We start from the raw sequence: 136,292 nt of genomic DNA, 5'->3' as shown, positions 1-136,292 counted from the left end.
CGCGCTTGATCAGATATTGTGGGTTGAACAAAAATATTGACACTGAATCTGAGCTTACCTGAAGTTACTCCTTCTCACTGGCCATGCAGGGAACTATCGTGAGGTTCCAATCAAGCAGCGACGGGGCTTCCCCCTGCACGCTTGTTCACATTATTTAATCAGCGCTGGAGCACTTTTCAAAAGTCCTCCAGTCTCCATATGAAGGCAGCATTTGTGTTCGACGTTGGCGAGGCTGGTGAGACCAGAGTCGGGGCACAGCAGCTGTCTGTGTGTACTTTACAAGCTGGTTCTGTTTGTTCTGTAGACGCAGGAGGGGTCAGCAGGGTGTCAGCTTTGTCTTCTGTCCCCTACCATGGCTGTGTGTGTGTGTGTGTGTGTGTGTGTGTGTGTGTGTGTGTGTGTGTGTGTGTGTGTGTGTGTGTCTGCTGGATGGAGAGAGGTCAGGTGGGTGGGGCAGAGGGACTAACACACCAGTGTGGACAGGTGGAGGATTCTCACTAAAGAGGAGCCAGATGTACTGTACCTGCCATTTTCTCTGTCTCTCTTTGTGTATTCCTGTCTTTGTTTATCAGTTTAGCAGTGGAGCGCTTTAATCGAACTAACTCTAAGCGCAAAAGCCAAAAAATACGCTTATTTGTAGTAGAGCTCAAATGATTCATTGACATTGAATTAGCTGATTAACAGAAAACTTGTTTAATAAGAAAATTGTCACTGCTTTCTGCCTTTCAAAAAAGAAAGATTTGCGGCTTGTATAACAAAATAATTTGAGCGACTTTCAGTTTTAAACTGTTGATTCGGGGAAGCTAAGCAATCTGAAGACGCCCTCTTGCTTTGGGAAAGTCGTGACAGACATTTTTTTAAATGTTTTCTTACATTTTGTAGACGAAATAAGAAACTGATTGATGAAAAAGTGCTATTGTTGTAATTCTTGTCATATCGCTAGTCAGCAATAACGACCTGAGAATAATATTGTAAAGATTTTTGAAGCTTACAGTGGAACAGTGAAGCATACGCATAGCAAAGAAAAGAGGGCATTCATAGTGGTGTAATAGTATTATTTAGTAAACAAGACACATTTCCCACTTGACTGTTTATGAGAATTCCTCAACACAAAGAAAACTGCAGATTTAACGAGATTTCCCGGTTTAAGCTCACATGCTGATAGACACATTCTCTTGCACTTATTCAAGCTGTGCCTGTATTTTTTTTTTATAGTTCAAGTGTTAAATAAAGTAAATAAAGTCTGCAGAATACTGCTTCCCCTGTTCTTCCTGATATGAGGAAACAGCGGCCCCCACGGGCAGACAGCGGTACTGCACCTCCGCTCACTCAGCTCTCATGTTGCCTTTTGATGGGGAGCTTGATTGGTACCTGAAGTAATTAGGTGGGACGCAATTTGCTAAAACCACAGGCTGCAGCCACATCATGGGTTTAGATAACCTAAGCTGCAAGATTTGAGCTTTTCTGTGACTGAAATCCTTGCAGGTCTGTATTAGAGTGCAGAATATTTGGGGGGTGATTTTAATCATTTTTATACTAATGTGAGTTTTTTTGTATTCGATCTGGATGTTTTTCAATTTTTAGAAAGGATTCCTGCACAATAGCTGCCAGCTCCTGCTTCTTCTGATGGTACCCGAGAGGGAGAGAGAGAGACAGGGAGAGATAGGGAGAGAGAGAGAGAGAGGGAGAGAGAGGGAGGTTAGGAGCTCCAGATGGTGTTTAAACGCAGACAGAAGGCTACAGCGAGGACAGAGAGAGAGAGGAGGAGGAGGAGAGAGCCGCGGTTACTGCGCACAGTGGGCCCGCCAGCTCCACTCATCAGTGAAGACAAAACAAGTCTGAAAATCTCCCCCAAAATTGTGAATTGATGGTGGTGGGATAGAGAGAGAGAGGAAAAGAAGAAATCTCCGCATATGCTCGGTTGAATGTGATTTTTCTTTTTCTGGGGGGAGAAGTGATTTTTGTTGTTATTATTATTTTAAAGAGCCATCTGAAGGCTCGACGGAGGATCGGCGGCGCGTCGGAGGAGAAGAAGTACCGCACGGAGAGAAACGTGGTGGTGGAAGCGGGCTGGAGAAGAGAAACTGTGTGGTTTATTTGTAGAGAAAACAAAAAGAAAGAAGATACATTTATCTCGTCGGATGTACAAGGACTCGCCCCTGCTCGATGTGAAGTAAAGAAGAGGGTTTTAAAGTTGCCACAGGAGGAATAATAGACGCACCCTTGCAGACTAGAGAGGATCCGCATCTTTTTTTCTTTTTTTTTGAATTTGCGCTTTACATGGGAGACGCGAGGATTTGTGGACTTATAGTAACAAATTAATACTTTTGTCTACTTAGAAATAAAAACATTTTGTTTTTTATTTTGCAGTTGAAACCTCATCTGGTTAAAATGAGCAAAAGAGCGGATTTACAAGACTGGGACAAGTTCTAATTATTATTTCGTCAACACAAGAAGCTTAAAAAGAAGATAAAACTCAGACTGCAAAATAAACCAAAGACATCAGTTTTGCTGAAGGTTCCAAGAGCCCTGGCTTTGATTTTCATTTCTTATTCTTTTTATTTTCTCGATATAACCGAGAAGAGAAATACCTCATAATTTATTAAACCTGGAAAGTCAAGACCCCGTTTGAACTCCCAAAGGAAAGTTAAAACATTTTCATGCGTTAGACTGTCGCCCTTTTCCTCTCAATAATTTCAAAGACAGAAAAAAAGGAATAACACAGCAAAAGCTTTATTCTTTTTTCCCCCAAATGATGAGGACCGAGGCGGTATAATAGTGAAAAAAGAAAGAAGAAAAAGCTGTTTTAGAAACCATTTGGTGTGGATTATCACCGCTACAGTTACCTCAGCTTGACCTCGACCTTCACAAAGTAAGTACAATCTGAACACTCCGGGCTGTTGCAGAAAATCCTGGGGAAATATTTCATTTTACTATTGGCCTGAAACGTTTTTTTTTTATTGCATTAGAAGCTTGCAAAATTGATGTTTCATATTTTGAAGCTTGGATTGATGGTGTATCTCAAGTTTAAACAAGTTTAACATGGTCAAAACGAGTATTTTTGTGGGTTTGTTAGAGCTGTGTGTTAATGTGAAGGTGGATATTCTAGCTTTCCGTTATAATGTGCACTTGACATTCATCATTTTGCATGTTCATTCATCTCCAGGTGGTATATGATGTTAAATATGGGGGGGAGGGGGGGGGGGGCTTCTCTGCAGGTGCAAATATCATATTTTTTATTATTACTATTACAATCACTGTTATCAGGATATGGCATGCACTCTTACTTATTTTTGTTGCTTCAGCATAATGAGCAGATTGTGAGAGCTGAGCTGGAGAAAGAGAGAGAGAGAGACATAGAGGAGTCATGAGGTGTTTGCCCTGTGAGTCTGTGCCACACATCAAAGTGATGTCTGAGACAAAGTGATGACACCAAATCTTTGCTCTCCATGATGGGTTTTTTGGTGTCCATCTGGACTGCATGAAGGTGATGGGAGCGAAAGGGATAAATTTAGACGTTTACCCCGAACTGAACTGCATGGGTGCATCAAAGCAGCCTTTTTCTATGATGCTGTGGTGCATCAAGAGCTTTGAGGAACTTTGAGGACCAGGAGGTGACCAAAAGGAGGTGGAGGGAGCGCTTATTAGGACGACTATGGCAACCAAATGAAATAAACACAGTCGAAAAGCGTGTTAAAAATCATAATGGATGATTTATTGTAACTCTTGAGAGCAGTGGAGACACTCCCTCAGAAGAAACGAGCCCAGCCAAAGGTTCCTGTGGCCCCACTTGAACAGCCTCAGCAGCGCACTCTTCTGCATGTGAGTGCAACAGTAAAACACTCTGGCCATTTTCTCTCTGCAGGACACGGCCCTGTGTAATTGGCCCTGATAAATATCATCTGAATAATTGAACAGCTGATAATAGACTTGAACAATGGATGGGAGGTTGCAGAGGTGAAACCGCAGTGCAGACACCCTGCCTCACCGCACATTATACCTCCATCACCACCAGGCGAGCATCTCTTCCTCCCTCCTTCCAAACGCCGGCCGCCCCATCGCTCAGATTCAGCCGAGCCCGCTGCCTGCTAAGGCAGATGTCCCCACTTCATCATTAAGTAGCTCTCTTAAAAAGGCAGGCCATTCATTATGACCCCGGCCTGCTGAGTGTTTATTCAGTTCCCATCTACCACAGGTGCATGGATGAGATGTTCTGCTTTATACAGGAGGAAACATACCACAGGACTTGAGGAACAGAACCAGTTTTCCTCTGAAGACGCCACATTGAGCAAAGATACAGTCCAACATAGAGTCAGATGCATACTTTACTTGCTGTGTGTATTATTATGAGCTTTATTGCTGCTGTTTTGAGCTCATCATGACTGTTTTCCCACCAAGGTATAAGCAGTACATGCGTATTAACTAGATTTATCTACATATCTGGCATTTGGACGCAGAAAATGGACTACACGATGAAACTCTGTTTATTTTTCCTCTGGTTTCCATGATCTCAGTGTAACAGTGTCATTTTGTGTCTTGTGTAAAAGGCTCTTGTCTGTAGTGTGACTTGATGCTGCAGGATCTGGGTACAGCTTTACAGTGTTTACTGTACGAGTGTGTGGGCTTCTTGTTGAGTGTGCTTTGTGTGTGTGTGTGTGTGTGTGTGTGTGTGTGTGGTAATTATTGTGATCTAAATGCGGGCAGTGCAGGTGAAACTGGCTGTCTCCTAATTAATGAGCGGAGCAGATGGCCTTGGGTGGGCGGGAGCTGCGAGCGCACAGCGAGCCGGTCAGGTGGTCAGCACAACACAGACACCTGGGCCATCACAAACAAGACAAGTCAAGCGGCTGACACAAGCCACAGACATGGGGCCTGTGTGTGCACATGTTTACATATCTTTGTCTGTGTATGTATGGTCCTTCCTGTGAGTCAACAAACACATGTTTACAGTGTTATATTGTCTAGTCCGCTAGAAGGGAGCAGCACCAGCCTCTTTATATGTTGTGCATGTATTAGCTGTGAATTGTTGAACCGAAATTTGTAAGGAGGTGATAAATCTCGAGGAAAGAGAATGAATAGTAAAAAGCACATACAATATTCTTTCATTTATATCCATGAGTCTCATGATCTTTACGATTTTTTGGCAGACGCTTATGGGAACAAGTTTGATGCCGTTACTGTACAGCATCAGGATGCTTAAAGTTCTTTAAATGACAGAAAGTGACACAGTGTCTATTTATGTAGCTGTTTTTATGTATGAGTGATTTCCTTATTGTGTTAACAAGCAAACCCACTTTAAACACATCATATTCTTAATCAAACAATACACCAAATTACCCAGAACAGAGAGATTGGTGTGAAAGTCAGTATAGTTTGTATTTGTGTCATTTGACGTGTAGATAGTCTTGAGGTACGAATGCAACACAAGTGTACTCTAAATTGCCCATTTATTAGTGGCACAAGTTTTCACTCACTCTCATTGTCCTCTGATTCACTGATTGTAAAAAGTCACAGAGTTTTGCCTCCAGGGTGGGATTATCCTTCAAAACAAGTTTAGTTTGTTTAGCAGCGAACAAATAGCACAAAAACCACAGAAGCCATAATTGCTGATAATAGAAGTGTTCTAATTGTCCTGAATATGTGTCTGTGCATGCGCTAAAGATAAAAGCAAATCATGGACAACCACTGAACTTGGATAGATTGGAGATAAAGGGGAGTGATATAGAGAATTATGCAGCTTACTTGATTTTTATGACTTGTTTTTTGCCCGAGATGATAAATTATCAACATTTTGCAGAGCTGATGCTTGTAGCAGAAACGTTGCACACTTCCTATGTAATTACAGTGGATTTAATGAGATTGATGTGTACATTTGTATGGTTTTCTGAACATATGGGAGCAAGTGATGAAGTAACTAACTATCCCTGTGCAGAATCTCCGCAGCTTCACTGCTGTTTACTGGGAGAGACCAGTGTGGTTCTGGCTGCCTCCTGCTCTGTTTTATGTGTGTGTGTCTCGGTCTGCTCTGCCCTGGTCTGTTCCACATGTGTTTGACATTACTGTGACAAGGCTGCCCAGCCTCTCTGGGGAGATGGAGAATGTCAGAGACTAGAGCCGAGAAGCAAGCAGCTTCCCAACATCTGATGGAATGAGAAACACACTCGCTGGATGGCTGGCCTGCTGACGCCACAGCGTGGGAGCAGAGCAGAGGGTGGAGGCCAAGTAAAACCCCAAATGTGTGTTTGAAATATCACTCTTTCCCTCCGTTCCCTGTTCTCTCCCCTACTTGTGCACATATCCACTCACATTCTCAAGATTAAAAACACAGTATGCAGACACTCTCACCATTTCTTCGTCGCTAGTAATAACACTGTTTTCAATGAGTCAATTATCAGGCGTCTTTTCTGCGGATTTTCTTTGCAGAGCAGGCAAAATGCTCAAATTACCTCATGTGTGACATTCAAGGGTGAAAACTCACCATTTATGGCTGATCATTTCGGAAAATGATTTGTTGAATCGACTCTTCATTTAACTAAAGTTCATCAACGTATACAGCATTAACAAATTGCACCTCAATTACATATTTCTAAAGGGAGGCACATTTCCAGCTCGCAGGAACGCTCAGTCATGAATGCAGTTGCAAACATCACCACAACATTGGTGAATTCACATGTACAGCTGAATTGCTGACAGCTCCTACAAGGACAAACTCTTCCTCCTCCTCCCTTCCTCGTCTTGTCCTGATTCCACCTCCTACTCTTCCTCCTCACCTTGTACTTCCTCACATGTTCGCTGACCTCTCACCTTCCGCTGACCTTCTTCTCTTCCTCGCCCCATTCAACAAGCTGCACCTTCCCACCGCCCACCTTTTTATGCTGCATGGTAGGAAGTGTGTTCAGATCTGAGTCAGACAGAGGAAACAGCTGGGCTAATCTACAGTAGCGCTGAGCTCGGTTTCAATCAAGCCAAGTGGACAGGCCAACAGAGAAAATGGGAAGTTCATATCGCCGCCGTTACCTGATATAATGAATCCCTCCCTTTCCTTCTTGCCCCACACCGAGGCCTTTATCACAGGCAAGGAGTAAACAAGCACAAAGGAACACAGACTGGAGTTATTAAGGCTTGCACTCTAAAGCGGTTCTCTCTGGACGTCTGGGGAAGTGCTGCAGCTGAGGAGCATGCAGGCAGAGATTGGGAAGGAAGGCATGTCTCTCGCATTTGCTCGCTCTCTCCTTACAGTATTTGTGAAATTAAAAACGTCGTTATCTCCTGGAAACAGATCCTGTGCCACACAGATGGTTCCGTCTCTCTTCAAATGGGAGGCTGAGCCACTGACTGCCGTTGTGTTACCAGTTAGTTGTACAGACCTTAATCTCGGCTCCAGCCTTCCTTCCTCTGCCTCTCTGTCTCTCTCTCGACACACATGCACAGAGAGAGAGACACACTACCCCTTCAGATAAAAGTAGCTCCCGTGTAAAGTGCTAATTTCACGAGGAAATGGATATTTTAGCTTCTCTGAGATTTTTGAAGCATAGAGAGAGGAAGGTCAGAGATTTTCTTTATTTGTCAAAGAGCAGTGGTCACTTTGAGGAACGATCTATCACCGGGCATTTAAAGTTACGGGCCTCAGCAGGGTATAAGGGTTGTGTTTGATGGTTTCTGCTCAGTCTTTCAAGCGCTACTTCAGGCAGATATCACTGCATTAGTAAGATGCTCTGACCTTTGTGAGCTGTCATTAGGCAGAGGTCTAGGCATACATCTGTAGGCTTTCAGATATAAGGCTGTAAATGTTTGTGATGTTGTGCATCTGCGAAGTATTTGTAAATACATTGTACAAGACCCTGTTTTTATTGGAACTCTTGATCACACTCTGACTCTAAATAAAGCTTAAGTTCATGATCATCAAAAGATTTTTTTCTTGAAGTTTGGATTGTGGTGAAGTTGCAAAACCACGTCTGCAATCCCACTCTGGCTATTGTTTAGTCTGTAGCACTACAGACTTTCATCTCATGAAATAATACTAAGGTAGTAAAACAAAAGATGACGAAGGATCAAATGAACAGATATCACTTGCTAATCTTTCCTAAATCAATACAAACAAGAGAAAATGCAGAATCACTTCATTTCTTCTCAGAAACTTCAATTTCCAACTTTTTTTAAAGCATTATCCTACAGTGTAGCTAAACCTGAATCTGTAGAATTCAAAATATGATGCATAATGAAGCAGATGAGTGGAGGTTTTTAGTTACTGCAATTTTCACTTGATGTGTTTTGACAAAAGGTTATCTGACAACCATAAGTGTTGGCAAGGTTGCGCCTGCCCACTTAGGTTAACCTTAGTTTTTAGTGTTAGAAATTAGAGAACGTCTAATTGACTTATTAGCTAGTGGCAAAATTCATATCTTATGTAAAAATAAAAAAGATAATAAAGCCCATTAATATTAAATGGAGTTGTTTGTCTTAAATGACTCAAATTACTAATGCATTCTAATGGACTTTCTTAAAAGTCTACCATCTCTGTTATAAATGTTTATGCCAGTGTTGCATAGTTAATTTTTACATTAAATTGACTTAAATCAGCAAACAGCAGCTTCTTTGTAGCAGCAGTGCTTACCATCCACTTTCTTTGACCATGACATGACAGCGGGTCATCCTAATTTGCCAATTAGCTCACATCATCAGCATGCTATTGGCACAGCAGTCGCTCTCTTCCGTCATCCACTTGCTCTGTTTTTGTGGCGGCGTCCTGTAGTCGGCTGGTGTCCCAGAGGAGTAGCTGGTATTTATTTCGGCAGCTTCCAGCATTTGCTGGCTGTAGGCTAAATGGAGAAATTGTCAAAGCTTCTCACTAACCTGTCACATGAATGTTCTCCCTCCTCTGCCACACTCCCAGTGGTTTGTGTGTGTATGTGTGAAACCTTTGGGGTCCTGCAGGATAATACAGAACACCCAACCCGTGCCTGGCTAATGTCAGGAGCTTTTGTTACTGTGCCCGCGGGCCAAATGAAGAGCTATGAGAGTGCTGGCAGCGCTGGGGAGCAGTTCAGCTACAGACAGTTTTGTCAGCGTTGACAGCTCCATAGTGACAGATCAGACATTTAACACTGAATGAAATTAAATACAAGACATCAAGCAGGAGAATGACTAATCTGCTGTTTGTTTTCCTACCTTAGCTGTAAGTGACAGCTCAGTGTCAGGTTTTAAACGGTGCACAAAGCATAAGAGCGAGAGACATGGGAAGGAAAAAATAGGCAGTCACAGTTGACGCACTCTGTTTTATGCGCGCACATGCAAAAATAAATAAATAAATAAAGTGAGGTTCTTGTGACGAGGAAAGGCAAAAATGCTGCATTCGCCGTAGTGTGTGTGCATGTTGCCAGGGTCAATTCGAAGTCTTTTGTGCTCCATAAAACAGCAGGCAGCAGCGGTGACGTAAGAACAAACAGCGCTGCTCTCTGCTGCAGCTGGCTAGAATGAGGGAGAAACAGGAGAGAGGAATACAGAGAGGGAAGGAGAGAACAGGACAGCAGCTGTCAGGCCTCCATCGCACACCTGTCACACAGGAAGTGAGCGCCGGCCACTGTTTCCTGGATACACCTCCTCAAACACTGCTCCTGGAAGAAATGGAGGGAGGACATCTGCTGCAAGGGAGAGACAGACAGGCGGCCACTAACACTGACACACCGAAAGATCAATAGTTACAGAAATGTGCTGAGGATGAAGAATAGATGCCAAATACCACGAGGAGGAATCAAATACAGGCAAATCAAATACAGGCTTTCTTTTCCCTCTCTTGTAGTCATATTTGCATGTGTGTGTTTGTGTGTGTGTGTTCAGTTTGCACAGCTCAGAGGATGTTTGTGTTATCGCAGAGCTCTGTGACAGACAGGTCACTCTGTGGCGACTCCAGCCTAACTCTCCCACAAATACAATAAGCCCACATGCCCTAAACTTAACAGTGGGACATTCCCACGCTAGCTCCTCTCACCCACCTCTCCAGCCCCTGCCCCCCCCCCTCCCCCCCCTCCCCACCTCCCCCCTCTCTCTCTCTCCTGTGACCAATATGAACTAATCCAGATGTAGTGTAGCTGCTCACAGATGTACACATAACTCTTTCTGCATGGCCCTGCTACTTTCTCCCCTCAGCTTCTTCTCCCGCACTGTGTCTCTGCTCTCTCATCACTCAGTTCACAGTCCCGGCCTCCTCGTTCAACCGATCACAACGGGAAGTGATGTCACTCGGTGCTGCTGATGAGGCACTTGGAGCTGTTGTCTCCTGTTTTGTTTCTCCTCCCAGCCTCCAGAGCCGCTCTGTTGTGGCTGCCGTTGGTAGAAAATCTCCTCTTTGTTTGTCAGGCTTGTCAGGCTGGGTCCTCAGGAGGCCCCCCTTGCCCTATTCCCAGGCTGCCCTTCATGCTGCCTGTACGCAATTAACAGAGTAATTAAAAGCCTGATGAGCTAATTGGTGCTGGGTGAGGCTGCAGGTGTTTGGATCGGGGAGCTTATTAATGTAAGTGCGCTCACTGTGAACATCCTCTGACAAATATTAGATTTCTGTCTTATTGATATTGGAATGTAGGCATTTTCTGAAACGGAGAGTTATTGGACGTTGATTATAGCAGAGCATAGATAGATAGATAGATAGATAGATAGATAAGCTCACATATGTTATACTTAAGGAAAATAAGGAAACTTACACCCTAAAGCATGTACAAAGTGACATGCAAATCGTATTTGACCTGAAACCAGCAGCACCTGCCTGTCCTAAATCTGGCATCAGAGCTAATTGGGTTTGCTTATGTTCAGTTTCAATTAACCTTCTCTCTTTCTCTTTCTTTGTGTGTCAAACATCTGTGTCCGTGCACGCCGCAGGAAAAGTTTTGGACTCCTGCAGAATTGCATTGCAATCAACAGTGTATTGGATATTAAGATGAAATATGTCACGTCTGACAGAGCCCAGTAACTGAGCTCATCAGAAATAAGAGAGACTAAAGAAAGTCGGATCTGACGTTGGTTCGTGGCAGCCTGAGGCTGAACTCTCAGCTGGCAAAATTAGGCACACGGCTGACAGGATGAGGAAAAGAAGATGTAGATGAGTGGGAACAAAGGAGAGTTTTCATGTAGAGCAGAAGCTACATGTAAATTATTTTCTCTTTGCTCTTGTCTGTCTGCCTGTCTGTGTCTCTTGGCCCATTCCCAGATGTACAAGCACAGTCACTTTCTCATGCGTGTGTCTCTTTCTTGTCTCCTACTTCCTCCCCCATATCTCTGCTCTCTCCCTCTCTCCCACCGCCCCCTCCCTTCTCGGTGGCAGCTGTGCTGGTGATGGCTGTGTGCCCATGGTGCAAGCTGGCTGTGGGGTCCCAGGTGGCCCACATGACAGTTATTGATGTTCAGGTGTTCAGCTCCTCTCACACAGGGACCCTGGAGCCACACATGCACACACACTGACACACACACTCGCCGAGATGCATGCAGAAACACATAACACAAACATGCACTCTAGTGTAGATCACACAGAATACACGCATGCAGTCGTGTACTTGCACAGTTATGCATATAAACTGTGTATTGTTGCTGAGGATGTGTAAACATCACACAAACATGTACAATAGAGATTTTGTGCATACAGCTGCTGGGCTGCCTGGCGAGCAACAAGAATCACAGATTTCAATATGAAAACAACAAGCTTTGTCGAAATGTATGCAGAGCAGTTTGTAGGTTTCTTGCAGTCCAGTATTTAGGACTCATTCCTGTGCGTGTGTGTGCGGTGGGATAGCCAGTGTCAGTACCAGTGCCCAGTGCCGTCCTAACACACTCCAGATGTGTCTTGCTAGCCAGGGAGTTGTTCTTGGCACAGCCTGCCTCGGCCGAATGTCACAAATACTTTCCTTTATTTAGGAATGGCTCTGGGTTAGTGGCTGGAGAGAAAGAAGGAGGCGAGGATGGATGGATGGCTGGGGAGGGAGCAAAGGGAGGTGAGGTGGATGAAAAGAACAAAATAAATGATTAGCAATGTAGAAGGACACAGGAGAGTGACAAGGAGGGGGAGGACTAAGACAAGAGATGTAGAAGGACAGAAGATGGAGAGGGAGGAGAGAAGGAGGCGGGAGGAGGGGGAAACAGCTCCAGTCTAGCATCTGGATTTTATTAGCAGCCGTTGGGAAAATCTGAAAAGGAAGTTTTTTCTCTGCGAGCACGTCGGCAGCAGTGATATGCTGCACATAACCACTTCACTGCCGACGAGAGGAGCCAGGCCCTCCCAAAGGAGAACAGATGGTCGCTAGAACTTCAATACAATTACATCAACAGCTTTCGATGTAAGCACTGTATGACAGGATCCCTGCAGCTCAGAAAGACAGAAATACAACTCCTCTGACCTTAGCACCTCTGGCCCTGGATAAATTGTCTTTGATCCATCCTCACTCCCCGCTTGTCCTCAAGTTATTCTTGCTTTTCTCACTAGTTTAACCATTTAAAAGGAAAATGTTGCCGCTTTCGGCCTGCTGGTGAGTTGTCAACGATTTGCTGGTGGTGATCTGATCAAAGACAGGATGGCTTTTGTCAGTGCTTATTAAGGAGAACCGATGACCCCCTGTCAACCTCCACCCCATTCCCCTGTTTGTTTTTTGTTCTACGTGTTTGTTCAGCCGGCACTGCATGTGTACTATCACAGAGATTCTCAAGTAACATAGGGGAAATGTCTGTGTTTGTGTCCGATCTGCAAACGTGTGAGCACATGTGAATGCATCTGTGTGTGTGTGTGTGTGTGTGTGTGTGTGTGTGTGTGTGTGTGTGTGTGTGTGTGTGTGTGTGTGTGTGTGTGTGTGTACGCTTATCATTTGTGACGACAAATTTGAGTTTAAGGAGGGAGTAAAGCCTTCTCATTTTGACCCTTTCCCACTTTCATATGGCTATTTGAGGATGGAGAATTGACGCTAGCATTAGGTTTAGGTCAGGGTTAAGGTAAAGGGCAAGGAAATGTATTATGTCAATGAGAGTCCTCATAAAGATAGAAGTACAAATGTGTGTTTGTGTCTGTGTGTGTCTGTGTGTGAGTGTGTGCACTGTAGCGGCCTGTCTCCCACCCTGTCATTAGTGAGGGCTTTAAAGCCTCTGAACTCTAAATCAGCTCAAGATGAAGTGGAGTCTGGGATCTGTCTGCAGAAACAGCCTCTGCGCTGACACACACACAGATGCACACACCTACACATCTTACCTGTGACACACTTCACACTGATAAAATGTGAATATCAAAATATAGAACTACACAGACAAAAAACATCCTCTTGGTCTGTTCTAGGCTGCAGGAAGATGACATATCGGCTTTGTGCTAATGATGTTCGCAGTCTTTTGAATGGCAGTGGTGTGAAAATGTGTAACACTGTAGGTGCTGTATCCCAAAGTCTCAGGTCCAGGGCATGGGGCTACAATCCCCAGTGTTTTGATATAAAGGCCTGGTGGGGGGCTGGGGGCCAGAGGCTCGGGCTCTGTTTGTGTGGACTCCACAGCGGCCTGATAGGGAACAGATGTGGAAAGGCAGGCGGCTGGGCAGCCAGCCAGAGCAGCTGGGAGAAATTAAAAACAACAGCATTCCTGGAGACTGGGGGAATTACAGTGGGAGGGAGGGAGGGAGCGAGAGACAGAGGGAGAGTTTTAGGGCTATGTGGTCACTGACGAGAGTCTCTGCGGAGTATGAGAGATTGAATAGACAGGGGGGATTTAAGGGGACTGCTCGGCAGTGGTTAGCTGCAGCTAATAAGTTGCAGCTGTATTTCCAGTGGAAGCACAAACGCACATGCACACATATATACAGTCAACACACAGACATATGACAGTGCAAAAGGAAACCAAAATGGGCTACCAGCATCTGAATGGCCTTTTAATATCTTGTCATTACATTGGTGCTATTTATTTTGTGTGTGTGCATTTGTTTTAAGGGACTTTAATGAAAGCATATGTCCTTAAATCTATAATGAGACCCCAAAATGCCTTTAGAAATTTACACAAACCGCTGCGCTGCGTATGTGCAATTGTGCAGTATGTTATCTGTGGTTTTGTGTCTCGCAGTGAATTGTTTTTCATCTTGTTTCATCATGGCACAAGGGGAGAGTAGAAGACAGAGAACATTTTTAGAACTCAGGCTGCAGACTGTTTCTTTGGTGAGCAATCTTTTAGCCCCGATTACGTCAAAGGTGCAGACATACAGCTGTTCAGAGAATCTGAGAAACAGAGACAAAATATATGCAGACAGCAGCAGCAGCAGCAGCAGCAGCAGCGAGGTAGGTAATGATTGTATCATTTTGTTGTATTTTCAACCCTGTATTCAATTGGATCTGGAGCAGACAGTAAAATAACTGTATTGTGAGCAGATCCATTCCCAGCTGTATTGGTCTCAAAGTGGCTCCTCTCAGGCACTCAGATATGTGTGTGTAGGGGGGAAATAGCAGTTTACAGGCAGGAGCATAGTCCAAACCTGAACCTTAACTGCTGTATACTTTACTTGGCATGCCAGTCTCTCCTTTTATACCACTTTTGGCATAAATGTTTTGTCCTTCAACACAAAGCACAGTGGGAGCACAGATGGCCACAGATGGGGTTGCAGACCGAGCAGACTTCCTAATGTATTAAAAGGAAAATCCAGAGCATGGTGTGTATGTGTGTGCCCTGTCCCTGTAGCTGGTCAGATTAAACAGCTGTCTCTAATCCCACGGTGGGAGCAGACGGACAGGATGGTGCCCTTATCCTCCTCTCCACCTCCTCATCTCCTCTCTTTTTCTCTGCTCTCCTCTCCTCAATTTTCTCTCACCTTCCTCCTCTTTTGATCATCCAGCTCATTTAAGTGTAGCTGCTTCTTCAGACTTGTCAGACTACAAACTAACTTTTATGATTGGTTTTTATAATGCATGTCAGGATGTATATACTGTATGTAAGTGCTACACTGCACACTTCACAGTAAATTTGATCAAAGAGGAGGTTTACTGAAACATATGGTTCTCCTTCCGTGCAGGAATTAGTCCACCAATTCAGCAGCACAGAGAGCTTGTTTATGTGTTTAGCGTTCTATAGAAGAAGATGGCTGCATCTATTTATACCAGCCGGCCCTGTCTGCCTCTATCTACAACCTTGTGTGTTTATGTTCAGATCATCTGGCATGGGGCAAACAGCAGAGTGCCCCTCGTGTTCTTGAGGATCACTGTGTCAATGGCCCTCGTACAGCACACTCCAGTGTGGCACTCTTTAAATACAGACACCAGCTGTTGAACGCTTCTACATGAGCTCTCAGAAATAGGCTAACACCAAGGACTGAGGCCAACTGAGGCAGGGGTTTTTGTGGAGGAAAACATTTCACGGGAGTGAAATGAAAAGTATATTATGAGAAAGTGATTTAATCAGTTAGTTGAAGACTACAGTGCATTTACACTGCAGCTGGAGATCAAACTGGAGTGAGCATGTATGAAGACCAGAGAGGGTTTTGCACATTTTGCTTCAAGAGGAGTGTTAGTAGGATTTCTATTATCTCATAGAGATTATAACAAGAGATTAAAATGAGATACAAAGAGGGCAACTCTGTGTATGAGGCTCCAGAATTTTAAAATTCTGCAAGGGTCCAATATGAAGCTGTTTGGATTCTGCATTTGAGAGAAAGGACAGAGTTAATTTTTATTTTCCTGTGATACATTAAGAGACGAGAAGAGAAAGAGATGGCAGCAGCAGTTTATTAAGAATCAATGAACACCACATAAAGTCTCCAGTGTGGTTTACATCTGTTTTGCAAGAGCATAGAAGAGGGCCTTCTCTCCTTTAATTATGAATGTACGTGTTTACTATCCATAATAGAGGTGCATAGTGCTCAAACAGAAACACACACATTTCTGTACTGATATATAAACTGTGCGGCATATTGATTTTATTGTTTTTCATTGCATAATATACATTCATTGCACACTCAGTGCAATTTACGCACACACACATCCTCAAAAGCTATCTTCTCACAGTCTGAAAAAGTCATCACACTCAGCTCAGGTTTGCATTACAGAAGGATCTCGTTCCAGCAGCTGCACCGACAGACAGATACATAGGCAGAAAGACATGCAACACTCCATAGATAGATAGATTCTGACTTAGTTTAGGAGGTTTGTGCTTGACATTGTTTTTGTGAGAGACACGCTGTATAGCCATAGCATGAGGGTCTGTGCCACTAATGTAAAGCATCAGCGCTCACACATGCTTGTGGCCATGGCACAGCCACCCCGTGTCGTGTTTTCTTCTCGTGTCCCTTGCTCCACTATCCATTCCCTTCACGCTGCAGAGCTTGGCCTTGCCTTGTTTGGTCCTGGCAGGGTGTCTGGCAGAGGACAGTGAAGCCTCTGGTAGCAGGACAGAGCTCTGCTGAAAGCCAGTCCATGGTGATGGACAGCAGCAGATCCAGCTGCACTTGTCACTGGCTGTCAAACCGGCTGTCTGAACCGGGGAACAAGAAGGGACAGGCGGGGAGGAGTGTGCGAATGTGAATGTGTGTGTGTGTGTGTATGTGTGTGTTTGGAGTTTGGAGGTTACAGTGGAGGGGCACTGATTGGGATGTCATAGCTACATGGGTTGTGTATGTGTGAAGGAGAGAGAGAAGGGGGAAGAGAAGGGGGGATCTCAGTCAGCAGCAGCTGAGCGAGTGAGCAGGTGCTACTGTATGTCTCCCAGGCCCATGAATCTCCAACAAGAAAGACAATACAAGTTTGGATTCATTTCCACTCCCTGCATTGATTTGTTTTGGTTCTTTATATGGGGCTTTTGGTTTAAGGAAACAATCGATGGCTCCCAGGTGAAAATGTCAGCACTCTCCTCCTTAACCAGCTGTCTCCACTTTGAAAGTGTGATTTTCTTTTCTTTTCTTTAAGCTGGAGCACCATCTTGATACCTGTTCTCTATTTCTGTCTTTTTCACCTTTTCATATCACAGGTAGCAGAGTGCAGAAGGTTGGAACAATGCCAGATTCACCTGCGGATGTGAAAACCCAGCCCAGGTCCACCCCACCCACCATGCCTCCTCCACCCCCGGCTGTCAGCCAAGCAACCAATCGCAACGCTTCATTCACCCCTACCACCAGTAAATCAAGTAAGGATCCTTTCCGTTTCTATCAAGGAATAATGACACCTTAAGCGAACTCCAACCTGTGATCTATATATGTAGTGCTGTTGTCTGTAAGACATAGACTTTCCTTGGCCTGAAGACGATCATTTTGTGCTGAAGTGTCATGTCAGCAGGCAGTTCACCTGGCAGGTGTGAGAAAAACAATCAGCTCGTAGGCGTTCTGTATTGTTGACCCGTGGATAGAACCGCTCTAAGTGTTGATTTCACAGAAAGCCTCAGAGAAGATAACTAATGCTGTGTGACATTGCAAATGTGCTTTTCTACAGAGCCCAGATTTAGTCACTTGTCAGTCAGATGTGATTTTTACATCCAGAATCTTTACTAAATTGGAGCATACAGTAGCCATAAGATACACATACTCTCTGTCACAACAGCTCTCTGTCCGTTATCCCCCCGTCAATTCTCAAATGTCCACTGTGAAATAAAAGCTCTGGTTTTAGAGAGAGGGGTGGATGTTTTCTAAATTGGCTTGAAACATCCAACTTTTATTCCAGTGTATTTCAGTGATATTTTCTCTATATATTAAGACATGCTATGGCCTGAGTTATTTCCTTAGAATTAATGCATTTCAGGGACGAGGGGCTACACGACCATTTGTTCCTCTTAGGTCAACTGTCACTTCATACGCTTGTGCAAAGGGAGGGAAATTTCAAATATGTGTTTCTTCCCAGTTGGGTGAACAAGTGTTGAAGTCATTTGTGTGTCAGGTGTGTGTCCCTGCAGGCATCTATGTGTGCCCTTGCTCGTGGAACAAGTGTCTTGAAGTGCATGTATGTGAGTGTGGAACTGTGTATGTATGTGTGTGTGTTGTTTACCAACTGATCAGGTGGCGACGGCCCGTACAGGGGACATCAGCCAGGATGGCGTTGCAGTGTGTAGACTACTTTCTTCCCTATATAGCAATGACAGGCCATGTTGTTTCACCTGTTGTGGCGGGCGGTCAGCAGTAGAGCTCTCTCCTTGCACCTCTCCCTCTCTCTAAAACCAGAACACAAGTGCTGCCTGTTGGGATCACATGGGTTAGTCCATATGTGTTCAGGCCTTCGACCCATGGATTAGAGCAACAAGCATGCCTGAGAGGAGGAACCGTAGGAACTGGACCAGGGAACAACTGAACTGCATAAAGTCTGTGCTTTATTCAAGTATGAGGGCAAGGTATAGCGTTACAGTCAACACTCGCTTACCGTAAAGACCTGTAAACACATTTTGAAAAGATACAGTTGCTGCGTTGGTGATGAAATTCTATTTTGAATGCGGCACTCAGTGGCACTGCTTGCATATGCTGTTACTAATGGAATAAGTTATAATGAAGTTTAATTACAGGTATACACCAAGAGGGAAAATCATGTTGCATTTTGTCATCATGTTATTCCGGCACATATGTAATGCATAAAAACAAACAAAAACACACATGTATACTGTATTTATGGTTGTATAGTGAGAGACAGGACAGACTGAAGAAGATAATTTCAGGGGAAAAGGTCAAACGTGTGTGTGTGTGAGCTCCCGTGTATTTATGAGTTTGTTTGTGCCTGCATTAAGAAGAATATGCGAGTGATTATATATGTGTATGAATGCCGTATCTATTCTGAACCCTAAAGCTGCAAATCTACTTTCAGCTGGTGGACATGTGCAAGGCCCAATTTAGCAACACACCTGCTACTGGAATAAAAGTAACACAGGCCACAGGACTATTTTTGGCACCTCTTTAACAAGTTCCTCTTATAGTTGTGTCCTAGTGGGTGAGTGAGGAGCGGGGTGGAATAGACTGATACAGGGGGAGATGGAAGGGTTGGGGGTAGTCAACTGGTACCACTTGTGAGACAGCTGAAGTTACCACAAACACACACACACAAACACACCTACACAGACACTCACACACACACAGAAGCACACTCAAAGTAGTCAGAGAAACTAGCAGAAAATTGCATCACTAAAGTCAGTTTGTGCATTAAATGCTGCAGATGTGGCATCAAATATGAGTCTATTGTGTGGTTTACTTTGCTGTTTCATCTTAACAGTCCTGTCAGCAGATATATGTAAGGACGTCTGCCCTCGTCATGCCCCCAGATCTGTCAGATGTCCCTCAGGCCTTTCCACAACTACTGACCCAATTCACACTATGTCATCCTTCTGTCTGTTTATGTGCAGTGCTGAATGGGAGCAGCCACTCGCCTACATCGCTAAACGGTGCTCCGTCCACTCCGAACGGCTTCAGCAACGGGCCGGCCATGTCCTCGACGGCCTCGCTGTCCAACCAACAGCTCCCACCAGCTTGTGGTGCCAGACAACTCTGCAAGCTGAAGCGCTTCCTGACCACGCTGCAGCAGTTTGGCAACGACATATCACCCGAGATCGGAGAGAGAGTGCGCAGCCTTGTGTTGGGACTGGTGGTAAGTTGTGTTCATGCAGATTTTCTCTCATGAACTTCTCCAGCAACACTACAGAATCCAACTCATAGCAGTTCAGCATCCTTGTATGATGTTATTCCTTATGATAGCATAATGGTAATAATGCATTTCAGAATATTTTGCATATTACAGTACTTAACACATTGTAAATATGTCTTTTTATACAGTTGTTCTTATTCACACAAGATGTAAATCTAGTACGAATAAGATGATGTATTGTGATGATGATAAGATAAAGAAATATCATCTTTTGGAACTTTTGTGGCTCCATAAGAAATTTGGTTTCCTAGCGACTCTTGTGTCCTCTCTTTCTCACACATTTTCTGTTGTCTTGGACAGAACTCCACTCTCACCATTGAAGAATTTCACTCAAAACTTCATGAGGCCACCAACTTCCCCCTGAGGCCTTTTGTCATTCCTTTCCTAAAGGTAAATCCCTGTTTGCATGTTTTATGTTAGATAAATGTCTTCAATTGACATGCACAAACTTCATTGCTTCATATGGCCAGTGTTCAGGGTGGTATACTACTTTCTATCAGCCTCCAAGCAGAAAGAGTTCAGAGAGAGACCTATAGGTGTGTACTGTGTAAATGCAGTGGTCATCATATTCAGTGTGGGCTGTTGTTGGTTTATATCTGGCATAAAGGGTGTGTGTGACTGTGTGCCTGTGTGTCAGACCTCCTGGTGTGCGATGATCTTCCACATCTGGGACATTGCAGCAATAGCTGTGTTGTATCAAGACGACAGGTCTGAGAGAGCTATTTGACAGCACTGTTACACACACATTCACACATACAAACACTCACAGATACAATACACCGAGATACAATACACACATCAGCACACCCGAGAGAGAGAGAGAGAGAGAATGAGACGCATGGTAGAGGAATGTGTCAAGGGACCTGTCTTATCTCATCCTGTCTCTTCATCCATCACTTTCTTTTTTTCCCCCTCACCCTAATCTGGCATTATTTCACTCTCACCCCATCTATCTGTTCTTCCACAAAGAGTTTCTAGCTCTTGTCCACTTAACACTCTTCTCTACGTTGCATCGGTTCAATAAATCTATATCCTTCTCACTACAATGTATTTTATTTCTAATCAGTGGTGTCTGCTTTGCCCTCTTTTTGCTGAAGGCAAACCTGCCCCTGCTACAGAGAGAATTGCTCCACTGTGCCAGACTGGCCAAACAAACTCCAGCTCAGTATCTGGCCCAACACGAGCAGCTACTCCTGGACGCCAACGCCAGCTCGCCCCTCGACTCCTCCGAGATCATGCTGGAGATGAATGAGCACGGCAAGAGAAGGACCCCTGACAGGTAGCGTCTCTCTATTAAACACCAGAAAATACAGACTTGAGAACTACACACACATTGGCAGATTCTCACACAGACTGTTATAAATGAATTATTTTGGGGGTATTTCAGAATGCCAAGTGACATGGGGAGGCTATAAATCCTCTGTGCGGGAGGCGGAAGTCTGGACAGCCCTGATGCCAGACTGGCTTTGCCAGCTGTCTGGGAGGGAGGAATGAGATAAATGCAGAGTAGGAAAAGAAAAAGAGTGGCTTAGAAGCAAAAGAGAGAACAGGGAGTGAAGTGTAGTTTGTGTCCTCAACAAAACCCAAAGACAGAGAGGAAAACAAACAGAGGTCTGGTTTACTATTGTCCCACATTTCGCCCTAACGTTCTGCTTTATCCGGTCAAGAAGATGACACAAGAGTATTAACTGGCATTTCCCCCCTTTTTTTTGTCATTTCTTCCCTCTTTACTGATCACTTCTTCACCGCTCTCATTTGCTCTCCCTCTCGCTCTCTCTGACTGCCTGACCTGCCAACTCCCAGCAGCTGTCCATATGTCAGGGATGTGTACAGATGGCTATGTGCTGACCACAACACTGAGCGCATCCTGAGCGGAGTGTGGGGAGGTGGGTGGGTGGTGGTGGTGGTGGTGGTTTGGATGAGGCTCGGGGTTGGAGATGAATGTGCAATCCCACTGTAATCTGCACACCTCCGCCTCCCAACCTCTGGCTTATACACAGCAGGCGGGACTCAGCTGAAGGCGGGGCGGAGGGGGGGTTGGTTGGGGAGTTCAGCTGGGGCAGGCCCTTCGTTGTGCCAGCTGTTCCTCTGATTTGTTAGATACTACAGCCAGGGATGTGTACGAGGCTCGCCGACATGCACAAATATACTCATGGATAAGCGAGAAAGAGCGCAACACACACACACACACACACACACACACACACGTAAACACACATCATCTACATGGGGCAACATTGCATTGATTCGCCTTTGATCCCCACAATGATAAAGAGTGATTTCCATCTGAATGCCTGGCTATTGCTATCCAGCTAAACAGATTAATATCAACACTCCCATTTAAACTGTCCAGATGGCTCGAAAACACAACCTCGCGCACACACACAGTTACACACTCACTTAAAGCGCACAGACACAAATGAGTGTCGCTAAACATCTGCCAAATACACAGCATTCAGCCCATATTGCCCCTTAAGCCCAAGAGCAGGGTGGGAGGGAGAGGGAGAAATACTTGCAATCTAAGAGTAGGCCGAAGGATATTCAGATTAAGAGCTTGAGACGCAGTTGGACTTGGTTTTGTTTGATACATATGGCGTACAGCTGTGCAAAAGCTTTGGAGGGGCACAGCCTTACTGTAACTGAACAACAAGCAGTTCTCAGCAGGGATACATAGACACGACATGTGTGTATGTGTGTATGTTAGCATGTGTGTTGACATACACCATATGGGAGTTGTTGAACTTTAATAAAACACGTTTGCGTTCTTTACTAGAGCCGTTTCAGGTATAGTTCATAATACTAGATGCAGTAATCTGACTCTTAAATAGAGTTTTCCTTAATAACAATGCATGTAATTTTGCATTACTTTGATTTTCCAGTATACTAAATAAAGGCATTACAAGCTCATCAGAAACACATAAACAAACACTATTGAACTTTGTGAAAAGACTCGCCTTTGTCTATATGGTTGGAATGTTTTTACAGTTGCCATTTTTTCCTGTTGAGCAGATTTTAAGGAAATTCTGTCCTTTTCTGCGGCATGTCTTCTGAACTATGAAGTAATACGCTGGCATTGTACAGTGTATTTAGCCTGGCAAAGCCATCTCACAGTTTTTACATTACTCATTGTGGCCTGGCGAGGCCATAGATGGACTCGCTGGAGAAAGATGAAGTAGTCTGTGTAAAAGTTAATTCCCGTCCTTCAGACATCAGTATGGTGTTAAAATTAGTTCTGAAAAACTGAGGTGAGAAATGAGCCATGCAGTTTCATTTTTTAAAAATAAATGAGGGCAGTCACGTTAGTAGCTGAACAATTTCAGATTGTTTTTTTTCATTCATCTCAAGCCGACAGAGGAACAGAGCTGTGCGAGGCTGCTGTATATTGACAAAAAAACACCAAATTGCTCAATAATGATCTGTTTTGTTGTGGATCATAATAAACCACACACCCCAAACTTCCTAGTGCTGGAAAAACACTGCAGGCCTTAGTCTGTGTCCAACAAGTTCAACTTTCATCCCATGGGTTTAAATTCTTTATTGAATGCTTCATTGCTTTCTTACCAGAGCAGTTTATTCATGGTCTGTTTTTTCATACTGTGAGGTACTGACATTATGAAGTGCCTAAAAACAATTCGGTTCCCACAAGTCATTACTCATTCACTAAATAGTGCTGTATTCAACTCTATTCGTTAACTTTAGCCTGCGTTATGTATTTTAACAGTCCATCACGTTTTAACCCTCTCCCCTCTTCTCCTCTGTAGGACCAAAGACAGTTCAGACAGAGATGGGTTGCACCCGGAGCACCTGGCTAAGAGGCCTTGCACCATCAGCCCCAGCCAACGCTTTAGCCCCAGCACGGGTCTTCCTGCTCACCCGCCTCCCAACGGCCTCTCTACACACCCTCCCAACGGCCTGCCCCACCCACCCAACCCCCAAGTGGGACCCCAGCACTATCGCTTAGAAGACATGGCCCTGGCACACCAATACAGAGACGCCTACAGACACAACGAACACCGCGACGCCCGAGACAGGCACCGGCAGTCAGGTAGAACAGCTGCAGAACGTCGATACGGTTGATAAATCTATAGATCTGCAGTCTCATATAATACACAGTTACATGATCACGTCTGAGTGGGCTTGTGTGTAAGTAGGATGTATGTAGAGAACAAAGGCCAGTTGTCACTCCAATGTTATAATCCTTGTGGCAGTGCGTCTATATAAAGAACACATCCATACACGCCCATGTGGCCAACTGTGGCAACCATATATGCCTTCCTTCTGCTTTCCCAAAAGGAAAGAGATGAATTCTTAGCCAAACTGTCTCCTGTCTACAGCTTCATGCCTAATTGCACGTCACCTCTTATTTGGTTAAAAAATCCAAACAATTAAATTTGCATAGTGGGCTTAATGAAGTCATTTAATATATCGCACCAACTAGGAGGCTCATGCAGTGTTTTGAAAGTCAAGGCCATGCAAAGTCTCAATCTATTATATTTACAATAAAATGCACGTGACAGCATGTAATACGTATCGAAATATATAACAAATAAATACAAGAAAATGCAATTCATGCATCCTACATATACAAACCAGACACATGCATAGCTGGTAGTTAGAAGCCTGAGATATACATTAATATGGAGACAGCTTAAAGAAAGTTTCAGATCAATAAGCAGTTTGTTCCACACTGCAGAAGCAAAGTAAAGAAACAAATGAACAGAAAGCCACCCTGACTAGATCTGTGTGATGTGAGACATGTATGTGACTAAAATGTAGGCTTAGAAATTGCCGGTTGTATATTGCAAACTGTTCTGCATATGACACTAAAATATGTGTTTTTGTTGCAGCAGTGCACGGAGCCCGTCAAGAGGAGGTGATCGATCACCGTCTTACAGATCGAGAGTGGGCAGAGGAATGGAAGCACCTTGATAATGTACGCATGACATTTAATGTTGGCTCCTTCTTTGTTTCATTCATATTAAAGCAGCAAGGGGGAAAAATGTCTAGGAGGTCAGCGGGCGATTAACGTTAGTTTTAGTGCTAAAGATGGCATGTAGATGACAGCGGCAGGAACTGTTGACAGACCCAACAGTTTCCGTCACAGCAGAGTTAGCAGCTGACGGACGGCTGACCTTAGGAGGTCTGCGTCCATGTGGTGAATTAACAACCGACAGACACCTATCTGGATTCCTGGCACCTTTCTCCATGAAGAGAAAAATCATGTACACACATACACTCACACATGGACAGAGTGAGAGAGAGAGAGAGAGAGAGAGAGAGAGAGAGAGAGAGAAACAGGGCCCCAGATGGAGCTCAGGACCCAGCAGAGAGCAGCTCCAGCTGGGGAGAGCAGCTGAGACAAGAGCTGCAGTCATGGAGAGAACCGGCCAGGCCTGGACCCCAGCCAAATTAGAAACACTTCACTGAAATAAATATAGCTAACTCGGAGGGGAGGGAGGTTGGTGGAGAGACAGGGGGAAGGGAGGCAGAGACACAGAGCGAGACTAGCTGAATGGGAATAATGATATGGATTGAATGTCAACCATGCTAAGCCCATTTAGTAGACCTTGCTGGGTCTGGAAAGACAGGGTACCGTGGAAAAAAGTGACACTGTTTACAACTGGGGGGGAAGAAAGAAAATCTGTTGAGTTGGCAGGGAACAGAGCAGAAGGGTGGAAGGAATTGGCTCAACTTTTTCATGGGCAGCCCAGCTGTTACATTATCATTGTTGTAATGCTCTCAGACACTGAAATTCACTGACAAGCACAGAATCCATGAACAGATAGGCAGAGGCAGCAACTCACAGGCACACGCAAGCTCACACATCTGCTAGGTGGTATCTGCTGGGACAGATTGAAATAGTTTGTAGATTTACAGCTGAAAAAAGTAACTATTTCTCCACAGCCAAGGAGTTTTTAATGTTTTAATCAGTAGTTCATTTCAAAAAATCTCCACAGTGAAAATTTTAGCTGTTTTTGGAGACCAGCACACAAGTCTGGAAGGACGAGATTCACGTTTCCAAATAGATGAAACACTGCCAGACCTCTATTGTTCATTTGTCACTTTTAGTACATGTTTTAACTTATCGTCGAACATTTGCCTTTGCAGCTCCTGAACTGTATCATGGACATGGTAGAGAAGACGCGCCGCTCTCTGACGGTGCTGCGCCGCTGCCAGGAGGCCGACCGGGAGGAGATGAATCACTGGATTCGGCGCTACAGCGACGTGGAGGAGATGAAAAAAGGTGGGAGCAACGGACAGCACTGCCTTCCTCCTCCTCCTCTACCTCCTCCTCCTACTCCTCACCACAACTCCTCCTCCAACACAGCTAGCAGCAGCGAGTCACTGCCCATAGGAACTTCCTCGGCTGCTGAAAGGCAGACAGGCAGACAGACAGGTAGACAAACACACACAGGGTATGTTTGGCAAAGCAAAACACTCACAGCAAGGTAGGGCTTATCTGAAATGGTGCAATACCTGAAAATTTCAATCTAGACATAAGTAGTCAGTTAGATGATCATATTTTCTGGAGAAATTTTACCTCACGCTGTGAGGCAATACAAATGTAGTTGCAACATCCTGGATCTTTAACCAACTGATTACACCCTTATGTTGACAGCATGCTCATTCATAATTAAGATTTGTATTCACTTCTAACTCCCGTGTTCCCGTTCCTTCCCAGAAATGGTTGAAAAAGTCGATGACAGCTTATTTACCGATGTTGCCACACACATAGTTTGTATTGCTCCCCAAAATAGAACTGAAAACTGTAAGGGAGACTTGGCTGGATGTGTGTTCGTGCAGATGAGGTGTTTGTCACTGCGTGTGTGTGTAACTGACACTGAGTGTGTGCCTGCGTGTGTGTTGCAGAGATCCACCGAGACTTCTTACACAGGCCTCCCTCAGGATACCTGCCAGAAGAAATCTGGAGGAAAGCTGGTAAGAGCCAGGCATCTGCCTCTTCTTTCTATTGTCCTAAAGGTTGACCTCACACGGACTAACAGTACACACACGTAACCTCCGTCATCAGTCTTCATGGCCCTCACCCTGGCTACTAAGACAGACAGAACAGAGGCCTTACAGCCGTAGGTCCATCAGGCCGGAGGATTGGAAGCACTCTGGGTCATTAGGGCTAAATGCCCTCCATCTGTCACCACTATGAAAGGCCACTGCAGTTAAAGCTGCAGTGAAAATGCAGTCACTGGGCCTACGGTAGGCCGCAGCAGCGCAGCACAGGGTGGAGCTATATGGGTCTCCATTGTCCTGAGAAACATTTCATTCACATTTCATACACAAACTTATTCCTGATGTGAATCAAATACAGACTTCTTAGATACACGGATAAAAATTCACAACCATACCTACTATTTTCGGCTTATTTTGTAGCCAAAGGGAAGCAGGTGGGGGTGTTGCATTGCATGGGCCTTCCTGTATATTGCATGTTAGATAAAGCCCATCCCAGGAGTCGTCTGGTTCAACCCTTGTTTCACCTCAGTCCCAGCACTATTATGTTGCACTCATACTCCAATACCCTGCGGGGGAAAGATGCTGCTGCTGTCGGCAAAATACTGTGCTGCATTTTCACCAGCAGAAAAAGCTCTTTTAATTGCAGTTGTTTTTCATACAGGTACTACAAGCATCCCGCTCTCGCCAGCACTAAAGCACCTCCAAAACAAGCAGGGTGAGTAACACATCTCACTCCCAACATCTCACCTCGAGTGTCTGTGTGCCTGCATGTGCGTATGTGTCACCTCTATCTCGACGAGCCAGGTAGTCCGCCTGATGTAGCTGCAGCACCTCTTGCTTTTAATTAAAACCAGACACGTATTCTCTGGTCTGGTTCAGGTTGAGAGACTGCGGTGCTTTTGAAAAATAAGATCTGAAGTGTGAAAAAGCAGACAGAAATAACACGTCTCAGGGACTTGCCAAATCCCTGTGGAATTAAAACGTTAATATTGCTGCCCCCGTGTTTTCCATTAAGTGCTAATTGCCCCAGCATCTGCTATGCAGTCTCCTTGATAAGAATTAATTAAATTTGCAAACTAATCTTAGTGGTGCATGCATTAGGCCAGATAATTGAGAAGCTCGGAATAATGCAGATAGTGTTTGCAGGGGAGAGAAGGAAGGGGAGAAGGAGGAGGAGGAGGAGGAGGGATGTAAGAAAAAGGGAAAAAAGGAGTAGAAATGAAATGAAGGATAAAGGTGGAGACGGGATGGCAGGGAAAGCACTGAGATGAAGTGTGACTATATGTTCACAGGATTGACGGAATCCGAACTTTTTTAACATATGAGCATAGAAATCAATCTCAGACATGTACACACAGACATACATGCACATGCAGCCATGTGCATATACACAGCAGAGTGTGGATAAGGCTCCCCCACCACCGCCTATCTTTTTGCACAGTAGTTTGAAACAACTGGAGTGGAGCGGCGGGGAAAAGTGACAGTTATTTATGAGTTCGCTCTCAAACAAACACTGACTGGAGGAAATGGGGAGCAGCGGAGAGAACAGCATCAGCCTCACCTCCTACTTGGTTGGTCCAACACACCTGGCAATCCACTCGTATTTGTGTCATTTGTGGCTTTATGTGTGTGCACATGTGTCTACTTGGCACAACTGGAGGAGCTGAAGCAAGAGAGAGATTATTTTGAAATGCTTCACAGGAAAGTGATGTTTTAGAGGAATTCATATCTCGTGACCACATTAGCATTTGATTAATAAATAGTGTATATTTGGCATCCTATTCCTCAGGCGAATAAAATCCTTGTGAGAAATCATGCAGCGTGCATTTGTTGTACAATGTGAGACCAGTAATGAAAGAAATGTAATCACTCCTGCCTCTTACTGAGAAGGGACTACAGGAAGTTTCTATTTTAGACTGCCATCTGGAAAGGAGTCTGCACACCTGCCTGTTGTAAAAACAGCCTCACTCATACAGATTGCTTGTGCTGGAAGAACAAAAGCCCCTGTGATAAAAATCTACATTGGTGGAAGTCCTGGAGTGGAGATATGCATGCCCACTGCTGAGAAAATTATTCACTCTTTACTGTAAACTCAGTCAAATCATTTCTATTAAAATTATTCTTATGACAAGATGCCAATCATGCAAACAGGGAATCTCAGTATGTTAGATGAACAGCCAAGTTGGTGACATCTGCTGTTGTCAGCTCTGAAATTATTGTGACCAGACGTGTTTGAATTAATTATTGAAGTCTGGCTGTTTCACTTTTCTGGCAGAAACTTTTAAATCTTGTATGATGTACATCTGTTTGCTGAGACGCAACAAGATGGCAGCTTAAAGAGCCTTAATAAAGGATGACGGAGCAGGCAGGATGGGACGATGGCCATGAGTACTAACACCTCTCTCTCTCTCTTTCTTTCTCTCAGAGGAGGCTGTGAATGAGGTGAAGCGACAGGCGATGTCAGAGCTGCAGAAGGCTGTGTCAGACGCCGAGAGGAAGGCTCATGAGATGATTTCCGCCGAACGCTCAAAAATGGAGAGGGCGCTGGCCGAGGCCAAGAGGCAAGCCTCCGAGGACGCGCTAACAGTCATCAACCAGCAGGAAGACTCCAGTGAAGTGAGTATCACAGACCCCCCACCCACATTTCACCTCATTCTCCCCTCATTTGATCTTTAATTCCTTACTCAGTCCCTCGCTCATCTGCTTTCTTTTCAAGACCCTCTTGATCCATCCATTGCCCTTCACTTTGCTCCCCCCTTATCTTGGATTGTGTAACCCATACAGCTGGCTGCTCTTGGTTTGCTGCTGCACCATGTTGTCATCATTATTGCTGAAGCAGTCCAGTTGTCTGTGTAAATAAAAGCAGACAGACCCAGATGGTTGGAGCAGAGTGCCAGGCTGAGTTCATTACAGAGCAGTTGACCACCACCTGCTGGTAACAGAAACCAGTGGCCTTGGACCAAGATTTAAATCCATAACATCAAATCCCCAAGCAAAAAGAAGAAAAATTAAGATCAGACCCACACACTAGATAATAAAAATGATGTATTTCAGGTTCCAGCATATATTTATGCAATAAAGACAAAACTCTGCTATTTTGAGATACAAAGAGACTTATTTTTATCAACCCATTCTCTCCCTACTGTCTCACCAGAGCTGCTGGAACTGCGGGAGGAAAGCCAGTGAGACGTGCAGCGGCTGCAACACGGCTCGCTACTGTGGCTCCTTCTGCCAACACAAAGACTGGGAGAAGCACCACCACGTCTGTGGTCAGGGCCTACAGGGACTGCCGGGGAGCAGCAGCGTCCCTCTCGGCACCCCCTCCTCCGCCTCCTCGGCATCCTCTAGCGCGCCCCCCACCCACTCTGAGAGCACTCCTCCAGGACCCCTGTCCCTGGCAGGCCAGAGCAGTATTGGTGGAGGGGCTGGCAGCGGCAGTGGAAGTGTCTCGGCCAGCCCCAAAGAGAGCAGTTCCAGCAGTGCCTCTCGCTCCACAACTCCAGCTACCCCCGCCCTTCTGGATGCCACCTCTCGCTGACGTCTGATCCCTCGTCCCATTTCCCCCGCATACTGAAGTGACAGTGCCCACACTCCACACAAAACCAAACTGAGGAATCTTCATCGCACAACGCTCCCTTTCCTCCTCCCCTGCTTCAGTCCTTCTTTCCCTCTTATCCTAAGCTCTTCTGAAAATCTTCTCACTACCTTACAATTGACGGATTTTCTCACCTTCCCCTCACCCCCCCCCAAAAAAGTTCTGTCTCTTTCACAACCACGGCCACAGATACAAAGATTCCAGCCTGGGATTCAATGTAGTGTAAAGCATGAACAGTGCAGTGTCTCCTATCTCTGTAATAGAAACATATCAGATGCGCTTGCTGAGAACATGAGCTTTGCTTTGAACATGTGCTCTCAGTAATGTAAGCATGGTGAACACAGTCCACGGAAGGACGCGAGATAAGGGCTGTGATAAGGCAGCATTGATAGGGGATGACTAGACCGATTTGGATAGGATTTCCCTTTAATTTAGCACCAAATGAAAGAACAATATCCAGCCCTGACATGTGCACTAACAGTCCAAACAGTTCACTCAAGTGGCACTTTTTCCACGTATCCTAACGGAGACAGGCAAGGAACCTAATACATTTTATCAAATGTACGAGGGAAGGGGTAAAACCTGTGATGCGATTTATTCCTCAGAAACACAGCTTAGTATTTATTAAATGTTTCTTTCTGGCTTTAAGGGAAAATAAAGAAAAGTCCAAATATTCTAAATAAAGAATAATAGTGATGATGATGCTGATGCTAACAGTAATGATATGAGAATAAATTAATTTTAAACTGCTAACTACCTTGCTAGCGAGCCAAGAAAATCTACACCGGACTCACCTCTCTGCACCATTATGAACCCAAATGAATTCAAAGATGAAAAAAATAACATGATCCAAACCTTTGTATTACACTGCCAAAGTGAGTAAGTAAGCGATAAAGAGAAGCACTCATCTTATAACCAAACGCAAAAGCAACATCACCTCCTCAGCAGATAAGCCAGCCCTGAGAGGACCGGGCCGCAGAGGAGCTGCAGGACGGGACCCAGAGTCGGACGTTAAAAAACAAAAAAACAACAAAAAAACTCACGACCTATTTTGATCCGCAGCTGCCTCCTGCAGTCTGGAGAAAACTACAGCGATTCCTCAGTGATGGCCCAGACTAGTGAATTATGGACAATGCTGTGAACTTGCCTACAAGAAAGACTTAATGAAATGGATGGAAACCCTGCCACAGTGTGGTTTTTTTGTGAATGGTAGAGAGGACAAAGAGAAAAAACAAAGAGGAAAGGAAAAAGCGACACAGCCTCAAAGGAGATGAAGATGCATACACGGCAACGGAGCTGCCAAAAAAGAAAAAAACACCTCAACACAAGCTTGAAAACATTGTCCAAGAAGGAATTTGCATACAATGGAGACGTATGGGAAGACTGTTTGTAAGTTGTTTTTTTTTTAAAGCTCCACAATGAGGAGATATTTCAAGGAATTGCTCTTTACCTTTACATTCACTCCCTCCTTTTTCCAAAGCATGATAAACAGATGAAAGAGCCTAGTAAAAGGGCGGTGTAGACTTTGTTCTCCTCTCTCTTTCTACCTCCCCTCACCCCACACGCCTCCCCCCATTCTACGCTCTCCCCTCCGCCGCCACTACTTGACTCAAATCTGCCCCAATCCCAGCCTGCTTTGGACAGAGCCGCAGAGCAGCCACATGGGCCGGGTCGAACCTGCTTGTAGATATTGTTCCTCCTTTCATTTTTCAATAATGTCTCTTGTTGCTGATGTCCACATGTGCTGCCCTTGTGTATATCCAGAAAGGTGGACTTTGTTTTGGATTTCGTTACCTTTCATTTTTCCTCCTTTTATAAGTTCGGGCTGAGCAGTGAAGACAGAGCGAGGACGCTTGTTGATGAGAGGAAGCCCCACATTGTACTTATTGTTTAATTTTTTTTTTATTTAGATTTTTTTTGTATCTATAATAATGAGATGAAACCCCTCTTGTAGAATATTTTGTATTGCTCGCATTGTAAGACAGTGAGAGGACGGAGGTGCAATATGAAGAGAATTCAGCTACTGAATGGAACCTCAGCAACTGCCCATAGGGTGTCATATAATATAGATACATATAAATATATTTAAAGTAACATCAGTAACTTAATGTGAATGTACATAGTATTTAAAGAGGTCCAAAAATGTGTTTGCCAAATAACAGAAACCTTTAAAGTTTAATGTCCAGAATATGAGTTTCTCACAGTGCATTTGTTTCTCAAATTGATCAACTCCTTTTTCTCTCTCTCTCATAAACACTTTTACTTCAATTTTCACTTAAATCAAAGTGTCACGTGACCTTAAGTGGAGGAGACTGTTGGTAACAGAGGTAAAGTAGCTCCATCCTGCAGGAGGGGACTCAACAGTGTGTGTTTGATCGAAAGGCCCGATGATTAGTTTCAAATGATTGAATTCACACCAAATTTAGGAATTGTCCAACTTGACATAACATCTCCTGTGTTCTGTTTCTTTTTACTTCAAGCACCACTGTAGTGATCGTCTCTCTGGGTCCTCATCGGTCTGTATGTGTGTGGTTAAGAGTGTTTGTCCCCCCCCCCCATGGTGCAGAACAAGCCAGTGCTGTAGGATTCAGTGATAAGCCAGTGTTAAGCTACCGTAAAGCTAATTTTAATGCCGATCTTTAAAATATTGCTTTCTAAAAAATTGAAAAAAGAAAAGATCATTGTTTATTTGTCAAGATGCAATCTGAACATAAGCTGAGCATCTGGGTCAGGTCTTTTATTTCCAGGCCGAGAGAGTAGCATCACATCTTTCAGATTTTGTTTTTATTTGTAGCCTTTTCCACATGCTCCAGCAATAACGTATTGTCAACAGGTATATGGTAAGCAGTCTCAAGGCCTTTAAAAACTTTGTGTTTTGTATTGATCATTGTAAAAAATACATGGTTGGCCTCATTCGCACTTGGACCAAACTGGGAAAAAAGTGTTTCTGCAGTGGGAGGCATTGGAAAACTTGCTTTTTATTCATTAACAGATTGATTTTGTTTTGTTTTGTTTTTTTGGGGTGGAGGGGTGGGGTGGGGGCACTATCAGAGACCTGTAATTCAAGTGAGATAAGCTGCAAAGTACCCCTGCATCTGTGCGCAGCGTTTATGTATGTGTTTTCTAATGACCGTGTTATGGTGTTGCCCTCAGCCTTTCTGTGTAACTTTCTCCTTCTCCCCTGATGTCTGTTTCCCTCCACTCCTACCACAGACCACTCTTCACAACTCCCACCTCCCACCCCTCACACTAGCTACCTCCTGTGACCATACAGCTAACCACCAGGAGAGGTTGACCTGGACTTTGAAAAAGCTGGGCTGAGAGCAGACACGGGCTCACATTCAAAAGCAACTCTGTCTGAGAATTATTAAAAAACTAAATAATGAACTGTCAGCGCTAATGTTGTGGAAAAATATTTATTCCCACCAGACCTCACCTTTCTGATCACATCGCACGATAAAAAGTAAAAAAAAAACATGATACTGCTGGAATTTATTAATAGTCAGACCTGCATATTACCAAACTAAATACTGAATCTACCATGACATGCCATTTGTTGTCCAAAACCAATAAAAGCACAGACCAAAGTACTCCTGCATTGCCATAGCAGGCTTTTGACACGGTGTGTATTATTAAGAGACTAGAAGTAATAAGGTTAGAGCTCCACTACACCACTTAACCAAAGTGTCTGGAATACACACACTCTGAGCCCAGGAGTGAAGAGCATGCTCAATGAAGCGGCTGAGTTTCAGATGTGTAGAATTCTTATTCAAGCAGTCAAAGTGCTTGTTGTCTACATATTGAATAGTGCTTCTCTAAAAAAGAAACAATAGAAGCACCATTTGAAAAAGCCTACTTACTGTGTGTTCTTCCAGTTGCAAAGCCTTGCAGAGATAAAACGAATGCATGGATGGTGTGTGTTTGTGTGTGACTGACAGTGGTGTGTGTATATATGTGTGTGTGCATGTGTGTGTGTGTGTGTGTGTGTGTGTGGTTTTGTAAAATGTCTTTTTTCTGTATGTCTCTGTACAAACTACTTGAAACCTTCAGAGCTTTAATGAAACATCCGAGACAGACTATAGTGGCACATCGATTCACAATATGTAGCAGCAGCTTTGTGCGGTAAAGTACCGTTTTTTTCTACAATATCAAAAAAAAAAAAAACGACAGTGCGATGACAGTTCCATTTAACTCCTGAGTGCTTTGTGTGTGTCTCCGTGTCTGCGAGAAAGCCCTCACATAAACTAAACAAAGCCAAACCCAATAGACCACTTATAAATGACCAAAATGCAACCAAAAGCTACAATTTTACTTCTTTAGATTTCACTTTGGTTAAGGTTTTTTGTGTTATCTCCCAGCAGTGGAGAACATGTGTGGGACATGAGGCTGCAGTCCTGCAAAAACAAACAAGAGCAAGCTGTCCTGATTTCACTGGACAGCAGGATGCAAAAGATCAGATCATTGTTCCATTCAGCTGGGTGTAAGACTGATTAAGTCATGAAACAAATGCGATTTGTGCTGTGGTGTCATTTACTTTTTTCTCTGTGAAGATATTATAGATGGCAAATGCATAAGGGCTCTGCTGTTGTGAATACCATCCAAGGGTCTCCGAACACTTTTACATCAGCCACTTTTCTATTCCTTTAACTATGTACATGATATGGGCAAGACACATGTTTAGAAAAGACAAATATTAGCAGGTTGGCGTTTGCTCTCCCTACCCCAACCTTTAAACTCTGCCAATGACGTTTCAGAGCTCATCTGGTGTGATGGTGACATGTCCTTCCTGTAAAACAGGCTCCAATTAAAGCTACAGTAGAAAGCTAAAGGTGGCAAACAGTGGATACAGCACTTGTTTTCCCAAAAGCCATGGCTCAGGATGGTCTTGTTTTTACCTTTACATAAATGGGGAAAAAAAGGTTTATGGTTTTATATGTGTAGGGAAGCATTCTATACTGTATTGTGCAATACATTATTACAGAAAAAACATGTTTCTGTAGGAAAGGTTGGCGCTTTGAAGATCTTTCTCCTTTTGTTTAATTTCCCTCTTCAAACGGTCCTGTTGCCATTTTTAGATGACGTAAACTGTGCCAGAAGAATTAAATTCTGATTTGTATTTATTTCTTGCATGCTTTCCTCCCTGTTGCTAATACCGCTCTTTAACTGTTCGCTCTGTTGGATGTGTGAAGCTGTAAAACATTCTATTTCAGGTTATTGTCTGTGTTGAACAATGTAACTGTGTAATTAAAACATGAAATGACGTATTCATCACTCTCGTTGCTTTTCTTCTTCAAATGTGGGCCTACTCTACGATGATTTTCCTAGAAAAGAGACATGAGCCATTGTTATTCAGTCATTACTAGCACAAAGTTATTGTGTGAATTTCCAACATCACATCATTCTATTCTCTCACATCTTTAGATATATGACACCAACTGATCTAACCATACCAAATATCATGATGTAACTGTTAAATACAGTATATTACAACAATATATACAAACAAGCTCACTCCATACATCTGACCACATGTTACTGCTATGGATGCTCACACACTCTCATACACATTGTATCTCATGTGAATTCACATATCTTCCACTAAAAAAGATTAAACGGGAACACTTTGCTCTCATCACAGCTATTCTGTCACAAATCTTTAACCTTTTCAAAAACAACAAGTTGATGCTGTGCGTAAATATTGTCCAAACCCTCAGGGTGTTATTTAAAATGTTGTCAGAGATCTAAAACTTCCCTTAGATTCCACAGATGGCTGGTTATATTTTGTGGAAAAGTGTATAAAATGATACAAAAGACATTGTGAGGTGGATGATTTTACTCATTATAAACACTGTTTCTTTGATAAAAAGCTGGAACAGAGAGTACAGTCTAGTCCAGCATAATTTAAGATGAGAGACAGAAAAACAGAACGGGAGACAAACGGACAATTGATGTTACAGATTTAACCAAAAAACAAGTTGAACTTCTTAAACTTGCAATATTTCTCCCTACATATTTAAAAAAAATATATATATTATAGCGATTTTCGACTTCATATTCACAAAATAGGACATCATTTATTTCAAAAGATGCAATGTCAGAATATGTGTGGTTTTCTAATGCTCAAGAATTGGTGTCTTGAGTATAATAATGCCAAATGAATGCTGTGACATTTCGCAGTAGGAAAAGCACAGGCACAGATGATAAAATTAACAGTGAGTGAATTTCATTAAGCCGCTTCAGTTCCAGAGTCTTGATTTTGTCGATGCCGAATTGCTGTCACGATGTTGTGGCTTTTTGAGACACTTGAATAGATTGGAGCTATCAGTAATGTCATTAGTACAGCTGCTGATATACAAATTAAAAGAAAGGCCTGAATCTTTGACTTATACAGTGAGGGAATCTGGCATTTATGTTGTAAGTGACATTTTGATGTTCTGGTATGGCTCCATATTTTACCGAGAAGGAAGAATTGCTGAGTAAATATGTAATTGAGGGACTTTTGAAGTCCATTGGATATATTTTGCATAGATTGTTATTAGAAGTAAAAAAAAAAGTGTTCATTATGATCATGTCTTTACAAGTTCCATAATTATTTATTATGGAAGCAATCACTTAATAAAAAAAGACTGGATATCACTAAAATGTCAACTAAATAACCATCTGAATTTATCAACAACCACCTTCTAATTAGCTAAACAATAATAAAAATGAGCTTATTCAAAAAATGTTTTGATTGTGTTCTTTTAATTAAGTTGAGATAATCATGACAGATATTTCTTTTTTGGAAATATATCACATGTTCTATGGAGAATGACAAATTGCATCTGTGTCTGAGAAATCACTTTCAACTCAGTTACCCATTACAAAAACACCTCTCAAGGAAGTGTGTTAAGTTCAGGTCACATGACCTGCTCCACATGATGTCATTTCCTCCTCGAGAAAAGACTGGCAAGACCCCAAGACTTTCTTAGTTATTTAATATAAAGTAGTGTGTGAGTGAAGTATGGATTTATTGCATGTCAACAGGTTTACTACAAAATAACTCTTCATTTCTATTTCACTCAATACTCAATTCTATATGTAATATTTTAGAATAATCTTTCTGTAAAAATACCATGTGGTGTTTGGTTATAGGCGGCCATGTTTATTTTAGGCCTGAAAACAGCAAAAATGTCAACTATGTTACAAAAAGTCCCACAGTTATATATTGCCCCGGTGCAAATAAATATAAAGTTGTTGTTAGTATTCATTATTGTCCTATGATGAAACATTTTGATCCTTATGGGAGTGATCTTTTCCAGGACGACACAGGTTCTCATCTATAGGGCACAAACAGTCACTGAATGGCACAAAATATCCCATAGAATCCTGGTGTTATGAAAAGGTGCTTTTTTGGATTTGGCATGCCATTGCACCCTATATAGCTGCAACGAATGACTCCCTCCACTCCTTATCCTAACCTTAACCATCTTAGGTGTTATTTTAATGCCGTAAAATGTCATGCAAAAAGCGTAGAAATGACACCCGAAATGTGCCAGAAGTGGATATTTATACACAAACCCGTGATATCAAGTTTGCTATGGCCTTCACAATTGCAAGATTTAAACCCAGCTGAACATCTATGGGAGATTTTGGACTCTCGGCCACGATCATCAAAACGCCAGTTGAGGGAATATGTGTTGGAAGAATTATGTTCGATTTCTCTAGCAGAGTTGAAGGGAATTGGAGTGCCAGAGAACACTGATACTGTTTCAGCAGTCCATGTTGGCCCAACACCTTACGAAGACCACCAATGTTCCTGTATTTTGTCGCTGTCTATAGTTTCGCAGTATTCCTCACATTCTATGGGTGTATGGTCGTGACTTAAAATGATTGAATGACATCTGATAGAGGTCATTGCGGTGACAGTAAAACCACATGTACTGACTGTAAAACTGTCCTCTGTCAACACGTCAAACTTGAAGCTGCATTTGCAATTGCATAATTGTTTAATTCAAATATTCTACGACAATCAAAAGCCAAAAATGCAGTTGAAAATGTTACAGATAACAGTCTGTTAACACTGCAGTCATATTAAATCATCCTATGTGAATATGCTAGTATAGGTAGGTGAAATGAAGCTGAGCATAAGAACTAACTATGAAGCTTTATTGAAGGCAGCACTATACCTGTCAGAAGTCTTCCACACAAAACTAGGCTTTTTGACAGATGCCTTTGTTTTGGAGACCATAAAAACAACTGCTTTCCTCCTACGTGTTGTGATGTGCAGTGTACTGCTTCACAACTTTTGTACACAGTAGTGGCAAAATTAATAGTACAAAAGCGTCAGATTTTCATTATTATTGGCCAGCTTCAGTGGTTTGTTTTCATCAAAGGTGAGGGACTAAGTAAGGTGGATGTATGGAAATACACATTTTGTCCATTTCCTTATTAGAAACTTGTAGAAATTTATGCCAAACACAAGAAAATCTGCACAATTCTATTTTTGAGAATTCAAGTATTTAAATGAAATGAATGTAAATCTTATCATTAATCAGATCAATATATTTGTGGGACTTTTTGTAACATAGCTGACAGGTATCATAGTTATTTTTGCTGTTTTCAGGCCTAAAATAAACATGGCCGCCTATAACTAAACACCACATGGCATTTTTACAGAAATATTCTTCTAAACATTATATATGCAATTGAGTAAAATTAAAATTGAAAGGTTTTTGTAAGGATATTTTAGTATATCTGTTGACATGCAATAAATCTACACTTGACTCAAACACTATTTTATATTAAATAACTAAGAAAGTCTTGGAGTCTTGCCAGGCTTTTCTTCAGGAGGAAATGACATCATGTGGAGCAGGTCATGTGATTTGGAATTAACACACTTCCTTGAGAGGTTTTTTGTAATAGGTAACTTAGTTGAAGTGATTTCTCGGACACAGAAACAATTTGTCATTTTCCATATAAATTTTGATATATGGTATTTCCAAAAAAAAATATCTGTCATGGTGATTTCAAGTTAATAAAATGAACACAATCAAAACATTTTTTGAATAAGCTCATTTTCTTATTGTTTACCTAATTAGAAAGTGGTTGTTATAAAACTGGAATGGTCATTTAGTTGACATTTCAGTGATATCCAGTCATTTTTTATGATTAATAAGTGATTTTTTTCCCATAATGAATAATTATGGAATTTGAAAAGATGTGATCATAATGAAGATTTTTTTTTAAAATTGCTTTTTACTTTTAATAAAAATGTATGCAAGATATATCTTATGGACTTCAAAAGTCCCTCAATTATATACTGACCCAATCACTGTTGGGCTATCTTAACTGTATTTTCATGGGGGTGGGGTGGCCTCCTTGGAGCAGCCAGGGCCCTGTGAGCCGTGGATCCGGCACTGGCAGGAAGACTCCCTCCTCCAGCATCACTCTCACGTGTGCTCCACTGTCAATCAGTCCGGCTCGTCATGAGTCCCATTCACAGGTGATATCTATTAGCTCACCTCATATGCCGTCAGGTGTCGCGTCTGTGGACCATCAAGCCGTTATCTTTGCTGCGAGGGCGCGATTTTATTAATATTATTATTATTATTGCGGGTTTGAGTGTGTCGGGTTTTGGCAGGCTGCAGGCAGCTTTGCAGATGCTACGTTTGAGCAGTGAGCATGGCGGAAAATCATCTGGAGTACGGCTACCTGGAGGGCGAGTCCATCGGAGAGCATTTCACCGAGGACCCGGTGAGTCTCGCTGCGTTTGCGGCGAACCAAAATAAGGGCTGATGTCACGTTCGCTTGTGCCTTTGGACGCACGTCGGCGAGGCGCGCAAATGAGGCTCGTTACGCTGCGCAAACGGGCGCAAAAACAAATGTGGTGTCGTTGTAGCCAAAACACACATCGGTGAGCCACGTCCCATGGAATGAGCTGGGTGACTTGTGGGGCCAGTCAGGTGCACAGTGTCCGCAGTCGTGTGGTCGTATTGTGTTTTGAGCCTGAGATAACTGAAAATAATCTTTTGGGCTATTGCCCAGAAATGTCACGGCAGCTCAGCTTGAACGTCGCCTGGGGGCGAGTAATGAACGTTTATTGAAATGTTATTATACAGTTAATGTTGGCTATAAGTAATGTTGCCTGTGGTCACCAAATAGTCATTCATTCATTCATTCATATGCCAATCATAATGTATCTGCATTAAAATGTCACTGATGGTATAGTTTCATATCACATTGTATATAGTGAAGGGTGATAAATTAAAGTAAAAACCATCATTGAGTGTCTAAGTAAGACCTCCAGTGCATCCTCAATACACCTTTGATGGTAATTCTCAAGTCTATGAACCCAACTTGAAATATGAACATCATCCTCCAAAAGGAGTCAGCTGATGTGTTTTAATGATGATGTTTAAGACTCTTGAGTTACTCACTGGTCCAAATGGATATGAATGTTTCCACTTTAGTAGAAGACCGATTATCAGTCTGGCCAACATTTGGCACTTTTCCGATTATCTGTATTTTCATTAACAGACTTATTGATAAATTAAATGCCCTCCTTCGGGTCTGTTGCAGCCTCTTCTCTCTGTCTGTTGTCACCCTGTGGTCTCGAATGTTTCTCAAGCACAAAACTGAACCAACACAAGCTGTTGCCACAAACCAGGAAATTGGCTTCTGTCACAGTGGCTAAAGCTACATTAATGACTTGTAGCTAAGTTAGAGGCAGCCACAGATTACCCTGAAACAGAATCTGGAAAATTCATAATTCTTTTACATATGAACCTTAGTGAGCAATAAAAGTGATAGAACAGGAAAAACAGCAGACATATCTACAGGATACAATCTGATCAATCTCAGGTGATGGCACATAAACAGTGGAGTGCCTAAATCAATCACTCCTGTTGGTATTTTTACATATTCATTTACTTTCGACCTCACTGATGAAGAAGGCTAGCTATGAATGACAGGCTCTGTATCATATGCTGTTATATCATTAAATGCAATGCATATCGCTTCCAAATATTGGTTATTTGCCTTTCTTGAGTACCACTAATCGACATCGGCCCTGGAAAACCCATATCAGTCGATCCCTATTCCACACGGCCCCTCAGCGTATATGGAAGCCTTTTGTGTATATTTTTTTGAGTGTCACTTCAGCTTTGTCCTCATTGGCTTCAAGTTCTGGTTTCCGTTCTCAGGAGCTGATGGCCATCAAGGCCAGAGTTCAGGAGCTGGAGATGGAAGAAGAGACGGAACGGCGGCAGGAGGAGGAGGAGGAGAGGTGTGACGCTGTGGACATGCAGCTCCTGACCAGCAGTCCTCGCCCAGGTGAGACAGATCGCATGTCTCATCCGCCGAGTGGTTTGTTGTCGTGCCACACTGGTGTACAGCTAAATACTGATTATGCACTCGGGAAGCTTCAGCAGCGTATTTTTAGCCAGGTGTGTAGCTCTGCAGCCTCCAGGCAGGTGAGGTAACAGCATCCGTCACCATCTGGCTAACACCTGGGACACTTCACTGTGGTCACAACAGTGTTCACATGTGCCTCATCACTGCCCAATGAGACGAAGCAGCAAGCCTCAGAGAACCAGAAGTGTCCTCCTTGCTGCCTGTGGCTATTTTCTGCCTCTGTGCATCTCCTCATCCCTATTACCCTCCCCTTCCTCCATTTTTGGTTCCTCTGCTGAACAGAGATGCAATCAGAGGGGAGCCAGAAATGTATTGTTTTGGTATTTTTTTTTGTAAAAGATGATGCAAGAAATAGATATTTTCATGAAAGTAATCATTGTGTTCATTTCACCTGGAGTGACCACCTGTGTAGACAGCAGGTTCTTTATACTGCATGCACAAAAGCAGCGTAATACAGTTTGTTTTTGTTTCCTCCACAGGACCCTTCTACAATATGACTCCTGAGGAGAGGATAGACGCAGACAACAGATCCGTCTATGTGGGAAATGTAAGACTTGTGTATCTGTATTTTTTCATACTTGGCTTGTCCCCCCCCGCCTCAGTTGTTATCTGATGCGCTGTTTGACAAATCTCAGGTAGACTATGGAGCTACTGCAGATGAGTTGGAGATCCACTTCAACGGCTGCGGTCCTGTTAACAGAGTTACAATTCTGTGTGACAGATTCTCCGGTCATCCCAAGGGGTGAGTTCAATCTGTGCATAATTTATACATTTTGTTACCTGACTCTGTTTGAACGCAGAACACAACTATAAGCATGTCGGTATCTGAATTTATTTGCTGCGTTCTTTTCTGTCCTCCCTTTCACAGCTTTGCTTACATTGAGTTCTCTGATCGAGACTCTGTACAGAGTGCTATTGGTTTGCATGAGACCTTGTTCAGAGGAAGAGTCCTTAAGGTGAGGTGCACTGCAGTACATGTTGGTCCTGAGAATCCCAAAACTTGTTCCATGCACACTCATATGCTTGTCAAACTTTAGTTCCACACACAGCCTGTATAAAATCACAGGGAAATGTCTGGTAGCAACACAGTAGGTTCATGCTACAAGAAGTGCTTCAAGAAATTTTGACACTACTACTCTGAGATTGACCAAGGTTATTTAAAGAATGTCTGCAGCTCAATAGGCTCTCAAAGTAGCCATAGAAATTGACATACATTTAGAAATAGTTACTTCTCATAATGGCTTCTAGGATTTGTGGATAATTGGGTATGTTTGTTTGATTTGGTCAGGGGAAGGATAATAAACTCAAGGAGCAACTTCTGGGCTCAGAAACTAAGCCAATACCAAACACTGCAGTTCCTCAAATGGTCACTTAAAAGTTCCAAAAGTCAGTCAAACTCCAAAGATGCCAATGTTAAGATGCCCAACTGTACAGCTGGGTCCAAAATTTTTTCTCTATAGCTGTTTTCCCAGATTGTGACAACTGTATGAATGCTGAATTTCCATAGAACTGAGCTGTTTCAATTGTCTTTCAATCTCAAAGTCTTGCATATTTAATTTTATGTGGATGCGTTGAGTGACAGGACAGTCCGTATACTGGAGATGTTTAGATGATCTGCATCAGCTCCACTTACACTCCACCTATTTGCCTGTTTTGGATTAGCTGGGAATTGGGAAGAGTCAGGCATTGCCAAGATGGCGACAGTTGGAGCCACCATACTGAGCTTCAGAACTGCTCTTCTGGAAACTTATGGGGGACAGTTTGTCCACTTTACATACACTGGTTATGAGCTCAAGTGGTGCCAATATGTTGCTTGGAAACCACCACTTCCTATTAACATGATTCATCACTATCCCTTCTGTTTAACTGACAAATGCCATGTGCCACAGCAAACTGCAGTTAATCCAACTTGCTGTTAAAAGTAGAAACAAAGCATAAAATGCCTGTTAAATGTGGAAAAACTGCAGATGTCTTTGCATCAAGACATTCTATTTATTTTGGTTCATCAGTCCTGAACAGGAAATATGGTATTTCTTCTGAAACAAATCAGAGCAGTAACTACAGTATCCTTTGGGGTGCAGGTAATGCCCAAAAGGACCAACATGCCAGGCATCAGCACCACAGACAGGGGAGGACACCGAGGCAGCCACTCCAGAGGCAGAGGACGTGGTTTCCGCCCTCCCCGATATCACAACAGCTCCAGAGGCAGATTTCGGTACCAGTCAACGAGGCCACAACATCAGACGCCCCACCCATACTATGGAGGACCCTCTGTAGGGAAGAGACAGTGGGGACACATGGACTACCACGAACAGATGCCTAAACGTTACCCGTGTCTTCTTCTCATCACACCACCATCAGAGGAGTTGGGTGCGGGGTCGAGCGGAGAGCACTACCCTCAGCAGCGCTAGCATTACCGACAGCGTACACACCGAGTGGAGGGGATAGAAGTGATTATTTTAAGCTAACGCTTTCAGGCATCATTGAGTTGAGTATCCCGTGAGAGGCAGAGAACTGACTCTGACCTTTTAAGTTGCAGCCATGCATCCGTCCTTCATCTGGGTGAGATGTGAGGAATGCAGACTGCGACCAAAGGTGTTGCATTATTAGCTTATGTTGCTGTGAATGCATGGGACAGTCCTGAACTTGTTATGCAGTTGCATCTCTGTTTTTATAAAACGATGCGGATGTTTTGTGTTTGCCTGCCATGTAATGTTGAAATCCTCCTTATGTATAAGTTAAGTTCTTTGCTATGTAAATGAATAAATAAAACAATGATCCGGTGCTCCACTTGTAGTAAAATAACACACATGTAGAGATGTCTAACATTTAGTTTTATTACAATTTTCCATTTTAACAATCAAAGCAATGTGTAAACAAAAGAATGAAGGGTGTTATGTGCAGTGGGAGGGAAAGTCAGCCGGTTTGTACCATCATTCCAGAAACGATCCCATCGAAGGCCCTGGAGGATCATTAGTCAACAGTTTAAAAACATGGCTTAAAGTGCTAAAAATCCTTAGTAGTAAGCAAATTAACAGACATGAACTTACTTGGATTGAATAGAGTCCCCAGGGTTGTGAAATGGGTTGCACATTACATCAGTAAAAGAGTTGTGCAATTTTCTGAACATCTGGAAAAGATCAGATACAAGTTTGAATACAGAGCAGAAAAAACAGAGGAGTGGTGATGCTCTGATGACAACTGTGTTGGGTTCTACTACAGGGAGAAACTAAACATACTATGAACTGTCAGAAGTCATTAATCCAGATTTTTAAAATACTTCTTATGGTGAGGATTCTGCACAAAAGCAGCATCAAGTTTCCCAGATAACTAAACTCAGAAAACATATACAAAGACAAAAACTGTCAATCCAAAAAACTATTTACAGTCCTGTATTAATGAGATGCTCATCAGTCGGTTGATAACTGGCACTTGCAGAACAAGAAGGATTAATAGAGGGATCACATTCTACTCCGTTTATAGACACTTGGTAGAGTCCACTTACACTTCTTATTTCATTGTCCCGTAATGATGTGTTTGATGAGTCCACAACAATTACAAATTTCACCTTGGAGTTGGTAACATACCCATATCTGTTCTACCAGTCAAAGATATTTGGTTTTCTCTTTAGGAAACCATTTGTGAGCAAAGATTCCACATCCACTGACTGAGATACCATTATATTTTATAGAATAGCAACTTGAAGTGATCGACAGGACATTACTGGCAATGCAGATGTAAATAATGATTTCAACATCTTTCCTGAGTAGTAGTGATGCATGCATCTATATTTATGTGTCTCTGATGTAAAAAGATGAGTTATCCGAGTCTTGTTAAAAAAGATAATTAACTCAAAGTCAGATCACAGTCTCAGCTCAGTTGAGAAAAGATGATTTAATTAAAAGATAAGTCAGGCACTTGGATTACTGGCATTCTGAGCTTTTCCAGAATTCAACCTTATACGATAAACAGCTACAAACACCAAGGATACACTTTATAGTCTTCAGTTGGGTAGAGCAGACCCAGGTACAGCTCTCTCTGGTCTCCCAAGGATTTGCCCACAGCTGAGATCTTCTCCTCCACCACATCCAGGGAGGTGTGCACTGTGTAGTGAAACTTCAGCTCATTTTGAGTGGGCACGCTGCGGATATACAGCGGGTAATTCTAGGGGACAAGACATTAAAGGGCATAAACGTACAAAAAAGAACCCGTTAAAGGCAAAATCTTTACACCACTTGTACACAAGTTTAGCAAAAATATCTAAAAGCACGCAGCATAAACAATGCTAATGTTAAAATTAGCGCTGTCGGGGTGTTTCTTGTGGCTTATAGAGGAAGCTGATATTTGCTGAGAAACTTTTAGAAAAACAAGAAATACCTTTTGATATTATTAAAGCAAGCCACAGATAAAAGCTGGCTTATTTAAAAACGAAAATTACCTCTTTTGCGATCACTGCTATGCACACCGCCATGTTAGTTTCCTTCTGAGCTGTCAGCTACTGTCACGTGATGAAGATGCGTTCATAGACATTGGAAAAAAGGCACTAAGAAATTTGAGTACCAAATTTTTATGTCTTATGTGTATCATAGCTGTATTATTCGTGTAACTTCTCTATATGACATTGTAGTAATTTTATCTAACAAGATTTATATAGTAAATGGTTATATTTATTAGTCTTTCTGATCGATTTTTATTCCTGATATGATATGTACAAGGTTGAGAGGAGGAATTGAATGCATCATAAAATGCGGAACAATCTTTCAGTTTGTTGGTTTTTTTTAAATAATTTGGCTGTTGAAGACCAAATACACAACTCTATTGAATTTATAACATAAAGAGGGAATATAATACAACTAAAATGAATTAGAAAACGAAATTAATTCACCTCAGGATATTCGTTTTTCTCTGTATGCGCAAGCGTTGCGCTGAAGACGGGCGCGAAGGCAAAACAAACCACTTCCTCGTTTGTGATGCTCACGTGATCGCTGCTCAGCTATGCGACTGATGTCTGCTGTAACTTTCACTCTCCTAAGTGTGGTAATATGTTGTTCTCTGACAGAAAAGCCACCAAATGCTTCGAATCCAAACATTATCATCATGCTCATGGATGACGTAAGTTGTTTTCTGTGTCCTTCTTCGTTGTGTTTACTTCGCATGAGTTCAGGCTTCACAGTAGTTACAGCTGCTGTTAATGCACCTCCCACTGTGCGTTGGTTCTTGCAAACATGGGTGGATTTGTCAATAAACTGCCCTTTTCTCTTCAGATGGGTTGGGGGGACCTGGGTGTGTTTGGCCAGCCCTCTAAAGAGACCCCCAACCTAGATGCCATGGCAGCTCAAGGGATGCTTCTTCCAAACTTCTACACCGCCAACCCACTCTGTTCCCCGTGTGAGTCAGCAGATGAAATGTTGTGAAACAGAACCAGTTCTGGCAGTTCCTATTTTTTTCAAGATGCATCATGATTTCTATCTCTGCTTGTGTTTTGTCACATTATTAAACTGTTGGGAGAACAAGCGATTCTTGATCTGAAGGTATAAACTTACAGCAGAACACTTATTTGCTAAAATTAACCTTGCAAATTGAGTACACCACAACAGATCTAAGCAAGAAGTCAGATAGTGCAACATCATTGTTGTGATTACAGTCATTTTTGTATTTTTACGTGACTCATTTGTATTTATATTTGTGTAAAAGATCTTTGTTTTTTTCAGGAAAATTTACAAAAAACCTACAGGAATTTTTTCAAACAGCTGCTTTTGTTCTTTTAAAACTGAAATGTGGAGGTACAGTTTTGTAGCTCTGATTAATCTGCAACAATCACCAACAGAGCTGAATCACAGTGGTTAATAGCCGGCGATAACTCCACAGTATTGGCATGAGTAGATGTAGAAAACCACTTCTCAAAAAGTTGAATGCATTTGATAAAAACATCCAAACGGAGATGCATGCCAGCCAAACCCATATTATCATGTATGATTAATTTGCTCATTTAATTGAAGAATACAGTCAAAGTATTTTTCTAGACTAGAACACACTTCACTCTATTTGTTTGCCAGTGATTTAGGAGACTAACACTGCATCGCTAATGACATTTAATTTCACCCACAGCCAGAGCTGCACTTCTCACTGGGAGGCTGCCTGTCAGAAACGGTTTCTACACCACTAATGGCCACGCCAGAAACGGTACGTTCCCCTAATATCCTTAATGTGCAGATCACTTAGCTGCATATCATTTCTTGCCATTTTCTCACTGGGTTATTTCCATCCTGAATTGCCAGAGGCCCTCTGATCATCTCTGATTTGCCTGAAACCTTTTTTATCAGAAATTATGGATATTTGATGTGGCATCTGTAAAATTTTAGAATTATGTATTTTAATACTTCCTGTGATGTACATATATATGTTCGCAAATTTTCTGTTGAGCCAGTTTTGAACACAGTTATTCACACATTGAAATTCATTGTGTGAATTGTGCATTGAAATTTTCATGTATTTGGATGCAAATACCTCAGGGACTCTTAAAGATAAAAGCCTGAAATTTTCAAACTCCAGAACTCTGTACTGCTTGTGTTAAGTTATCTATCAAAACTCAAATTTTTATGGTAGCTTGTCCTACCTGCCTAATCAGTAGTATAGTTCCAACATTTTCATACCTAAGCATATATATATATATATATATATATATATAATATCTGAATATATAAGCACATATAATTATTATATAAAATAAATACATTCTATATGGGTCAATATACACTGCTCAAAAAATTTAAAGGAACACTTTGAAAATACATCATATTTCAATATGGGGAAAAAACAAACTGGATATTAGCATTGATATGGACTGGATAATGTGTTAGGAATGAAAAGTGCCACATTGTTTGATGGGAATGAAAATTATCAACACACCAGGAGGGCTAAATTCAAGACACCCCAAAATCAAAGTGAAAAACTGATGTGGCAGGCTGGTCCATCTTGCTGAAATTCTTTGGTAGCAGCTCAAAATGGTATTCAGTAGTTTGTATGGCCTCCATGTGCTTGTATGCATGACTGACGATGCCGGGACAAGCTCTGAATGAGACGACAGATGGTGTCCTGGGGTATCTCCTCCCAGAACTGGACCAGGGCATCACTGAGCTCCTGGACAGTCTGAGGAGCAACCTGATGTTGTCGGATGGAACAAAACATAATGTTCCAAGGGTGTTCTATTTGATTCAGGTCAGGTGAGCGTCGGGGCCAGCTAATGGTATCACTTCCTTCATCCTCCAGGAACTGCATGAGTTCTCTTACCACATAAGACTTGGCATTGTCGTGCACCAGAAGGAAGATGATAATCATGACATATATTTCTTTTTTGGCAATATATCAAATTTTATATGGAAAATCACAAATTGTTTCAGTGTCTGTTTCAACTAAGTTAGCCATTACAAAAACACCTCTCAAGGAAGTGCGTTAATTCCAGATCACATGACCTGCTCCACATGATGTCATTTCCTCCTGAAGAAAAGACTGGCAAGACTCCAAGACTTTCTAGTTATTTAATATAAAGAGATGGATTTATGGCATGTCAACAGGTTTACTAAAATATCTTTATAAATACCTTTACATTTTCCTCAATTGTATATATAATAATTTAGAAGACTCTTTCTGTAAAAATTCCATGTGGTGTTTGGTTGTAATCAGTATTGCAGATTCTGAATCAATGGCACAATGAGGATTAACAGTGGAAACTTCAGTTTTTTTTATCTTTAATAGTTCTTGAGATCTTGTCATTCAAACAAAACCTCAAATTTTAATGTGCGAAAAAACGTTCTCATGTCGGAAAGTATTTGATGTATTAAGCTAATAATGCATAAATATCTTTCTAAACACCCATACTTTATTCTACAGATATTTCAGGCAGATTATTGATGATTTAAGATGACTGCTCTACATAGCCATTAATGTTTAATAAAGTTGTAGAAAGTTGTGTACATTAAATTTTTACTTTTTGTTGTAGCATACACACCCCAGGAGATAGTGGGAGGAATCTCCAAGGATGAGATTTTGCTGCCCCAGATGCTGAAGAAAAAAGGTTATGTCAGCAAAATAGTTGGCAAATGGTGAGCTCTTTTTCTCTCCCATTTTTGTTTATAGATGCTTCTGAAGTTTTCAAGGTCAGTGATGGAAGGAGTGTTCCAATCATTTACTTAAGTAAAGGTACAAATACGACATGATGCGCACAGTGATGGATTATGAAAGTTTCAAGCATGTGCAAGATTAGAACTAAAAAGTATGTTGTCCTTTGACAACTGATGTGTACATGTGAATTGTAGTAATCCTCTAAATTCAAATTTGCAAATACATTGGGGACAGATCCTTCAATCACATTGATTTTGCAGCGTGTAAGTGCACTTTATTTGTCACTACAGGCATCTGGGCCACAGACCACAATACCTTCCTCTGAAGAATGGTTTTGATGAATGGTTTGGTGCACCAAACTGCCACTTTGGCCCCTTTAACGACGGCGTCAGACCCAACATTCCTGTCTACAACAACTCTGAGATGCTTGGCAGGTATTTTCACACACAAGCACTCAGGTACATCAGCACATAGAAACACACAGAGACTGAAAATCTATAAAAATCTCCTTTCCCCGTGACTCAGTGGACTAGTTTGGCTGTCTGCGCCTCTGGATGAGTTGAGTGTCTCCCTCCTCCCTTCTTCTTTCTTTGTACCAGCTGTGCTTGTGTATTCCATTTTCCGCCCATTTGTTTTCCCCAAAACAGCCATATGTGTATTCAGGGTCATTGGAACTGGCAGCCGGGCGTGTTTTTCGCTTAGCTGTGGGTTTAATCAGCGCTGCATACCTGGGCCCTGGACAGACGTACGCGCACTCATAGGCACATATACACAGAGACACACACACACACACACACACACACACACACACGCCCTCAAGAGACGGCAGGTTGCGTTGGCTGTGTGCGAGGACACCTGGAGGAAGTGAAGCGTACGAAAGAGATGCCTGTCACTGCTTCTCTGCTCGCCGCGCCACGCTTCAGCAGCACCTCATAACAGTTCCCTCTGCTCAGCCTTGCTCAGACTTCCCGAGTACGTCTTTCACCAAAATTTCCCGCAAACACAATCAGCAAGAGGGACGTTCACCCACATTGTCTAAATGATATCGTCTGCAGTAGTTTCAGTCAATTTAGAGGCAGATTGAGAGCTCTGATGATGCAGTCAAATCACCGGGAAAACAGTCACTTCGTGCAATTGAATAAACAGAAGAATGGCTTATTGTGGCCTGAGCAGTTTTTCAAAAGGGATGATGTCTAACTTATAGTGAATTGTGTCAACCCACTTACTTTCCAGATACTATGAGGAGTTTGCAATTAACAGAAAGACAGGAGAATCAAACCTCACACAGATCTACTTGATGGTAAGTTATAGCTCATCTTTTGTTTGTAAAGTTGTTTTAGCTGCTTTCAGTGGAGCAGACTGTAGCAGGTACACCACATTTAGTTACGCTGATTCTGCCAGCCAGAGGGGAAAATCATCTTCGGCTCAACAAAACATGCACGAACAAAAACATAAATCATCTATAACAAATTAGAAATGCAATTAAAGCCCGAGTTTGGCCTTTGAACATTATTGGACAGAAGTGAATTATTGACTTTTTCGCACACTCACACTGATTATCCAGAGCGTCATGCAGAGACAAAGCACATGCTTGAAAGGTGTAATATGCCATCACGAGAAGAGGGTTGGCTGCTCAAGCACTGCTTTTTAAATCTTCTATTAGTAGAAGACTAGATAGGATTCACAGTGTGTTTGGAATATTAAAGAAAAGCTTAACTTTGAAATACTAGCTTATTGGTTAAACAGCAGAAATGCAAAAGTAATCAAAGTAAAGAAAATGTCAGTATGCAAAGTTAGTATACTAACTGAGAGGTGTTTGGTAACAGATGAGTTATGACTTTAAAATACTGTTTACAAGTTTACTTTTAAGTAGTTGACACATAACTACGTATTTTTTTCTTTAAAGTATTCATTAATTAGTATGAATGTTGACATTGTGGGTAAACTTCAGTAATCTTTTTGACAATTACTAAAAAACTAATCAATTCCCATACACCAACTTTGCAATGAATTCAACCTTTATGACGGTTGTAACCTGTATCTTTGTATCTAATATTTATGGATGTCAGTGCTGTAAATTTCACTCAGAATTGCGTGATAGTTCAATAGCAACACAAACTACAGACTTCAGAACGATTTTAAATTGAGTCACCGTCTCTCTTGAAGAGTTCAAACAGAAAGTAACCATAAACACATAACCAACCTTCATGAAAGAGGAATTTTCTGCACCTGAGTTTATGGCATATATCAAAACTGTCGCCCTAAAACTCGGTTTAAATGAGTGTTTTCCATATGAAAGTAGGAAAGAGACTGTTCCCTCCATGTGTCTTGGCCACAGCTGTAAATCTTTTGACATCTGCACTGACAGTGTAGTAACAGTTTCTCCCTCCTCCCACCACTACAGGAAGGTCTTGACTTCATACTTCGTCAGACTAAGGACCGGCAGCCTTTCTTCCTCTACTGGGCACCTGATGCCACTCATGCTCCTGTCTATGCTTCCAAACGCTTCTTAGGGAAGAGTCAGCGAGGTCGGTACGTTCTGTACCACCTCACTAAGTCTTATGCATAACATTATATTTCTCAATGTGAACCATGTCAACTGTAACCGTCTTTGTTCTGTAGTTATGGGGATGCAGTGATGGAGCTGGACTACAGCGTCGGTCAGATCTTATCATGGCTGCGGACTTTTGGCATTGAGAATAACACCTTTGTCTTCTTCACCTCAGACAACGGAGCCGCTCTAATGTCTGGTCCAAAAGAGGGTACATTTCCATGCATACACTCAGTTTTTTACCTTTGTGAAACTGAGTTAATGCATTTTTGTCTGAATGCTTTTCTGTTTTTTATGTTGTGATTTGAGGATGAACATGTTCTTGTGGTTCTGATTCCTCAGGTGGAAGCAATGGGCCGTTCCTCTGTGGGAAGGAGACCACTTTTGAGGGGGGCATGAGGGAGCCTGCCATCGCCTGGTGGCCTGGACACATCAAAGAAGGCTCGGTAAGAACACCTCAGGCATTTAAAGCTTTTACCAGATAAAGCCTCCCCAAAAAAATCCAAGACGATCATTCACTAAATCCCTGACATTTCTCTGGAGACTAGACCAGTCTTAGACCAGGAATCCAGCGACTGTCTTATTTTATTCTACGCTTTCTTGCTCGCTGATGTTCTGGCCGTCAAATTGTACAAGAAGCTGAAATGTTTTGTGAGAAGCTGCAGGCAGTGTACAGCATTGTGAGTCAGGTTGAGAGTAAAGGAATAATTATTTCACTAATCCTCCCTTTCGAATGATTGTTGCTTTTTGTTTAATTTCTGTATCGTTTACCGCTTTACATGCGCACACTCTGATCCACTGGCACAGTACCCAATTAATCTCGACCATGTTCGACTTCTATCGAGCGATTGAACTCCAGAAACAGCAACGACAAACTGTGTGATTTTGGCCACAAAGCGTGTGGGCGCTTTTTCCACTGTTTCCTCAAATATTTTTGGCTGGAATTAATGCCCCAACTCTCTCTCTCTCTCTCTCTTTTTTTTCCACTCCCATTCCCCAATTTAACCCCCCACCCACACCGTGATCCCCTAAGCCTGTGCGTTCTGCAAATGACTTTTAATTGTATTAGGGGCAGCTGTGACACGGGGCTGTGACGCAGAGGGATTTTGTGGAGGAGCAAGCGGAGGCTGCAGTCTGCAGTAAGCCTTGCCCCTGGCTCATCTCACAGGGTTGTGCTGGGGCCTGATAGCACAGCAGAGTAGCGAGGGAGAGGGGGATTGGGAGCGTCTTAAGCGGCTAATCTGTTTGTGTGTTTGCTGAGGTTGGATTGAGCCGTAATGAGGACTTCAGTATCTGAATATGCCAGGCGCTCAGGATAAAGGAGCGGGAGGGGTGGTGGAGGGGGGTTGCAGGGAAGGAAGCAAGGAAGAAGTAAAAGAGGTGGCTGGTGTAGAAAAGAGAAAAGGGAGAACAGTGCTAAAGACGCAGGCACCGCTACACTGCCAGGAACGTTGTTGTGTTCGCCGGGCTTTGCTGCACCTGTGCCATGTAATAATTGACCAGTGTGTCAGTCTGTGCGTCCGCAAGGGATCAGAACGAGGCTGTGTAGTTTTAGTTTGAGCCCACATGCCTACATATACAATATATAAATGGCTGTGTGTATGATGAGTTGTTTCTAGGAGAGATAACTTTCAGACAATGTAGATTTTATTACTACCAAAGCAAAACACCACAAAACACGTGTGTGTGTGTGTGCTTGTATTTGCAGACCCTTTGAGAATAAGGTTCTATAGATTCTTTTTGATGCTCTCTGAAGCCGTGATGATTAAACTGATTTGTTGGAACCATTGTACTCTAGAAGTCTGGATTTATCACTCTGTTGTTGTTTAGGAGGGAGGACAAACCAGACACAGCATGGCCCCCTCCCTTATTGTGTAGTCTTCTGAAATCTTTGTTGATCTGTGCATTGAAAAGTCTATAAGCTCTTGCACCCAAAACACATGCATTTGTTAAAAGGGGATTTCAGAAGGTTTATTTCACTGACTGAACACAGATGGATCTTTACAGCGTTAGGATGTGGAGACAAGGGGGTGTGGAAATGTGGATAAAAAAACCCACTTCAGTGTGTATTTCCATGTGTTAAACAGACAAAAGCCTTTTATTTGTGGATGCATGTGAACGATGAATCATAACGATTTCACTGACTACTGTGAGCGTTCGGGGAATTGTTGTTGATTAGTCATTAAGTCATATTTAGGAGGGTGGAAGGAGGTGTACTGGAATGAAGGAGCACGTCTGGTGTGAAGCACATGCAGATTCAGCATTCTCCGAGTGCCTGAGGGGGGGCGAGTGGCCGGGATGATGAGGGGTTGTGGCTGTAGGAACAAAGATGGGGAGGTGGGTGGGCTGTCAAGCCCACAACATTGTTGAGCGTTACAATCCCTTTTGTTGGGTTATCAGGCAGCAGACACACGGGCAGAGTGGCAGAGACAGGGATAGAAACATTGCCTCCTCAGATTACCAACAACACCGCCGCTCACAACCAGACAGAAATGAGAGAAAGAGAGGCAAAGAGAATGTGACATTAATAGAGAGTGATGAGTCAGACAAGAAAAGGAACGAACAAAGGGCGGTAAAAGGAAAAAAGTTCAGTATAGACTGCAGGAGAGGGCAGAGCTAATAAAGGGAGGAACTAAAAGATGGCAACTCGGGCGATAAATTCCTCTATCAGACCAGTCTGGGTTTTAAACTTTTGGTTTTTGGTCATGCAAGTTATTACCAACTAAATGTCAGCGTTCTTCTCTGTCCTTTTGTCCTGTCGTCTTTAATGGTCTGTGTGTGTCTGTGTTAGGGGGGACTTTAAAAAAAATGAAAAGTGAAGTAAAGGACTAAATCTGTTAGTGTTTGTGAGAGAGAAAGAGTGTCTGGATGTGCAGATAGATCATAGAATGCATTGCAGAGCCTTTTCTATGGCTAGTTCTGTGGATACAGAAGAAAAGGGAATTCATTTCACTGCTTAGGAGCTTGTGTGTGCGTCTGTATGTGTGCTGGCTGCCGATAGGAGCACAGCGGCACATGGCGGTGCAGCTGCAGAGGCCTGATAGCGCTATCTGATTGTGAGCGTGCCGTCTCCCTCTAAGGCTCGCTCAGGAGAGAATGGAACGGAAGATCAAGGATGACAGCGAAAAAATGGCATTTTATCTGAAAATAGTTCAAAGTTTATAAATAAAATAAAGCTTTTCACTGGGACTGGGAGAAGGAGATAAAACACCAGCTCGCTCCAGCTTTAGCCGTCTGCTTGCCCGGGCCTTGTCCTCTCCCTACTTCCTCTTTTTTTTCTCCCCACTCCTCCCCCCCCCCCCCCCCCCCCCCCCCCCCCCCCCAAAAGAAAGCTCAATTAGAAAGTGAGACATTTTGGAGTTTTAATAATAAACCTGCATGCAGAGATTAGAGAGGAGGCTGAAGACATGCACCTCTTCTGCTTGTGTCCACAGAAGCACACGTGTAAGCATCCTGTTGTGAGCGTGCATTGACACCATATTACCACAGTTTGGTCATCAAGTTGTAAATGTAAGAATGTGTGGTAGGGATGAACTAGAAGCTGAAAGACTAATTCTGTGGAAGAAGTGTGTGGTCATCGAGAGTAAGGCTACTTTTGTCAGATGGTGTTCATCTCTTCAAATGCACTTTTCTTCTGTTCAGGATATGTGAAAAGGCATTTTTTTTACTAGTGGATGTGTTTTCTTCATTTCTTTACCTTTATGCAGGTGAATTTCCAGCTAGCTAATGTCATGGACCTGTTCACCACCAGTCTGGCTCTAGCCGGCATCAACCCTCCTGATGATCGAATCCTGGACGGTCTGGACTTGACACCAGTGTTGCTGAACCGCTCACACACACTCCAAAACAGGTGAGTGCACACACACCAGTTAGCCAGAGATTTGTGGTGTTTGGGGCTTTTGATTTGGAACCAAAATGTCCTTCCTTTTTTCAACATGTCTAACCATTTAAGTCAGTTTAATGGAGTTAAAAAGATCAAATTCCTTTACTGAATGATGAAAACAAATGCAGGAATGGATAGAAAAAAGCGAGACTGGACTTTAAGTGCAAGCATTCCATTAAAAAAGATGTTTTTTAAGTGTTCTGTTTGTTGTAAACTCATGTGGGAGTATTATTTCTTCCTCTTCTCACCTCCAACAGGCCAATATTTTATTATCGAGGGAATGAGCTGATGGCTGTGAGGCTTGGACAATACAAGGCCCACTACTGGACCTGGAGCAACTCATGGGAGGAGTTCAGAAAAGTAAGGCTGCCTTTTAACACTTCAACTCTGTTCCATCCCGTCATCCTCAGTTTTTTGATTTGCACTGCCACATCCTCCCCTCTTTGTCTCCCCTAATCGTACTCACACACACTCACACACTTGGGCTGTTGTTGGTGTTATCTTGAAAATGGCTCATCAGTTGACTGCTGTGTACATCAGAGTGTAATGAATATTAATGAAGAGCCCCCACATCAGCGAACTTACATCATTCATCAACCAGTTGACTTGTTTGTTCAAACTCCAGTGGAAATTTTCCCCTCCATTTACATATCGTCATTCCCTGCTTGTTCTTTTGGCATCGTAGAGCTCGGCCGTAATTACATCAGCTCAGTGCGGATTAAATATATGAGGAGAAATGTGAAATCTGACACCTGAGAAGCAGGAAAGTATGCAGCTCCCCCCCCCCCTCGCTCTTTCTCTTCTCCATCCATGAAAACATGTCCTCCTGTCCTCCCTCCATGCTTTTCCTGTGATCCAGTTTGTTTTATGCCCCATCGGTCGCTTAAATTGCTCTCTCCTTCAGGGCCGCTGAATCAATAGTAGCCTCCTTTATCAACTCATGTGAACTGAAGTGGAACTTCACAAATAATGGCGTCTGATTGCCTGTGAGTTGCCAATCGATCGGTGTTTGTGTGTACATGTGAGAAAGGATGAGAGAAAACATGCACACACATGTTTGGGCCATACAAATGTGCACGTCTGCTTATGCGGGTTTCACTGAGCGATCCTACAAGAAAAAGTTAAAACTCCAATCTAGTTTGTGTTATTATTATTGAATCCTAATCGTTTGTCTTGTGTAACCCACAATATATTTCATAAACACAAGAAAGTAAACAAACTATTTATGCACTCATAGCCAGATTTGGAATCACATGTCGTGTAAATGAGCTTTAGGAGTTAAAACATGTTTTGAGGTTCATGCTTTGCTTTCTTTGATGGGAATACGCTGGATTAATGATCAGTCCTACTCATACAATGATGCTGCCCGTTAAAACCCCATATAGAATAAAGATTAACCTGTCTTATTATAGAAACATGCAATAAAATCCCCTCTTCACTGAAATAAAGCTCACATTTTTCTGTGTTGTCCTCAGTCCCGGTAATGCACTGAAATATAATTTGGCTTTCGTGGCCCTTGGTGAAAAATAAACAAGGGAAGATGAGTGTCTGTGAAGAAGAATGAAATTACAGGTTAATAGCTGGGAGACGTATTGCTCTGTCCTGGCTGTGTTCACGCAGCTCAGCCAAGAGGAAAATGAGAAATTTCACAGGCTTAAATGACTCTCATCAAACTCTCTGGAGGCTGTGTAGTGATGTTAATATTGTGAAATGTAGTTTGTCGTGACTGTGAGCTCCTTTGTGGATTGCTGAGTAACCTATGCTGCAGTAGGAGCTCTGTGACATCAGTGATAGCTTTTTTTTTAACCTTGTTGAATACTTCACGGGGTGAGGAATGGAAACTGAAAAAGAACGTGCTAACGAGACACCTGTTAGTCCTACTGTGAATGCTTATTTCTTGGCACTAAATCTGTTGCAAAAATCGACAAGAAATAGACTGTAGCTGCTGTACTGTGCTCTCTGGTTAAAGAGGAACTTGTGATATTAACACACCCATCTTGGCTACAAAAAAAAAAACAAGTAGTTCAATCACTTCTTGCCTCTAGTAGAATGCTGCTTAATAAAGATCTTGTAGTTAGCTTTTAGCAAATACACAACATTGATAGAGGATGTAGTTGCAGCCTTTCCTTTTGCCAAATTACCAAGAAAACAATGTAGACATAAAAGAAATGCATTCAAAATCTTACATAAGGAAAAGTACAAAGATTTTATTGGCAAACTGTACTTAAGATTCCTCCTCCACTCAGACATGTGTTTTGGTTGTTGTTACTTCCTTGCATGTTTGACCTTCTGTTTTGATTTTTTTTTTTTTCAGTTAAAAAAGAAGATTTCTCTTTTATTCATTGGTTCTTTTTTTGATTGATTGACTCTTTTGGAACTAGCTTCAAGTCGGCGTTTGAGGAAATGTAATTTAGAATGTTCTGTGCTAATCCTGCATTGGCTTTATTTTTCCTGGATGTTGCCACTTGGACTTCAAAGCGTGTATACCTACAATCACAAGTTCTGACTTTACCAACTGTTTAGGAATCAATCACTCAACTAAGAGAAGATCATTAAAAATTCTCAAAAGGGCCATTTCAGTACCGTGACGGGGCTTAAAACTTGCCTGAAACCTTTCATATTTACTAAAATCATCTAAAAATGTTTGTAGTTGATTAAAAACAGCTCTCTCCAAGAATTTGGCTAAAAATGGAAGTTTAGAAACGGGTCAAAAAATTGGAGAGAACTGAGGGTCCAGGTTATTCTCCTTTACAAGAGGTTGCACAACAGCATGAATTCAGTCTTGGTCTAATAGGAAACTTACGCGGGTGTAATGTAGAAACTTTGTTGCTTAATGTCCCTTTGAGAATGTGTAACCTCTTATATGACTACTTTGTTGAAATGGAGTTACCTACATTGTAAAGCAGTTGTTGCCGGATACATTTTAGGGGTGGAGAGATGATTAGCTAAAAAGCAAGTTGTGCATTTTAAGTATGTATTTATTTAAAAATGTATTTTTTGTGAAATATTAAATCATTTTTTATAATGTTGTCATGTCAGTGAAAAAGAGAATATATTTAAACAATGAACTGAGCTATAACATCAGTAGAAATGTCCGTCCAAACCATAGATTTCCCCCCCAACAAAATAGACAATATTTCCTTTTCCAAAATCCATCCTGCCACCCCTGGATGCTCCTGCACCTTATCTTGTAATAACGACTGTTCTGTTCCAGTTTGAAAGCAGCCTCGTTGTATCCATAGCGTTAATGTCATGTGAGATATGCAGCTCTTGCTGTAATATCTCGGGTACAAGAGATAGAGTTAGGGAGATAGACACAGCAGGCCTTTCTTGCTGCTCCTCTGGGATGAGGGTTTTTTTTTCCTCATTCTTTTCTGCATTTCTAAGCTGTTGGCTTCAAAAGACAGGACAAGTCTGGATCAGTGGAAGCTCTGCACGGCTGGGAGTATCTGTCCTCACTCTCTCTCTCGTCTATATGTATTTTGAGGTGCTCTGTTGAGCGATCTCAGAGGGGGGCAACAACAGTGCCTTACAGATGAATGCTTTTTTCAATATTAGTTGTGCTCATCAAAAAAAAAAGTGTTTGTGTGTGTGTGTGTGTTGAAGGAGGGGGCAGATCTCCGGGGGGTTCTGGAGGATTGAGTCTGACTCAATCAGGCTGCGATCACTGCCAGCCTCCTGAGAATGGAGTCAGGGAGCAGGAGCGAAGGCGTGGAGAGATGAAGAGGAGGCAGCAAAAAGTCCTCTGTTTTGCTCGTGACTTGAAACCCCTTCATGATGCACCAACAGAAGCTGCATAAATAACACAACAGATTGGAAGACAATATGCATATAGACCATACAACAATGAGATTAGGCATTCAGCTCAGGGTAGCAGGTGGCTGGAAGCCTAAATCTAAACACTAAGATCTCTACAGCAGAGTTCAATGCAGTTTTTTTTTTAACTGTACATGATACAACACAGAGAAATCTTTGTTTACATGTATTTCAGCTAAGACGTCTAAAAGAATGTCAAAACTGTACGTGCTTCATGGCAAAAACAGGTGGATTATGATAATTATTTTTTTCATTCTAATTATTATCTCGTGTATAAAGAATAAAAGCAGATAGGCTTTTGTTGCATACTTGTGCGACTGCCCTCAATTACTGTGTAATATGCTTTGTAGAAAAAGGCTGACCTTCATATTTAATTTATGGAAGTTTTGGAGCCAAAACAGGCCAGTTGTGCTCTTTTCTGTTGTAGATTACCTTTATAGCAGCATACGTATGGAAGGCAGTGACCTGGAACTGCCACAGGTTTCTGGCTGATTACTGATCTGTGTTTTAGGAAGAGACGCGACAGCAGGCATGTAAAATGACATCAGATAATTCAGAAACATGGAAAGAAGAAAAAACGACGCAGATCTATTTCTGTTCATCACTTTTTCCCTTTATTTCCCACTTTTTTGAATAATTTATAGATGTTGCTTTCAGACTCATTTTGAGGTAGCCGTGTTGTCAGTGTGCACATACAATGACCTTACACTCTTCATTGTGCAAACAAGGCAAATGTAACTAGGATGAAGTTCCCTTGCTGGTCACTGGATTAGATGTGTCTAAGGAGCATGTATCATTTGTTCTTTTTTAAAATCATTGTTTTGTCTGTCTTCTTTTTCAGGGTGTAAACTTTTGTCCAGGTCAAGAGGTACCGAATGTGACAACCCATGAACAGAAGGAGCACACACAGCAGCCAATCATTTTCCACCTAGGACGGGATCCTGGAGAAAAGTTCCCAATCAGGTCAGCTGTATGGAAACTTCAAATTTGCTGATTTCCCAGAGCGAGACAGGGAGGAGAAGGGAATCAGCCCGGAACAGGAGAAGAAATGTTGTAAAAAAGGAGAAAAGGAGTGAGAACGGCAGGCGTGCGGTATAGAATGTGTGTAAGATCGATGCAGATTCAGTGGCACGAAAACGAAGGCGGTGGATTGATCCACTCAGCCGGAGCACGCCTGATTACACCCTTCTCTTTGTGATTGCAAACAGCTCCTTAAAGATCACTATCTGGCCCTCAACCCTGCGGTGTACCGCTGCAGGTTAAAATTGCAAGATAAATTGTGCAGGTCTAAATTTAGAGCAAGTGCTGTTTAATGGAGTTTTGTGCGACTGCTCCGGAGGCCCAAGGAGAGTTAAGAATCGCTGAGAGGAGAGTGACGCCAGAGGACACAAACAGCCAAGGTTGAGCTAAAACTGTTACTAAATATGGATGCAAAGATGAGCAATTGTCTTTTACTGTGTGCTGTCAGTGCAGATAATAAACATAATCTTTTAGTAAAAGCAAAAATGGTACAACCTGACACCATGACTAATACATTAAGATAATCTGAAAGTGCTTTGATGAGGGAATATTCTTCTTGTGCACTTTGGCTCCCTCCTGGCATAAAACTCCCTCGACTGACCTTTTCATTTCTGCCTGCTGCAGCTCTGCCTCTCGTATATTCCTCCAGCCTCATCTCCTCCTTTGCTCCTTTGCTTCCTACTCAGACTCCTTTCAGTTCTTGAGCTGAGATTGGACGATAAAACATTAATGTTGTTTTTCATTTGCCCACCTTTTAGCCTTGCTATTCACTCGGAAGAATTAAAAAAAAAAAAAAACGCAGAAAACCAATCAATATGCAGCCATGTGTTGTGCTAAGTGCTAGACACGTACACACACATACACACATATACCAAACTGCACGCTTGGTTTTTACTTCTGCAGAGAGAGGTCAGCGTGCTCATCTCCAAGGTCACCCTCTCTACATCCAGCTGCGTGACCTCTGCTTCATTCATGCACCGTTCTTCTTCGATCCATTCTTATCTGCGCTAATAATTCTCCAAACTTTGGTCTTGTGTTTCCCCTCTGTTTTGCCTTCTCTCTCCACTTACTGTTATGCATCTCAGCTCACTTCTCACCACTTCAGCTGCTGTCCCTCTGCATCCACTGGGACTGTTCTCCTCCATCCTAGTTAAACCTGTGTGTGTGTGTGTGTGTGTGTGTGTGTGTGTGTGTGTGTGTGTGTGTGTGTGTGTGTGTGTGTGTGTGTGTGTGTGTGTGTGTGTGTGTGTGTGTGTGTGTGTGTGTGTGTGTGTGTGTGTGTGTGTGTGTGTGTTTTGTCCATGTGCTCTTAGGTCCCCCAGCTGGACTGGCTGCCTGGCCATCGTTAATCTCTGTCGGCACCTAAAGAGCCACTTAAGATGATGTAGGGCCTGTCTGCACACATAGCTTCACTACTGTCGCAGGCTGTGATATAGCAAAGAGCGCACACATACAAAATCCCCAGTCGTGCATGGTTAGCAGCAGCAGAATATGATGTAATTATTCAACTTAGGATGGAATTTTGGTGATTTTTTGTTTTAGTTTCTGGTTGCTTTTCTGCAAACAGCGGCCTTGCTGGGACAGTGGAGCTAAACAACGATGATGCCTGTGTTGGTGGTCCATCTGTCCACCGTGAAACACACACCCAGACCAGGTGTCTGTGAGGCTGGAGCTCCAGATTTGTCCAAATTTTCTCTGCCTTCTTCTTCACCCCTCACTGTCTCTGTGACCTAACGCCCTGAGATTAACACATCCTACTTTCTCATCACCTACCTCAGCTCCTGTTCCCCAGAGCCCCCTGCTCATCCGTAGTGTAGTCCCAGCCCCAACACTGCAGGCAGCCCTGCACAGTCTGGCCTCATCTGCTGCCTGCCACCAAGCTCTTGTGTCCCCAATCAATAGTCCTCACTGAAGTGCTCAATTTCCACCGGGGTGGAGAAGATGGTGGGAGGGAGGGGTAGGCAGGACAGATGTATTTGATTGTCTCCTCAATTCCCCCACCTTCTGCTACTGTGTGGTTGTTTGTGTGTACTTGTGTGTGTGTTCCAGCAATAGTATTATGAATCAGTAATCAGAGTGGTGACACACCTGAGCAATGCCCCCATCCCCCTTGGGTGCCATACATTATAAATCAAAAGACTCCATTTGCATACAGCCTGCTTATTATTCCAGATTTTGCCTCTACACTAGTAAGCTAAGGGTTATAATCATGATAATGAGCTGTGCTGACTGTGGGCTTTTCATTATTTGTTTGCAGAGGGGGCATAAACAAATGATATTATTAGTTTTTGATTTAGAGGTCTGCATTGTAAGATTTTCGGTGCATAGACAAAACAACAGAAAAGTTTGTGTCTGGCGCAACTTTCTCGGTACGTGGCATGCTCCGCTTGCACACTTGTATGCAGGAAATTGAATACTTATAGCAGTCTGATAAATCTCCCCTTACATTTACTTCTATTAAGCTGCTTCATCACTTATCACAAAATGAATCACAGCAATCAGTAGCGGGCGCCGATAGGAGGGGAATGAAATATCCCTCGTGCTGATCCTGATCAGGCAAAAGCAGAATTTGCGATTTTAGATAGCCAAAGCAATTTAATCTGAATGTCTGATTTTTAACCAATGAGAGTAATGCGGATTTTCCTCCTATCAGTTAGGGTCACAATGCATAGATAGTTAGCTTATGACGAATGTGTGACACGAGGAGAGAGACTAATTGCAGTCAGCACACTACCAGTCAAGTAATTGCAGCGGAAAGTAAAGAGTGAGTATCAAGGAAAGGAGCAGGTGCTGGCTGATGGAGGAAGCCTTGCTTCCCTGTGGGAGATCTAAGAGGGAGGGTAGGTGTGAGCTGGACAGGGCCCGGGGTTATTACTCTAATTGACACTTCACCTCACACACATGCACATGTTCCCCAGGGGCCAATCAGAGGGTTGGGTTTGCAGTGGAGGGAGGATGGAAGGCTGGCACAGGTGCTGCCGGCGAGTGTATCAGGGGTGTAATTGCACTGCTGATATTTGTCTATCCTTGTGTCACGCCACCAGACGCCCACTCCCCCAACACACACACACACACACACGCACGCACACGCAGCCCATTAACCCTACAGGTCCTATTGAGAGCAGCGTTCCTTTGAAAGCCTTCAGGGCCCCTGTGTTTTACACTCTGAATATAATAATGCACAGAGGTACCCGGCCTCACTGGTGTCCAACAGCAGTAATTGAGAGACAGGGGATGTGATGGGGGTTACGCAGTTCATCCTGCTGAGTGTGCTTTCCCAACGGGTGCCTGAGTGGACAGCGTGTGTGTGTTCATCCGTTTATATTTCTGTTTTTGTTCTTGAAAGCTGCAGCATGTCCACACACTGATATAATGAGTTAAGCTTGTCGGCCACAGTGGTGTTTTATCACTAGATACAGGAAAGGGAAAGGCATCGACTGCAGCACTCCTTGACAACAAAAGACTGGGGATTGTGTTCATCGGCATGCGTGTGTGTGTTAGGCTTTTATAGTAGTAAAACAACTTAACAGACACAAGGTCCAAAGAGATAAATGATAAAGCAACCTTGCCTTGAATATGTGCATTATGTGGGTCCAGAAGTCTATTGGAGTGTTTGTATATGTGTGTGTGATCCATTTAAAACTCATTATTAAATACTTTAAATTCTGATTGGTGATCAATAAAATGATTTATATTCAGCAGATGTTTCAAATGTGAGGATTTGTTGTGTTGTCTGTGTGCTTGGAAATTAAAAATCTTTGTGTTTCGGACTTCTAACAATGACATTCTAGGAAAATATGTTTTCCACTCTGGCTTTCTGGCATTCCATGAATCAGTTAATGAAAAAAATCATCAGCAGAAAATACCCTTCTGATCATACATATTCTGTGTTTGCAGTGTTTTGACTAAGGAGTACCAGGATGTTCTGAGCATGATCTCTCCAATCGTGGAGCAGCATAAGAAGACTATGGTGCCTGGTATACCCCAGCTCAATATGTGCGACATGGCAGTGATGGTAAGATTCACTTAACATAAATTCATATCTCTTTCATTTTCGTGTTTAACTTCTTTCATGATATTGTAGAATCAATCATATAGGCTGTGCAAGTAGACTTTGTTGTACTTGACAGTTTTCACAGAAGATACTGTGTGTTTCTGTTGGGTCAGAACCCCTCAAAATATAACAAATAAATATAGATAAGTCAAATATACTGCATATCTCTCTATTTTTATGTCAGATAAAGGAATACATAAGAGACACTGATGTAGCCTTTCTGCGAGACATTAAAATTAGTAAAAATGTCTGAATATATAGAGAAAAGCCAAGACGATTAGCCTTCTGTAAGAGATATAGCTTTTATTATTTGTTTACTATCTAGATTCACGATGTATATAATATTTGATGGAGTCATCACCTCCAACTGAACACTTTCTCCTTCATAGTACATCAGTGTTTTAGCAAAGAAATCTGGTTTAGGATTATTTGAACTGCCAGAGTGAGTTGTGGTTTTTGTCTCCAATGCCTACAAACGTCACACCTCTTCATTTATTTGCGTTGCAGCACTGCCCCCTTGTGGTGATCAAATTTGACAATCTGAAGTAGCAGTGCAATCAATCATCCCAAAACTTCATGTTTAATTGTGTCAAGCTAATATGATTTTTTTTTTTTTGTATATTGAGCAATATATTTTCAGAGCAAGACATTTTCTGAAGTTTTCACATATTCATGAAGGGAAAAGGCAGTTTCTTGGACAGGATTTGTTATTGTCTGTGATTGTGTGTGACTGTGACATTCTGAATTCTTCTTCTTTTTTTTTTTAATCATCTAATTTTCAGAGCCAAAAGTTTAATATTGGGTGTTTTAAAGATGTTTTCCTGGCTTATGTTCATACTAAAAACAGTGCAGACTGTGACACCTAGTCTATTGTATACTCCGTGATTGTTTTACAAAGAAATCCTGATAAAGATCAGAAAACTACATGAAATAGTAAAAAAATAAAGCTTTAAAATTGCATGGCACCATATGTATATTCAGAAAAAACTCAAACATGCACCTCTGAATTATTGTTCTATAATAAGCCATATTTGGCCATAGATCTTTTGCATGATGGGGCTTAATGACACAGGATACAGGTTAATGCTCAGCCAAAGCAAAACACTTGAGTCAAAATGAGACATAAACAATATGAACAACACAAGACAGGAAACTGTGCACACTTAATATCCATAATCATATGAGACAGGAAACAAAATCTGGTGCTTTCCCCCAGCAACAAGCAGCTAAACTCTTACAAAATACTCACACATCTTCCTGTAAATACATATTATCTTTAATAACTTTATATTCTTGTGCTTTCCATAATGATTTTGCAGAACTGGGCACCAGCTGGCTGTGAGAAGTTAGGAAAGTGTCTGAAAGCACCCAAGTCTGAACCCTGGAAGTGTGACTGGCCACACTGAGGGCAGAAGTGCTGAGCCATACGAGCCAAGATGAGGAAGTAAAACCTGAAGATGTGCCTTACAAGAACCGCAAACAAACTTACTGTTTATACGGATGTACTTTTAAAATTTTTGTAAAATTTTTGATGCTCAACACTGAAGACAACAGTGAAATGAAGCCAAGGGAAATATGTTGGGATAACAAATTAAATCATGGAAATGGGTTTACAGATATGTGTTTTAATATGTGAATACAAGTTCTGCCTGCTGTTGAAAAATGCTCTGAAACAGTCTGTGTTGAATCCTGACACATTCTTATGGATGTAGAGCAGAAAGGGAGGGGAATTTATTCTAAGTGGGCCTGAAATGAGTTGTATAAAGTTGCATTACTGAATTCATTGTATATGATTTAGACAAACTGGTGCAGTTGCTAAGGAAAAACAAAACATTTTTTAAATAAAATAAACTATTGCCATGTTCAGAGATGACTGTTTTTTGGGAAGTGCTATAAGTTAGGTCAGTAATATTGCAGTAGAAATAGGAAATGGAAAAATAAAGTCAGTAATATTGTAGTAGAAAAAGGAAATCCATCCATTCTCTATACACCGCTTAATCCTCATTAGGGTCGCGGGGGGCTGGAGTCTATCCCAGCTGATTTGGGGCGAGGCAGAGGACACCCTGGACAGGTCACCAGTCTATCACACTCACATTCACACCTACGGGCAATTTAGAATAATCAGTTAACCTCAGGATTTCTTTATTTTTTTGGATTGTGGGAGGAAGCTAGCCTAGCCGCGCTAGACAACCCACGGCAATGAATTTAATTCTCTGCCAGGGTGGGTCTAGTTACCCTCCATAAGGCTCGAGGCTGGATTCTCCTAAAACTGGCCGGACGAATCACCATGAAGTGTAGAGTCAGAAGGTGGGCGTAACTAAGTGACGACAGAGGCGCCACGATTCTGACAGAAACAACCGGCGCACAATAAACAGTTATCTTTCGACTCGGCTTTGGCCACAGCCCTTAAAGATTTGAAGCTAAAATTCAACTTGAAAGATAAACAAAGGACGGCACTGAAGTGTTTCATTGAGAAGAAAGACGTATTTGGACTTATGCTGACAGGATATGGCAAATCCTTAATATACCAGTTGGCTCCGCTGGTTGGGAAGCTAATGGGACTTAGCCACAATCCGGAACTACGTCAGCCTATTCGTTGTGCTGATTGGTTGTATACCTACCCAGTTGCTGCAGAGTGATTTGAAAGACAACCTTTTAGCCCGCCTCCCTCCCTGTCCAGCGTGCCTAGACCCTTGTGCCTTCAAAACATGGGTCTAGCGCGGCTAGGCTAGGAGGAAGCTGGAGTATCTGGAAAAAACCCACGCATGCACAGGGAGAACATGTAAACTCCAGGGAAGGCCAGGACATGAACTGGGGATCTTGTAGCTGCAAGGCGAAAGTGCTAACCACCATTCCACTGTGCAGCAAGAAAAAGGAAACGTGAAAGTATATTTAAATGACAACCTTTTGTAGTCTTCATGGCTAAAAATGCCTTATGTAATTTCACTATGAATTCAACAGTGAAAAACTGAAATCTCCAATAATTTCTTGTTCTTGCACAAAATTTATTGACATTGCAGCCATTTATTTATTTCTCTTGGTGCGATAAAGCAGGACACATTCTGTCCATATCAGATGTCTTACAGAAAAAAGACTATTCTAGAATTGTGAGTATGTTTTTCAGTTGGAGACAGAGCATTTTTTTCTGTATGTGTTTTGAAAAAAAGACGTGCAAAGTAGCTGCCAGTGTGAAAGTGTTGCATATATTTTACTAACAGTCATTTCCTATACAGCTCAAAGGAAATTACATGTTTCAGGAAGCAGAGCGAGTGAGCTGTCTTTTGAAAACAAAATCGCACAAACATGTCAGAGAATCAAGAGAATGAAAGAAGAATCGTGGATGTGGACAGTGCTTTCCTCAAATCCAGGAGGGGAATTGTGAAGTTAGCAGAGATGGTGAGATATTTGCATATCATCCTATCTTTGAACATTTGACATTTGACTACAGATGTGCCCTGAAACAGCTGAGATGTGCTGCTGATGTCCGGTAAACACTGAAGAGAGGAACGGAAACGGTGCATGAGGCAGTGGAACGTCATCACAAGTTTGGTTTAGTGTACAATGCCACCAGAATCAGTTTGTTGATAGCAGGGAGCCACATTAACAACGACATTTTAAGGCAAGAGCAGCAGTTTGCCTGAAAAATGTGACATGGAAAGATTAGTGAAGTCAGTTCCTCTTTCTCAAAATAACCTCATTTGTTAAATAAACTGAGATGTGCAACATGTTCCATTAGGCAATGTAATAAGTGAGTGCTGACTGCTGGAAGCTTGGTAAAAAGGGTCACAGCATAATTAAGTTCTGATTTATTCAAGATTTTAGACTCTATACTTGCTATTGCTGCTGTAACTATTTTTCTGTCTCTTTTTCTGTTTTAGGGGACTCTGCTGGTGGCATTCGTGTGCTTCACTGTAGGATCTGTACCAAAGTTCACTGCAGCCACACTGTTGGAGTTTATGATCACCTCTTTTCTTCTGCTGTTCTACGTGCTCAAACTCAACAAGAGGCTGACTTTCTTCTTTTGGCCTCTCGTTGTGAGTTATGAATTCACTAAAACAGAAAACATGTCGAGCAGTTTATGCAGTTAGAAGAAAATCTTACAAAATAGACATACAAATTAGGATCTGAACTAAAATGTTTGACAGGTAGTGAAGTTTGGGATCCACTCATCAAGACATCAAGATTGCATTCGCTGCCACAGGCATGCCTTAGAGTTCCTGCATACATAATTCTGTAGGTCTATTTTAAAAACCTAAAGGAAAAACCACCAACCAATGCATGCAGAGAAGAATGACTGTTTAAAAAAAAAAACTGTTTTGGTTACATTTGAAATTGAGCTCTCAGGACTCAGTAAGAATTCAGGTGCTACAAACTCAGGAGTCTGTAAAAGTTTGTAAAGTCTCACTGATCAACCACAGACCAGCACTGTTCTCCAACCGTTAATTAGAGTCAACCAAATTATTATATTAGCAAAAGATGCTTTTCGGGAACATTGGAGGAACAAAATCAGAATTATCAAGAAAAATATCTGGTTCCAAACCATAAAAATAAATCGACAAAATTCCTCTTTACGAATTAGAGACACAAGCAGAGACAGATTCTGACTAAATACCGACATGATGACCACAGAGAAAAGATGACACAAGAAACCATGTTTGCCAACAGACAGAAGAGTCTGTAGTCACTGTGGTCACAGGTGAGATAATCCTATGAAATTAAAAAAAAGACAGAAATGCTTGCTAACCTCAAACCTCACCAAACTTGTTCACAGAGGAAAACCACAGATTCTATTAGATGATTGTCCCACAGCTTTTAACTGCCCAGTATGTGACTATCACAAGGTGAGGGGCGCATAATTGAAACATCATCCTGACATTTTGTCTGTTACACCGATTGCACGGACACACATCGTGTCCGTGCAATCGGTTCTTTTTGTCATTTTCTTGTTTTTTTTCATTGCGTCATTCATTTTCTCACTTTATCTTTTTTTAATATGATGCCATTCTTGATGTTTTGGCAGTGTTATTAACCTGATATTTTACCAATAAACTGACTTGAACATGTTTGTAAACCCCTCGTGGGAGGAAAATGTTAATACATATTAGATCTTTAAATTCTTGTTCTTTTCTCTTTTTCTCCCATCAGGACGTTTTCAATTCAATCTTTGCAGCAGCCTACTTTATTGTCTTGAGCTTGATGGCTTTGGCCACATACAGGGTTGCAGGAACGCTGGTTGGAGGGGTGAGAATAATCTGAAACTGAAATCTTTGATACATGGGTTTTTGCTTCCCTCATATGCACTCAGTAAAATTAAATATCCAGACATTGCTTTTATCTGTGTACATGTATTGTAGGTCAACAGTATGAAATCGTCTTGAAGATTTTGCCTCTCTCTTTGAAAGTCACCCTAAACTTATGAATAATTTGTAATGGGAGCTTTCTTACTGTAAAAATTAATTCTGCCCCTATAACATGAGTAGACACATGGATGTAAGTTCAGAGTGCATTTATTCTGAGGTCTGCTCTTTTTTTCCAGATCGTGTGTCTCATATCTGCTGGGCTGCTGTGTGTGGACAGTTTCACACTTTTCAGGAACATCACATTCAACAAGCCAAGAACTGAAATCCAGAGTCAAGGGAATGAATGAATAAACGAATTACAGTATAATGAAAAATGCTTTATGAGAGAATTCACAAGCTGAAATCCCACAACACTGATAATATACACAGACATACATAGTGTATATATATATGTACATATATACAGAGTGAAGACCTCGAATCTGATTGGACGCCTCCTATTCAGTCCCATGTATGAACAAATGCCTCTAAGTTGCTTTGTTTTCTAAAATAAATCTAGTTTCAGTCCTAATCTATGCCTCTGTGTTTGCTTCTTTACACCGCTGTTAACAGTTTAGGCTGTTAGATTGTTCCAGATAAGACAAGTACTAGATACTTAAGAGCCGTTCTACTAGGAGCCTGAAAAGAAGAACTCCAACAGCTGCTGAATGTTCCTGTGGTCCCCTCAAGGCGACAGGAGGAGTCCTACAAGGTCGAGCTGGTCCACCTGATGCCAGCCAGTCACTGTGGTTCAAAGTCAACACCGACTACGTGGACTTCTACTGGACCACACGGAGGCCTTCAAACCAGACCAACAACTTCACGGCTCCCCGACTCGTGGGTCTGAGGACGCCGCCGAGCCTCGGCCCAGCCAGCCGCCTGTCTGTGGGTGTTGGAGTGGTGAGAGGTTTGTGGATGCATTTTTTTTAAAAAAATGTATTTTATTAAAAAAGGCTTGTGGATGCATGTGAATGTGTCTGTGTTGAAACAACAACTTTTGACTCAATAACGACGGTAAAAACCAAGAGCTTCTTTATTTGTGACTTCCACTAAAAAAACTGATGAAAATAAGTTTGCCAGGGTTCTGACTGATAACAGGTTATTAAATAATAAAAACAATTGTTTAAATCTTCCTTTAAACGATCATTTTATGTCTACATTTCCTTTACACTGACTTCTTGGTATATGTTCAAGTATTTTGGGTGGAATATACCAATAAGTCCAATGTTCAAGGGTTCTTCTGGGAATATACCATTAAACCAACCTTTTAGGTAAATGTTCCAGGATGTTGGGAAGAATATACCATCAGATAAACCTTTTAGGTCTACATCGGAAGATTTTAGAGTAGAATATTACTTCAAATTATCCTTTAGGTCTACATTTAAGGTGGAATACTCCTTTACAACAAGATTTTTTGGTCTACATTGAAGGATTTTAGGTGGAATATACCATTAAACTCACCTTTTAGGTCTAGATTGGAGGATTTTAGGTAAAGTTTTCTTCCAAATCGTCTTTTAGTCTACATGTAAGGATGTTTAGGATGGTAAATTCTTCCAAACCAACTTCTCAGGTCTACATTTAAGGTGGAATATTCCTCCATACTAACTTTTTGGTCTGCAGTAAACCCTCGTTGATCGCGAGGGTCACGCTCCAAAAAGAACCCGTGATAGGCAAAATCCGTGAAGTAGTCAGCTTTATTTTTTACAGTTATTACCTCCGCCAAGGAGGTTACACACGTGGACAAAATTGTTGGTACCCCTCAGTTAAAGAAGGAAAAACCCACAATTCTCACTGAAATCACTTGAAACTCACAAAAGTAACAATAAATAAAAATTTATTGAAAATTAAATAATCAAAAACAGCCATCACTTTTGAATTGTTGATTAACATAATTATTTAAAAAAACAAACTAATGAAACAGGCCTGGACAAAAATGATGGTACCTCTATAAAAGATTGAAAACTATTTGACCAGAGTGACATGATTAACTCAGGTGTGTCATTTAATTGACATCACAGGTGTTTCCAAACTCATAATCAGTCAGTCTGCCTATTTAAAGGGAGACAAGTAGTCACCCTGCTGTTTGGTGAAAAGGTGTGTACCACACTGAACATGGACAACAGAAAGCGAAGGAGAGAATTGTCCCAGGACATTCGAAAAAAAATTATAGACAAACATCTTAAAGGTAAAGGCTATAAGACCATCTCTAAACAGCTTGAAGTTCCTGTGACAACAGTGGCTCATATTATTCAGAAGTTCAAGACCCACGGGACAGTAGCCAACCTCCCTGGACGTGGCCGCAAGAGGAAAATTGATGACAAATTGAAGAGACGGATCGTTGGAATTGTATCCAAAGAGCCCAGAGCAACCTCCAAAGAAATTAAAGGTGAACTCCAAGGCCAAGATACATCAGTGTCAGATCGCACCATTCGTCGTTGTTTGAGCCAAAGTGGACTTCATGGGAGACGACCAAGGAGGACACCACTGCTGAAAAAAACTCATAAAAAAGCGAGACTGGAATTTGCAAAAATGCATGTTGACAAGCCACAAAGCTTCTGGGAGAATGTCCTTTGGACAGATGAGACCAAACTGGAGCTTTTTGGTAAGGCACATCAACTCTATGTTCATAGACTCAAAAACCAAGCATACGAAGAAAAGAACACTGTCCCTACGGTGAAACATGGAGGAGGCTCAGTAATGTTTTGGGGCTGCTTTGCTGCATCTGGCACAGGGTGTCTTGAAAGTGTGCAAGGTACGATGAAATCTGAAGACTATCAAGGCATTCTGGAGAGAAATGTGCTGCCTAGTGTCAGAAAGCTTGGTCTCAGTCGCAGGTCATGGGTCTTCCAACAGGACAACGATCCAAAACACACAGCCAAAAACACCCAAGAATGGCTGAGAGAAAAGCGTTGGACTATTCTAAAGTGGCCTTCTATGAGCCCAGATCTGAATCCCATTGAACATATGTGGAAGGAGCTGAAACATGCCATTTGGAGAAGACACCCATCAAACCTGAGACAACTGGAGCTGTTTGCTCATGAGGAGTGGGCCAAAATACCTGTTGACAGCTGCAGAACGCTCATTGACAAATACAGAAATCGTTTAATTGCAGTGATTGCCTCAAAAGGTTGTGCAACAAAATATTAAGTTATGGGTACCATCATTTTTGTCCAGCCCTATTTCATTAGTTTGTTTTTTTAAATAATTATGTTAATCAACAATTCAAAAGTGATGGCTGATTTTGATTATTTAATTTTCAATAAATTTTTATTTATTGTTACTTTTGTGAGTTTCAAGTGATTTCAGTGAGAATTGTGGGTTTTTCCTTCCTTAACTGAGGGGTACCAACAATTTTGTCCACGTGTGTATGTGACACCCAGTGTTTGTGTGTCCGTCTGTCCGTCTGTCTGTTAGCAAGATAACTCAAAAACGCCTGGGCAGATTCACATGAAACTTTGAGGGGATGTAGACTATGGTAAGAGGAAGAGCTGATTTAATTTTGGTGGCAATCTGAAAAGGATTCTGGATTCTGGATCACTTTGAATTTTTTAGTATGTGGGTTAGTATGTGGTCCAAAACATGACAAAAACATCATAGGTTAGTATGTCGTCCAATAAATTGGAACAAGGTGTCCAGACAGCTCAACTGGTGAAGAAGGCGATTTGTAAACAGAACTGTGTCAGAGATGCAGGTTAAATTCCAACTCATGACCCTTTACTGCATGGGTTTCCTGTTTTCCTCTCTCCCTGTTGATTAATTAAGAATGGCATAAAATTGTTCATGAAAATATATGTCTTATGTTTCCATGAAAATACAATACGATACTTCAATTTCTAAATCGTACATAAATGTATGTGAATACAATGTTCCAGGGGAACGTCAATTTCCTTGGCGGAGGTCTGTGCTCTCTGAGTCATAGTTTGGTGTGTTGTCCAAAAAGTGACAAAAACGTCATAGTTTAGTATGTCGTCCAAAAAGTGACAAAAACGTCATAGTTTAGTATGTCGTCCAAAAAGTGACAAAGACGTCATAGTTTAGTTTGTCGTCCAAAAAGTGACAAAAACTTCATAGTTTAGTATGTCGTCCAAAAAGTGACAAAAACGTCATAGTTTAGTATATCGTCCAAAAAGTGACAAAAACGTCATAGTTTAGTATGTCGTCCAAAAAGTGACAAAGACGTCATAGTTTAATTTGTCGTCCAAAAAGTGACAAAAACGTCATAGTTTAGTATGTCGACCAAAATGTGACAAAAACGTCATAGTTTAGTATGTCGTCCAAAATGTGACAAAAACGTCATAGTTTAGTATGTCGTCCAAAAAGTGACAAAAACGTCATAGTTTAGTATCTGGTTCAAAAAGTGACAAAACGTCATAGTTTAGTGTGTCGTCCAAAATGTGACAAAAACGTCATAGTTTAGTGTGTCGTCCAAAAAGTGACAAAAACTTCATAGTTTAGTCTGTCGTCCAAAATGTGACAAAAACGTCATAGTTTAGTGTGTCGTCCAAAAAGTGACAAAAACTTCATAGTTTAGCGTGTCGTCCAAAAAGTGACAAAAACGTCATAGTTTAGTATGTTGTCCAAAAAGTGACAAAAACGTCATAGTTTAGTATCTGGTTCAAAAAGTGACAAAAACGTCATAGTTTAGTATGTCATCCAAAATGTTCTAAATCGTACATAAATGTACGTGAATGTTCCATGGGAATGCCAATATCCTTGGCGGAGGTCTGCGCTCTCTGAGTGCAGCCTGGTAGACGCCGCAGCTTCCTCAGAGAGCGGCCCCGCAATCGGCTTCGCAAAACTTAAAAAAAAAAAAAATCCGTATTGATTTATTTTAAGATCGGCCACTTGATATCTCATTTTAACCATGAAAACTAACGGAAAAAATTATATGCAGTCTATGCACCGTACTCTGTTTGGCTCCACACTTGCTGATGACCACTTCCGGTCTCAGAAAATGAAAAAACGGACCTTTATTCGTTTCTGTCTCTGGCTGATTTTATTTTCTTGTTATGGTAAATATAAAATGAAAATCAAAGCATTTTAAAAATTTCATTAGCAACTTATGTTCCACTGTGAATAACAAATTTGCAGACAGCAGTGCAATAATTATTCTTTATTCATGAGGATTAGATATCTGTGAACACTAATTTGCTTGATATTTGATATTGCAAAAAAGGATATTGTGATGTTATAAAGAATGATGTTGGAGATTAGCCCTTTAACTGATGTTTTCATATTTGTGAAATTTAAGTTTTGATGGAACTGTTTCCTTGCAGAGGAAAGGACAAGGTACGTTTTATCCGTTTGATTCCTGGCTGTAAAAGACACAAGTGTTATTAGAAAGTGCAACACCTTTTATTTTATTTTATTATTTTTAAATTTAATATTTTATTTCTTATTCTATTTCATTTTTAAGGTTTGGATATCCTTGAACACTTATTTGAACAGAATATAGATTCTGATATTGTTGTAAAGACTAATGTTGGAGATGTGCACTCATGTTGGAATAAATCCGCATTGTGAAGCAACCCTTACTTGCACTGAATTGGAAATATTTTTGAAAAACACACTGAATTACAAGACAAGGCTGGAATTACATGATTTTAATAGTAATAGGTCGTGATCTAAAGTGGGCCGGTCTGAGGCATGAAAGTCCAGGGCTGAAAATAAGTCCCACTCCGGCCCTGGCTGGGGGCATCGCATTTCACATCTGCAGAAAGCAGATGTTGCGCTTTTGGGAGCTGGCGCTGCGTTTCCGCGCTGTCATTGTTTCCGTTTCCACCTCCGAGAAGCGCTCACGCCTCCACATCTTTTTTTTGTTTTGCCTTAAAACCGCTACTTTACGAGTAGTTTGAATCGTCACAACTTTGTGGAGACTTAATACTATTTTCCCCTCCTCTCCAACAATGGGGGACATCGAGGCTCCCGACTCAAATCGGGCGCGCCAGACTGTCCTGCTTTCTGTTCTTCCGAGCAAAGAGTTCGCCACCTCCAGGAAAGGAATGCTGCTTATTGCTGAAGTGGTAAGAAATGACCAAGAAGAATCACGTCCAGCAAATGAAACCGCTAGTGTGCCATTGTTCTTACCCTTTACGCACGAATGCAGAAGCGCGCTGCGTTTTGGATACTTTCAGTTGCTGTTTTTTCTAACTAGTTGCAGCAGTTGTAGCAACGTGGTGCTTCTATAACATTCAGAAATAACTTTAACAGACTGTTTAAGTGCAGTTTTGATCACTCAGCTTCCGTTAAGAGGCTTCCATTTGTAAAGGGAGGAGCAATGGAGCAACTAAACTTGGAATTACTTTGGACACGAAAAGCTCATTTCCCCAGTTTGTCCATTACCAAGTCTCATCCATTCTGTTAGTGATCAAGCGATATAACTGTTTGATTCTCTCAAGCTGTAAGTTGTGTCTTTATAAATTTACTTTTAATTACAAATGTCAAACTGATGTACCAGAAGTTACTTTTTGAAACAGAGTTTAAGCAAACCAGGAACTGAGAGACGGTGTGTGATGGTGCTAGAAGTGAGGGAGGGGTCAGCAGCATCATGAGTTACTGGAGGGAAGGGTCTTCTTGCATTTGTGTCATGTGACATTCATCTCATTTTGGCCTGTGAGAGAGCAGCACTCTTCTTCGCCACAGTCACATCCTTCATTCTGATGCCATAAAACATGTAGCCTGGAGCTCTTCACCCCCTCTGCACTCACACACACAGTGCAGCCTCTTTACTGCTACTTCACAATGCCACTGTAGTCTTAATGCCTTGAAGTTTCTTTAAAAAGAGCTGCATTCTGTGGGTGAGAGTGCACACCTGGTTTACAGTCGCTGAAAAGGAGTAACAAACTTACAAGCTGAGATATTTGCTGCAGGGTTTCTGGGCAGAGCAGCTACTGTCATAAGAGCAACATAACATCAACCCTCAAGCAGTCATTCAGCAAATAATGAATGTTGCTGGTATTTAGGCTGTGATTTACTAACTGATTATACGATGAGATATTTCAGTACTGTACTGTATGTGCATGAAAAGAGTGTGAGTTTGCACAACTTAGTGTATTATAATTTATGACTTGCACATTTAAAAAAAAAAATTTTATCTGTTAAGGCTCAGTTCAAATGACTAATTATTTTAAAAGTATTTTCAGATTCACCTTGGCAGCTTGCAAACCGTTTTTTCTGACTGTTATATTATATTCTGTTATATTGTTGCATTTAGCCAGTTGTGTACAAAATGTTTTTGAGCTCACTGGTATCAAATTCTTGACCATTAAGCTTAGCTACACCCTTGTCAGGTGTGGCTTTAATGGACACAGACACTCCTTTGACCAGTGACTATAAAATGTAGTTTTACTGAAATAACACGATGACAAAAGAAAGACAAATACAAGCTGTTGGCTGCCGTATGTCAGTTATGGTCATCCCCACACTTCAGTGTCCACAACTTCACCATTTGCTGTCCAAGAAGTCATGTCAGACAGCACTGTACAACAGACAATCTGCAACGTAATTGTCTGGACTGATGTGTCTGACAACCTGTCCCCCAAAAATGTCCATGAAATTCACCCAGCCATTCAGAAAGAGTGGGACAACCTGTCACGAGCAGCATCAACAACCTCTTTAACTCTATGTGTCGCTTGTTACTGACCAGTGACCCCACTCCATCTGAACATTGTCATTTCCATTATAGTGCTTGATAGCTTCATGACATCCATTCTAGTTTAGAGATGTTGGAGCAACAAGTACTAGATCCCTATGTTGAAGGAATGGATAGAAGTGAACAGAAATATCACATGCAGTGTCTATATTTTCGTTCAAAATAACTACATAGGTTGTTAAATCTCTGCAGCATTTGAGTTATACATCTCCAAGACTTTTCTCTATGTGCAAAAGAGTTGAAAAGAAAGTTACTTGTAGTGTTTACAGAATTCAGAAACTACATGGGGGTATTTTTTCACTGCTGTCATCACCACAAACAATATTCAGTCAACTCCAATTTATTTGAGCGACATCTATTTTCAACTCTAAGTTCAAATTTTAATGACGGTTCAGAGTGAAATTTCACTGAACTCAGCTGTTTGACATGAGATTTCCAAAGAGAATATGCATCACAACTTTAACATTCTTGGGAGTGTTAGTCAGACTCACATCCTGCTGAGCATGCATTATTATACACAGTGTGTCAGACCAGCATGTATTTTTCATTAGGATTCTCACTCTCAGCCAGAAACAGGCCCAAGAAAGGAATGTGAAAGCACAGGGTGTGCACTTAATGTGCTGTAAAAAGAAATTAAATTTAAAAAGCAGCGGTTTTGTAGTGTCTTAAACTTTTTCAAAATGCAAATAAGCTGTTAATAAAGGATACGTGGTGTGGTGAAAGTGTGCAGAGTGTGCCGCCTTCTCCAGAGGTGATAGAAACTATATGAAACAAGTGTTTCGAATTCTTAGCTCAGAGTGTAATGGGTTTCTTGCTACAGGGTTTGATGTTTTTTGAGTTTATTACCCCAGATTTGCACTTTGATCAACATTTTCTACATCTAGTAACTGTTTTCCTCATGACATACTTTTAAAGTCAGTAATTAGTGCAAACACTCCAGAGTGAAAATGATTTAGTGAATAGTTTAATCATTTTCTATTGTTGTAAATAATCCTAAGATCTTCAGTAGAAGGTAACAACACTTGGTTTTATTTTGAAAGTTCAGTTGGGTTCTAATGAAGCTTTAAGGATAAGTCACCTTAATTTTCTTTTTCCTTTTTTTAACTGCTGGGAAGCCAAAACAAGATATTTGAGAATGGGTTCTAATTAACTGTGATGGGCATTTTTGTAAATTTTTACCATTTTGATTGACCCAATTACAGATAAGTTGATTTAGTTTAACAATATAGCTCAAAAGTTACTAACTGCTTTATTGAATAAATGTGTAATTTCTTTGGGAGGTTCGTACAAGTAAATTAACAGTGCTGATTAGTTTTTCAGTTCAACACAGTAACAATCCCAGCATCCCACAATTTGTTTTTTCACAACAAAACATGCCAGAAGACATATCCGGAGCCTCAGAGAAAAGCTGCTGCAATCTACCTGGAAGTGTTAGAGTCTTAGAGGGAAATCTTTTGGATCTTTGACAGGATGCAGCTCAGTGGCAGCGTTTTTATAGAACAGCAGCTGCAGCAGTTTGGGTTCAGTCAGAGGGAGTTCCTACCCTCAGGCCAGCGTAGGATCACTGACTGAGACAAAGACAAGATGGCCGGGGCTGTTTGAGATTACAGCGTCTGGGCCTGCTTTCCTTTGATATGGTGTGTCCAGCTTCAAAGGCAGGGAAGGCTCAGTGTACTTGCACTATGATTTTAGCATGTTTAAACATCTTCTTTCATTAGCGCAGCTTTGCGTTTGTTTGCACAAAAGTGTGAGAGAAGCAGAGGGATTCAGTGTAACAGTGTACAAGGCTGAATAAACATTGACTTTTAGCAGCTGTATCTCCTTACAGGATGTGGGCCCAAAGCTGTAATTCACACACCTTTCTCACAGTGCAACATTATCTCAAATGAAAATTGATGTTCTTTTATTCATCATTTGGATTAAAAATGTAAAATTGCCTCTGGTTTCAAGAAGCTCGCTTAGAAGTAAATAAATCCAACAGGCTCCTGGCTTACAGTTTTCATCACTCTAACCATACGATGTGTATTTTTCTCTAATTTTTTATATTGTTCTTTCTTTGCAGGCTCTGTCCTTCATATCATTTGTGTGCTTCGCAGCGTCCACAGCGGCGGCCTTCGTGACAGTTCCAGTGCTGGAGTTCCTGGTTGCTCTCTTCTTGTTGTTTGCTTACTCCACCAAATTCAATGAGAGGTTTAAAGGCTTCCTCTGGCCTCTTATGGTGAGAGAAGTTTTCAAATTAACCTACAGTGTTTAAAGAAGAAAATGATAGCATGTTTTGGATTATGTCTCTTCTCCCTTAAAGGATTTCATGAGATGTGTGACTGCCTCCATTATCTTTTTCATCATCTCCATAATGGCAGTGTCCAAATACGCGGACGGTTCCTCAAAGGCTGCTGGGGTAAAGTTAACATTTAAATCACCATAATGTCTGTGTTGCTATGTACACGCAACCCACTTTGTCTTAGATCAACAACATCACCTCCTTTTCCAGTATATCTCCATTATATTCACATCAAATGTCCGTTTTCTTTGCAGATATTTGGATTTATTGCCACCATCGTTTTTGCTTTAGATTTTTATCTCATTTTCAATGAGCTGGCCGGTTTCCTAAAGCAAGGAGGAGAATCCAACGACGAACCGTCAAGACAGCAAGGTAATAGCCAAATAAAAGTCTTGTATATGACCAAATGAGAACACTTGTATAAAATAACAAACTACATATTTTACAGGTGAAAGATCATTTTGAATCTACTTTTTCTATGCTTGACGTGTACATAAATAAATGTAGGAGCTTCAGCAAAAGCAATTTTGAAGGTTTTTGAAGATGTTTCACACCTCAACAAAAAGGCTTCTTCGGTTCTTCTTCTGAACTTTGCCCCTGTGATGTTCAGAAATTCCACTTTATATCTGCACATTCATATAGTCAACATAAAAAAGATATGCCTCCGCAGTTTTTAACATACGCATGTATTTTATAATTTACGACTACATAGCCCACATTTTTTTGCCAAATATTTTAAAATGAAATTTAATGCATTTGCCCTATTACATATTTTGCAATACTTGTCTATTTCAGCTGCATCTTGGTGCAACAATTACCATGTTATATTCATCTGTCTCTTACGCACATTTTATCACAAACAGAAATGCAAAAGTTAGATTAGAGATGCATCACTAAGCATTCAATGGTCCCCTTATATGCATGATAGGTTTTGTGTTTCACTTTGACATTAACTCGTTTTGCACATCAGCACCTCTAGACTGTCTTCAGATAGATTAATTTTTATTTTGAGTTTTGAAAAAAATCATTTTCAGTACTTTGATTGCGTCAAATGAAATACTTGACAATGATAAGACAGCGCGAGACACAGACAGACAGACATACTTCAGTTTGATGTTGGTTTGATTCCACAATGTTGAAGTGAAGATGTCCCAAAGCTTGCACTTCTGTTTTCATAAAAACAGAGTCCATAGATATTTTTCTGCTATATTATGCCTCAACTTCAGATAGATCGATTGTCTGTTTATAAGATGAACCATCTTTGTTGAAGTATGTCGTGTTTTGATTTGTTACTTTCTGACATGAAAGTTACTTATTTATGTAACTGTTCCACAGAAAGCACAAACGGAGAAATAATACTCATTTGGACTCAATTTGTGTTTGATCACTTGTGTCTTCTAGATGATTCTTCAGACTCTGACTCAGATTGAAACCACAGGGATCTGAACCAGCAGATATGTTTGATCAGACAAACTAGAGCGTTGTGGGAGAACCGACGACTGCTGAGCTGCCATCTGCAAAGACCTGCAAATGCTTCTTTGCTCCATAAGATTACATTAATACTGCGTCCAAATTACATGAAGTTTACAAAATAATACAAAATCTGTTCCTTTTCATGCCCAAACCCATATCCAGTTTCCTAAATGATTTGGGGGAAAAATGTAAATGCCACTATCAAAGTGATACTTTGATAAAACTGTGAAATTCTTCTGTTTTGTTACTCTGAGTGTTTGTACGAAATGTGGGCAAAACATCAGGCATAAGCCTGATGAAATAATGAATAATATGAACTTTTGGGAATTTGTTGTGACCCTGTTTAAAGACATGTCAAACTAAAACACAAAATTATTCGCCTCAGATGTACTAGTAACGAAGTCGTGTTGTAGCAAAAATGTTCCAACTCTTTATACATGCAAGTGCGAAATTCAAAATACAGAGACAGGAGGCCTACGTAAGCAGGGCATCATCATTATAAACTCACAGTAATACTGTAGAAAAACAGTATATGGAAAAGTGGTTGGCTGGTTACAACCTCTGTCCACTTGTCTTAACTCTACGTGAGTGTACTTCACTTTTGAAGATGTTTGCTTGCATTCTGTTTCATTTGACCTTTGTTACGTGTTGTACTGCACAATTTTTCAGGGCTGTGACATTGTTTATACATCCTAAATGAGTTTGGATGAGATCACGATTTTAAGCAACAGAAAACATGCACATTTTTTAAACATACTCCAGTAACCCAAAGCTTTAGACTCTTTTGCTTCAGATTATCCTTCATACTACCTGTTTATGTGCATAACAAAGCATTAAAGCCACTTAGTGTAGTATCACTTTGAGATGTTCTAAATATCACATATGAATATCATTCTGCTTTAGAAAACAATCTAGTCTGTGATGAGCATGTTTTTTTTAATCAGTTTCTGTATGTATGTTTGATCCTTCTGTTCATCCACTTCCGCTACTGAGAAATTAGGCGCAGTAGAATGCCACAGTGACTGTTTAAGTGTTTTATATGACGCTACATGAGTGTTAAATGACAACAGATGACTGAAAATTTGGAATTAGCAGCCTTTAATTCCCATGTTGAATTTCAATTAATAGTTAAGAGCAGATGAGGAAATTCTGATGGTGGGTTTCATGCATAATTAGGTTTTAAAACTGAGACTAAACGATAAGAAAAGCACCGAGATCGATTCTTGATCGAAGCTATCTGTGCACACAACTGTAATGCAAAGATCTAAAAGAAGCTTGAGCTCTTTACCACAAGAAGCAAGAGAAAATTCAGTTTACTTGAGACGTATGTGGCTTCCACTGGTTAGCAACTAAATCCCATAACTCACACAGTGATGATGATGAACACAGTGCTGTTTTATAAATGAGAGCCTTCGCTGAACTTTTGTAGATGAAATGTTACGTGTTTTTTTACTGTTTTGCCAGAAACATGTCTGAATAAAAACCTGAGTTATTTTCAGTAATGTCACTTTATTTAAATTGTCACTATAAACTGATGTGAAGCCGTTTTCAGAATGTTTTAAATACAAAAATACAGCTAAGTACGGCTCCATGCTGTACAAGACAGACCTTCAGATGATTATTAACAAAAGCACACAGAATCATTATAAAACAGAGGTACGTCTCATCTCCGATTATCCTCAGACTGATCATGTTTGCAGTTTGTATCACAATCTGGAAACAAGCACAAAGCCTTTCTTTTCTTTCTCATAAATACAAATTCTTTTTATCATATTGTAGCACAAAGCTGTACAAAGAAAGAGCTGCAGCTTGGTAGCTTTCAACAAATATTACGGTCAGTTTATAGCATCAAATAGCAGTAATGCACTTGCATGATTTTCGTGCTGTACAAATGTTTAAGTGAACATCGTGACAGTATTAGTCAAAAACAAATCTACCAATGCAAGGAACAGACATAAATACAAACGTGATTGTCTTTTCATACAACTACTTCAGTCACCAAACCAAAAGAGAAATAGAAAGCGAACATATTATAAGTTACTTAAAACATGACAAACGCCTGATTAATCAAGCACTTTGAGGCTGTTTTCAAATAAAAAGCCGTACAGTTTGTTGTTTTTCCATATTAACCCATATTCAGGTAGATTTCTGGTCCTTCCTTCATACACACACACACTCTGCTATTATGATCTGGCTGTACAGTCCATCTACTGAAATCACAAGAAATACAATTTAGATCAAGACCAGGAGATGGCATCATAGAGTCACAACCAAGAAAACCAAGCCTAAAGAGGTATCAGGTAGATTCAATACATTAGAACAATGTAACACACCAGAAATCAAGCCGACATTTAATTCTTCATGCTAAAAAGCAAACAAAATGTTTTTTTTTTTCAAGATTAAGACTGTTTGCTGCAGGTACACTGGCCAAAGAAGAAAATAAAGAACATTAAAGGAGTGATAAATCTGTTTGTACGCATGAGCTTTACATCCGTCGTAGTGTGGAATGATTAGAGATATTCTAGTACATGAAGGGTGTGATAATATATTGTAGATACATATACAAAGATTGTAGGTCAACCAAATGCAGAGTGAAAACTGTGACAACGCTCAATATAACTCATCGGTTAATTCCATTTGTCTAGGACAGTCTCATGTCTGATAATTAGGAAGGCATCAAGATATACAGCGTTCAGGTCGAGGCACCCTGTGAGTTCATTTCAAATATATTTTTTTAAGAATTAAAGATGGAAAGGAGTGTCAGTACCTGAGATACCATGGAGAGGTTAAGGGCGATGGTATCGACCGTTTCACTGATATACTGTTAAAATTTGAGTTACTTGAAGCTCTGGATGTGTGTAAAGGGAACACGATACCAATTACCTTAACCTTGCGTGATATAACCTCCTCCCAGCTTGCAGTGTGTCAGAGTAAAAATCTTAGGAATGCCAGTTGGGAGTGTTTTTCAGATCGTTTACACACAACCTGGAATAAAGCGGATGGAATGTGGCTTTTTATTTGCTTTTTTGTAATTGCATCAAACTCACTGGATGCATTTGTGTTCAAAAGTAGTAAGTGTTTTCAATCATTTAAAAAAATTGCGACCATATGCTGTGATAATGTCCATCTTGCAGTTAAGAATGACCCTGTAGTGCTGCTGTATATTTGCTGACTGCAAATACCTTAATAGTGGCTAAAGGTCAAATGCATTTTTAAAGGAGAAACACACTTTTTGTCAGCATGTATAATGTGCAGACAAAAAATATCTAATGTCAGCCAGAGGTTGTAAGAAACACCAGTAATGTCATAGTACTTCTGGCGTAGTGTAGGTTTCTGGATTCACTATCACATTTATTACAACAGACCTCACAAGCAGCGGCGTGACATAAGCAAACTGTACAAATCCTTCTGCATTCACAGTGAAAGACAAAACTTTGTGGTAAGTCAACACCTACATCTGAACAGGAATTGATGCAGTCTTCCAGGAAGTCATCCTTCGTCCTGGTTTTAAAAAGATATGTGGAAACAAGAAAACAACAACAACAAAGCAGACCTTCAGTTTTAACCCACGTTAGAGTCTTTGTGTCTTTAGGAGCAGCCAGGATTACTGATAAACGAAGCCAAAGAGCTCATCTGTGGCTTTGGAATGAAGATTGATTCACATCGTGCAGCTGAAGTATTGCGACGAGGAGTAAATAAAAAAAGCCATGTGGTGAGCCTGAGACGGCTGCTCCACATAGGGCTTGAATGAAATAGTGTTCTCGAGGCAGAGTATGAGTCCATCTCAGTCAGCTGCCGGTAGTGTGGCTTTCATTTAGTCTGTCTGATTGTCTGCCAGGGCTCATGCAAGCTCCGGTCGTGACTCCATCTCGCCACGAGATGCCGTACGTGCTCGAATGTACTCGCTGGTCTGAGCCGCCCCCTGACACCCGTTGCCACGGCGCCACCTCCGAACTGCCAGGAAGGTGTTTACTCCATACACACCTGTCACCAGGAAGCCAAAGATCTGCAAACAAGTGGGACAGGAAGCAGATAAATCTATGTCTGAATAGGAGTGTGAGATGTGCAAAAAATAAATGAGTTTAATCATACTAGCTAAAAACAAACACATATATACTGTCTAGTGGTCAGAAAAAAAAAGAGTTCAGGTTCATTTCTGTGTCCCAGTCAGGTAATTCAGTGGTCTGGTCATTACATTTGAAGGCAGGAACAGTTTAAAAGTCATCTCTGCTGTGATAAAGCCAACTACCTAAATGGGACCTTTGAGCTCCCAGTTGACACTCCTTAAATGCATCAGTACATTTCGTGTTTGTTATGTCCCTTAAGGACGCTGCTGGATGGCAAACATAGGGAGTGTCAAATGTCTGCTCACCACTGCTGCTATTTCAGCTCCAGTGTTGTGGTTGATGCAGGTCAGCACGATAGATGACAAGAAGAAGAATAAGGTGCTGACAGCAGTGTTAACCAGGTCCTACAGGGAGACAAAGACACACAACATGAAGTATAAACCAGATGTATATGAGAACTATTTAACAGGATTAAGCAGCTGAAGCAGAAAAATACGACTTGTTTTACCACCTATCTCAAAGTGTGGTGACAATATTCTCATCATGCCGAAATTATTCATAAAGTAAGTCTAAAATTTGATCGTGTGGTCAGTTCTAGTTAAATAAGGCATGTAAACTTGGGTTGCACAGTGTGCTGGTGATTAGCGTTGTCTCCACAGCTAAAAGAGCTAGAAGTGTGGCGTTTGCATGTACTCCCAGTGCAGTGCAGGTTCTCATCGGGTGGTTGTAAGTAGCAATTTGTGTATTTTCGTGGTAAATTATTTCACATACTTATTGCACAAGTTCACATTCAGATTTGCACATATTCAAATTCTCACCTCAACTTCACTTCTTACAATACAGGTGCACAAGTATGCTTTGCACTTAGTGTGCTGCAACAATAGGTGCAAAATGTGAGCGTGTCAGTGTTGAAATATGTGACTTGTAGAGAAGGATTTGTACACCTGTAAATATGATTTGTACACCTGTAAATATGATTTGTGCACCTGTAAATATGATTTGTACACCTGTAAATATGATTTGTGCACCTGTAAATATGATTTGTACACCTGTAAATATGATTTGTGCACCTGTAAATGTGATTTGTGCACCTGTAATTACGATTTGTGAATGTGTATTTTTGTGTTGTATTTGTGGGAAGAAAAAAAAATCGACACATACAAAAAATTATTTTACAAGTACACAACTCATAGAGTGTGGGAAATCAGATTTGCTGATACACATACAAATTCAATGTACACAACTACAAATTTGATGTTACAGGTGCTCAAACATTTTGCACCTGAAATACCTCCATACTATACCTCTGAATATCCTGCTGTCCCCACCTCAACCCCTTCTGCAATCCCCCCTTATCCCAACTCTCATCCCACCCGGTTGAGGCAGATGGCAACCTTCCCTGAGCCTGGCTCTGTCTAAGGTTTTTTTTTTTTTCCCTTCCCTGTTACAGGTTTTTTCATGTTTTTTTGGCCCCTTCCATCCATCACCGACTGCTTGCTCATAGGGAATCCAAAGGCAGCATTGCATTGTTGGATCTCTGTTCTATATTTAAAATTCATAAGGTCTTTACCTGACTTTGTGAAATGCTATGAGATGACATGTCATATTAGAAGTGTTTTGTTTATAGTATTGTACAGCAAGTTTTTAAAGAGCATATACTAACCTCCAATGTTAATGTTACTAATCTGCCTGTTTTATCTTTTTGTTGTTGTACGTAAGCTGCTGAAAACTTAGAATTTCCCTTAATAAAGTATCTATGTTGTGAATTGGTGCTACAAGAATAAAGTTGAATTGAACTGAGAATTCCTACAATTAGCTGAACAAAACAGCACAGAGAGCTGCATATTTCACAGCGGGAGATGTTTGTTACCCCAAAGCACATCAATAAACACGTTAAAGTGATCATAAAAGCTTGAGCATTTTTGTACGAGATAAATGCCTTCCATAAGCAGAATGGAGCTGTATGAATGCTAATGACGATTCGTTTCTCTCTACTTTTTGGCAGAATTTAGGCTCACATTAGGCTGATTTCACATGCAGGTATGGACATCCTGGATGACACTGTACCACGCTGAGCAAACAAAGATGTTTGCTCACATTCTTCCAAGCAGCCAGACTGCATCCTGGAGCTTCACTGTTGGTTTAAAACCGCAGGAGGGCAAAGAAGCTGACAGCACGCACTTAAAAGCCACCTAGCACCTCATATTACACACAAACACACATGTACTCTCTCCACACACATAACTCACTCCATCCCCCACCTTTTAAGACACGAGAAGAAGGAGGAAAGAGATACTCTCCTTTCATGTTTTACTCAGCAGTTAGAGGGTTAATGACGAAGCGCTCAGCGTGACTGTGGCACGGCCCTCGTGATCAGATGCGTGATTGGAATCATCACAGACACGGCCTCTCATATGACACACAAGGCTCAAACAATGGAGACGTCACAAACCCTGACCAGACTACACACACACACACAAACACACACACCTCTGCAGGGCATGAAACGTCTGCAAATGTTCCACTGATCCTGTGCTTTAATCGGTGACGCATTAATATGGAACCATAACACCACTTGCTAACTAGCACAGTCAATGAACTCCAGAGTTATAATTGCAACCTTTGACCAAAATCACAACCTCACAACACACTTCAGCACAATCTGAAGCACACACTGCAAACACCGCTCACACATTCACTCCCATCTATATCTTGTCCAACTGGTTAAACAGGAAATAGCTTACTATATATTCTTGTTCCAGTGTCCCGTTCTGATGTACAAAAAAAGCTTTTCACACAACTGTGCAATTCCAGATTCCCTCAGGATCCAGTCAGTCCGGGCTGACCCTCTCTCTCTCTCACCCACAATTCACATTTCAACCAGGCCAGCACAAACCTTAAATACCACTGAACCAAACCAACGGCTCTCTGTTTGCCCTATCACATCAAATCACTCCACTTCTCTTCATCTGCAGAGTCTCAGAGCATTAAATGGGTCAGCTTTAAAACTCATACACAGAGGAACTTGGAAAACCATTCTTGGACTTATAAGGACACCAGAAACTACTGTACTTCGCAAACATCCAGTTAAATTGTTTATGAGTCTTGACATGTTATACATTAACTGAAAGCCCTAAAATGCTGAATAAACTTTTCTAATATCCCAAAACCACTGAAATCATTTCCTTTCGTTGGGCAACAGCACTGTATACAAAATGACAAAAGTAAAATCAATTTCAAAAATTAAACAACAATGTTTTAATTGTCTGTGTGTCAGTATGTGAATGCGGTTTTGTATGACTTAATTTAATCATTCTCATAATAATACAGAGATCAGACCAGCAGCATGACGAATCAGAATGGCCACTTTCACAAAGACGTTCCATTAGAATGCACAGTTTTAGAGCAACTTTTAAAAAAATTCTCTCAGATTAGTTCGAGGTTTCACAGACATGAAGACTGACTTACTTTTACTCTGAAAGGTCAGTCATATTTGCAGTTTGCTGGTAATTTTGTGAAGCAATGAGAAGAGAATGAGCTTTTCCAAGCTGCAGCAACCTGATGGAAATCAACCATTTGTAAATCAGGTTGTTTTTACGTGCAGTTACATTCTTTAATGAATTTTACCAATTAAATGCACTTGTAATTGTTCATTTTTTAGGGAGACGTATGTTTTCTGCTGGATAGATAAGAGTTGAGCAGTTGGACAGCCGAGTCCTAAAGCTGCAAAAAGCAAAGAAATGTCAGAATTTGAAAATATTCAGCCCCTTTCCTGTGGCTCTTCCCTCTTCTGCCTTTCTTCTAAGACCCCCCAACCAGACAACTACACATTTTTAAAGATATGCAAACCAAAAATCAAAATAAGCTCCTCCATCTACCCCATCTCACTCTCCCCACGGACTTTTTTTTTTTTTTTTAAAGTTTCACGTCCTCTATGTGAAGACACCTCCCATCACGGAGTAGATTTCCTAAAACCTCAAAATAGAGCCAAGAGGAGGTGCAGAAGTCTAGTTTTCTCTCAGACCACTTGAATTTTGTTTGCCCAATGACACCAAATAACACACTGCCTACCCCCGCTTTATTTTACCCAGAACAGACAAACATCCTTGTGGATACTGGAAAGGAAAAACAACACAGGACATCATGCCTTTCAGCCTCCTCAAATCAAATCCTGCTCACTATTTGATCCAAGCAATTGTCTGTCTTTGAAATTGCCCTAGTAACCATTTTATTTTGGGTTTGTATCTCTGCCTTCTGTACAAAAAAAGCTGCTGTGTCTGTAGTGCTTGTTAGCATTTCCATGTTGCTGTATGTGGCTCTATGCTTTTGTTTTGCTCTCAACTTAAAAGCTAGAAATGCTCATTAAAGTGCAGCTATGGAAACTCTAAAGGGTGTAGCAGGACACTGATCATGAAGTCTGTTCTCTTGACATTCGAAGTGAGCCACACAGGGCCAGAAAACCTTCACGCAAAAAATAAAGCATCTCTCCGGCTTTCACATCTCTGCCTGATTCTTTTGAAAGACAAATAAAGATAGTAGGCGAGTGTTTCATGTCTTTTGTCTGCCTGGGTGGTAAGCTTCAGCTGTCAAAACCAAGACAGCTTTTATTGGATTCCACTTGTAGGCAAAGTAAATACATCATGAGTAAAGTGGTCACCGGTTTGAACTGATGATAGATTAATGACTAAAGCTAATAATAACCACAGCCCTCAGCTGGGTGCACATTCAGCACGGAGATGGAGATGATAGAATAACACAGGGTCAAATTGAGAAACAAGGATGCATACAGCCACATATATATGTAGATAATGCATGTACAAACAAAAAGAGACGGAGTGCAATGGAATTTCAAGGCCACTAACAATAAAGAGAACTTACTTGCTTATTGTGGTCCACATGGCAACCAATAATATGAATCGCATTTTTAGACTGACAAGCTTATTTTTTGAATACTGCATGAATATTCAGAGCTTTAACCATCTCCAGAATAAAGAATACTTTGTGCTGGCAATAATTTCCAATAGTTTACACATAAAATTTAAACTTTACTTGAACATGTTGCACTGCTGTTCACAGGACATTTTAAGCTCCTTATTTCACTGTAAAATTTTCTCCTTCTTTCCACTACTTCATCGGACATTTTCACTTATTTAGATATTTACATTTGCGATGGTGGTCACTATTCTTTTCTGCTTGCTACTTCCATGTCAAATAAAGTATTCTATTTGTCAAGCATGTATAGGCTACAAAATGTCAATGGTATTCAGTTGTCAATGTGAGGAAAAAATGAGGGGAGAGGGGTTGATTTGCAAACTGATGAAAGGACATTACTGGATCACGAACTGATGGGTGGCTGGAGGTTGCATGATGGGCTGAACATGGATTTCTGCATCCTGTGTTAAAGATGTCTTATAAATATACAATCCATGTTATATGTTGATCCAAAGAAGTATAGTTTTTTCCCCATTTGGAGAGAGGAGGAAAATACTCAAAACAGCTGTTAGTTTTATCAATATTTTTGTGAGTTGTATAGCATGCTAGTGCTGCTGGCTGAGAGGAGACTTCAAGTTGTCTTATAGAAAACATTTTAACAAGTTTATTATGTGCCGCCTGTTCAGCAGATGTCTCACAAATTGTTTGTACTGTCTTCTTTGCTGGCAGATAACAAGCATGTTGTTGTCAACCTGAGTAAACTTTAACCCAGTCTGTTTCCTTCTGTCTGTTTGGCCTTTGCACTGGAGATACTGTATATATACTGGGGTTTATGTTGTGCCCTTCTGCAGCTGTCTGGACATCCCATATTCAGTGCATTAACAATAATTGAATCTTATTGGCCAATAATAATTATGTTTCACCCCCCGGTCTCAGACAAATTAAATGAACTAAGGTTGTTCACGGGTGAAACTAACAAAAAAACTGCACAAACAAACAGAAAATGGGGTTCTGTGGTCTAAAAGAAGATAATGTGGTTGAATATCACTATCCCCCACTAAATCCACCAAGGTGGTAGACCAAACAGAAACTAAGAGCCCTTAAAAGAAAAACGTTCCCAAAACAAAAGCAAGGAAGTGCTGGGTTCTGTGCACTGACAACACAAAGACACTGAAGTTTCCAGAAAGAAGGCTGACTGATGGTGTCAAACCTTCCACATCACCTACCCCCAACCATCTGAACAGTTGGGAGATCCCTCCTTATATCCCCGCCCAGCTGATTGGTAACAGCACTAGGGCTGGACCCGAATATCCTGAATATTCATTCGCTACGGCACTATCCGGATATTAATTTTGGTATCGGAATACCCCCCCCCCCCCCCCCCGCTGACTTTGTGATATAAGTTTTACACTGCTACTCAATACATTGTTATTTTAAATTTAAATATATATACTGATTATAGCTACTTAAAAATAGATTTCTCTGCAGTGCAAAGGAGGAACTGCTCTTAGCTAAACCATGACTACCAACATATTGTAGCACGACAGCTCCGGTCAGCACCAACTATTAGTCTTCCCTTTGAAGAACCCAGTTCATTCATGCATTAACTGTGATGAGTTACTGTCTGTTCTCAGAACAAAACAACCAGAATATACTGGGAAATCTGGCAGGGTATTCAAACTGCTGCTCTTCTTTTAAAAGGAGAATAACAACACTGATATTTCTCTCCCTCTACTTTAGGCTCTAGATTTTCTTGTGTGTTGGTGTCCTCAGTGATGCCCCATTTCTGTCCAAGAATCCCTTCGTGTGCCAAGAGCTGTTTGACTGTGAAATAGAAAAACAATGCACCAAGTGGTTTACCATCAAAAACTAAACCCTGGAGTTCAACTTAATCATGTAAAGTTACCAAGTGGCTTCAAAACAAAGTACAAGGACTGAATTAATTTCCTCGTGGAAGGAGGGGGAATGGGGTCAAGGCCTGTGTTTCCCCCTCTGCACTGCCAAAGTCATCACAGAGGCTGAATTGGAGGAGATGGATCATATAGCACATAATTTTATGATTAAAAGCCCCTTTTCTGAGACTCAAAACCGAATTAGAACAACTGACTCCTCAGAGTGAGTACTGTCAGCTTCAGTCCACAGTTTCAAGTTAGTAAACAGAAAAAGCCAGCAGAAGGGTTAAGAGTTGGTTAACACTCTGAAATGCTGACTTGTGGTGAAATTCCCTGGGGCCCAATGTGACTGGACATAAACAGCATGAGGTTGAGCCTACACTGTGGAGTGCAACCAGGCATTGTAGGCTTGTTGGCCACTACAGTTTGGAGCAGAGTCTGTGGAATCTAGAAAGCACCACCTACTGTAAATCTTTCTTTAGAACAATACACGAACCAAAAAAGGAACAGCAGAGGGTTTTCTGTCATAAGCACAGATTTTGTTGTCCTCCAAACATTTAATCTTCGCAACAAAATATGAATAACAACACGATTTCCAGCAATGCCGTGTGCCAAACTGCAGCGCAGTCAAGTCTAACCTCTTCGTGTGAACCTATTGCCAACCTGCAGCCAAACTTACTTCAGCCTAAGAACACAAACACACACAAAATACATGTTAATTGCATATGTCAGGACTATTAATCACCTAAATGGAAAAACAATTAAGCAGTCAGAGCTGACAGGCCAGTGAGCCTGAGGAGAAAAATGAGCAGTCTCAGAAAAGAGCAAACAGGAGGATTTTAAATTAGAAGGACTGCAATGGTCACAGGTATCTGGTAGAAGTTTTTAAATCAGCACTCTTAAACTGGCTCTGGCCTCTTGAAGGCTGTAAAAAGAGTTCGTTTGGTTTTGTTCTGCCAAAAGTAAAAGCCAAAGGCCCGCCCTCTCTTCATGTTTGAGGTGGAATACTGTACCGAGGATACCGTAAAGCAATCTGATAGCTTTGGTTGGATTTGGACATCTGGCTTAACATCCACTGCTTTACTACAATATGTACTGTAAGCTGTGTGGCCCCTGGAAATATGGTTAAAGACATTTTTTCTGCAGTCGTCTGTAAAAGATACTTGGCTTCAGCTCAGGACACACCAACGTGTTCATGTAGGCAAATAGTGAAAGGCAGCCAGTATCTGCTGGAGAACACCCACAGCTCATTTGCTTACAGCTGACAATGCAAATCCTGGTGGTAACACTGAAACCGTATGCTCTCTTAACCCCACTGTACTCACTGCAATGAGTTTGTGTGAAGCTTTACCCTAAAAGTAAATGCAAGAGACTTCTACAAAATATACGCCAAAAACAGGTTCAAGGAGGATGTGTGTAGTTTAATTCCTACTATGGAATTAACAACACAGTTTTATAGTTTAAAATGACTACAATGTTAAAGCATAACAATGTGAATATGATGAGGATTATGACAAGAAAGTAAAGGAAAGCATGAAAATGGTGACCACGCATTTCAGTTTTTCAGCGCTTAAACTTTTTATCGACCTTTTCCTACCAATTTAACACCTAAAGTAAGAAGATTAAAAGTCTACAGCAGTGCTCTATAATAAAGAATGTGAATATGATCACAAAAACAATGGTAACTTTCCGTCTTGGACATGCTAATGAGCAAAAAAGTGGAGCAAAAGTTGAGCTGAGATTGACCATGTTATCATCTTCTGGCCATGAACTGCCCTGAGATGCCATCCATATGTCACTCACACCTCTGAATATGAATAAATTTAAGCCTTTATATGACCTAAACAGGTGAGTTATATAACATTTACTCTGTACAGCAAGCACAAAGGGAAAATTACCTAGAGACACCTAAAACATATCTACAACAGGCTGTAAACATGATTATTTCTGCTCTAATGTCTGGCATTTTAATATGGGAGTCTATTGTGATTGAAACACTGCAGCAGCCAGCATCAAGTGGCCATCTGAGGAACTGCAATTTTTGTCGGGCTTAATTTTTCAACACTCGAGGTTACAGCCCAGCTTTATGTATGTCAGAAAGCAATAATTTGGAGGTGACACTGAGACAAAATCTATTGTTGTATTGTGTGCGGTAGACAATTAAATCCATATAGGAACATTACTTAACGGATTTATGCTACCACTTCCAAGCCATGAGATCTCTAGTGTGCAAACATACAATCACCTGTATGATTGTGAGTTAGAGCTCAAATAACATACTTTTGTTACATTCCTGCACCGTCTGGAATTTCAAAATTTCCACCTTTAGCATTCACCAGTGACTGAGCCAAAAACATTACAATTTAAGAGACATGCATTTATCTTCAGTACGTACCGTGAGGCTCCAGTTAATGTGGGGCACCTTGGTGTGGAGGTTGAGGGTGAAGATCAGGAGGAGGACCCCTGTCACCACAAAGGCACTGCAGCTGACAAACTCGAAGAAGTAAACGCCTCCACAGGGGGAACACAGCATGATAGTCTCTATGCAGATGAATGCAATTAGTGACAGGACCTGGGGACGAGAGGGAAAAAGACAGGAGAGACAAGAGTTAAAATGTGGAAAGTAGAGGGACATGTTGAGTAGCATTTCCAATGATAAGTTATGTGACAAACACGTTACGCAATCAGTTGATTAATAAATCATCTCTCCTGGTTGTTAAACTGGGTCAGCGTGAGGAGTCCGCGTGCATTATTCGATCCACAGTGGAGTTCATTATTCAAATCTCTGCTCTTCTTAATGACTGTCAGATCAGTCAGACTCTTGACAATTATATAAAACATGTCTGGGGTTTTGTAGAACACTGAAATTGATTATGAACAGCAAAACAAGCCTATGAATTACATATAGGTATCATTTATTATCATACATTTCCACAGAAAATGTATATCAAATTCAATTTTAAATTTTTGGATTACATAAGCAAGTTTTCATCAATCATTCATCAATCATCTCATTTTTAGTATCTGACATAAAAACGTTAAGTATAAAAACTGCAAAATATCTGCTTAGTGTTTACACTTTCAAGAAACAAAAAGGGTGCTGTAGGCTGAGGCATTTCTGTAACTTTATGTGAGTCTGTTAGTGGTGAAATTCCAAACTTTCCAGATTATGAAGTGATTGTCCTATGAATAGACCAGAGGCCATGAGCCCATCTCATGAGTCCTGTTTCCTGGCAGCCTGTGATGATTGCTGCCTCCAGCCAACATCCATCAACAAACCACAGTATGGGAAGAATTCTGCTATTTAGGTGTTCTTGTGCCATCTAAACCCAGACAAAACCACACACAGATTACCGATTGGCTCTGAGCTTTCCAAAACTCAGAGACATAACAAAACCATGAAAATGAAACAGAGATATATTCCTGACCTGAAGCAGCTGTATTCAAATCAGTTCAGATCAGACCTTAAATTCACTGTGGAGACTGAATAATTAAGGCTCTGGTTTACTAATCAAAAGGTCAGCACCACCAAGCTGTCTCTGTTAACTCTCTACCACCAAAGAAGTTTAAGGGTTGGTCTGTAGGAAGTTCGTAATCTTAAACCAGTTCTTCGCATTTTGAAAGCCAAAGAAATGGCTCTTGGTCGGGAAACTGGTTTCAGGGTGGCACAGACACTTTGCTGGTCTACACCCAGATCCCATAATGTCAAAGGCTCAGGGCTGGGACTATCGTGACCAACAGGACCTGCTGTTCAGTGGATCAATATTGCCAGCTGGTATTCTCAGACACTGATTTTCATTTGCAACGGCATTAATAAATGCGACTGCTGATAATAAAACATCAATGACAGGGAAAATAAGGCAAATTATGAGCTCATATGTTTTCCAGCGGTGGTCGTGGGGGAGACAAACTGTCTCCTTGCACTGTGGCCCAGAAGCTCAACATAAACTGGAGGAAGCTTCCATGATAAAACACTTCACATATACACTGACTTCATGGCATTGCTCTGCCCATTGAAAAGCAATGAAATTTTCTGAAAAACTTCCTTAACCCTATCTGCTCCATGGGATGCAGTATCATGGCTGACTGTTTTTCCTTAGATCCAAACGTTCTAACTTCCTGGGGGATTATAAAGCTTTCCCAGGCCAGATGACATAGATAGGGTCTCCTTCTAGTTGAGTGTACTTGAAAAACCTCTAGAGGAAATTTAGGTACACAGAGATTTAATGAATGGTTTTGTTGATGTTCATGCAAACTTCATGGGCCAGTTTTGCAGGAGCCAATAAAATTTTACTCATGTATAAAGGTGAAAGGTATTCCAACATTCTATTTAATTTATCTTAGTGTGTGTAATTCCATGTAAACTAAATCTAGTGCCACAGCAGACATAACAGATACAAACAAACAGGATGTAATCACAGCCTTGGTGGGAAAGACTGAGAGACGGAACCAAACATTTTGTGGACACATGCTTTCTCTGCAGAGACAGTTTGCGTGGAGACCTATGAACCAACAAAAAACTAAGTCAACCCTGTGGAAAGTAAGTCAAATCTTCTTCTAAGTAACAATTATGAACAAATACACCCTATTTTAATTAATAACACATAAATGATTGTTTGTTCTGGTCTATACTGAATGCATCATTTAAGCAGTAGCTTGGAAAAAGTAGACGAACCACTGACATCAACAAACCTTGGCGACCAATCACTGAAACAAGACTGGAGGCATTGGCTACATCTGCTTTGATTTCTAAGAAACATTCACAAGAAGCTGATGTGAGCTATGTTTCACAAAAAAGAATTATCAGAGGACTTGCAACCAAGGATCGTTGAATAAAAATGGAAAGGGTTACATAGTGATCTCCAAGAGTTTGGATATTCATCATTGCACAATTAGACAAATTATATATAATTGGAGATGAGTCAGCATCATCTCCAAGACTTAACAAACCAGCTCAGATGACTCCACCAGCACAGCAGTGTCAAATGAGGCAATAAAGAGCACAAAAGTTACTGCAAAAGGAATAAAGCAATCACTGGAGTCAGTTAATATCTCTGTTCATGAGTCTACCATGCAGAAATCATTGACTAGGCAATGTGTCTGCAATGTTACTGGGAAAATATTTTGTGAACTAATGAAACTATGAAAGAACATTCTACACCAGAAAGAATAAATCATCCCCGTGATGAACTGCAGGGGTAACGGAGGAGGGAGCGTCATGATTTGGTGCCGCTGTGCTGCCTGTGGCCCTGGATGCTCCCCTGTCATCACTGACAGGAAAACAGTTTATCAAGGTTACAGGATATTGTCAAGTTGGCCGTATACCAGCTGGAACTCAGCAGAAGCTGGGTGATGCAGCAAAACAACGACCCTTAACATCAAAGTAAATCTAAAACTGAATAAATTTAAGCAAACCTTCGAATGTCACTGAATGACATCAAGAGACTCATTCACATCAGGAATTATGGTCCCTCTCAGTGTTGTTTAGGTCTAATTTGCAACTACAAGACATGGTTCTTTTGAGATTACAGCGCATAAGGAGCTTCAAGCAGTCATTAAATCAAATTATTTTTAATACCATCCTCCAGGATTTGGAAAGTTTGTTGGGTGTGTTCAATAAAGACACTAACATACTAGTTTGTGTGTCATTAGGAGTGAATTTGCTTTTCCTTACTGACGTATCCACAATAAGAGAGCAGTAAATGGCAGTGTAATGCTTCTAATAAGCTGTACTGGTCAGTCATTTCCTCTATCAACAGATGACTGAAGTGGTGTTTCATTAGCATCTCATTGCTCTGATGCAATGATCTAGAAGCTGATAAAAAAGATTTTTTTTCAATAAGGTTTAAATAGTCATTTGCAGAGATGCACTTGGATAGCACGAAGTTCCGTTGTATTTTCAACTTAGGCATTTGTGGTGAGGTGGGTTTTTGTTCTCACATATTAGGTTGAATAAATGAAATCCCCAGCTTCAGAAAGAACAGGCTTATATAATAAAAAGCTATTATTCAAGGAAACATGACAACTTCAAGCTTGGCTGAGCACCATTCACAAGTTCAAGACATATCAACACTAAACCAGGGAACCAACCTCTTGGAAATCCATTTCCTGTTGATAAAAATTAAACAGGTATTGCATAGGCATTAATTATTCCATCAAGGAATGCGGCGGAGTTCTGTGACGATCGGCGTACCTTTGTCTGTTGATCTGTCTTTCTGTCTGTTAGCAACATTAATCAAAAATGGAAAAACAGATTTGGATGAAATTTTCAGGGAAGGTCAGAAATGACACAAGGACCGCCTGATTGGATTTTGGCAGTGATGTGGCTTACAGTCTGGATCCACGGATTTGTTAAAGATTTCTGTATCATGGCGAGATAGTGGCACGGCATCACTGTAACTACGACAACAAGTGAACTATCACATGACTGCCCTCCTACTACAAATCGATCGCTGCAGACTTATCGGGACTTATCCATCGAAAAGCATACAACAACTGAGCAGTCTTGGTAGAGTACTGCTCTCTCTGAGTGCTTTTCTTGTTTTGAGATGTGGTCGAACTATTTAGATATTTATCTTAACAGGTAGTCAAAGAAGCAAGAATATTAGCAAGATGATCCCACGGCTGCTATATGCATCATAGTAAATGGGAAGAGAAGAAGAGTAACCAATGATTATATAAGCAAACCAGATGAATAACATGAAAAGGGAGACAATAAATGACGACTGAAAAGCACCAAGGCCATGGACTAACACCATGCTATGCAAAGACTGGTCAGTGAATGCATTGTCCCATAAAAATTCCTATGAGTGACTGACTACACTGCACACTGTAATGATATCTCCAACATAAGGTTGATGTCAAAAATGCCTCAGATCTTTACAAATGCGTTGCCATCACAAAAGCGCGACAAGAATAAATGGGTATATTGAAGCAACACTGACACACATTACTGGCCTACAAGCTCTTCATAGAAAGCTGTGATAAAACAGATATCGGTGTAAAGATGATATAAAGATGTAAAGAGCTGTCACCTGCTGTTCTCATCTGTGTATGAACATGTGCAAAATAGGCCTCATTTACAGAAGGACAATGACTTGCAAAATCTGTGCTTAATATATGCAGTCTGACCGTAATTCACAAACTGAAGATGGAAAAAAGTGAAAATGTACTCATATTCAACTCAATCTGCAGTAAGAGTATTTGAGATTTACACTTAAATAAAGTAATTGTTTGAGTTTAAAATGGCAAAAGCTGGGATTATTGAATTGCTTTGTCTTTTTCTCAGTAGACGAATTTTATCTCTTGTAGACTGACATGTTTTCTGAATAAAAGGTATTTGCCAATTTTCTTAGTCAAAAAAGTCTCCTAAACTCTCAGAATGTAAAAGTCTGAACAGTGAGCTGACTCCAAAGTGTTTGTGGAAAAGAGCCTTAAAGTGAGAAACCTTTTCAGAATATTAACACTGGGATTGTTTGTCAAATCCAATAAAGATTTTCATCCGATCTTTATCCAACTTGAATCCAGCCAAGCTAGTTTAATCCCATTGCTTGACACTGCAGAACAAGTCCAAACACTCTCAACAAAGAGCCCAAAAGACCCATCCTCTTGTCCCCTCGCTCTCAGCACCTCAAAATATGACCCTATTTAACCAGTTTAATGAGCATTGTGTGCTGTTTCTGACCAATAAAGTGTTGCTGTTTGATTGTTGGCACTGGTGAAGTCTGAGAGGAGAACACTCCTCTTTGTGACAGACTCCAGTCCACTTATTCAAGTGTTTGGCTCAGAAAAAGCCTCAGGAGACATGGAAAGGTCTGCAGATAGTAATGCATGAAAATAATATGTCAAACACTCACACAAAAAGTGACAGACATAAGAGAGCAAATCCACATGAGCACAAAAGTTTCATTTTGTGCAGCTGTTGAAGCCTCATTAGTAGTTGGATAGCAGTCCATCTGTGAGGGTAACACAACTAAGAAGGTTACGCCCAAACAGGAGTGGAGGGCTGCTCAAGCTAAAAGATGATGTCATGTCTCTTGAAGAAAGCATATTGCTTTCCCCCAACTCCCTGTGCAGCAGGTGTCAGGCAGTCACAGAGGAGCGGGAGGCAACGGATCACAAGGGCCATACTGACTGATCTAACAAGTAATGGTTTTTATATCAACCATCAACCCCTATACTACCTGTTCTGCCTGTGTGTGCACATACAGCAACCCCCTTCTCTCTCCTACATGCAATCACGTCCTTATCTTAGGGATTTAGCACATTATTAGTTAGCGTTAAGGACAACTTGGACTTAGATCCCCTACTTATACGCCATCTGTCGTGAACAGAAAAATAAAGGAAGAGAAAAGAGGCCTCATTGTGGAGGCTATGTAACATTATATGCTGCACTCCTACAATTATGGGACAAAAAAATCACCCAAAATGTTTAATGCACTGCACAGTCTTCTACGAGATGGAAAAGTAGCCTGAATGCAGGTTAAATTTCACCCCAGAGCACAAGTTAAGAGTGTGTTGCTACGCATAACACAACAGCGTCTCCCCACATTCATACTCAACAGTCTTGTTGTCTTTATGTCTCTCTGCAAGCTCTGAATAAGTAATGTTTTAACCACAAGTGAATGAAGCATATGGCATCTCCCTCAGCAGAGGACGTGCGTGCTGAAATTTGGGAGCATCTGTTAACTTCATTAAACAACATCTACAGAAAAAACACCTTTACATAATATTTAACTACCACTTGTTAGAATAACAGAGGAAGCATGGCTTCACACAAAATCATGAGTGAACTGCTATTCGTCACTGAGGCACAAGGCCTGCTGGGAAGTGAGTTTGATAGGTGTATCAGATACCTGTGGGCTGTACTTTGTTGACCCAGTCACAGCAAAGAGACAAAGACAAACCTGCTGTCAGGGTGGACACACCTTCCTCAGGTTACATCCTGCTGGGGGTTGCTTCCACTTCCAACAGCAGCCAGTTTATCCATTCATTCAAGGAGGGACGAGCTGACTGGTTCTCTAAAAGCTTATGCAAATGCCTTTTAGTGCTCTAGTGTGAAGGAACCATGTAGTTCTATTAGCACTTAGCTCTGCAGAAGGAACCAGAGAATTTCTCTGTAAACAAGGGTCAGTGCAAATGTCAGGGCGCTTTGTAATTACTACTTTAGAGCAAACAAAGCCTGGGTGTAGACGTGATATAGTAAACATTTCCTTGAAAAAAGTCATTAGGAAGTATGGACAAAGGCCAGAGGGGAGCTGGTGAGGCACTACAGTCCATTACATTAGAGTGATAACTGGCAAAACTGACATCATCATAAAGTTCGACAGAGAAATTGCATTTCATGAAGCTGAACTCCTTATTGCTCTAAAGGTGCAGCGCTTATTGGACCGCAGCATTCATCGAACAGATTTCTGCACACAGATTATCTGGAAGTGGCACATGACTGCTGCCCTTTTTATCCACAGAACCACTTTCTGTGATATAAATAACAAGCACAGCAAAGGAGTGATTCCAGGTTATGCAGAAACGTAGGTCCTTTTTGACGAGACATCACGTCCAGTCAGCTTTGCACTGTCATCTATTTGTTCAGTCATTTCACCGCCTCAGCTGGCACAGTGTGTAAAAAAAATTAAAGGACAGTGCAGTAAAAATGAAAGGCGGTGAAGCTATTAATACTTGGCAGGAAACCTTGTAGGCCTCCTCTCAGATACTGAAGGTAAACTTGGCTGACTTTCATTAGTCCTCTTCTTGTCACCACAGGAGAAATATGACTATCTCAAACTGTAAAATCAGCATCAGAGCAGAAGAAACCAAAATAATATATGAAGAAAAAAGATCAGCAATAATGCCCATGATAGCACTTATTTGCATGTTTTTACCTTAGCTGTATCATGGTTGTAAATACTTAAAATATTTAGGAACTCCCAGTGACAGAGATGGGTTATTCGTGGGTTCATATACTATTTTCTGCACATGTGGATATCCGTAGCAACTTTTCTATGTGCCTGCACTGCAACTGCCAAGCACTTAAAGCTGGATCAAAAGTGCCCGTTTATTTATTTTATGATAAGACTTTATCTCAGTTTAATCATTCTTTTACCAATGTCAGACCGACTTTGTAAGAGCATTCTTGTACTGCTGCTTGTTTTAAGACAACATGTAAGTTCTTTGGCTTATATTGTTTCATAGGAAAGGGTTTGTTTCTTAATGCAAGGTATCAGAAATGTATTGTGTTACTGAAATTCAGATATTGTTTCGGCACAAGTATCAAAAAGTGTATCTGATACCCAGTCCTACTTGTTGGACCACATCACCATTAAAAAATTATAATGTACATAACACTGGCATGTTTACACACATATAATTATAATTTATGTATAATTTGTATGGTACTGACATTTCTTTATATGTGGACAGAAATCAAGTATTTTTGTGCTGGAGAGTCAACGACACGATTCGTCCATTTGCTGCTAAACAGATGAAGACTGTGAGTATGAATCTTTCTAGTTACTGCCTGCTCTATGCTTCTCCCACGCTGATGACAGATGGCTTCCCATCCCATCAAACCCACATGCTCGGAGGTAAACATCACAGGTGTGTGCAGCAGCAGCAGCAGCAGCAGCACGAGCTGACTATGATCTTCTCTCATACCACTGGGACACACACATCCACCTACAAACTGACAAAACTTTTCAAACACTTCTTTTTCAAGAGCTACATTTAAAAGTCAACAGAGGAGCCAAAACTGTGCAGTTTTATCTTCCAACAGTCTGGACTTTCAGTTTCAGCTTGTGCTATCCACAAACATTATTAGAGGTAATTGCTACTTCCTCCGGTTTTTCCCCCTGTTGTGGACGCATTACTTCATGGATACCAGTGTGCAGGCCTGGATTGAGATTTTTGGCATCAGAAGAAGAGAAACGGCCCCAGCTTGATGGATATTTCCTCCTCTGGCGAGTTATCAGATCTTTGGGACCCTTCATTTTTGCTTTGTTGTTGCCTCTTAGCCTAGTTCAGACATCTGGTTTGGTTATACGGATTTAAAATAACAGTAAAACAACAAAATGTGTTTTCCAGTGACTGCTAACAACGATACAGTATATGTTTTTGTCTGAGAGCCATTCAAATACACTGATACCACCAGGTGCCTTGTTGCTCAACATATTTAAGGACTTGGAGAGCAGCAGTGGACCAGCAGAAAGGTTAATTTTCAAAGCACTTGCAAACGTGCTAAATTTATCAAGTCTCTTAAGAAGCTTATCACTAGAGGCAGAGCTTATTAAACACAATATCATTATTGCATAACACCAAGAGAACAAAAGTCACCTCTGGCAAGCTGCATCATTTGTTGGAGCATACATGTAGGATATTCAAAATCATAATTGGAAATGTATGCAAAGCAGGACTAAAGTGACCAACCTCACCTTTAAACGTATCACTGGTGCATACAGGGATGTAGTGGAGGTTAAACTAGAACCTGTATGGCGACGTCTTCTACAATAAACCTTATCGTGTTTGGAGTTTTTACAAGGTTGTAAGTAATAACTAAGATACTAACTAAAGTACGAAGTTCCAAGATATCCCACTAGAGCTTTGAATTAAAGCTGGTTATTTACCTGGAAACAGAGTTAATGTGCCCATGTGTTAGTGGCAGCTTGGTTCGCCAAAGGTGCGCCATAGTTAGTTGTACTTAACTGAGTCTGCACATCTTGGAATACTGTGCGTAAACTTACCACTTCCACCACCTTAAAAATCCCAAAGTACGACCTGAGGTACTCCACGTCGCACCTTATGCCCCCCAACATGTTCCGCGCATGGACGGGCTCGGTAGTCGGCTGATACGGGCTGCTGGCCCCGGAGATCATGGAAGTGTTGGAGGCCTCGCCGTCAAAGCCCTCCGTCTCCTCGGTGGTCCTCATGATTTCGGGAGAAGCTGGACTCGAACTTGGGTAGAAAACACTGCTACATATAAAAAGCTGGATCTACCTCGCTGGGCACGTTATGTGACAGAAAGCACACTTTGTTCCATGCAGGCTGGAAGTGTGGATGGAGGAAAACAAACCAGACGGTCCACTTTTCACAGCCTCCCCGCGGTGAAACAGCCGCGGTGGAGGCGCTTTAACATTACGCACAGGCTCCTTAATGGACCCCGCGGCGTCTCCTCCTCTCCTGCGCACAACGCTACGTCTCTGTCTCAAACAGCCGCACTCAAAACTCTTGATAGGCGGGTCACTTGTTCGAGTCCCAGTGTCACTTCACCATGGACGGTTCTGGTGAGCTCGGCAGCACCGAGAAAAACGCCTGCCGGGCTGCGTGCCTCGACTCACGGCCGAAAAACATGCAGCCATCGTGGCCCAGAGGAGCCCAGAGAGATCCACGTTGTTTTCTATTGTAAAGTTAATTATCCAGCGGCTTACAGTGAGCCTGCCTATAGACGCCGCTTCAACTGTGGATGGAAAGCGAGCTTGTCTCCGCCCCTCTGAAAACTGCACATTCTTGAGTAGGGCTCTGCGCCCGTTTTAAGTATTCCCAAACAGCCTGCAAAGCGAATCCAGCCGGAACCACGCCGACAGGAACGAGCTGGGCTGCATTTTTCCGACTCTTCTTTCTCTTTTTTACTCCTTCTTTCTCAGCACCAATATGCCTCTCTGCAGCATTTCACCAGCAGCCAGGGCCTGAACAAATTAGGTTATTTCTTTATTCTCCAGGGGTCAGAGTTGCAGCTATTCTTTTTATGGAATTTATACTGTTTTAGTCGAAGGCCTTGGTGCTGTTCGGTTGTATAGCACGACAATGATCTTAAAGTCTGTTATCACTCTAAAACAAAACATCAAATGCCCAATCATTGGAAATAAAATAGTGTTTTGCTATTTTTCTGAATGTAGTGCAAAGTGCCTCTGTACTAAGGTCCTAAAACAAAACATGAAGCTAAGAAAACAAGCAAACATCAGTTAGTCATAGTTACCATATGTCTATAACTAAACTTCAAGAATCCAGGGATAGGCCTGTTTTCTCTCAGTAGAATAAACTGTCCTTCCCTGTACCTCACTGCCCTCTTATGGTGTTTAGCGGCATTAAAGGTTGCCTAGGTGACTACAGATGACTAAAAGATGCTGCATGGAATGCCCGAATAATGCACCCAAACAACTATTGAAGTGGTGTAGGTCTCTGCTTCTGATTCAGAGGGATTTTAAGGATTTTTCTTGCTCTTAAAGCTGTGAATGCATGGCACCTACAAAGAAATGTGCAGATTCTCTCCTTACAAAGGCTCAGCTGGGCCAATAAAATGCAGTGGCTTGAGAGACTCTGGAGGATAGATGGAGGCAGTAAACATGTTGACACAATTGAGGCAGTTACACAAGAATGGCTCAGTTAAAAAGAAAGATCAGCTGAAAAAGTTCACATTCAAGTGAGCATTTGCTGAAACAAAACTACACAGCTCATGCTCTTTTGTGCAGATATGAAGATCTATTTCAAGCTGTAGTGATGGCTGAAATCATTTATCAAGTGCATGTTACAGTGCAAATAGTCATTTATCATTGTTCTATTTGTAATTTGAACTTGTAAAATGTTACATTCTTGCAAGAAAATCTAATATTATCCAGACACAAACAGTCCACAAAAGTTTGGATTCTTGGTTTTATTGAAGCCAGGGGTCTGATAAACATCTTCCTTATCTTTGTCGGCGTAAGAAGCTAGAATCCACATGGCAGCTTAGAGGCTACAGAATTGTATTAAAGACATACAATCAAACTTCTGAATTAATCCAGGACACACAAAAAAAAATGCAGCCTGCCATGTGCTTACAATGTTCTTGATATCCTGACTGCGTAAGGACCGGAAGCAGAAGCTCATAGTCTGATATAGATGCAGACTGTCAATAGTGGTCGAAGGCAATTCAGTTAGAAGATGAGGAGACAGTTGTTTTCAACTGACATCTGAGTATAAAAGTTACAACAGTTCATTATTCAATCTTGGGAGCAACGTCCAATGTTTACAAAGAGCGAGTGCAACTTTGAACCAAGCAGCATGAAAGCACTTCATTCCACTCAGCTAAATGCCAAATTTAACAAGTGTGGCCTATCAACAGAAATTAGGGCGGTCAGTCAGGTTACAGTGACATTTCAAAATCCTTTTGAAAATAAACTTTAAATGACCAAAACCAGTTTTGACAACAAAGACAAAAAAACGTGCTTACAGTGGGATGTAAACGCAAATAAGGTCAATTCATGAGCAAAAAGACAAACCTGAAAATGAATGGACATTTATTTGGTTTATCTACTTCAAGATGTCCCAAAAACATCCATGTAAAAGGTGTAATTACGATTCTAACTAGAGGATTGATATTAAATGTAGAAAGGGGTCAATCCATAGTTAACCATCAGGGGCACCTTCCACAACTTCAGCAGCAAATGCAGATAAATATTGCAGTTTTTCTGTGTATGTTAACTTCTTGGTTCATTACTAAATGCTCTAAAAAGGCAAGGCAAAAAGGGAAAAAAATGCATTCTGTAGCTTTAACTGTAGCAAAAAGGGAACTAATATAAGTCTAAGGAAAAGTGCTTTTTTCAACCTGTGGCGGTGCTGCTCCCGGCTGTTCTCAAATTGTGCTTCAGACCCTCAGGTGCACATTCCACCCAGTCAGGAAAAATAAGGAAAAAATAAAAACAAGAGCTTCACTGTAATCAAAGAAAGTCCATAACAGTTTTATAGCATCACTCTGACAATGCATAAAGCAGACTGTACACCATTATGTTGTTTTTGTTGATCCATTACAGAGCAAAGGTTTAAAAAAAATGACATTAAACCTTATTTGCTATGTATTTGTAGACCAGTTTAGAGGACTGTAACCAAATCATGGTAGATTTTCTTTCACTGCTTGTCTAAAGTTCAGGCTTGTGTGAGTAAAGTAAGCCATTTCTACCATTTTATAGGGTGTTTGTTTTCATAAACACTTTATAGGCAGGTCTGATGTTTGGAATGCAAAGGCTCCATGCAAGAGTGGGACAAACGTGGCCACTGGTTAATCTTAAGGATGTCTATCAACTACAAATGCAGAAAATAGCAATTAATACACATCTTTGGTTCTGTATTCCAATTCACTCCAGTTTTCATTGCTTTGCTATTATCTGAATAGCAAATAGCTGCTCTCCTCACACTTGCCATTAATTATGTAAAAGCTACTGAAGTACACTAGGATTAAGCAGGGCCTTGCATACAGACTTAATGTACACTTAAATTTGATTATGGTGTCATGAAACCATAAATATTATTACATGTTATTTGATATGGTACAGCATAATTGCTTCAATTACAAAATAATAGAAATGACATAAGACAATTAAGCAACCCCTTAAGGACACACAAATTAATTAGGAGCATTCCTGTGAAGGCAGGGTGCCTAGTGTGACAAACTGTTAGCTGTACATTGAAGGCAAAGGTTGTCATTATAAATGGGCACTAAAAAGGGCAAGACGGGGAAAAAAAAAAGAAGACTGGACTGGACAAACAGGTTTCCTACAGGGATGTGTTTCTACAGCTACTTCATGTAGAAACTGGGAATGTTTGAACTGACGTGTGAAGTACAGCGTGAATAAAACACGTGAAACCAAAAGGAGGACATTTCTGTCAAACACTGAAGGATACAATATCTGATTTTGTTAAACCCACAGCAAGTAATCGTGTGTGTTTTGGCTGCAAACGAGTGGTTTCAACCACAGTAAGTCTGGGGGACTCAAAAGTTCCATCGTGTGGTTTCTTCTTAATATCAGCAGCCTTTACAGTTTACATGAAGGCATTCAATCGCACCAACTAGGCCACAGATTTCATATTTCCGGAAAAAAAATAACAGAGACCACAGGCTTGTTGTACATTAACAAAAATGTAAAACGAAATAAATTATTTGGATGACAAGAAATGGACAAAAACCTTTTAACCGATGGTGCTACAGTGCATTTCCTCTTGCGCAGACAAGCACCTCTACTATGTCACAAACAGCTAACTGTGCGAGGCACTTAGGAGTTATAGTAGGAAAGATGCTGCCCCAAACCCCTCCCCCAAATATACACACCTGTAGCTAAAGAAGCGATTCCATTGCAACCTCTAAGCCTGTCAAATCCCAACCAGTCTCATTAAGTCAAAGAAGCTATCTTCAGAATTTGGACAGAAATGCATTTTGTACAAAATCAAGTTAACCTGAATTTTTTTGCATGTATATTTACAGAATCCTTCGAGATGACTAGGGCCAATGATATGATATGCTATCAGCTATCTGGACATGTCATTAGTGTCATGATGTCAGTGGCATTTTAACATGTTACGTGATACAGATGAACATTTCTTTAAACCAACAAATGGTGCACAGAATGAAACAAAAAGGAGGAACCTTGTATAAATACATCAGTCTCATATCCAACATTTTTTTCTTTTTACATACTACATATGTTTGCAAGTAGTTTAATTACTTTTCTCAGTGATTATGTTTAATGTTTAAATACCTTTCCAATCAAATTCCTTCCATGAGATAAGCTGAACTGGAGGCCACAGGACAGTATATAAACACTCTTTAAATCCATGAGGAGAGTGTTCTACCCCAGAGACTGGGGGGCCCGCAGCCCAGCACATTATACTGGCTGCCGGGGAGTGTGCACACATTTCTGTAAACTGACATCCCTCACAAAATAACATTTACAGTGGAAGAGAGGACAGAAACAAAGCCAAGCCTTCAGCACTTGCCATCTCATTAACACCTCCATCTCTGCAATCGCTCTCTTCCCATCTCACCAAAACATCTGATAGCATCTGAAACTCATTTGGTGAAACCACTGTGTGTGCTGACTGATATAGGCGCTGGGAATTTGGTCAATTTTTTTTGTTTATGCTCACATGTACATATATTTTTCCAGAGTATTAACGCAGTGGACGATGCAGCTGTTTTTGTTGCCTTCACGCTTCGTTCTCTGTCGGCGGTGGTATGTTGTTAGCTGAAACCATGGAGTCTTGTTTGCGAGTCATCCTGTCCAACTCAGCCTGGACATCAGTCAAACCCGGCTTCTGCCCTTGGAAAAAAGACAGGAGACAAAGCCCAAAAGTAATCTCCTGTAGCTTCTGCATGTGCTCATAAATTACAGTTTTCTACGTCCAGCAAGCGGATGGATGGGGGTTGGATGGCGATGAGTTCCCATGCTGGTGATTGGCGGCTTGCTGCCACAGTTAACACACATGCAAAACTAATCATCAGACAAAGGAAACGTGTTCTCATGCATTATCCTTTAACCGGGTCTCAGATGTTAATGCTGAACAGTGCTGGAACAAAAAGTGCGTTAGTGGTCTCAGGCAGACAGCAGAGTTATGCAATGTTTTCTTCAACGTTTCACTGGGTACATTGTTTGACTTTGTTATATCTAGCTAATATAACAAAACAGGTACAAAACGTGCTGAAGGTGAAAATAACTGTTGACATGCACAACAGTTTGAGGTTACTGAAGTAAAAAAAACAAACAAAAACCGAGTCATTAGTTCGGGAATTGACCAGTGTGATATGGCACAGTGTGAAACATTAGTTTCATGATGGGTGGTTTGGTGCATACAGGCCTGTCACAAGCTTCCTCAGCTGTCAGAAGGTCAGTCAAAGAAGACAACTTTGCTTTTTCTCCTGCTTTAACCTTCTCATTCAGGCTGTAGAGATAAAACTCCAGACAGCAAAATGGTCCACAGCCTCTAACAACAGAAGTCCCTGTTCCTAACTCATCTTATCTTCAGAGTGCACACACTCCATGCTCTGACACAGATCTAAATGTACAAGTTGCTACAGTGAACTAGGGCTGCAACCAACGACACGCTGACGAGTCGTCTGAGCACGTCATCAAAAGCGGAAGTGAGCGCGCAATGCAACAGAAATCACCTTCCGACCGGAGCGTGGAACACGGACGAACGTGGGCGCTGCATCATGCATGTATTATGTATGCACGCTGCAGTGCGGATGTCCGTGTTCTATCGTAAACATGGATGTCAGCGTTTACTATACAGCTGTATCTAAACGCAGACATCCGCGCTGCAGCGTGCATACATAATACATGCACGATGCAGCGCCGACGTTCGTCCGTGTTCCGTGCTCCGGTCGGAAGGTGATTTCTGTTGCATTGCATGCTCACTTCCGCTTTTGATGACGTATCGTGCTCAGACGACTCGCCGACGCGTCGTTAGGTGCGGCCCTACAGTGAACAGTAATCTAGAAGTATTACTTTAATTGGCCATTGTCATAAATCACTATACGATGTCAGATGATTTCTCTAAGACGTTTCTGTCTCTATCGGATTTTTAAAAAAAACGCATTATACACAAAGAATATTGATACTGCGAGAACATAAATGTTTAGGTAAAAGGACAACTGCTAACCTGCAAGAAAGGTTTTAAAAAATGGAGGCTGTGTGAGCACTGGACTAAGAAGCCGTACCTGTTTTCTTGGCGGACCCTTGCACTCCAGCTCCAACTGCACCAGTTCCTGGGCTCCCTGGGGCCCCAGTCTTTTTACTCAACAGACTGTTGAAGAAGTTGGCCAGCACTCCCTCATTGGCAGCCCCCGCTGTAGGTGAAACATCAAAATAAATATAAAAAAGTGGCAAGTAAAACTGATGGACAAAAAGTTGTTTCAAAGGGTTGTACATATTCATAATTGATCATGTTCATCAGCCACCACACTTTTTTACTTTATAACTTGCTAGTTACCTTCTCAAAACCAAGACTACTGCAGAACTGGGCTGATAATTAATGCTGTACTAATGTCTGCAAAACTTATGTTACAAGATACATGTATAGTACCAACCATGTTTAATGTGTTCATCCTATTGAGTTAAAAAAAGAAACCCTCTAACTTCTGGGGTTCTTATCAAGCACTAGCAGATGGTCTCTATAATTAGATCTCAAAGTTGTATAAAGAAACAATTCACAATTTTCTTTTTTCCAGGAAAAAAGATGTTTTGATAGGCTACTATAAACACAAAGAAATCTAATTTTCTTTCACAGAGGAAAAAAAGATACAAAAATCTAATATTATTAAAGTTTAACTCCATTAGCCACTCCACAGTAAAATACCACAAAAGATGGGAGTTACCAGAGTTTATTAAATTTTTCCTTCTAATAAAATTAAGTTAAAAACAGTTTTTTGAAAAAGTAAGAATGCACTAGCTAGTGATTGTACCTAAACTTGTGAACCCAAAACCCATCGGTGGGTTAGAAAGGCATTATTAAAGATAAAAAGCCTTTATCATAGCTAGAAAACAGAAAAACACGAAGAACTGTTGGATGTGCAACTTTCTGAAGGTTGTTAAACTTATGTGATTTCTGGTTCTGTTGGTAAAATCAACAAAATCTGAGCTGAGACCAGACAGGAGACAAGTATGATGATAACACCAGTGGACACAAATTTTTAAATAAACAATCACACCAATTCACCCTTACTTCTATTATTTTTTCGTGATATATGGCATTATTACTTTGGCATATGACACAGAAGACGTCTGTAGGTTCCCTCTGCTTCTGGAAATGGCTGTGCTGTTTCCTTCGAAGTGTACAAACCTCTTGGGGTTTAGAGAGTTGGTTAATGAATAAATGCTTATGCTTCATCAAGCGTCACCTTTAGGTGGCAGTAATGCACCATTTACAGAAAAGAGAGTTCATATTATCACTAAAAAAAAGGGCTAGTGGAAAGGACTGCAACAAAACCTCTTTTGGGAGGTCCAAATACTTATTTCAATATTCAAAAGTGATTGCTGAAATCAATGTAAAAGTCCCTTACCAAACTAGAGTGCACTGGAGTGCAAAACATTATTGTCAATAATCAGGTATGAAAGCAAACTTCCTTACCTTTCATATTGGGGTCAGGCTTTTTGACTGCAGCCATTGGTGAGCCGCTGGTTACAGTTGGTTGGATGGTACGACCCGAAGGCCTGGGAGACCCTGAGGTTGTTCGTCCTGGTGAGTCCTGAAACACAGAAACGGGTCAAATAAAGTGCAAAATGAATTGAATAAATTCACCCATTACTAGAATTCCATAAAGCCTGAAGACACTTACTGTTGCTCCTCTTGTTGGTGTGGCTGGCTGTTTTGCTAACAAAGACTGTAAAGAAAAAAGAAAGTTCCACTGTGAATATCTAGATGGGGTTTATGCAACATCCAACACAACAAAATCTAACACACATCCTTTTTTTCCCCATTAATCTCTTTCTGAAAACCTGTGCAGTGTAAGCAAGATACGGAGGGAAAAAAAGGCAGCCAGTGCAGATGAAGTACAGGAAACTTGATAGAAAGAAACCTGACACACTGGACAATCCTCTAATTTGCAAAGCTGAAGCTACAGTTCAGTGTTTATTTTCCCCACAAAATGGGAAGTAAGTCTCATGTCATTTCAAATGTGGCAGTTTCACATATCCACCAGCACATGTATGCAGAGTATAAATTTGCTCTAACAGTGAAAGTGGAAGTTCAGGATCACTACAAAAATGTTAAGACTACTCTAAGACTGACCTTAAGAGCTGGCAGACATTTAGCCAAATCTATTTGGAATATTTTTGACACTTCTTTCTAATGCAGATGAAAAATTCACCCCTTACAGCTTAACTTTGCCATTCTATACAGCTTGATTAGGGCATGACATCATTTTCAAAAACAAAAATCAACATTAAAATACTTTTTTTTTTTTTTAAATAATAGGCTAACCCATACCTGTTGCTTCATCAGGAATACCTGTTCATCCTCTGCACTTATCTCTTTGTCATGTACCAGCTGTGAAGAAAAGCAAATGAGAAATAGAAAGCCATAAAAAAAAGGACCGATTGTGGGATATCACTGCATTAAGCTGACATAATGTCAACCTTCAAGTTTACATTTTGTCCATATCTGCATTGCCACACCTTTCGTACTGGAGGCTTTGTGATAAAATCTTCAAATGGATCTTCTGCTCTGACGGTTGTGAAGTTTTCATGCAAAATCCCAATTTTCTTTTCATTATCCCATCCAGATGGACTAAAAAGGAAGGAAAACACTGATCAGTTGCAGCAGATGCAATGGCATTCTGTTGTAGATCCAGCTTTCCTATTTCCTTGGAATAAAAAAATGCTTTGTTGTTTGTCACAACATCTGAAAGAAAGCTGGCAGTACAAACTGTCTGGCAGAAACACCACCCAAATGTTGTGTTGGTGACATTACTTTTTGTGACAGACGTGAAAACACAATAAAATAAAAAAACATCATCTCTAATTTTACTTACATGAACACTGCATCCTTCTCCACCACTAAGGCAGGTGTGACGAACTGAAAGTCATACATCTTATGTACTATATATTTGTAAAGCAGATCCAGGTTCTTCTCTTCTTTGACTGACGTATAGATCAGGCCAGCTCCATCTGTTCACTTCAGTTAAGGCAACAACTGCTAAGTAATTTGATATTTGGTAGAAAAGAATAAAAGGGCAGCACAAAAACTGAAGCATGGCCCATTTCCATTTGAACAGTCAGTACAATGACCTTTGTGATACCATTACAAACCATTATGCATTAAAAGGATACATTGTAAGCAAAATCGCCTGATGTTGGACTGGATGAAATCGAAGTGCTCCTCTCTGTAGTCATGCTCCTTCTCTAGTACGCTGACTGCATCACACTGAAGAAAGAACAATGAAAAGATGGAAAGAGATAAATATTTTAAAGCATCTGCAATTAAATGTCCACACTGTCTGGGAGAGACACAGGTGCAATGGACATCAATGCACTGCCTCTAAGGACTTATATTCGAAGTACAGATGTTTTTTCCATACCCAGTAAAACACAAATCTTATAAGCAGATACTAACATCACAAAAACATAAATAATTGCTTAATTATTGTTTCTGGTCAGAGATTTTCATATATTGTTTGCTGCATCTTTTTTTCTGGGTTGGCGTTGGTGGGTAGCAGGCGTAAACTAATCGTGACATCACTCGCTGGTTTCAACGCCGAGAAAACGAAGCCCGGATTTTGCTACTTCCTGGTCGCCGTTTTGAATTTTTTGGAGCCAGTGACGTAAAAAGCGTCATCAAACAGACTGGACCGGAGAGCAACTAGGAGCAGGATTGGCTGAGGACTCTCTTATCCCGCCCACATTTTACCGCAGAGGCTTCTGTTGCTGTCTATCAAGTATAGCCACGCCCCCTGGCTCTGCCAACTTTAACGATTTATTTAAAATTCAGTATTGATTTATTTTAAGATCGGCCACCTGATCTCTCATTTTGACCATGAAAACTAACGGGGAAAAAATCCTGAGCTGGAGAAAATCTGTCTATCAAATTTTATTTTTTCCAAAAATGAATTGGGGTCTATGGAGAAAAAGCTTTTTGGAGCCAACCCTAGCGGACGGCGTGATATTGCAAGTTTTTGACACTTCCGGGTTGGCTTCAATTCTGGAGCCAGATGCTACGTCCACTATATATACACAGTCTATAGTGGGTAGGAATGGGTGACAGAGATGTAAAAAACATAAATATTTAAAATTTTTAAGTCATAAAAGGCAAATAATTACATCATACAGAGATCTTTTCTGTCAAGCTGAGCAGCTTCTCTCTAACAATGGCTCGATAGAAGTATCGACAATAAAACATTCATCATTTGCTCGTCACAGCTAGCACGTGAAGCTCTGCTGATGACTACACTGTGATTTTTAGCACTGTTATTGGCCTGGAGGGTTAACAAGCAAGCACAACAGCAGCCGTTTATTCGACAATATTGCCTCACTAAGCACATCATAAAAGTGAAAGTGTACACAAAAGGCAACGCAAATGCATCAGTGGAGATTAGATGGACTCTATATAAGGTCTGAGCCCAAATACGCTTGCTATAGTGGCAATTCAAGAACCCATCAGATGAAACCAGCAGTAAGGATGATTATCAGGGTGTTAGAGGACGCTTTGTTTGCCTGTTTTTGTCAGACAACTCAAGCCACAGTAGAGAGAGGTGCTTATCGACTGGTGAGAAGGGCTGTGACTGCAAAAGCTAGTTCAGAAAATCTATATACTGAGACTACAAGTGCTGAAAAACAAAGATGTTCTGGAAAACACCCGCGAAGAAGCAAGATACTCAGACATTAACTAGAGGCTGCACAAAATTATGAGTCGGTTGAAAATAGATGGTATAAAAAGCAGTTATTTCTTTACAAATAAATAAAATGGCTGCTTAGACATGCAACCAAAAACAAATTAAATTTTTTCAGAAAGGAGGTTGTCCTTTCTGAAGTAAAGGGAACAATATTGTTGTACTGTATAGCTATCATGGAGTATTTTATTATATGTTTTTGTGATTTTTTTTACTCTTTGCAAAAGCATGTACTATTGGGTCACAGAACCTGGCAACTGTCCCACCTTAGACGCAAGGACATTGGAAAGATTTAGAGCAACACTAGAAACCTCTCATATCAACACCAAAACACCAGTTGTCTCAACATAGACGTTACGGCTTCAAATATAATGAATACAAATTTTTGGACTGTAGGAATCACTTACCTTTGTGCAAACTATTAACACTGGAATGCCCAGGTTGTGCGTGAGTGTGTTGTCCCCAAGTGGTAGCACGACGGCCTCGTCTTCCCCTGCTGTTGGGGCCCGTCGTTGTGGGGAGGATGGGGTGGCATCCTCTGGTTCTGTGTACTCCTGGAAAGCTTTGACCACTAAGAGAAAGACAAATAAGCATGGATTAGTATACCTACAGCTCTGCCACACCCTTTGTCTTCTCTGGTTAATAGTCATGCTTGGTCTTAGTCACCATGGTCACAAGATTATTCATCTTTTTTTCCCAAGCTATTGTTGCACCAGTGAAAGTTCTTCAGGTCTGTGTTTAGTATCTCGGCAGATTTCATACAAAATTTTTGAGGTGGACATAGTCTTTGGTGGTACCTTTAGTTAATGTCTAAAACCCTTAATAGGCACAGAGCTGTGTATCTGGTTTTATAGAGCAGCTGTAAATGTTCTGCACAGACTCCAACTATGTCCCTGAGACTGGATCATAGGGTCAGCACAAATGAATGTCACTTAACGGGCATCATAAAATGACAGCTTCTGCCCACCGTCATACATGTGCTTACAACAAGTCATTCCAATGTCTGTATATTGATGCATAATTTTGAGAAAAAGATATGTACGTTACATTTCTTTGCATGAAAAAATGTGAAAAATAGATAAAGATCAATAAATGGCATCTTTCACTTTCCTGTTGTGCTGCCCCAGCTGTCCAGGCATTTACAAAGCTACAGTGTGAGGAGGCGGTGGTGGTGGTGTGAGGGGGTTATATGCAGGAAGCTTTGGCCTACTTCCTCAGGAGCTTTGAGAATGCATTTGGAGACAGCCCACAAAGCCAGATTGACTTGCCGTTTTCAGTCTGCTTCTTTGCTTTCAGACATGGGATTTTGTGCATGGGACAAGAACTGGTGATATAAGGAATCTAAAAGAAAACCCTTCTTGGGATATGAGATGACACAAATCCAGTGCATATGCAGAAACAGGCTGAAATGTGTACACTTGGACACAAGGACAGCAATTACATGTAGATTTTTACACCATCTCAGAGGAAAATTCATGAGAAACTGGAGTTTTCTTTAAACAAAACCTAATTTGATTTAAAAACAAAACAAAACAAAAGGCCCCTAAAATCAGTCAAACCTCCATCTAATCTTGTCTAACTCATAGGCTTGAAGCTACACAAGGTGTATGCTGGACCTAAACGCCTCATAAAATTAGTACATTACTGACCAATAAACAAAAAAACAGACCGAACTGCATTGATCAAAACAATGAAAATGCTCACTTCACAGACAATATTTTAGACAGAATACACATGTCTCTTGAAAGATAAGAGGAAACAAAATACATCAAAAACATAGGAGCAACTATCGGTGAAATCTTGATGTAATCTTTTCAAAATACCATCACCACTACAACAGCGTCAGAGGAATGAGATGAGGATTGTGGTCATGATGTGTGCAGCTTGTATGAATACTTCAATATGTGTGTTTTTTTCCATGTTTCTAAACCAGCAGGTGGTGAGTACTTCAGAGAATAAGGAGTGACAGGGCCTGGACTGGCACTTTAAAATAAAAACGAAAGAGATAAAGACAGACAGACTTTGCCCCTTGAAGACCTACTTATCTGTTCCACAAACAAAGGTGAGGTCAAAATGCTTTAATGCTCAATTAGGGACTTCTTGCATGAAACTACGAACAATATTTTTTTCTAGCCAATAAATGTCAAATAAGCAAAAATAGTCTGACTTGTTATTTTAAGCCAAACTCAAATTTCATGTTTTTTAAAAACTGTTTACTAATAATAATATTGGTCCAAAACAAGAAGAGTCACAAAGTTTTCCTGCACACTATCCTGAAAAAGTGCAAGCTAAAAACAATCTGTCTTGTCACTACCACAGAAACCACCGATTGAAACATTTCTCATTTCAACATGCAGCTGAGCAGCGGTAGGCTGATCCTGTAATTTGACTTGAGACGACTCCAACAGCCAACCTACTTCAGTTACACAGCAGGAGTCAGAATGTCCGGCCCACTGAGTTTACGTCCCTTCCTTTTCTTTTCCTGATGGTGATGCTGGAGGGGAGGGAACTATGATGCAAGACGCCTGCAAGACTCCCTGGACAAAAGCCACTAACACACACTTTCAGTCCATCAGCCTGTCTTTCTCACTCCAACATTTGTGTCCATAAATACATAAACTGACTAGGTCTCACCAATCTGCTATTGACATCACAACTGCCATGCTGAGAGGTGCTTTATCAGGATGACACGTCTCAGCTAAACTGGTAATCTAACTATGTCCATGGGTGCAGTCAAAATGTTTGGCCCCAGAGAGAAAGTAGAAGAATCCCTAGAAAAATCTGGCAAACAGACTTAAAATTAAGCTTTAAAAATTGAACAATCAGGGAGAAAACTCACAAAATAACCTCGGTACAAACAATACAACTGCAATATTGTTTCTTTGGAAATAAAGACCCATGCAAACATCTACTGAATACAAGGTAGTCTCTCTTTTCTGCTGCATGGTTGAAGTCAATGTTAGGGACTTTTCATAAAAATTAAAAATATGGATCAATTAAAGCCCTAATACTCACTTAAATTAAGCATGCTTTAGTCATCGCTTGAGGAACAGCTTCCCTTTTCTTTTTCACATGTTTGCCACAAGACTAATCTACTTGTTCACACTTGCTACCATCTTGGCATGTTATATGTCGAGAACATTTCTAAATGTGCTTTCAGGTTGACCCGCAATTAATTAACAATTTGACATATTCGTGAAAAGTCATTATAGCCTTTTCAGAGTAAAAGCAGCAAGCAAACTGGAAGCAGATAAAAACCTTTTGCAAAACCCTGCAGGCTGAACTAAGTAGTCTGAAAAGCAGCCACCTTTCCAAAGACAAAAGAACTGTTCATAAGTGGGAAATGACCAGTTCTAAAATTAACCAGAGAACAACATCTGCGCACATCACACTCATTGATTTGCACAACTTGCCTCTAGCCAGAACACCCAGCTGAGGATCATCATGCGCCTCTCTGATGACCCAGCATCGTCCATGGCGATGTGTAATGTTATACATTGCCTGTCCTCCACACAACGCAGCAACCAATCTCTCCTTTTTCCCCAGAGGACAGTCAGCAAGAAGCCTGGCTCGGATTATGTAAGACTTCCACTGCGTTCAGCCTATGATGCTCCAGGCACCTTTGCTGAGGGCCTTTTAACCCACTCCTTAGCTAATTCAACAAAATGCATGCATGTCATGTTTTCATTTGTGTCCCAGATTTTAGCATTTCACATCAGACAGAAAGAAAAATGACTAATTTCAAACGAATCATCACCTTATTTCAATTTTAAGTTTGCTTTTACAAAAAAAGACATATTTGAATTTACACCAGTCACAGTCTTTTGTAGCATTGTAACTCAGGAGTTACCACTGAGCAGATCAAATCTAAGTCAACATTCAGTCTTAGTACTTACATGTTCACTTTCTATTATAAATATGCAACCAGGAAAGACAGTAGCAGCAGGTGCTACTACAGGATCTAAGGTTAGTACTTGACAGTGTAATAAAATCATAAATTTTAGTAAAACAATGCACTTCTAAAAAGATGCCACAGGGTTTTAATTGTCCAGCTGCATAAATCATTACTTACTCTTCTGCTCCATTTCTCTCATGTCCTCTGGAGGAATCTTGAGCTTGTCCACATGGTCACGAAGCACACTGGCCCATTTCTGCAGTGACTCCATGATGGTCCAGGGCCGCGACATATCCACAACAAACACAGCTAGACAGTCAGGGAGCGACTGAGGTGTGACAGCAAACTTAAGAAGGCCTTTGTGGTAGAGGTCCCCATCCAGGATCCACACATTACAGCGAGTAAGGTCTACAAAGGAAAAAAGAAATTATTTATAATAATTAGAAGCAAGAAATACAATTACTGTTTTAAAGTACTAATAACTTGTAAAGGACATTGCTGTCAAGCAACCAGAACAGGTAAACTCACCATCCCTGTCCTCATCATGGACACTTAAGTACAGATACTCCAGTCCCCTCCCTTTCTTGTTGTGATCAGCTCCTTGAAGTTTGGCCATGAGTGTAGTTTTTCCTGATCCATCCTCACCTGCAAGGCATTGCATTCATAATGTATGACATTTATTATTTTAATGGGCAAGGTGATATTAATAACTAGAGATGATTACTGGTATTTTAAATGAGAACTAAAATGGCATAAAAATGTACCAATAATTTCTCACTTTACATTCCTTTGTATTACACAAACATCTACATTTTATATTTCTTTCCTCTCAAATCCACAACAGACTATAATATCTTAATACAAATCTTCCCGGTGAAAAGCAACATTTCTCTCAGTTCTGGAAGACCCACCCAAACAAATATGATCCCACCAAAGAAAGCATCCCTGTATTTTGGGATTTATTATGCCTTTGCTTCAAAAGTGTGGGAAGTACAGACTGTTTCAAAAATCTGGTTGAAATGTGCAATCAATAGCTTTTGTGAGTTCAGTTTGGTTTCACCCTTAGGGTTGACCACCACAAATCCACTGTGGAAAAGTAGACTTTCACACAGGTGGCGTAAGCAATACTCACCAAATACCAGGATATTTTTTCCTGATGGTAACTTTGAACTCGATCTTGTTGAAACTTCACTCAGTATTGAGGTCCTACAAGAAAGAACAAGATATTAGAAAACAAGTAGGAGTTAGACTGACTGCCAGGTGGCACACTGACAGCTTCTCATCTCAGGACATTGCTATCAAAACAGTAGCTGGTGAGTTAACGTTGCACACCTTAACTTAACTGATTACTGTTACTGCATAGGTTTAGCTAGGCCAGTAAGAAGCCCACGACAGCACACATACACAAAAAACAGGAAATGATAAACTCCACTGACCGGTGCTTTAGAAATAAGGAGCTAAATATCTGAATTCATGAAAGCTGATAAGTTGAAGCCCCATAACAGTACAACCTATAAAGACACGCGTTATCTAAAGCTAGAGTTATTTTTCTGCACACTTTGAATTGTCGCTGAAGGTGTGAGCTAGCTTGTTAACGTTCCTGTTAGCTTACTGTACTCCACATAAAAGGGCTAACTAGTGTTTAGCTCATATATTAACATAGACTATCAAAGACCTTGATAATATAAAAGGCTCTCTGGAAACCTGACACGTCTAACACCATTTATTTTAATAGTAAAACTCGTCACATCTCGCAAATAATGTCTCTATTCGTTAGCTACTCAGCTGACGTTAGCTGACGTCTGCTAACACAAGTAGCACACTGACCGCTCTGCTTCAGTTAGTGCTAATGTTCCTGCTAGCCGGGCCGGTGTTTGAAAGGCAGCAACCGGCAGTGACAAAGCAGAACCATGACAGCTCTGCTTTTCCGAGAAGAGCCTCGGCAGGCATGAAGCCGTCAAAAGAATAGCAGAACTTGCCAAAGGTTTTGTCCTTCTTCCTCTTCGTTGTTGTTGTCGCCTGATCCGGCTGCGCCCGGGAGCTGTTTCTCCAGAACGGGAGCCATCTTCTCTTTCTACAACCACAAAGGCAAGGCCCTGCTGCTTGGGCACCTCAAGCACCGCCTTCATCCAACTGGCCAAGGGTGCGTTACATTCGTTCACCGCCAAGCCGCGCCGGGGCACAGTATGAGCCTCAGAGTACAAAATATTATTATTGACCAATTTTCTAATATTTTTTGAAAAGAAATAATCTATCTTCCATAATTATATTTGAATATATGTAAAATATTATTCAGCTAAAAATGCAATATTTTTTATGGTACAAACATGAGGTCACAACATCAAACACCACTTCTGGCCACATCCCAATAAGTGATGTCATTGCACTTTTTTCTCTCTCTTTTTAACAGCTGATACAAAGTACTGTGATATCAGTAATGGGCCTGTAGCCAGCATATTTAGCAATTTCGCTCTTTTCCACGTGGAAATCTAACCTCTAATTCTTGATCCTACAAACTTATTTTCACCAGTTAAGTTTGATGGATCAAGATGAGTTCAACTAATCAGGCCAATTTGCAATCAAATCATTGAGGCAGCAATTTGAGCTTTCTTAAAGCACATTTGTACTTCTGCTAGCCTCCGTAGCATGTAGGTAGAAGCAAGAAAGGAAGGTTTGTGTGGCTGTCATGGTTGCCCAATAGGGTAAAGATGCAGCTAAACATGATTCAATAACTATCATAGTGTTATAGGCCAAAATGAGTCTGATGATAGAAACTTAACCGGTTCATTTGGTTATTTAATTAGGACTACCAGTCATGCAGTACCCTCCCCAAAGAAGGCCTCGAATGATGCCTTTATCTTCTTTGCCACTTAATAACAGATTTTTTTATACACATGATACATTTGATATGGCCACAACATGCCGGCACATTTGCATGTAAAAACACAGATATATGTAATAGAAATGAGTTGTATCTACATTGTTGTGTGTAAAGTTTTAATTTTCTGTAAAATGAAATGCTCTCCTCCATTTGCAAAGTAAGTCCGATCACCATCGATACATCTTTGGAATAAACCCTTTTGGGATGCATTTACTACTCTATTTTGTTTCCAAAATGATTTTTATACTACAAACTATTTTAGCAGAACTACATGAAGATGACTCAAGCATTTGTTCAGTGGAAAGATTCAATATGCATTTCAACTTCCACATGTCCACATAAAATATACTTTGCTGACCCTAGGGGGACATTTTTCTTGAGTACAAGCTGAACAAAGCTGTATAGAAAGTGCTCAGACTATAGATACATAATCCACTGAGGTATAAACATATACACAGTTGTACCTATAGAACACAGAGTTCACATTAGTCTTAAACTAGGCCTAAAACAAAAAACACACCTTGACCTGTGGTAAGAAAAGTATCAGAGCACACAGATTTTGAGTGTGGTCACAGAAATACTTTTATAGGCACAATCTCACTGTAAAGGACACGAGTGGATTCAGGCAGCCCTGTGATACAAATGTGCTGCTATACTGGTTCACAGAGAGCCCATAAACTGTTATTATCTGTGCTTAGCAGCCTTAAGTCTGACATTAATGAATTCTATTAGGCAAATAATTTATTTAAACATTTAAATGTGATGCAGTTTGCACTAGACAAATAGGAACTCCTGTGTTCAGAAATTAAAAAGTGAAATATTAGATAAAATTGCTTATAACTATATTTTTTTGAAAACATCTACAAGTGTGAGCATCCTCAGTGTTGTAGAATAATAACTCTCCAGTAGATGGTGCTATTAATGCTTTGCTGAAAAGTTAATGGGCAGAAGTTTGTAATGGGCCCATATTTGAGAAATCTGAAAGCAAACCTGTTTTTAAAAAAAATATTCACTATAATTAATATATCATCATATATATTTAGAATAAATCCTTAATTAAATAGATTAGCCAAAATTTAATGCAGAAATATTATTATGAAAAATAAGATAACATAATATCCTAAACTATTAACCTGTCTAGAAATGCATAATTATTTAAGGCAGGTAGCAGGGACATACACACATTGTTGTTTTTTTTCTTGTCATAATAGAAGCCATTAAGACTCAGTAGACCCCTGTTATTCTGCATCACTTGGTCAAAACTAACCCCATTTGGGTCAATTTAACACCAATGCAGTAGTGCATTATACAAAGAGCTAAAAGCTATCCAAGACTGTGGATAGTTGGATCAATGCATTTTCACTATAGTATAGAACAATTATGGTATGCATGTGGAAGAAATACACACAGATAAATGTGTGCAGCACAGCTATTTCCTAACTTAGCTAAATAAATCTAGCTCTCATAAAGAGTACATCATTACTTTATGTCGGTGTGCCACCCCTCTTATAATCTATATTCTCAAAATCGTCTATTAATTTGGTTCTGTCAGGTTATTTGAGATGTTTTTTTTTTTCAGAGTTGTTCAGTTCTCACTAAACATTTTGAAATTGGTTGTAAATTCCAAAAGAAACCTTTTTTGTATGAAATCTTGCTATTGTCAGTTCATTGATATCAAAGTCATGACAAATGCTAATCTGTCCAGGAATACCTTTCCTGTCCCAGTACACACACAAGCCCAGCCGTTTGCCACATTCCTGCACACACACTCTCTGGTGGTGAGTTACTGTTCTGCAGAATGTTGTAGCACCTGTTTCTTTGCTTCTCTTTGTTTTTGTTGCTGTGTCAGTTTAGGTCAACTGGACCTGGAGTTGCAGACAGATGAGCTTTGGACATTAACCCAGAAACTCTGGGGGATTTTCCAAGGCCTCCTATGTCTCTGAGTCCTGTCTATGTGGAGCAGAGTGGTTGGCTGGGATGGTGGTTATACTCCTGGGAGTGCATTCCTGAGCTTTTGCATCATGTGAAAGTCAGCCTTCGCTGCCCCTTTGTCACTGTTTAGCTCCGCTGCCAGCAGGGAAAACAAACAAGATAAATTTTATTTTCCTGTTTTCTGAGAAAAAGTATCATTTTTTGGAAAAACTAGATAGTTTAGTATTTTTCTTATAAGATTAAATGCATTGGTATAACAAGATTGTATACATAGCAGAAGTGTGCTTTTTGAATACTTCTGTTACAGTTGTTTTAAAAATATTTTCTTATATTCTTGTTTTTTTGTGTGTTAATATACACTGAAGGAATTATGAACATTTAATTTGTCACTGACTGAAATCCACATAGTTTTGATGAAAATCTCACTATTATAAAAATGTAACTAGAGATTTGCAAAAACAATCAATTTACTTCTTATATTGTCTTTATTACATCTAAAATCTTTATTGTGTGCGACTTTTACCTTACTGCTCAACAAGTTTTCTCCATCTTACAGGTGCTGTGCTGTGCTATCAGGTCTTATAACAGGAGAGGGAGCTGTCTCCTCAATAATAGGAGCTCTGGGTTTCATGCTGTAAGATATTAATGAAAAATGTATTTGCTTAAAGATCCCTTCATGGGAACAATAAAGGGGTAAAAGAGGAAACAACAAAGAAAGTAAAGAGGAAAAGTCCCTCTAAATGACAACAGCAGTGGGATATATCCCATCTAACGGGGAATATATTCTTAATTCTGTTATGATGAATAAAAAAGAAAACCATAAAATATCATTAAAATGAAATACAGAACTTTCACATGCCTTGAGACACATTTCCTGCTTTGATATCACGTACCTTTATATACTTATGTCAAGCAATCATGCCTCGTTCAAATAAGTGAAACTAAAAATCAGCTTCCTGTAGGCCTAATCCAGCACAAACCGACCTGTTTGTCTGCTTTTCAAGTCATTTGAGATAAAATAGCAGTTTGGGCAGTTTTTAGTGATGCAAGAAAATCACCAGTCCAATTGTTGTGAAAACTCCAGTGCCTTTCTTCCAGTTTCACAGAAAGAAACACTAAAGAAAAAGCTGTTTTTGTAATCCGTCATGGAAATCACCTTTCTTTACACAGAAAAGGAAATGTGAGTGTTTTTTGGCTCAGTATGTACCAGCAGCTTAGTTGAAATTACATACTTCTTGTACATTACTGTTCAAATTGTTGTATAAGATTTTTAAAAACTCTTGTACACCTTTATGTGATGAATACATCACCAGTGGTTTTCAGGAGCCTGGCGTGTCGGTGGCATGCTGCTTATGTGAAATCTTTTAAAGCCAGAAACATGTTTATCTGGACGGAGCAGTTGTTGAATTTCATTAAGTCTCACTCAAGACCAACTGTGCCCTATTAACACTTGGAAGGCAAATAGCAAAGAGGCACAGTGCTTGAGAATACTTTACAATATTTGGATAGAACATCTGGTACTTTATACATCAATAACAAGACCAGAAACCTTTTATCTTTAAAATTTTTTACACATGAACAATCCACTTACTGAGTTCAGGAACATTCTGCAGTCACGTAAATTCATTTTTGCCTGGGTTATAATTTATTTAGAATCCCTTTCAGCTTTTTTTCATGATTCTAGATGATAAGCATGCATGTGATACTGCTGACCAACAACAGAAGGGGGAAAACATCAAGAAATCACTTGAATCAATGTTGCTCAAGTGCTTTTACTGACATAATGCATCTTATGCATAATTTATATTACAGCAATACTCTTGTGGGAGGAAAGAGGGGCACCACAAACATGATTTCCTTTAGAATTACATTTGAACAAGTGTAGAGGGGGGAATGCAATATTCTAAAGTGTAATAATAAGTGGTGGTCCGTTCACAAACACCCTACAGATCCCCACAGATGTATTTCTACAGCAGGGAAATATGCGCTGGAGTGGGTGTGTGAGGCAGGGGAGGGGTTAAAGACTGGGGAGGGTGTAGATTGCAGAGCGAGCAGTCGTGGGGTTGGCTGGATTGTGATAGGGACAGATGTCTAGAAAACTGTGAGGGGCACTCCTCGGTTACAACACAGTCCCGGACTGCAGCTCGGAGAGCAGGGGTGGAATCTGCAGCTGTCACTCCAAAAGGTTTACCTCCATTATCGCATCCAGCCGGAGATTGGAGAAGAACTGATCCCTCTCTAGAACCACAGGTCAGTCCCAGCATTGGTTTATTGCTGTTTATTATATTTTATTGTGAAAATGGAGCGTGCATGTAGTGTGGGATGTGTTACAGAAAGAAAGAAAGAAAGAAAGAAAGAAAGAAAGAAAGAAAGAAGTGGGGGAAAGGTGCCTCTGATTCGCAGTTTCCCCATTGTTCTCTCTCATTGCCTTTCTCATCTTGTGTAAACCTTACATTTAAATGCTGGCATTATAAAGAAAAGATATACATTTGTTTGATTTTTCCAGTTCGCACTGGGTGGTTTCTGAGGCAGCAGCGCTCCTTTCAAATTGGCGATCAAAAACCCTCCTGAGATTACGCACAGAAAGCGCACAACAAAGTTACAGTTGAGATTGAAGTAACACGTTGTCGTGGCGATTTTCGTTTGGTTTTACACGCTCTTCTCAATGCTGGGTTTTCAATTGCTTGTGAACAAAAAAGAAAAGAGGCAGCAGAGAGAGGCAGTGTGAAGTGGGTGGGTTGAAATGGGGGATGGAGACCCCTCTGCTGCCTGTATCACTCCAGTGTTCGTGGGCCTACAGTTGAATTCAGCTGCATAGTAGGCTGCAGTCTACACCATAGTACAGCTCAGCGTCAATGCTGGCTGCCAACTTAGCCCAGCCCATTACTTTTGTCATTGAGGAGCTACTGGTGAGGAATCCCCATCCTTTGTTACCGGCCGGCACATGCTGCCGCACATTTGTCTCCTTCATCCCTCCAATACTACCGTCAAAAATGGTGCCTAGTCTCCTATTTGTCTTCAATATTCGCTCAGAAATAGCTTGGACGTCGTTGTGAATTTTTAAAGTCGAGATTTGGTGGTAAAATATTATTTTTTCCTCAAGCTGGATTTCTTTTTTCTTTTGGCTTTGTCTGATTGGAAGGCCGGAGGCACCCAGAGGGGTTTGGCAAAAAAAAAAAAAAAAAAGGCGAAAGAGAACTCACCCATGAAAAAAAATAGTTACTAGGTAGAATAAAGGTCCTAAAGCAGAATTAAATAGATGTTATGCTGATGTAACGTCTCTTTTTTGTCAAACGGGCAGCTTGTTAGACTGTAAATGGCTGTAATGGATACGCTGCCTATCCGTGCCTGGGTTGTGGTGCATCCTGTCTTGATTGCTCCATTGCAGCACTATGGACAGTTCCCGGATGGTTCGTACCTGTGCCCTCATACTGCCCTGTTGGGTGAAAGTAATGCTTATTTTACATGTAGATAACCCAGGCTATCATGCATGGTATCATAGGATAATCAACTCATGAGACTGTGGCATTTAAAACAAATGCTATCTCATCTATCATCTCTGCCAGATCTTGGTGTTTAAGGATTCTTTCTTGGATAGTTTTTATTCAAAACGGGCTGGTTTGTTCAAAGTTCGCTGAAATGTAATTACTAACTTAAAGCTGAACTTCAAGTTCTCTGTTCTGTCATGGAAGTTACATTCTTTGGCAATCACTGCATCACACTTCCTCTACAACCACAACAGAGTCCACTTTAACCCAAAGAACTGTATGTCTACCGTCTATGTCTGCTCCATTCACAGAATGTGTCAGTTTGTTGATGTTGCAGTTTTGCACTGATTCGCAGGTCTTACAGACGATCTCATTTTGTACTCTACAGGCTCTGAATGGTTTCCGTTTGTTGAGAAACCCATTACTCTGCATACTTTCTAGCCAGTCATACTCTCAGAGGAATAGTTGTGCATCTACATCATAGATGTGCAACTCAGGCTTGTGGGCACATTTGACAGTGGACCTCCCCAGACATTCCTGTGGGGTTGTCGAATCCCAGTAAGGTTCCAATGCATTAACATTTGTTTTTCTAGCCAAACTGTGTTTGGCAGAGAACTGTCTCCTAATTGAACTTCTGGGTCACTTCTAGACAAGAGACTTCTCTATTGAAGTGAAAACTGTTTTAACTTGGAAGCAACTACATTGAGGCTCTGCTGCATTTTATATGACCATGAAATCAATACTTGCACCATCGTAACTCATTTGATTGTATTTTGATGAAGCTTCCATCAGACTGTGCAGAACTACACTTCATTAGATATACCAGATATTTTTTTGATATAATATGCATTTGTATATTTTATTTGCTTTGCCATTGTACTATATATGAAAGAGAAGAAGAGAGGTATGAGAAAACACATACCTATTGTTCACATGACTAAACTGAACTACCTATTATGATCTAAATAAAAAGGCATGTGTAAATTAAGGGTATCACCTCTTTGCTTGAGTGGTATTGTGAATCAATGTTTACTTGAACTGCTCCCTCAGATCCAGATTATCTTGGCTTTAAAACTGGCCACATGAGTCCTTTAAGAAAGGAATGCGCATGTTTTCTTTGCACTGGCATAGGTTTTGTCCCACATTACAAAGACATGCAGACCAGGCAAATTAGACACTTCAACATATATTGTATTTTTCCTAGACTGTTTTTATTGATTATAGACAAAGTCTTAAATACACAATTTCTTGTTTGTTTCTAGGAGACATCATGGGAGGCAAACTAAGCAGAAAAAGGAAAGGATATGATGTCAGCGACCCCAAAGACAAGAAGGATGAGGCTGCAGCAACACCTGCTGGAGCAGAAGAGTCTGCTAAAGTGGAAGATGGAGCCCCACCCACAGGAGCCGCTGTGCCAGCTCAGGCAGACAGTGTGGTCGAGGAGACTGCTGAGTCAGCAGTGGCAGCAGAAACTGAAGTTGCAAAACCTCCAGAGGAACCTAAATCTGCACCTCTAGAAGAACCGGCTCCTGCAGTTACAGAGGAGGCTGTCCCTAAACAGGAATCGGCAGTTGAGGAAGCAGCACCAGCAGCGGAAGAACCAGTCGCAGCAGCAGTGGAAGCACCTCCTGTTGTAGAAGAAAAAGCTGAAGCAGTGGAGGAAGCAGTGCCAGTAACAGAAGAAGCAGTTGTAGCAGCAGTGGAAGCAGCTCCTGTTGCTCAGGAGCCGGCTGCAGCAGTGGAAGCAGCTCCTGTTGTAGATGAAAAAGCTGCAGCAGCAGAGGAAGCAGCTCCTGTAGCAGAGGAACCAGCTACAGCAGCAGAGGAACCAGCTCCAGAAATAGAAGAGCCAGTTGTTGCAGCAGAGGAATCTGCTCCAGCAGTAGAAGCGGTACAGGAACAAGTTCCAGTAGAGCTCCCAGTGACCACAGCAGAAACAGAGGAAACTTCTGCTCCAGCACCAGAAGAACCTGTTCCAGTTGAAGTCCAACCCCATGTAGAAGAACCTGCTGCAGCTGTAGAATCTGTTCCAGAACCAGAAGTTGCTGTAGCCAGCACAGAGGCAGCACCTGTGGACCAAGAGCCAGAGCCAGAGCCTGTACCAGAGACTGTTACTGTGCCTGAAGTCACTGTGGAGGAGGTAGTGGTACCTGCTGTTGCCTCTGAACCTGAACCAGTGGCTGAGCCAGCAACGGTGCCAGTGCTGGAGTCTGCCCCGGAACCAGAACCAACCATAGAGGTAGAGCCTGAACAAGAACCAGAGCAAGCAGTAGAGATCGAGGCAGAGGCAGAGAAAGCAACAGAGCCGGAGCAAGTACCAGAGCCAGAGCAAGTACCAGAGCCAGAGCAAGTACCAGAGCCAGAGCAAATACCAGAGCCAGAACTAAAACAGGAACCAGAACCACTGTCAGTGGAAGCACCTGAGCCAGAACCTGAACCAGAGCAAGCCCCAGAGGCAGAGATCCAACAATCACTAGAGCCAGAAGCTGAGCAAGATGCTGAGGCAGTGAAGTCTCCAGCAGAGGAACAGGTAGAAGAAACTGAACCAGAACCAACAATAGCCACATCTGACGTTACTGACATTGGGACTGTGGAAGCAGAAGCATGTAAGGTCTTGGAGGCTGCAGCAGAGGATGTCTCCACTGAAGCCTCCAACACTGAGGCGGCAGCTGAGCCAGAAGCAGCAGAACCTGTCCCTGATATTGTCGTCTCAGATTCTGTCTCTGCCAGTGAAATTACTGCTGAACCAGAAAAGGCAGCTGAAGAGGTGCCTTTCCCAGAGCCGGAGGTAGAAACCAAGATGGAAAATGGAGAATTAGAGAGCCCCTCTCTTACACCGGATGCAGCAGAAGTCGATGCACCACCTGCTGTGAATGGAGAGTGCAGAGATGCTGCTGCTGTGGCCACACAGGCAGAGGAATGTGTTAATGGGAGTGAAAAGCTCGAGGAGACGCCTATCAAGGAGCAGAGTGACTTTGAACTGAAAAAGGACGTGAACCTGAGCGGGGACGTCCAGGAAGTTCCCGATGCAGTCTCAGACATGGTGGAAGGTCTCAGCACTGAAGTCACTCAGGCAGTCTGAACAGAAGCCATCTTTCAAATCAGTGTGAATTCAGTTTAATCCCCCCGATGGTGCAAGACAGCTATCAAGGTATCACAAACACAGCTAGGCTTTCTGAAATGCTGTAACCACTGTAATGTCTTTAGTGGTAACTCAGGCAAAAGGATGTTTTCTCTTGAGTAACCAAAAATTGAAATGCAACCACTTGAGGATAGAACGAGCAGACAGACAGAGATTGATAGTAAGTGTGATGAAAGTGCAGAGAAGAGATCTGAATTTGGAAATTTGAGTGCAGACAGACAGTGAAGCTGGACAGCATGGCAAGAACCTATGGACAGTAAATATGATATTATGGAATGAAACAAATAAATCTGTCTGTGTGTGAGGTCGATAAACATGACAAAGTGGTTTATTGGAAAAGCATTCATTATTAGTATATTATTTGATTTAGAATTTCATATATCCTTTCTATTACTATATGCAGAGACATGACATGTGTTTTGGCCTTTTATAATAATGGTACCTGTGAGGACTTTTAATTTTAAACTGATTGTTCAGAATAGAGAATAAAAAGAGATTGTTATAGTCTACAGTGATCTTATTTTCTTTTCATGCATTCTCTCGGCATCAAGTGGGTCACAATTGTGTGTAGCACTTGGATTTACTTTAAGCTATGGATCAGGTTTTCTAATTAATGAACCAGTCAGTTTTAAGCCCTCAATGTATAGTTAACGTTATTTCTAGAAGGTAAAGAACCATAACTACCTTTTAGGTTTTCACAATCATTTTCATCTTTATTGTCTAATACAAACTTGATCTAACGCTTTACTAAATTTATATGATGATTATTCCAAAAGAAACGCTCGTACAGCAGCTTTTTATGGACTTAGGCTCTTGGTTTTCTATGGATTCAAACCCAAGATATGAAATATTCTAGATGTCTTGTGCATCGCCAACCTATAGTCTGCTATCTTTGGAAACTTTGGAGTTGGTCGACTCAATTTCAAAGCATAAAATCCACCAGTGACAAGGAATTTCCTTGCCATGTTTGCAAGACAAGCAGAGCAGCACTGTTTGCAGAGCAACAAAACTCTGTTAATTTCAAACCACTTGTTGACATCCACCGCCACTAAAGCTCATATCAGTTTGGTTAGGTTGGGGTTTAGTGATTCATGTCTGCAGAGAGCAACGACCCCTAGGTCACATGGTTAGTGGACTGCTCTTGGCCATTTCACGCAGCCTGAGCGACGTAACTGGGCAAACAAAAGGATTTTACTGAATCCAGATAAATCAGTTTTTGTTTTAAGATAATCCTCACCTCTGCACCCCTCACATGACCATGCCTATCGCTGAGGCTCGATGTCACAGCAGCACACCCTGCTAACATTTCACAGATCCATACCAGCAAGGGGAACTGAGGGAAGGGGGAGGGGCAGGAATGCTTGCAGGAGGCAGAAAAAGGGAAGAGGGGGCAGGGGAAGAGGGATCAAAGCAAGTGCTATGATGCTTCACATAGGAAAAGAAAGCAAGACAAGACTCTTCTAGACGTTTACAGGCTATTTCACAGATTCAAATGAACAAGCATTGGGAATCGCTGAATTGTAAATGTGAATAGGTAAACATATTTTTGACATCTACCTGAGGCCTTCTTGTAGAATGCTGCCACGCCTGCTGCTCACACTAATGCCACACACACCGGAGGGTCTTTGACGTGCAGGTGCTAATGCACATACATTCACAAGAAGGAGTTAAATAATATTTGTGTTTCGTTTGCGAGTACATGTGTGGACAGTGGGGAGGTGGGTGAGTATACATTTGTGTGTATGAGGTGGTGGGAAGTATTAGAGTACAGTTATCCAACCTTGAAACAACTACTGGACAATGGGTCAGAGCATGAGAAGAGATCTGATAGTGATTACAAAAACCTCCCATAGAAAGAGCTTCATAATGGGTCCATCCGCATACCAGCTCTCTCTAGTTTCTTAAAAAAAATACTCCAGTGCTGCACATTTATGACAGGAATGTTGCGGAGAGGGTTTTGGGGGCAGAGAGGGTAAACTTACAGGCGAGTTTTTCTTCTTTCTCACCGAGCACTTTTATAAAACACTTGGTTTGTTTGTGTGAACAGATTTATGTTAAAGTTAATCAAATCCTCAGTGGGTTAGTGAAACAATCTTTTTTCATTTTTGTTTTTTCAAGTAACTGAGGTAACATCTTATTTTTGTTGTAGTCACAACTTTTCATAACTGAAGTATCTGCTGCCTTTTATATACAATTCATTGTTCAGTAACAACAGCAGGGCTGTGGAAGTTTTAATCTCCAAATGCATAATAAATTACATCTAAGAGCTGTCATCATTTGTAGGACCATTTCTGAAAAAGACAGTTTGGAAAAAATACAACCGACTCTTGTTAATTTACTGTAAAAAGGTATATATGGGAATTATTGATGAAAGGAAGCTTCTCAAATCAGGCAGAAAGTTGAATACCACAATAGTTGTTTTATTTCTATGACAACATATTCATTTATTCAAATCAGAATAAGTTGTTCTTTTATTTTTATTTAATCTTGATAAAATTATCATTGTCATTACTGAAACTATACCGAAGTCACACGATTTCCTCATTTCCCTGATCCACTCTCCTTCTCTTTCTCTCGTGTGTTTGTGTAGGAGAACAGGGTCCTTGTCCATTGGATCTTGATTTAAACACTGCTTTAAAGTTGCATAGTTGTGAAAGGCCAGCTGCACTGCCTGGTTACCCTAACACTATGTGCTCTATATGCAAGCTCCTGCACAAAGCTCAGACTGTGTTTCAGCTTCTTTTTTTGCCTGTGTGAAGACTAGCCTGCAGGCTTTAGCTCTCCCCAACTGATGCCTCTGAGAAGCAAAAAGGAAAAAGAAAAACGTGAACTAAATCCAAAGGCTCTATTATGAGGAAATGTGTGAGGCACTGACCACTGGGTCAAGTTTTGCACATTTTTTTTCTTGTTTTGGGCAGAATATCAAAAAGACTGATCAAGAAATAACTGTTGGGTTGTGAATTCTTTTAAATTAATCCACTCATTTACATGTAAGTATGTCTATCAGGAATCAGGAAAATCAGGAGAATTAATTAGCAGTACTTAAAGCTAATACCTCTGGAATATTTCTACAGTTCTAAATTAAAACAACAGACTCTTCACTTGTAACACAACCATGCACTAATGAGTCAGCATCATCTTCATCAATAACTCAACAGATATATAACTGCAAGTCTGCAAGTATATAACAGGACTACACAACTAAGCCTATGTTTATATGAAATCAATTAAATACAGCCTGTTAAATTTGAAGTATTCCAGAGCTGCTGTGTCTAAAATCACTCGCTAATTTGCATTTTTAACTTAAGTAAAAGTAGCAACACGCTAATGTGAAAATACTCCCATTCAAAATAAACACTAGAGGCTTGATCTTTAATAGTGCATTGCAATTTATGCACTTTTCATCTGTTTGTTTATGAAACAACTGGAAAGCAACAGGTAATCAAATCTGCTAGATAAATACAGAACAGTGAAAAGTACAAGTACAAAGTACAATGTACGTCTCTGAAATGCAGTAGAGCACATGTACTCAAATAAAATGCAAGTACCTAAAAATCGCACTGAAAGATGAAACTTGAGATAATGTAATGTTGCATTCCATCATGGATGTGGCACTATTCACCACTAATTTATCTGAGTATCCAAATTCTGAGGGTGGATAATACTGTGCTGTCAGCAATGGCACAAAATGATAAAGTTTTACTGTCCAAACTGAAGACAGATCTGCACTCTGTACTGTCCTAGTTTATGAAGGAATGAAGGAATCTTTCAGTTTCATCTTTCTTTATTATTAAAATAACAAAAGGGAAAGGATGCGAGAGAAGACTGCTCAGACTTTGGAAATGCTCTCTGATCTGAGAGATAATCTCTCCCTCGTTCCATCCTCTCAGCTGCCTGAGTAGATAATAAGAGTCAGGTGGCCAAATTACAGCAACAGCTGATCACTATTTATTATTCAAACACGAGGGTGTCAGAGCAGAAGTACAGACAGGAAAACACACGCAAGACAAAAACAAACAGTTCACTCTTCCCTTTTCACTTTATCTCTTCCCCAGACTGACACACATAAACCTACGTCTAATGCGTTCATTATTATGGCTGTAAAGAGACTTCCTCTGTTTCCCTTTATGTTCTCTAAAATGGTCGGTCAGGAGCAGATGCACTAAGTAACTGACGGACTGAAAGAGCAGCAGAGAGCGTTTGATATGGATTCATCTCCTGCTGACACAAGCAAACTATGGTTTTTCTGTTTTCCTGTCCGGCCCCACTTCTCTCTCTCTTTCTCTCTCACAGTCCAGCTGTCTGTCATGTGCACATTATCAACATTACTGCAAGCTCTCCTTTGGACCTGTAAATCTTTATTTGCCTCTTTATCTCTCTCTTGTTCTGGCTGCTGGTTCATCCTCCCACCCTCGAATCCATCCATCTGGACATGTGCGCTAATGCTGTCATTGTATCAGGGCGGCCAGAAGCCTATTAGACAGAGTTTGGTGGTAGTAAGGATCAATATTGATCCATAGGGTTTGTCTAATGGATGCTGAGAGCACCAGTGATTCCCCTTTGTCTGCTCAGAGATCCCATCACCCTTAACTCTTCACACATGCGTGCTTTTTTGCTCTTAACCACACACACACAAAGACAGTGCTTTCTATTCTGTTTCACTCTGCTGATGCAGCTGCTGAGCTGAGTGAGCACTTTACTGCTGCCCATTTCACTGTGTCTGTGTGTGAGAGAAAGTAAGGGGTAAATGTGAACATTAGAGCCTGTGTATCTGCGTAAACATATAGGCTAAAGGCTCGTGATTTCTCAGCAACAACTGCATATATTTCTCTTTACCAAGCATTTCAGACTAGGAAGAACAAACAGAAGATTAAGGGACACACACACTCACACAGGAAAGTTGCTGTGGTAAATCAGCTAGTTTGGTGAAAACAAGCAGTTCTCTTTAGAAACCTGTTAAGGCCTTGACATAACAAAATGAAGCAGGGTGGATGTAATCTCAATTTTCATCTTGGCTCAACCCCTGCTGAGATTTTCAGTGCGCAGGCTGTTGTATCAGCAACTCTTCAGTGTCACAGTGTTTGCTGGGCAGCACCAAAGTGAAAGTTGAGATGGCATCCACAACTGCTACATCCATCATTCTTTGAAATTTGGATACAATAGACACTTTTTAGAGGAGACATTTTGACTTGTCATTGT

At 41.1% G+C, this 136,292-nt stretch overlaps 9 protein-coding genes across 18 annotated transcripts in view; 6 read left to right on the top strand and 3 right to left on the bottom strand.

Annotated features, from left to right (window-relative positions):
* The window catches only part of cbfa2t3 (CBFA2/RUNX1 partner transcriptional co-repressor 3), a 41,198-nt gene extending 5,771 nt beyond the window's left edge, over positions 1-35,427 (top strand). The window contains exons 1-12 of one of the 7 annotated variants that reach the window (XM_051939051.1): positions 1,606-2,872; positions 16,957-17,112; positions 19,300-19,541; positions 19,899-19,988; positions 20,696-20,877; positions 23,360-23,643; positions 24,446-24,531; positions 25,707-25,995; positions 26,469-26,537; positions 27,226-27,279; positions 28,990-29,180; positions 29,719-35,427. In XM_051939051.1, coding sequence (XP_051795011.1) covers positions 16,983-17,112; positions 19,300-19,541; positions 19,899-19,988; positions 20,696-20,877; positions 23,360-23,643; positions 24,446-24,531; positions 25,707-25,995; positions 26,469-26,537; positions 27,226-27,279; positions 28,990-29,180; positions 29,719-30,102 — 2,001 coding nt within the window. In that variant the 5' untranslated portion in view covers positions 1,606-2,872; positions 16,957-16,982 and the 3' untranslated portion in view covers positions 30,103-35,427. Of the gene's footprint in view, positions 1-1,605; positions 2,873-16,956; positions 17,113-19,299; positions 19,542-19,898; positions 19,989-20,695; positions 20,878-23,359; positions 23,644-24,445; positions 24,532-25,706; positions 25,996-26,468; positions 26,538-27,225; positions 27,280-28,989; positions 29,181-29,718 lie in introns of those variants that run through there. The other 6 variants (XM_051939018.1, XM_051939039.1, XM_022201395.2 and 3 more) reach the window with 6 other exon arrangements.
* A 4,144-nt stretch (positions 35,428-39,571) lies between these two features.
* Positions 39,572-44,338, top strand: pabpn1l (PABPN1 like, cytoplasmic). The gene is made up of 6 exons (XM_022201426.2): positions 39,572-39,894; positions 41,343-41,472; positions 42,033-42,100; positions 42,189-42,295; positions 42,422-42,509; positions 43,635-44,338. The coding sequence occupies exons 1-6, from the start codon at positions 39,823-39,825 to the stop codon at positions 43,962-43,964; spliced, it is 795 nt and encodes a 264-aa protein (XP_022057118.1). The 5' UTR covers positions 39,572-39,822; the 3' UTR covers positions 43,965-44,338.
* Positions 44,339-44,366: 28 nt separating this feature from the next.
* trappc2l (trafficking protein particle complex subunit 2L) lies at positions 44,367-46,108 on the bottom strand. The gene is made up of 5 exons (XM_022201438.2): positions 45,992-46,108; positions 45,545-45,717; positions 45,059-45,146; positions 44,604-44,683; positions 44,367-44,515 (listed from the first exon to the last, which is right to left on the bottom strand). The coding sequence occupies exons 1-5, from the start codon at positions 46,022-46,024 to the stop codon at positions 44,470-44,472; spliced, it is 420 nt and encodes a 139-aa protein (XP_022057130.1). The 5' UTR covers positions 46,025-46,108; the 3' UTR covers positions 44,367-44,469.
* Positions 46,109-46,506: 398 nt separating this feature from the next.
* Positions 46,507-66,864, top strand: galns (galactosamine (N-acetyl)-6-sulfatase). Of its 3 annotated transcripts, XM_022201407.2 has the most exons (14): positions 46,508-46,665; positions 46,818-46,941; positions 47,662-47,736; positions 49,553-49,655; positions 49,965-50,108; positions 50,908-50,974; positions 52,079-52,206; positions 52,297-52,436; positions 52,568-52,671; positions 55,933-56,075; positions 56,366-56,468; positions 60,766-60,887; positions 64,842-64,959; positions 66,318-66,864. In XM_022201407.2, exons 1-14 carry the CDS (start codon positions 46,549-46,551, stop codon positions 66,402-66,404), a joined length of 1,575 nt encoding a protein of 524 aa, XP_022057099.1. In that variant the 5' UTR covers positions 46,508-46,548; the 3' UTR covers positions 66,405-66,864. The 3 variants fall into 3 exon arrangements, with proteins under 3 accessions (XP_051799260.1, XP_022057099.1, XP_022057106.1); XM_022201414.2 differs by lacking the exons at positions 46,508-46,665; positions 46,818-46,941 and adding an exon at positions 46,948-47,084; XM_051943300.1 differs by lacking the exons at positions 55,933-56,075; positions 56,366-56,468 and having other exon boundaries at positions 46,507-46,665.
* Positions 66,865-67,679: 815 nt separating this feature from the next.
* LOC110955785 (proteolipid protein 2) lies at positions 67,680-70,869 on the top strand. Its single transcript, XM_022200914.2, has 4 exons — positions 67,680-68,394; positions 68,877-69,032; positions 70,144-70,239; positions 70,535-70,869. Exons 1-4 carry the CDS (start codon positions 68,302-68,304, stop codon positions 70,643-70,645), a joined length of 456 nt encoding a protein of 151 aa, XP_022056606.1. The 5' UTR covers positions 67,680-68,301; the 3' UTR covers positions 70,646-70,869.
* Positions 70,870-76,022: 5,153 nt separating this feature from the next.
* cmtm3 (CKLF-like MARVEL transmembrane domain containing 3) lies at positions 76,023-83,240 on the top strand. The gene is made up of 5 exons (XM_022201462.2): positions 76,023-76,360; positions 80,051-80,206; positions 80,291-80,386; positions 80,524-80,641; positions 81,671-83,240. The coding sequence occupies exons 1-5, from the start codon at positions 76,244-76,246 to the stop codon at positions 81,697-81,699; spliced, it is 516 nt and encodes a 171-aa protein (XP_022057154.1). The 5' UTR covers positions 76,023-76,243; the 3' UTR covers positions 81,700-83,240.
* cmtm4 (CKLF-like MARVEL transmembrane domain containing 4) lies at positions 83,232-105,239 on the bottom strand. Its single transcript, XM_022201450.2, has 4 exons — positions 104,369-105,239; positions 95,029-95,205; positions 86,115-86,213; positions 83,232-85,748 (listed from the first exon to the last, which is right to left on the bottom strand). Exons 1-4 carry the CDS (start codon positions 104,552-104,554, stop codon positions 85,584-85,586), a joined length of 627 nt encoding a protein of 208 aa, XP_022057142.1. The 5' UTR covers positions 104,555-105,239; the 3' UTR covers positions 83,232-85,583.
* Positions 105,240-106,256: 1,017 nt separating this feature from the next.
* Positions 106,257-121,792, bottom strand: dync1li2 (dynein, cytoplasmic 1, light intermediate chain 2). Of its 2 annotated transcripts, none has more exons than XM_022201474.2 (13): positions 121,630-121,792; positions 120,783-120,856; positions 120,179-120,295; positions 119,828-120,058; positions 116,163-116,326; positions 114,200-114,293; positions 113,902-114,037; positions 113,546-113,657; positions 113,358-113,417; positions 112,708-112,752; positions 112,500-112,617; positions 111,091-111,219; positions 106,257-109,693 (listed from the first exon to the last, which is right to left on the bottom strand). In XM_022201474.2, exons 1-13 carry the CDS (start codon positions 121,713-121,715, stop codon positions 109,581-109,583), a joined length of 1,479 nt encoding a protein of 492 aa, XP_022057166.1. In that variant the 5' UTR covers positions 121,716-121,792; the 3' UTR covers positions 106,257-109,580. The 2 variants fall into 2 exon arrangements, with proteins under 2 accessions (XP_022057166.1, XP_022057174.1); XM_022201482.2 differs by having other exon boundaries at positions 106,257-109,688; positions 121,630-121,791.
* A 4,718-nt stretch (positions 121,793-126,510) lies between these two features.
* On the top strand, positions 126,511-131,602 carry si:dkey-56m19.5 (fibrous sheath CABYR-binding protein). The gene is made up of 2 exons (XM_022201494.2): positions 126,511-126,713; positions 129,214-131,602. Exon 2 carries the CDS (start codon positions 129,222-129,224, stop codon positions 131,031-131,033), a length of 1,812 nt encoding a protein of 603 aa, XP_022057186.2. The 5' UTR covers positions 126,511-126,713; positions 129,214-129,221; the 3' UTR covers positions 131,034-131,602.
* Positions 131,603-136,292: the final 4,690 nt, after the last annotated feature.

The sequence above is a fragment of the Acanthochromis polyacanthus genome, chromosome 2, assembly GCF_021347895.1.
Source record: "Acanthochromis polyacanthus isolate Apoly-LR-REF ecotype Palm Island chromosome 2, KAUST_Apoly_ChrSc, whole genome shotgun sequence".
NCBI classification, from domain to species: domain Eukaryota; kingdom Metazoa; phylum Chordata; class Actinopteri; family Pomacentridae; genus Acanthochromis; species Acanthochromis polyacanthus.
This window is presented reverse-complemented; position numbering and strand designations above follow the sequence as displayed.

Bases quoted from the DNA above. Each gene is read 5' to 3' on its own strand.
- dync1li2 (XM_022201474.2), bottom strand. From the start codon at position 121,715: ATGGCTCCCGTTCTGGAGAAACAGCTCCCGGGCGCAGCCGGATCAGGC. The intron at 120,296-120,782 runs GTGAGTATTGCT...AATGCCTTGCAG, and splicing joins AAAAAATATCCTGGTATTTG to GTGAGGATGGATCAGGAAAA. The intron at 109,694-111,090 runs GTACGGCTTCTT...CTTTTTTCCAAG, and splicing joins AGGGTCCGCCAAGAAAACAG to GGCAGAAGCCGGGTTTGACT.
- LOC110955785 (XM_022200914.2), top strand. From the start codon at position 68,302: ATGTCAGAGAATCAAGAGAATGAAAGAAGAATCGTGGATGTGGACAGT. The intron at 68,395-68,876 runs GTGAGATATTTG...TTTCTGTTTTAG, and splicing joins TTGTGAAGTTAGCAGAGATG to GGGACTCTGCTGGTGGCATT. The intron at 69,033-70,143 runs GTGAGTTATGAA...TTCTCCCATCAG, and splicing joins TCTTCTTTTGGCCTCTCGTT to GACGTTTTCAATTCAATCTT.
- pabpn1l (XM_022201426.2), top strand. From the start codon at position 39,823: ATGGCGGAAAATCATCTGGAGTACGGCTACCTGGAGGGCGAGTCCATC. The intron at 39,895-41,342 runs GTGAGTCTCGCT...TTCCGTTCTCAG, and splicing joins AGCATTTCACCGAGGACCCG to GAGCTGATGGCCATCAAGGC. The intron at 42,510-43,634 runs GTGAGGTGCACT...TTTGGGGTGCAG, and splicing joins TCAGAGGAAGAGTCCTTAAG to GTAATGCCCAAAAGGACCAA.
- trappc2l (XM_022201438.2), bottom strand. From the start codon at position 46,024: ATGGCGGTGTGCATAGCAGTGATCGCAAAAGAG. The intron at 45,718-45,991 runs GTAATTTTCGTT...CTTGTCCCCTAG, and splicing joins TAGCAGTGATCGCAAAAGAG to AATTACCCGCTGTATATCCG. The intron at 44,684-45,058 runs GTAAGTGGACTC...GATCTTTTCCAG, and splicing joins GGGACAATGAAATAAGAAGT to ATGTTCAGAAAATTGCACAA.
- cmtm4 (XM_022201450.2), bottom strand. From the start codon at position 104,554: ATGAGGACCACCGAGGAGACGGAGGGCTTTGACGGCGAGGCCTCCAAC. The intron at 95,206-104,368 runs GTAAGTTTACGC...TCTCGTCCCCAG, and splicing joins TTTTTAAGGTGGTGGAAGTG to GTCCTGTCACTAATTGCATT. The intron at 85,749-86,114 runs GTGAGCAGACAT...ACTTGTTTGCAG, and splicing joins GAGCTGAAATAGCAGCAGTG to ATCTTTGGCTTCCTGGTGAC.
- si:dkey-56m19.5 (XM_022201494.2), top strand. From the start codon at position 129,222: ATGGGAGGCAAACTAAGCAGAAAAAGGAAAGGATATGATGTCAGCGAC.
- cmtm3 (XM_022201462.2), top strand. From the start codon at position 76,244: ATGGGGGACATCGAGGCTCCCGACTCAAATCGGGCGCGCCAGACTGTC. The intron at 76,361-80,050 runs GTAAGAAATGAC...CTTTCTTTGCAG, and splicing joins TGCTGCTTATTGCTGAAGTG to GCTCTGTCCTTCATATCATT. The intron at 80,387-80,523 runs GTAAAGTTAACA...TTTTCTTTGCAG, and splicing joins GTTCCTCAAAGGCTGCTGGG to ATATTTGGATTTATTGCCAC.
- galns (XM_022201407.2), top strand. From the start codon at position 46,549: ATGCGACTGATGTCTGCTGTAACTTTCACTCTCCTAAGTGTGGTAATA. The intron at 50,975-52,078 runs GTAAGTTATAGC...CCACCACTACAG, and splicing joins TCACACAGATCTACTTGATG to GAAGGTCTTGACTTCATACT. The intron at 64,960-66,317 runs GTAAGATTCACT...ATGATTTTGCAG, and splicing joins TGTGCGACATGGCAGTGATG to AACTGGGCACCAGCTGGCTG.